The sequence below is a fragment of the Pristiophorus japonicus genome, chromosome 5, assembly GCF_044704955.1.
Source record: "Pristiophorus japonicus isolate sPriJap1 chromosome 5, sPriJap1.hap1, whole genome shotgun sequence".
Taxonomy (NCBI): Eukaryota; Metazoa; Chordata; class Chondrichthyes; family Pristiophoridae; genus Pristiophorus; species Pristiophorus japonicus.
Window position 1 is genome coordinate 77,047,938 of NC_091981.1, and position 143,244 is coordinate 77,191,181.

Below are 143,244 nucleotides of genomic sequence, written 5' to 3' on the forward strand. Positions count from 1 at the left end.
CCACTCATCCCCGGGATCAACGTAGTGAACGTTCTCTGAACTGCCTCCAAAGCATGTATATCCTTTCGTAAATATGGAAACCAAAACTGCATGCAGTATTCCAGGTGTGGCCTCACCAATACCCTGTACAACTGGAGCAAGACTTCCCTGCTTTTATACTCTATCCCCTTTGCATTAAAAGCCAAGATTCCATTTGCCTTCCTGATCACTTGCTATACCTGCATACTATTCTTTTGTGTTTCATGCACAAGTATCCCCAGGTCCCGCTGTACTGCAGCACTTTGCAATCTTTCTCCATTTCAATAATAACTTACTCTTTGATTTTTTTTCTGCCAAAGTGCATCATCTCACATTTCCAATATTATACTCCATCTGCCAAATTCTTGCCCATTCACTTAGCCTGTCTATGTCCTTTTGCAGATTTTTTGTGTCCTCCTCACACATTGCCCTTCCTCCCATCTTTGTATCATCAGCAAACTTGGCTACGTTACACTCAGTCCCCTCTTCCAAGTCAGTAATATAGATTGTAAATAGTTGGGGTCCCAGCACTGATCCCTGCGGCAACCCACTCGTTACTGATTGTCAACCAGAGAATGACCATTTATCCCGACTCTCTGTTTTCTGTTTGTCAGCCAATCTTCTATCCATGCTAATATATTATCCCCAACCCCGTGAACTTTTATCTTGTGCAGCATCATCCTTTGATACAAATCTCGTTTCAACATGAAAAATCTCATTCCAATCCAGCTTCAATGATCCCAACCTATTTCTTCCTAGTAAGGCAGGCTTGTCTCCTCCACTACTAAGAGAGGTAAGGTCTGAAATTGATCCTTGTATTTCACCAGTACGGTGATACGACCTACCACAGGAATGTTCTCTCCCGAGTAGCCTCGCAGCTCTATCTTGGATTTCTCCAATGGGAAATCATACAATTTGTTGAGGTATAGCGACTCTGGTACTACATTCGCGGATGCACCAGTGTCGATTTCCATGAGTATCTTGGTTCCTGCAACATCTATGTGGATGATACTTTTCGTTAGTTACCCTCCTGCTCCTGATGATGTATAGCTCTAAAACCTCCTTGTCCTGTTGTTTTTCTTCCATGCTATGTGGTCTCTGGGGATTTCTACTTATAGCTTTGAAAGTTGGTTTACTCTTCAGTCGGCATGCCTTCGCAGGATGCCCAGTTTTCCTGCAGAAGAAACACTCTGCTCAAAGGTGTCCATATGTGAAGACAATGTGTTGTCCCAGGCACCGATAGCATGACTTCAATGCTCTGTTACCATTGGCAGTTGTTGAGACCTTTGGGCCCAACTGACTTTTAGTTTTAACCTGCAGGCAATCCACCTCGGTTGTCTGACGACTGGAAATGGTACGAAATTCTCAGGAATATTGGTCGGCCATGTCCATTGACATAGCTGTCTGACAAGCTAAATCAAAAGTCAAGTTAGCCGTTGTCAATAACTTTCTTCTGATCACATCATTTTTCATCCCACAAACAAAGCTCGGTCACACAATGCTCGGCCCTGAAAGTTTCCGAAATTACAGTGAATAGATAGCTACAATGTACTCACTGATACTTTCATCGGTTAACTGATCTCGTATTCTGAAACAATACTGTAAGGGATATAAATTGTAGCAGGCAAAGAGCAGACGGATAGGTGGTCAGAACACAATGCTGAAGGTAATGAAATAATCAGTATTAGGAGGGTCTGAGGAATTGCCTATGTATGTAACACTTGCTTATGTAGGTATAGCCCATTTATAGTGCTTTAAAACTGTATGGTTAACCTTAGTAACAGTTAACAAAACAGCCGAAGTCAGCAGTTGCAAATTTTGATTAGAAGTCTCTGAGGAAGAGATAAGAAAGCCAGTATTTTGGGAACAGTTACTTCAGGTGACATATAGACTATGGTAAAGTGCAAATCATGGAACAACACAATTAACATATGATGGGAGATGGACAATTGCATGTACCACTCAGAGCCAGTCTGATAAGAGTCGACAAATCAATGCAACTCCGCTGATAGCAATAGACCTATCGATGATTTTGTAGCAGGGTAGCTCCTCTCCAAAACCTGTATAAATTATACTCGAACCCTCTTGTATTTTGAAGGTTCCACGATTAAACCCTCCCTTGCATTTGCTCGAAATAAAGCCGGTTGAACCTAAGATTTTGTTTGTTTAATTCCGTGGTCGTTATATGGAGGGTGAAGGGCGAGGTGTCGATTATCTATATCAGGTAGTCCGCCCCGAGGAAGAGAAGCCTTCCTTTTACCCCAACAATAACTTTCAGCAATTTCCAGGGACTCAGGACTGTAGTGCTGAGAATCTGCTTAAGTGATGTGTCCTTTGGCTTGACAGGCACAAGCAAATTTTTCAGGGTTTCATACAGTTCTAGCACTGCTTCCGTTAAGGAAATAGCCCGTTTTCTTTCCAACACCACCCGGTTATGATTTTCATCATCGGGGACTTCGATGATACAATTTGCGGTGAAAAACATTTCTAGCCTTTCCACATGTGCTCCGAAACTGTTTGCCAACCGGAAAATGATCCATTTATCCTGACTCCCTGTTTTCTGCTAGTTAGCCAATCCTCTATCTATGCTAATATATTACCTCCAACCCTTTTTAGCTTGTGCAGTAACCTCTTATGCGGCACCTTATCGAATGCCTTCTGGAAATTCAAATACACCACATCCACTGGTTCCCTCTTATCCATCCTCAAAGAACTTCAACAAATTTGTCAAACATGATTTCCCTTTCATAAAATCATGCTGACGCTGCTTGGTTGAATCATGCTTTTCCAAATGTCCTGCTACTGCTTCCTTAATAATGGACTCCAGTATTTTCTCAATGACAGATGTTAGGCTAACTGTTCTATGTTATATATGGAATAAAGATTCTGACCAGATACTGTGAGTTCAAAGTACAGTGTGACCTTGGTCTTTTATTTCAGGTCTCCAGAGTGCCTCTCCAGTCTGTGAGGCCTCCTTAAGTACAGGTGCTCCCAAGGGATTGTGGTTAAACAGGTGGTTAAACAAGGTATTTACAGGTTTACATATATAACATTCCCCCCAAAGTCAATAGTGTAACTATTTACAAGGTGGGTCGATCTGGGGCTTTTCTTTCCCTGGTTGAACGTCTCGGTGCAAATGCTGGTTTTGGTGAGTCGTTTGGGCCCTCACTGGGCTGCTGCGCAGCTGGCCTTGCTGGACTGCTGGGGGTGGTGAGTCCTGCTGGGCTGCTGCGGGTGATGGGTTCTGCTTCGTGGTCAACCACTGGGTTGGTTGCTTCTGGTGTGTGTTGGGTGGTCAAAAAAGGTAGGGTCAAATGTGGGTTGCTCTGGATAGTCTGTGAATCTGAGTTTGGTTTGGTCCAAGTGTTTCCTGTAGATGAGTCCATTTGAATGTTTGACCTGAAACACCCTACTCCCCTCTGGCCACGTTGGTGCCGGGAAGCCACTTGGGACCTTGTCCATAGTTCAACACAAATCTGCTCTCTCTGCCTGACCATTAGATGCTGGTTTGAACGGTGCAGATGTGACATGTTTAATCTCATTGCGGGTCATGAACTCTTTGAACTCGGCACTGGTGAAGCACGGCCCGTTGTCACTCACAAGGACATCAGGCGGGCCGTGCATAGCAAACATGGCCCGCGGGCTTTCCGTGGTGGTAGCGGACTTGCTTGCCGACATTATCTCACATTCAATCCATTTGGAGTATGCATCTATATCCACTAAGAGCATTTTTCCCAGAACCAGCCTGCATAGTTGACATGGACCCTAGACCACGGTTTGGAGGGCCAAGACCATAAACTTAGTGGCGCCTCCCTGGGTGCATTGCTTAACTGTGAACATGTGTTACATTTGTGCACGCAGGACTCTTAAGTCTGCATCGATATCGGGCCACCACACGTGGGATCTGGCTATCGCTTTCATCATTACAATGCTACAATGCCTGGGTGGGTACTGTGGAGATCACTCATGAATGTGTCCCTGCCCTTTTTTGGTACCACTACCTGATTACCCCACAGAAGGCAGTCTGCCTGTATAGACATTTCATCTTTGCGCCACTGGTACGGCTTTATTTCTTCCTGCATTTCTAGCGGGACACTGGACCAGCTCCCGTGAAGCACACAGTTTTTTACTAAGGACAGTAAGGGGTCCTGGCTCGTCCAGGTTCTAATCTGTCGGGTGGTAACAGGTGATTGCTCACTCTCGAATGCTTCCATTACCATGACTCAATCTACAGGCTGTGCCATCTCCACCCCCGTGGTGGGCAATGGTAGCCTACTGAGAGCATCAGCACAGTTTTCTGTGCCTGGTCTGTGGCGGATGCGTAGTTGTATGCGGACAATGTGAGCACCCATCTCTGGATGCGGACCGATGCATTTGTATTTATCCCCTTACTTTCAGAAAAGAGGGATATGATTGGCTTATGGTCGGTTTCCAATTCAAATTTGAGCCCAAACAGATATTGATGCATTTTCTTTATCCCTTAAACACATGCTAACACTTCTTTTTCAATCATGCTGTAGGCCCTCTCAGCCTTGGATAGACTTATGGATGTGTAAGCAACTGGTTGCAATTTCCCAGATTCATTAGCTTGTCGCAATACACTTACCCGACACCATATGACGACATCACATGCTAGTACCAAATGCGTACATGGATCATACAACACAAGCAATTTGTTTGAGCATAACAGTTTTCTAGCTTTTACAAAGGCATTTTCTTGGCTTTTACCCCATACCCATTCATCTCCTTTCCGCAGTAAAGCATGCAATGGTTCTAACAGTGTGCTGAGACCGGGTAAGAAGTTACCAAAGTAGTTTAGGGGTCCTAGAAATTACCGCAGCTCTGTCACGTTCTGTGGCCTCGGTGCATTCTCCATTGCCTCCGTCTTCGAATCGGTGGGCCTGATGCCGTCTGCTGCGATTCTTCTCCCCAGAAACTCCACTTCAGGCACCAGGAAAACGCAGTTCGAGCATTTTAACCTGAGCTCCACGCAATTAAGCCGACTCAGAACCTCCTCCAGGTTCTGCAGATGCTCGACGGTGTCCCGACCTGTAACCAAGATGTCGTCCTGGAAGACCACGGTGCACGGGACCGACTTCAGTAAACTTTCCATGTTTTTCTGGAATATCGCTGCGGCTGATCGAATCCCAAACGAGCATCTGTTGTAAATGAAGAGACCTTTGTGCGTGTTGATGCAGGTGAGGCCCTTCAATGATTCCTCCAGCTCCTGCGTCATGTAGGCCGAGGTCAAGTCCAGCTTCGTGAACGTCTTTCCTCCCGCCAGTGTCGCAAATAGGTTGTCTGCCTTTGGTAGTGGGTATTGATCCTGCAGGGAGAAATGATTGATAGTTACTTTATAATCACCACAGGTTTTGATGGTGCCGTCTCCCTTGAGGACTGGAACAATCGGACTGGCCCACTAGTTGAATTCGATCGGTGAAATGATGCCCTCTCGTTGCAGCCAGTCCAGCTCAATCTCCACCCTCTCTCTCATCGTGTACGGTATTGCTCTCACCTTGTGATGGATGGGTCGGCCCCCGGAATTAGGTGGATCTGCACTTTTGCTCCTTGGAACTTCCTGATACCTGGTTCGAACAGCGAGGGGAACTTGTTTAGGACCTGGGCACACGAAGTATCGTCGATGGACGAAAGCGCTCAGATGTCGTCCCAGTTCCTGCCGAGCTGCATGGGGCCATCGCCCGGTACCACCCAGAGTGGTAATTTGTGCACCGCTTCATTGTAGGAGACCTTTACAGTCGCACTGCCAATTACCGGAATCAGTTCCTTTGTATAACTTCTCAATTTAATGCGAATAGGAGTCAGGACTGGCCTTGAGGCCTTGCTGCACCACAATTTATCGAAAGTCTTTTTGCTCATAATGGACTGGCTCGCACCCGTGTCCAGCTCCATTGACACTGGGAGTCCATTTAATTCAACCTTCAGCATTATCGGGGAACATTTTGTGGTAAATGTGTGCACCCCATATACCTCTGCTTCCTCAGTCTGAGGCTCTGGTTCATCGTGATCCATCGTGGATCTGTCCTCCTCTGCAACATGGTGGTTTGCAGGATTAACAGGGTTTGCAGCTCGCCTGCACATTCATTGGAGATGTCCCAGTGTTCCACAGCCCTTGCAAATGTATCATTTGAAGCGGCATGAATGGAAACGATGATCACCCCCGCAGTGCCAACAAGGTGTTAATGGCCTTGCATTCATCACCCTTGATGGTGGACTCTGAGACATCTGCGGACGTGCAGCTGCAGGCATGTGAGGCCTGCCCTGTACATTACGATTCAAAAACAACATTACTATGTTCACAGTACTTGTAGCAGTACTCGTGTGCTGAGAGATTTGTCTGGTATTGTCACTGGTGGCGATGAACGCCTGGGCTATTGCTATGCTTTTTCTCAATGTTGGTGTCTCTATTGTCAAAAGTTTGCGAAGTATTACTTCATGGCCAATGCCAAGTACAAAGAAGTCCTTGAGAATGTGCTCCAAATGTCCTTCAAATTTGCAATGTCCTGCAAGGCATCTTAGCTCAGTGACATAGCTTGCCACTTCCTGGCCTTCAGACCTCTTGTATGTGTAGAACCGGTACCTCGCCATCAGAACGCTTTCCTTCGGGTTTAGATGCTCCCGGACCAGTGTGCACAAATCATCATATGATTTTTCTGTGGGTTTCGTTGGAGCAAGCAGATTTTTCATGAGGCCGTATGTTGGTGTCCTGTGAACGGTGAGGAGAATCACCCTTTGTTTGGCAGCGTTCGCTTTTCCTTCCAGCTCGTTGGCCACGAAGTCGAGTCACTCCACGAAGGTTTCCCAATCATCTCCCTCTGAAAATTTCTCCAGGATGCCCACTGTTCTCTGAATCGTTGCGGTGGGGTTCGGTCATCTGTATCTCGTCGCCAGTTGTTATGTACGGAATAAAGATTCTGACCAGATACTGTGAGCTCAAAGTAAAGTGTGACCTTAGTCTTTTATTTCAGGTCTCCAGAGTGCCTCTCCAGCTTGTGAGGCCTCCTTAAGTACAGGTACTCCCAAGGGATTGTGGGATCCTTTGGGACTCCAGGGGATATGCCCTCTGGTGGTTAAACAATGTATTTACAGGTTTACATATATAACAGTCTATAGTTTCCTGCTTTTTGTCTGCCTCCTTTTTTTTAAATAGGGATTTACATTTGCGGTTTTCCAATCTGCTGGGACTGCCCCAGAATCCAGGGCCTTTGTTAGATTACAACCAATGCATCCACTATCTCTGCAGCCACTTCTCTTAAGACCCTAGGATGTAAGCCATCAGGTCCAGGAGACTTGTCCGCCTTTAGTCCCATTATTTTACCTAGTACTACTTCATTAGTTATAGTGATTGTATAAAGTTCCTCCCTATCTATAGCCCTTTGATTATCCATTATTGGGATGTTCTTAGTGTCTTCTACCGTGAAGACCGATACAAAATATTTGTTCAACGTCTCTGCCATTTCCCTGTTCTCCATTATTAATTCCCTGGTCTCATCCTCCAGGGGACCAACATTTATTTTGGCCACTCTTTTCCTTTTTATGTATCTGTAAAAACTCTTACTATCTGTTTTTATATTTCATGCTAGTTTACTTTCATAATCTATTTTCCCTCTCAATCAATTTTTTAGTCGTTCTCTGCTCGCTTTTAAAAATGTCCCAATTCTCAGATCTCCCACTAGTCTTAGCCACATTGTATGCCTTTGTTTTCAGTTTGATACCCTCCCTTATTTCCTTGGATGGTTATCCCTTCTCTTACAGTCTTTCCTTCTCATTGGGATATATTTTTGTTGCGAGTTATGAAATAGCCCCTTAAATGACTGCCACTGCTCACCATCTGTCCCCGTCTCACTATAAAAGCAGGGAAGTCTTGTTACAGCTATATAAGGTATCGGTGAGGTCATACCTGGAATACTGCGTGCAATTTTGGTTTCCATATTTACGAAAGGATATACTTGCTTTGGAGGCAGTTCAGAGAAGGTTCACTAAGTTGATTCCGGGGATGAGGGGGTTGACTTATGAGGAAAGGTTGAGTAGGTTGGGCCTCTACTCATTGGAATTCAGAAGAATGAGAGGTGATCTTTGTTATGTCTCAAATAAAGCAATGTGACTGAGTACTGTAGACTTGAGTAAGTGTGACCTTAGTCTCTTTATTCCATCTCCAGAGTGCTTGCACAGCATGGGAGGCCTGCTTATATGCAGTACTCCCAAGGGATGCTGGGATTCCTTGGGACTCCAACAAATGCGCCCTCTGGTGGCGGTAGAATGCTGGTTACAAGGTGTTGCATTCATGACATCACTCCCCCTCCCCCCACCCCCCCAAGTCATTAGTACACTTATTTACAGAGTGAGACGATCTGGGGCTTTCCGCTCCCTAGTCGATCATCTCAGTACAAACACAGGTGCAGGTGAGCTGAGCTGCTGGTGATGATGGGTTCAGCTTCATGGTCAACAGTGATGTCGGTTGCCACTTATGTGTGTATCAGAGGGTCGAAGTTGGTGGTGTCCTCTTCAGGTTGCTCGTGGCTGTCTGTGAATCGCAGCTTGGTTTGGTCCAAATGCTTTCTGCAAGTTACTCCATTTTCAAGTTTGACCTCAACCCTACTCCCTTCTATGGCTACGACAGTGCCGGCAAGCCATTTGGGACCATGTCCATAGTTGAATACAAACACCAGGGTCATTGACTTCAATATCGCGTGACAAATTTGCGTGAGCATGGTACATGCTTTGTTGATGCCGCCTGCCCTCGACATGATCATGGAGATCAGGGTGGACTAGAGAGAGCCTTGTTTTGAGTGTCCTTTTCATGAGCAGTTCGGCAGGGAAACCCCGGTGAGCGAGTGGGGTCTTGTGTGGTAGCTGAGCAGGACTCGGGATAGGTGGGTCTGCAGGGAGCCTTCCGACACACATTTCAAGCTTTGCTTGATGGTTTGGACTGCCCGTTCTGCCTGGCCGTTAGATGCGGGTTTGAATCGGGCAGATGTGACATGCTTGATCCCATTGCGGGTCATGAATTCCTTGAATTCAGCTCTGGTGAAGCACGGCCCATTGTCGCTGACAAAGACATCAGGCAGGCCGTGCGTGGCAAACGTGGCTCGTAGGCTTTCGATGGTGGCAGTGGACGTGCTTACAGACATTATTACACACGCAATCCATTTTGAATAAGCGTCCACAACAACCAAAAACAATTTGCCTAGTAACGGGCCAGCGAAGTCAACGTAGATCCTAGACCACAGTTTGGAGGGCCATGACCACAAACTTAGCAGTGCTTCCCTGGGTGCATTGCTCAGTTGAGAGCAAGTGTTCCATTGGCGCACGCAAGACTCCAAATCTGAGTTGATGCCGGGCCACCATACATGGAATCTGGCTATAGCTTTCATCATTATTATGCCCGGGTGGGTACTGTGTATGTCGCGTATGAATGTTTCCTTGCCTTTCTTAGGCGAAACCACGCGATTACCCCACAAAAGACATTTGTATGGACATTTCGTCTTTGCGCCGCTGGAACGGCTTGATCTCTTCATGCATCTCTGCTGGGACACTGGAGCAGTTCCCATGGAGGACACAGTTTTTTTACAAGGGAGAGTAAAGGATCCTGGCTGGTCCAGTCCTGATCTAGTGGGCCGTAACGGGTGACTTTTCGAATTCAAATGCATCCATCACCAAGAGCAATTCTGCAGGCTGTGCCATTTCCACCCTGGTGGTGGGCAATGGTAGCTGACTGAGAGCATCAGTGCAGTTCTCTGTGCCTGGTCTGTGGTGAATTACATAGTTATATGCAGACAGTGTGAGCGCCCATCTTTGAATGCGAGCAGAGGCATTGGTATTGATACCTATGCTCTCTGAGAATAGCGATATCAGTGGCTTATGGTCAGTTTCTAACTCGAACTTAAGCCCAAACAGATACTGGTGCATTTTTTTCACCCCGTAAACGCATGCCAGAGCTTCTTTTTCAATCATGCTGTAGGCCTTTTCGGCCTTGGACAAACTCCTGGACGCCTAAGTGACCGGTTACAATGTTCCTGATTCGTTTGCTTGTTGTAACACACACCCGACCCCGTACGAAGACACATCGCAAGCTAGCACTAAACGTTTACATGGGTCATACAGAACAAGCAGTTTGTTGGAACATAACAGATTTCTGGCTTTCTCAAAAGCAGTCTCTTGTGATTTCCCCCATACACAGTCATCTCCCTTGCGTAGCAACACATGTAGAGGTTCTAGTAAGGTGCTTAACCCGGGTAGGAAATTACCAAAATAATTGAGGAGTCCCAGGAACGACCGCAGCTCCGTCACGTTCTGTGGTCTCGGCACGTTCTTGATGGCCTCCGTCTTGGCGACGGTGGGTCTGGTGCCGTCTGCCAAGATACTTCTCCCAAAGAACTCGACCTCTGGCACCCGGAAAATACACTTTGAGCATTTCAACTTGAGTCCCACACAATCTAGCCGAATTAGAACCTCTTCCAGGTTCTGCAAGCGTTCAATGGTGTCCCGACCTGTGATCAATATGTCGTCCTGGAAAACCACAGTGCGCGGAACCGACTTTAGCAGACTCTCCATGTTTCTTTGAAAAATAGCCGCGGCCGATCGAATCCCAATCAGGCATCTATTGTAGATGAACAGACCTTTGTGGGTGTTGATGCAGTTAAGGCCTTTCGAAGATTCCGCCAGCTCCTGCGTCATGTAGGCCGAGGTCAGGTCCAATTTGGTGAACGTCTTCCTTCCTGCCAGCGTCGCAAATAGGTCGTCTGCCTTGGGTAGCGGATCCTGGTCCTGCAGTGAAAAATGGTTAATCGTTACTTTATAGTCCCCACAAATTCTGACCGTGCCATCGCCCTTGAGAACCGGAACAATTGGACTGGCCCACTCGTTGAACTCAACCGGCACGATGATGCCCCTTCGTTGCAGCCTGTCCAGCTCGATCTCCACTTTCTCTCGCATCATGTGTCGTGTACCGGGAACCAAGTGGATCTGTACTTTCACTCCAGAGAAATTTCCGATGCCTGGCTCAAACAACAATGGGAACTTGCTCAAAACCTAGGCACATGAGGCATTGTCGACAGACGAAACCACTCGGATGTCGTCCCAGTTCCAGCGGATTTTTCCCAGCCAGCTTCTGCCAAACAGCGTGGGGCCATCTCCTGGTACAATCCATAGTGGTAGTTCGTGCACTGCTCCATCATAGGAGACTTTTACTGCTGCACTGACAGTTACAGGGATCAGCTCGTTAGTGTAAGTTCTCAGCTTGATATGAATAGGGCTCAGCTTGGGCCTTTGTGCCTTGTTGCACCACAGCATCTCAAAGGCCTTTTTGCTCATGATAGACTGACTCACACCCGTGTCCAATTCCATGGATACTGGAATTCCCTTCAGTTCAACTTTTAACATGATCAGTTGGACATTTCGTGGTGAAGGTGTGTACCCTATACACTTCTGCCTCCTCAGTTCGAATCTCTAGTTCAGTTTGATCCACCATGGATCGGTCTTCCTCTGCAACGTGGTGGTTTGCAGGGTTTGCAGCTCGTCTGCCCACAGCCTTTGCACGCATAGTGTTTGAAGCGGCATTGATGGGCTCGAGGATCACCTCCGCAGCTCCAACAAGGTGTCAATTGCCTCGCATTCACACTTGATGGCGGACTCCGAGTCATCTGAGGTCATGCAGCTGCAGGCGTGTATGTTCTGCCATATGCATTCCTGCCTGAAAACGACGTCACTTTGTGTACAGTACTTGTCGATGCATCTTTATGCTGCAAAATTTGTTTGGTGTTATCGCTGGTGGACATAAATGCCTGGGCTATCATTATGGCTTTGCTCAGGATCGGTGTTTCAACAGTCAATAGTTTGCGAAGGATAACCTCATGACCAATGCCAAGCAGAAAAAAGTCTCTTAGCATTTGCTCGAGGAATCCATCGAATTCGCAATGTCCTGCAAGGCGCCTTAGTTCGGCGATGTAGCTCGCCACATCCTGGCCTTCAGACCGTTGACATGTATAAAATCGATACCTTGCCATCAGAACGCTCTCCTTCGGATTTAGGTGCTCCCCGACCAGCGTACACAGTTCTTCATATGATTTGGTTGTTGGTTTCACTGGAGCAAGAAGATTCTTCATGAGGCCATAGGTTGTTGCCCCACAGACGGTGAGGAGGATTGCCCTTCATTTTGCAGCGTTCTTATTCCCTTCCAGCTCATTGGCCACGAAGTATTGTTTGAGTCGCTCCATGAAGGCTTCCCAATTGTCACCTTCTGAAAATTTCTCCAGGATACCAACAGTTCTCTGTATTTTCGCGTGATGGTTCGTTATCTATTACTCATCACCAGTTGTTATGTCTCAAATAAAGCAATGTGACTGAGTACTGTAGACTTGAGTAAGTGTGACCTTAGTCTCTTTATTCTAACTCCAGAGTGCTTGCACAGCATGGGAGGCCTGCTTATATGCAGTACTCCCAAGGGATGCTGGGATCCCTTGGGACTCCAACAGATGCGCCCTCTTGTGGCGGTAGAATGCTGGTTACAAGGTGTTGCATACATAATAATCTTATCAAAACATATGAGAGGGCTTGACAAGGTGGTTGCAGAGAGGATGCTTCCACTGATGGGGGTGATTAGAACTAGAGGGCGATTAGAACTAGAGGGCATGATCTTAGAATAAGGGGCCGCCCATTTTAAACTGAGATGAGGAGAAATATCTTCTCTGAGGGTTGTTAATCTGTGGAATTTGCTGCCTCAGAGAGCTGTGGAAGCTGGGACATTAAATAAATTTAAGACAGAAATAGACAGTTTCTTAAACGATAAGGGGACTAGGGGTTATGGGGAGCAGGCGGGGAAGTGGAGCTGAGTCCATGATCAGATCAGCCATGATCTTATTAAATGACGGAGCATGCTCGAGGGGCCTTATGGCCTACTCCTGTTCGACTAGGCTTATATTCACTGGAATTTAGAAGAATGAGAGGGGATCTCATAGAAACATATAAAATTCTGACGGGACTGGACAGGTTAGATGCAGGAAGAATGTTCCCGATGTTGGGGAAGTCCAGAACCAGGGGTCACAGTCTAAGGATAAGGGGTAAGCCATTTAGGACCGAGATGAGGAAAAACATCTTCACCCAGAGAGTTGTGAACCTGTGGAATTCTCTACCACAGAAAGTTGTGGAGGCCAGTTTGTTAGATATATTCAAAAGGGAGTTAGATGTGGCCCTTACAGTTAAAGGGATGAAGGGGTATGGAGAGAAAGCAGGAATGGGGTACTGAAGTTGCATGATCAGCCATAATTATATTGAATAGTGGTGCAGGCTCGAAGGGCCGTATGGCCTACTCCTGCACCTATTTTCTATGTTTCTATGTTTCCTATTTCTTATGTTCTTATTCTTTAGTCTATTTTCCCAGTCCACTTTAGCCAACTGTCGAGGAAATTTAGCTTAAATTAACTCAGGCGAAGACTTTCAGAATTTGCTTCGAGAGAAGTTTATTACTAAAGCTAACAAGATATTTTGGAGAGCTTGCTTGGACCGTACCAAGGCAAAAACTCTGCCGTACAGGCAAATTGTCCCTATCTTTATACAGAAATTGAATACAGAAATATAAAAGGAATCTTATTCATTAGTCCTGCGAGTACAAAGGTCGTCTCGGGAGGTACACACTCTATCTTTCCTTGCATAGTTTCTCTCTGTTCACAGTCTGATAAGAAAAGGCAAAAGGAGACTCCCTTTTAATACCAGATGGTCACCTAGTTGCATCTCTAAGTTTCAAGGCTAAAAAAGCGTGGCTATTTTTCTAGTCCTATTATTTCTTTAAGCATAGCAAAAACAGAATTTAACCCTTCCCTTTTCCATAAGCCATAGATTCATAGATTCTTTCTTCCACAATTCCCTCCTTGTTGATCTTTTTATTTTTTAGATCAACACAATTTCCTATATTCTCTTCTTGAGCAAAAGGTGGTTTATTACTTGACTAATTACATTTTTTTTAAATTTTATCCACATTCCGCAAAGGATTATTAATAATACAAGCATAACCACACCTACGATTACTATGGGGTGTATAGCAAGCTTCAGTACTGCTGTAGCTTTTGGGGACCATCCGGTAAACACATCCCACCAGTGGTGTACTGTCAAAGAGGTGACTTCGTCTGCGATTCTCACTAGCTGCCCCTTCTTGTAACTCATTTCGACTCTAAATTGGTGGATGTCTCTGCCTTGCTTTGACAGAGCTTCCTCAATTTTCTTGTCATTCCGTATCAAATTGTGCAGTCTGGTCAAATTAATTACAGGGGGTAAGGGTTCAATCTTGTGCATAGACAGATATTTTTCTACATTTTTCCACTGCCCAAAGGTATAAGTTCTTTTTACTTCAGGATCATACAGGGTGTAGACTCTTCTCACGCATTTATTAATGGGGGTTTATACAAAATTCCATCCAGATAGACAGGTTTATTTCCTGTCACACAGATCTCATTCTGTCCTATTTCCGTTATATCAGTGTCATTTGTTAGCTTTAATTCCCATTTACATACTCTAATGGAGTGCTGCAGTGAGCATGGTTTGTGTATGGCGGTCTGATAGGGACATACCATTCCGAATGGCCACCTAGCACATCCCCTCTGGTGATGTGTCATATTCTTCTCATCGACCCAATCTCCTTTAAATTTTGGGCAATATTTTCAAGTCCAAATATTTAATACAAGAGCAGGTACAGTTCTTCAGCTAGAAGATGGCTGTTTTCTTAGTCAGGCGACCGTAGTACGTCCTGGTTCAATGCCTTTTCCTTCGGCTGTAATTCGTCGGGGAAATAATATTTACAGCGGGTTGCATGCACCCAGTTCGGGTGCTTTTCTAACTTCAAAGCGGTTCGTGCTGTGAGAATTATCTGATACGGTCCTTTCCACCTAGGAGAAAAGGATTCTTTATTTAATGTTTTTACTAACACTTGATCTCCAGGTCTGAAAGGTGCATATTTCCTTCCGACGGGGGCACCTGTGTCTGCTTTATTTGTTCATGCAGACTTCTTGCTATTTCACACATGGCCTGAGCATACTTTAGTGATTTTTCATCATTCCAAATTAATGCTATTTTTTCATCTGCCAGTGGTGGTTTTACGCCAGTAGGCATTGGTTTTCCCAATAAGGCTTCATGTGGTGTTAAATCAGTGTTTCGGTTTTTCTGGTTTCTCATTGTATACAATACTAATGGTAAGCCTTCTGGCCACTTCAGTCCAGTCTCCTGACATACCTTGGTGAGGGTAGATTTTATTATCCCATTTACTCTTTCTACCATTCCCGAGGACTGTGGCTGATATGGTATATGTAACTTCCACTGGAACCCTAACGCTTCTGCAAGGTTTTGCACTATTTTTCCGGTGAAGTGGGTTCCCCTGTCACTGTTGATTCCCATAGGTATCCTATATCTTGGTACTATTTCTTTAAATAGAATTTTTACTACTGTTCGGGCATCGTCTCTCCTAGTGGCGTACGCTTCTACCCACCTTGTGAACATATCTACTATGACTAATAGATACTTGAGACCTGATACTGGAGGCATGTGGACAAAGTCAATTTGCAAATTTTCAAAGGGCATACTTGGTTGGGGTAGATGATCATATCCAGCAGGTGTTTTACCTCTGTTATTTTGTTGACAAATTTGGCATGTTCTAGCAACTTTCTCAATTACTACTGTTATTCCTGGTGCATACCACTGTGCATTAATAGCATGTATCATCCCTCCTTTGCCCATGTGAGCCTAACCGTGTGCTAGGCGAGACAGGGGCAAAAATAGAGATCTAGGGCAAACAGTTCGCCCATCAGGGTGATACCAAATGTCGTTTTTTTAAAAAACAACCCTGGTTTTCCCAAGTTCTTCCTTCCTGCATGGTAACTTGTTGTTGGGCTGTTTTAAGTTGTTGGATGTCAAGCATCTGTGGAGGGGAGACTGAGACTGCTTGAAGGCAGTCTGCCTGTGCCGAAGTGGCCTGTTTGGCTGCCTCGTCAGCCCTCCTATTTCCTACTGATACTCCATCCTCACCGGTTGTGTGAGCTGCACATTTGATAACGGCTACCTTACTTGGCAACTGAATGGCGTCTAATAGATTAAGCACCAGTTGAGAGTGCTTAATATGCTTTCCACCAGAGGTGATAAAGCCTCTGTTTTTCCACAGTTGTCCAAAATCATGGGCCACACCGAATGCATATCTAGAATCAGTATAGATATTAGTAGTTTGATCTTTAGCTATTATACAAGCTCTAGTGAGGGCAAACAATTCAGCAGCCTGAGCCGAGGTTCCCGGAGGCAGGGCGAATGCTTCAACAGTTTTGTAGGGATTTACAATAGCATAGCCTGCCAAAAACAAATCATCCGACGGCCTATGTGATGATCCATCCGTATAGAGACTAAGATCAGGATTGTCCATGGGCTCTGTGAGCAAATCTGGTCTTGGTAAAGTGGCTACTTCCACCGTTAACACCGCTGGTCTGGATCCTCTACTTCTTTAGTAGGGAGAAAGGTGGCTGGGTTCACTACCGGTGCACGTCGAAAGGTGTAGTTAGGGTGTGACAGCAGTAATACTTCATAACCTGTTCTTCGAGACGCTGTAAAGTGTTGTGTGGCAGCTAAATTCAAAAGTAATAACACAGCATGGGCTGTAATGACAGTACATGGATGATCCAAAACAATTTCCCCCTCCATGTTCTTGGGTTAGTACTGCTGTTGCAAATCCTTCTTTCTCATTCACATACATCTGAAAAGGTTTACCATAATTCGGAAGTCCCAACGTTGGAGCATTAGTAATGGCTTTCTTTAACTGTTTAAATGCCTCCTCTCTCTCTGGGCACCACTCCACCTTGGGTGGGGCATTATTCAGGGCAGCTGATCTTAGGACCGCATCCCATTCTCGATCGGGGATCCATTGTCTACAGTACCCAACCATCCCTAAAAATGACAAGATATCTTTCTTTGTCATGGTGGCCCTTTGAATTGTCTGAATTCTTTCTGGTCCTAGCTGCCTTTGCCCTTGAGATATGTGAAAACCCAGGTACTGGACTTGAGTCTGACAAAATTGTAACTTTTGTAACGACACTCGGTGCCCTCTTTCACATAGGTGCTGTAACAGTTTTAGGGAATCTTGCATGCACCTGTATCCGTGGCTAGAAGCCACAAGCAAATCGTCCGCATACTGCAGCAGTACAGACTGGTCTGATAATGAACAGTCTTCAAGGTCTCTTTTTACTGCTGTTGCATATACTGCGGGGCTTTCGGTGTATCCTTGGGGCAACCTGGTCCATGTGTACTGCTGCTTCTTGTGGGTGAAAGCAAACAGATACTGACTCTCTTGATTTAACGGGATAGAAAAAAAAGCTGAACACAGGTCTATTACAGTAAAGACAGTTGCTGTTGGTGGTATAGCAGATAGTATAATGTTGGTGTCCGGTACCACAGGGGTGATAGCGACTACTATCTTATTAATAGCTCTCAGATCTTGCACAAATCTCCATTCATTCGGCCTATTAACCTTTGGTATGGGCAGTATCGGAGTGTTACACGGGCTCTGTGTCTTTTCTAAAACTCCTTGTTCCAACAATGCAGAAATGACTGGCTCTATCCCATTTTCTGCCTCTGGAGGCAGTCTGTACTGCCTAATGCTTGGTAACACGGCATTCTTTATCAATTGTACCCGATGGGGTACTGCAGAATGTACTTGCCCAACATGATTCTTATGCTTTGCCCAAAGTTCAGAAGATACTTGATTCAATGCCATTGGCAGCTTAGGGCTTGGTTGTTCCGGGGGTTGCTGTTTTTCAAAAGTGGAGGCATGATTTTTACCTTTCCACTGGAGAATCCCCCTGTTGTGGGTGATAAAGTCTATCTGAACATTTTGCAATTTTATTACTGCCCAAGGTTGATAGCCGTGTTGCTGTTTTTCTCTTTCTATTCCTACAATCATCGGACCCATATCTTTAGGTTTCGCTGCCGGTTTTACAGCCAAGGTCAGATGAGGTGTCGAGTTCGCTTCTCTAAACTGCTGTTGCTGTAAGGGTGTCAAATCGATGGCTACCCCCAATCCTTCTGGTCCAAAATAAATGCGGGGCGTAGCTTCTACTATTTCTTCTCTATCTAAAAAGGATTGTACCAAACACTGGTAAGTTTCAGCTTTTTGATGAGTGTACCAGGCTGTACAGTGAAGCTGAACTGCCTCAAAGCTTGTCAAAATTATATACATCAATTCTTCAGTATTAGAGTCAAATTTAGCTTTTAAGTTTTGTATAACTTCATGTATCAAGGGGGAATAGAAGTTGCCAATCAATTGCCAACAATAGAGGGCAGCCTTTTCTTTGTTATCCTCCCTTTTCTCTTTTTTAATCCCATTAAAGAACTGATGAATATTATTTGGAGGGAGCTCCATGTACATTCCTTCCTTTGTGCAATAAATTGTGGCTCCTAGTTTGCACAAAGTCTGTCTTCCCAATAAAGGGAGCGGTGTTGTTTTAGAGACTATCAAAGTCTCATCATTAACTGATTGTCCTTCAATTATCAATTTGGTAGGTTCAGATAAAATTTCTTTCATGGGGATACCGGCCACACCTATACTTAAGACGGTGGTGTTGCTTATAGATAATCCCACAGAGGATGGTACAGAAGACATAGTAGCACCGGTATCCACCAGGAACTTCACATAAGTGTCTCCTACTTTTACTACTGCCAGAGGGTTTTCTTCTATGTCTGCCGATAAGCGGAGGGCTGGCGCCTGTACCACTAAGCCTCCGGGGTATCCCTATGCTGATTATTCTGTGCCTGTCCTCGTCCCTTTTGCTGATTTACTGACCTGCTGTTTTAGCCTTATTTTCCTTATAGGTAAATAGTCCCCCTCTATCCATGTTAGCCAGTATTGTAACTGTCTCTTTCCAACTTTTTCCTTGCCAGTCCAAAACCCTTATTTTGTATGTTCTTGCTTGTTGTGGCAACATACAATTTAACAAGGTTTGCACTGCCAAAGGTTCATTTTGATCCATTGGTATTCCTGCATGCTCGTCCCAACTATTTTTCCATCTGCCTGCAAAATCTATTCTTCTGCTTTCTGCAAGCAGCGGGTGACTTCCCCTATATCTCCATGCTTTTTAGCTCCCTTTAATAAATGGTACAGGTTTGCTCAAGCCAGTTATGAAAGGCTACTGGCTTCTTAACAGGATTAGGGGCAGCTGATATCATATCCCGAGCTTCCCCCGGTGTCCAGGGTTTTAGGACAGCCGTTGTTCTGATCATTACACGGGGGCTTGTGTCGTGGGGGTAGTGGAGGAATCGGCCTGTCTTATCCAGCTGAGCGGCCACTATTTCTATAATCTCCTGCCAATCATCCGGCTTGGTGGTTGGAAGACGGGGATATAAGCCGACAGGGGAAGCGGTCAAAACCGGGGCACTCGGGGGGCTGTAAGAGGGAGGGGGCTTCTCCTTACCCTCCTCCTCTTTCTTTTTATTTTTAGGGGCTGGTGCCTCTTTGCCACCTCTGTCCATTTTTTAAAACAATTCTCCATATAATCTTTATCCCAACTGGGGTCCCCTGTCCCATTTTTGGTGGTCTGTCTCCATTCCTCAATTAAGGACAATTTAAAACTTCCTCCATATGGCCAATCCCCATCAGACCAACCGTACAAATCGCTACTAAACATTACCGCGTATCTGTCGTGTGCTGTTTCTTTAATTATAGTGTCCGCCGGCGAGCCGGGCGGCACAATGGGATCTCCTACCTTCTCTCGTTGCTTTACTACCTTACGGATTCTTTTCTCAGTCTTAGGATGTACTTTCATTCTTTCAGTTGAGAGGTCGTCCTTCTATCCTTTTCTAGGAACTGGGCGCGAGCGTCCTGCTCGACTAGAGCCGTTTCCCATTCTACCGGGTGCAATGTCTCGCGATCTTTTCTGAAATGAGAGTTAGGACAATCCTACAAAATATACAATAATTTACAAAGCGCTCACCGGTGTTCTCTCTTCCGCTCAGCTCGGGGTCTCCTTTTGCCTTCTTGTTATTTTAGCTTCTTAGCGGTAGCTACCTTATGCCTCACCCTCTCGGGGATCTCGGCGGCCCGTCCCCCTTTCAGCTAGGACGGCCTAGGCACCTTCCTCCTTTCAGCTAGGAAGGTCCTTAAAAATTCCTCTTTTCTTTAGAATCTGTCGAGGAAATATTCCTCTTTTCTCTTTAAAAGTTAAATTTAGTTCTTTTGGATCTCGTTTTTTTTTTAGAGATCCTGCCGGACTACGCCAGAATCTGTCGAGGAAATTTAGCTTAAATTAACTCAGGCGGAGACTTTCAGAATTTGCTTCGAGAGAAGTTTATTACTAAAGCTAACAAGATATCTTGGAGAGCTTGCTTGGACCGTACCAAGGCAAAAACTCTGCCGTACAGGCAAATTGTCCCTATCTTTATACAGAAATTGAATACAGAAATATAAAAGGAATCTTATTCATTAGTCCTGCGAGTACAAAGGTCGTCTCGGGAGGTACACACTCTATCTTTCCTTGCATAGTTTTTCTCTGTTCACAGTCTGATAAGAAAAGGCAAAAGGAGACTCCCTTTTAATACCAGATGGTCACCTAGTTGCATCTCTAAGTTTCAAGGCTAAAAAAGCGTGGCTATTTTTCTAGTCCTATTATTTCTTTAAGCATAGCAAAAACAGAATTTAACCCTTCCCTTTTCCATAAGCCATAGATTCATAGATTCTTTCTTCCACACCAACTCTGCCCTCATATCTTTGTAGTCTCCTTTATTTAAGCTTAGGACCCTGGTTTGAGAACCAACTTTCTCACCCTCTAACTGAATTTGAAATTCAACCATATTATGGTCACTCATTCCTAGAGGATCTTTTACGACAAGATCATTTATTTTGCTTTGCTTTGTCCAATCAATATGAAGGTTAAAATCACCCATGATTATTTCCGTTCCTTAATTACAAGTCTCCATTATTTCTTGATTTATACTCCATCCAACAGTATAGCTACTGTTAGGGGGCCGAGAGACTATGCCCACTAGCGACTTTTTCCCTTTATTCTTCCTTATCTCCAAACTAATTCAACGTCTTGGTTCTCTGAGCCAATATTGTTTCTCACTGATCCCATCCTTCAATGACAGTGGTACCCCACCTCTTTTTCCTTTCTGTCTGTCCTTCCGAATTGTCAAATGCCCCTGAATATTTAATTCCCAGTCCTGGTCACCTTGCAACCACGTCTCTGTAATGGCTATCAGATCACACCCATTTGTATCTATTTGTGCCGTCAACTCATCTATTTTGTTACGAATGCTACGTTCATTTAGACGTGCATTTAAATTTGTTTTTTCCCTTTTTTCCTGCTTGTTTCCTCTGTCCTTCAAACTCGCTTTCTATACTTTTGCTTTCTAATTCCAGCTTTACTCCCCTCCCTACTGAATCTATTCTCAGGTTCCTATCCCCCTGCCAAGCTAGTTTAAACCCTCCCCAAGAGCACTAATAAACATCCCTGTGAGGATATTGGTCCCGGCTCTGTCGAGGTGCAACCCATCCGACCCGTACAGGTTCCACCTCCCCCAGAAGCAGTCCCAATGCCTCAGGAATCTAAAGCCCTCCCTCCTGCACCATCTCTCCAGCCATGCATTCATCTGCTCTATCCTCCTATTTCTGTACCCATTAGCTCGTGGCACCGGGAGTAATTCGGAGATTACTACCTTTGAGGTCCTGCTTTTTAATCTCTCTCCTAGCTCCCTAAACTCTGCCTGCAGGAACTCATCCCTCTTTCTACCTATGTCATTGGTCCCGATATGGACCACGACCTCTGACTGTTCACCCTCTCCCCCCAGAATGCCCTGCAGCCACTCAGTGACATCCTTGACCCTGGCACCAGGGAGGCAACATACCATCCTGGAGTCACGTCTACAGCCACAGAAATGCTTGTCTGCTCCCCTGACTATTGAATCCCCTACCACTATAGCTCTTCCTTTCTTCTTCCTCCCCCCTGTACAGCTGAGCCACCCGTGGTGCCGTGGTCTTGGCTCTGGCTGCATTGCCCAGAGGCACCGTCGCCCCCACCGTACTCAGACTTCATGTCAGTCTTGCAGTATCAGGGTTTTAAACTACAGAAGTAAGCCAAGAAAATGATTTTCTTTACTACTTCTCAGTCTTAATCGCTAACAGCCCCTGGTTATCCTGCATGACCTTATCTAAGGTTCTCATCTGATTAGCATCACATACCTTTCTCGAAATATTTGGTTCTTTAGCCTGTTTAGCGATTACCACACATCATGATACAATGTATTAAGATTTTGTCTGTGTATTGAAAGCTATAGAGTATCATATTATCAAGAAATTATGGACTTAAAAGATCCCCAGCTCTCTTTTTACCCTTAATCATAAGAACATAAGAAATATGAGCCTGCTCCGCCATTCAATAAGATCGTGGCAGATCTGATCATGGACTCAGCTCCACTTCCTCGCCCTTATCCCCTTATCGTTTAAGAAACTGTCGATTTCTGACTTAAATTTATTTAATGACCCAGCTTCCACAGCTCTCTGAAGCAGCGAATTCCGCAGATTTGAGAGAAGAAATTTCTCCGCATCTCAGTTTTAAATGGGTGGCCCCTTATTCTAAGATCATGCCCTCTAGTTCTAGTCTCCCAATCAGTGGAAACATCCTCGCTGCATCCACCTTGTCAAGCCTCCTCATAATCTTATACGTTTCGATAAGATCATCTCTCATTCTGCTGAATTCCAATGAGTAGAGGCCCAACCTACTCAAACTTTCCTCGTCAGTCAACCCCCTCATCTCCAGAATCAACCTAGTGAACCTTCTCTGAACTGCCTACAAAGCAAATATATCTTTTCGTAAATATGGAAACCAAAACTGCATGTAGTATTCCAGGTGTGGCCTCACCAATACCTTATTTAATTGTAGCAAGACGTCCCTGCTTTTATACTCCATCCCCTTTGCAATAAAGGCCGATACCATTAGCCTTCCTGATCACTTGCTGTACCTGCATGCTATCCTTTTGTGTTTCATGCACAAGTACTCCCAGGTCCCGCTGTACTGCGGCACTTAAATCTTTCTCCATTTAAATAATAACTTGCTCTTCGATTTTTTCTGCCAAAGTGCATGACCTCACACTTTCCAACATTATACCAAATTTTTGCCCACTCACTTAGCCTGTCTATGTCCTTTTGCAGATTTTTTGCGTCCTCCTCACACATTGCTTTTCCTCCCATCTTTTTGTATCATCAGTAAACTTGACTACGTTACACTCAGTCCCTTCTTCCAAGTCGGTAATATAGATTGTAAATAGTTAGGGTCCCAGCACTGATCCCTGCGGCACCCCACTAGTTACTGGTTGCCAACCAGAGAATGAACCATTTATCCCTACTCTCTGTTTTCTGTTCGTTAGCCAATCCATTATCCATACTAATATATTACCCCCAACCCCATGAACTTTTATCTTGTGCAATAACCTTTTATGTGGCACCTTGTCAAATGCCTTCTGCAAGTCCAAATACACCACCTCCATTGGTTCCCCTTTGTAAATAACTTGTATCAAAGACCTTAGGGGGGAGTGATGTTATGTATGTAAACATTATAACTGTGTAAGACTTGCTACGAGAGGGCGTGCCAGTTGGAGACCCAAGGGTTACCTGCACACCTCATGCAAGCGAGTATAAAAGGTTGTCTGCCATGCTGCTTTGGCACTCTGGAGTTTTGTTAAAGAGACTAAGATTACATCAGTTTAAGCTCACAGTACTCAGTCTTGTGGAGTTATTCTAAACATAACTAGCTTCATCCTCTTCTTTCGTCAAACCAGATGCAAAGTACTCACCAGTACCTCAGTCATGCACTCTACCGCTATAAGATTTCCTAATTTGTCACTGATTGGCTACACCATTCCTTAAACTATCCTTTTACTTTTCATATAGTTATAAAAGATTTTTGGGTTATCTGCTAGTCTTTTCTCATGCTCTCTTTCTGCCCTTCTGATATGTTTTTTCAATTTGCCCCTACACTTGTCTCTGGTATCCTAGCAACAAAGAGACTGGGAGCACCGCAAGCAGCAGGGGAGGCAATACGAGGAGATGGAGATGCTCCAGCAGGCGGAGGAGAGGCGCCTGGCCGAGTGGGAGCAGGTAAGCACAGTGGGTGAGTGTGTGCTTTTAAATCTTGTGTTCCGAGGTGTGGGGAAAGGGTCAGGGGAATGGGTAGCACCTGTGACACCCTCTTCATCTCTGTGTCGCCTCTCAGCTTCCTTTTGTACTTCGTTCCCATTCTCCCAATGCCACGCATTTTCCAATCCCGCAGTCACCATGGCTACTATTCCGGTCCAATGAGGAAGGAGGAAAATCTGGATCTGGTTCTGGGAAATGAAGTGGGAAAAGTAGAGCAAGTGTCAGTAGGGGAACATTTAGGGAACAGTGATCACAACATCATAATGTTTAGAATAGCTATGGAAAAGTACAGGGAACAATTTAGAGTAAAAATACTTAATTGGAGCAAGGTCATTTTCGAGGGTTGCGTAAATAGGAATTGGTACCCAAGAGGTGGTGCTGGGCTGCCTGCCATTGTTGGGCCGACAATTAAAATAAAATGGCGGTCGCGGCAGTGCGCCCTCCACTTTAAGGACGAACGCACTGCCCAGCCACAAGAAGCTTCCCGCTGGGGAAAGCTGTCAGGGGCACCGAGCGGCAATTTCCTGCAGGGTAGTTCCCCACGCGGAACGGAAAGGGGGTCACCGCCAGTCGGTAAGCGGTCACTGCGTACCCGAAGGGGCGGGAATATGGCCCGGGTGGTCCCATACACCTCTCCAAAAATAGAGGGCAATTTAGAAAATGTCGGCCCCTCCGCACCAACCGAGATTGCCTTCCACCTCTTCGAGGCGGTAACAGCTCTTTTTAAAAAAAGGGGCAATTTCGACCTCAGAGAGTAAGATGAAGCAGAAAATCAGAGCATATAACAGATGTCAGCTTGAGAATACAAGTGAGAACCAGGCTAAATATAGAAAGTTCAGAGGGGAAGTGAAAAGGGAAATATGAGAGGAGTAAAGAGAGAATAGGAGAATAAATTGGCAGCTAACATAAAAAGGAATTAAAAAGTCTTCTATAAGTATATAAATAGTAAACGGGTAATAAGAGGAGGGGTGGGGCCGATTAGGGACCAAAATGGAGACCAACACATGGAGGCAGAGGGCATGGCTGAAGTACTAAATCAGTACAGGTTGGACCTCTCCACCTGACTGGTGCTGGACCAGAGAATTTTCCGTACCACAGGAGGTCATGCCGACCCTAGCGTTGTCAGCGGTACTCTAGACTTACCGGGTACTGCTGACAACGCTGCTGGCAACGACCCGGCCGCACTGCGCAGAAGCCTACTGCGCAGCATTTCTCAGGACCAGCTTCGGCGCCCTAGTCAGCCTCTACACTCCTCGCTCCCTCTCTGCACTGACCCGACCAAGGAAGGAGCACTGGAAGCAGCAGGGAGAAGAGGTGCAGCCAGCCCCAGGACACAGCGTGCCGACCCGACCTCAGAGGGAACATCGAAGGCAGCGGGGAGAAGAGGAGCAGCCAGCCCCGGGACACAGCGCAGGTCGTGACCCCCCACTGGGAATGATGCCAGACCAGGGATGTTGCCGGACCAAAGAGTCCTGGACTAGAGAGGTACAACCTATACTTTGCATCTGTCTTCACCAAGGAAGAAGATGCTACCAAAGTCATAATGAAAGAGGAGGTGGTTGAGATATGGATGGGATAAAAATTAATAAAGACAAGGTATTAGAAAGGCTGTCTGTACTTAAAGTTGATAAGGCACCCGGACAAGATGGCATGCATCCGAGGATACTGAGGGAAGTAAAGGTGGAAATTGCAGAGGTACTGGCCATAATATTCCATACTCCTTGGATACGGGGTGGGTGGTGTCAGAGGACTGGAGAATTGCAAATGTTGTTCAAAAAGGGGTGTAAGGATAAACCCAGCAACTAAAGGCCAGTCAGTTTAACCTCAATAGTGGGGAAGCTTTTAGAAATGATAATCCAGGACAAAATTAACAGTCACTTGGACAAGTGTGGATTACTTAAGGAAAGCCAGCACCGATTTGTTAAAGGCAAATCATGTTTAACTAATGTCATATAATAGAAATGTTACAGCATGGAAGGCGGCCGTTTGGTCCATCGAGCCCATGCTGGCTCTCTGCAAGAGCAGCTCAGCTAGTCCCACTCCCCTGCCCTTTCCCTGTAGCTCTGCAATTTCCCCCCCCATGACCCCTTGACTATGCTGATCCTCCTGACCCTCTCTCCCCTAATGCCCCCTTGACCATGCTGACCCACTCCCCTCTAATGCCCTCTTGACCATGTTGTCCCTCTTTTCCCTAATGTGACCCCTTGACCATGCTGTCCCTCGCTCACTTAATATGACCCATGCTGACCCTCTCTCCCCCTAGATAGAGAAGGTGTAAAATGGGAGGAGGGGTAGCGGTATTGAGAATGGATACAGAAGGATTGTAAATGTGGCAGAGGGATGGAGATAGGGAATCATGGGAAAATAGCTAAAGAAATGTCAAGATGCAGACATTGCAGAATCGACAGAAAAAAAGGGGGTTACTGAGAGTTGAGGTTAAACACGGGTCACGGGAAAGAACAAGCAATCACAGATAGGAGAAGGTAACGTAATGGTTTTCACTAATAAGGAGGGAAGAATAACGTAATGCTTTTTACTGATAAGAGGGAAATAGGTTTTACTGATAAAGAAGAAGAATTTAATGAGGCTATAAACAAGCTGACCTCGGGGCCAGCTCTAATTAGGAGACCTCCTCGCCTGCCATTGAACATACTCGGTGGGGGGGGGGGGGGAGGAAGAAAGGGAGTGGACAGACCAAGTGCTAATCAAATGTGTTATGTTTTGAAAATGTATAACTACTGTGCTTTTCGCGCTGTAAAGGGGCTTGTCCAGAGGAAGGTAAACAGGCTCTGATTGAGAGTGTTCCTTTGTCTTGACAAGTCCCGGCCAGAGAATCTTCAATAAAGGTCTTTTACAGAAAAGGCAAGAAGGTGTTCGCGTCAGTGTATTCGCTGCAACAGATTGAGGGAAAAAGAATCTAAATTAACATTTGGTATCAGAAGTGGGATCTCAACGGACGACTGCCGAAAGCTTGCGAATTAAGAGCCGAACTAGCCTCGGACGAGACGGGAGGAAAATGGCCACAGGAGTGAGTACTTTTTAAATACCACTTCGGTTCCCTCCTGTCCCAAAAGTCTGAAGAAAGTTTTGCCATTCGCTGGTTCTCAGATAGTGTCCGAACGAGATCCAGGTCAATCTGGCGAATACCTTTTAACTTAGGAAATAAGTGTCCAAGTCAGGTACGACGTCGACCTTGTATTTCACTTGGCCTGTCTAGGCGCTGATTGGACTTAAATAGACTATCGCGGGGCGACGCAAATAGGAACACCGCGGGGCGACGCAGAAAAGGGAAATTGCGTAAAACTAAATCGTGGGGTGACGCGAGGAATTGTGTAAAACTAAATCGTGGGGCGACGCGAGGAATTGTGTAAAACTAAATCACGGGGCAACGCGAGGAATTGTGTAAGGATAAAAGGAATTGTGTAAGGATAAAATATTTCTTTACCGTGGGGCGACGCGGGAATGGGCAATCATGGATCCAAAAATAGAGCCGGCCAAAGAAAAAAATTAATTAATCAGATTTGTTGAATGAAGAGACTTTTGTGAATGTCTGTCGTTGAGTGAGAGTCCATGTGTGATTTTTTGACTGCGGAATGAATTTTTATGTTTTCATGGTTTTAAAAGCCTGTTTGAAAGAGTGGAGCAGCTGTTTGTTTATTTTAGCTCCACCCACTTCTCCAAACAGAGTGAAAGTTTTTTCAACCTTTTGTAGTGTTGTTCTGTATGTGGGAAGTTTTAAGACATTTTAAGTTAGAAACACAGGTGTGGATTTATTCGGATGATAAGTTACGGAGCTAGGAAATGCACAAAGGATTGATTACATTGGGTTGAAAGACATAAATTTAGTCTTGGAATGAGATAAAGAATGCCTTTTAAAAAAAGCTTCTAGCTCAAAAAAAAGTTTTAAATAAAGATTGAAATTACAAAATTTGAATTGGGATTTTGAGATATTAAGAGAAGGCACAGCAAAATACTGAGGTGGATTCAAACTAAAAAAAAAATTATTAAATTGAATCTGATCTCTTAAAGAAAAAAGGAGGAAATAAAACTAAAAGGTTTGCAAACAATCTAGAAATACCTTCACAAGAAAAAGATGAAGACGCCACTTTGAAAGTAAACAAATGATTTTAAATTAACAAATTTACAGAGGCACGAGCCCTCCGTGAAAAATACAAAACCTAATTTGAAGAAAGGTGATCTGGAAAAAAGACGTAACTCACTAATTAGGTGCTATAAAAAAGGGGTGTTTGCGATGGAAAAAGACATAACTTACTAAATACTAGTTGATATCGGCTGTGAAAAAGATACTGGTTTAATTGAAAAAAAAAGAATTTGAAGTAGTAAAAGACACTCTCCATTGATAATGATTTTAAATTACGAGAACGTTTCACTGCAGTTTGAAAGATTTCCAAAATGGACATTGTTTATCAAGAAAAGTCCCGAACAGTCTGAACAAGCAGGAGGGTTTTGAAAATAACGAGGAGAAAAGATCTAAGCTATGCGAACTCAGCACAGAAAGAACTGGGAATTAGAGAATCTTACTAAATTTTAAAATTCTTATAGAAAATGGAACTGGTACGGATGTTTAGATTTTGTGCTGAGAGAAATAAAACACAAGATTTGCCCAGTGAACGGGACCGTAAAATAAAACGAAATGTTAGAATGTACACAGCGTGTGTGAAAATTGGATTTCAGTAAACAAAATAGCTATTAAAAATGTGTGGTCTCGTTTTAAATCAATCAAAAAAATCTTTGGCAATTAGAAGTTAAGAAAACATTGGAGTTTACTCTAAAATGCCGTCTTTCCTGATGAGAAGACTTTTATTATGACGGCTTTACTAATGATTTCTGCTGTTTTAACGGATTCCTAATTTCTAAGCAAGTTTTGAAGGCACAAAGACTTAAAATTAATTTTTTTTCGGATGATTACATGAAGTCACGTAATGACATCAGGCTTTCTTACAAACCTGTAAAGGAGTTAACCCTTTCCATTGTCAGCTGTTTTATACTGGACATTATTAATTTGGATTTCTTAATAGAATAAAAAAGACTCACCTAACAGAGGAAATGGTGCGATAGTCAGAATAAAAATAAAAACAGAACTAGCCTATGTAATAATACTTGCCTGATACAAATAAAAGAAAGATACTCAAACAAAACAAATTCAAGAGTTAAAAGCTAAGATAAATAAGCTGGAAGAGATTTTTTTAAAACGGGGCCAGACGGATAGTGCAGTGCACAGCCATAGCACCATCACCTATGGCAATAGAGCCAATGTACCCCACGGTGGGTAAGTTTAGTCTACAAACCCAACCTAACCTTACCTCCGATTTCACAGAGTGACCGCAACATGCATGGATAAAAGATGAGTAGACCAGAACCTAACACCTGGTGACGACCAGGCTATCTGTTTAAAATTTGCAGGTAAAACACTCACCGAGATGGGACCGCAGCGGCTACTTCGACTCTGGAGACTCAGGATACTGGGAACCTTGAGGCCCACGCAGGCACTGGATAATACAGATGGACTACGAGAGATATAGCACACACAGGAAAGACAACTACATGAACTAGCTTTGTTTAATTTGACTGCCGAAATATGCATCCCAGCAGCCAAGGACTGGAGCAAGGACAGAACTTATTTTAATGCATGGCTATGTATAGTGTATTAAGTAAGGTTGTAATGCAGCAGGCTGCCGATGCCATGGGCGCCAGTAGATTCCAAGGACAGGAGCAAGTTCATAGGACCAAAAGGGGAAGGGCGCAGAAATCCAACTGGATGGAATTTCAGTTCTAGAAGCTGCAAACAAGCAGCCAAACCCACCCCGCAAGAAACAGAAGGGTGGGAACAGAACGGAGCAAAAATGGGGTGGGACCCCAGGATGTTTAGGAAAACTGGACAGTGGGATAAAATAAAGACCAAGGGAGTTCTCTGGAATATAAGATGTATGTCCTGAAGCGTGACACGGTTATAACACGGAGAAGCCGGTATTGATCATGCAAAGCGCAAACAAGAAGGAATACAACCTAAAAAGGGGAGCTAGTAATAAAAGAATCTAAAGAAAGGATATAATTTGGGGTGCGTCAGCGACTACTTATCCTAAACCTAATGGATATAATTTTTCCTAGCTTCTGTGGGAATTAAACTATAAGTCTATACCAGAACCTGACAACGGATCCTTGAAGGCCCGGAACCCACTACCCTGAGATTTAGGGCCCAAGTTTCCACATGATTTGCGCCTGATTTTTAGGAGCAACTGGTGGAGAACGGACTATCTTAGAAATCGCAATTCTCCACATTTTTTTTTCTGCAGTTCTAGTCAGGTAGAACAGTTCTACTTTAGAACAGAATTTTTTCTTCAAAAGGGGCGTGTCCGGCCACTGACGCCTGATTTCAAAGTTTCCACAGTGAAAACGTACTCCAAACTAACTTAGAATGGAGCAAGTGAAGATTTTTGTAGAACTGAAAAAACCTGTTCTACACATTAAAAAATCAGGCGCAGGTTACAAATTAGGCGTCCAGAACGAGGTTGCGGGGAGGGGGGGGGGGGGAAGTCATTAAATTCGACAATAAGTCCTTATTTATACTTATACAAATATTATACAAATAAATCCAACCTGAATAAACATTTATAAGCAAAGAAAAGATTAAATAAACCATCTTCCTACTTGTGTGAAAGTGCTTCAGTCAGCTCAGCGATATTCCCGCGAACGGGAGGGAGGGGCAGGCAGGCAGGCAGTAACGAGGCAGCAAGCAGCCTTCCACTTGAGGTGGAAGCCTTAGTCAGCTCAGCGATGTTCCCGCGAACGGGAGGGAGGGAGGGAGGGGAGGGGCAGGCAGTAACGAGGCAGCAAGCAGCCTTCCACTTGAGGTGGAAGCCTTAGTCAGCTCAGCGATGTTCCCGCGAACGGGAGGGAGGGAGGGGAGGGGCAGGCAGTAACGAGGCAGCAAGCAGCCTTCCACTTGAGGTGGAAGCCTTAGTCAGCTCAGCGATGTTCCCGCGAACAGGAGGGAGGGGCTGGCAGGCAGCCAAAGATACAGCAGCAGGCTTCGAGCTGTGAGGGGGACTGAGGCCATTTGGACAGGAAGAGGCAGCCACATCGACAGTTTTATATTTACATTTGCAGAATGGGTGCTGCATTGTCAACACCACATATTATGCAATGGTTCGCCATCAATTCACTGCATAGGAGAGAATTGATTAGAGCGAACCGCAACAGGAACGTCGTAGCCCGTAGGTTGATGGGCAGGAGACCTTACCCACGTCGACAATATCGAACCAGGCGCTCGTACCTGGACATGAGCGAGGCTGATTGTGTGAAAAGGCTGCGTTTTCGCAGAGAAGTTGTCACTGAGTTGTGTTAATGGAACATGAAACAGTTTTAATGAAAAAATATTTTATTGAAAAGTTAACGTCACTCTAATAAAATATTTGTTGTATCAAACTATACTTTTTAATATGACTCTTGAAGATCACTTAAAAACTTTAAGATCACTTATAAACTTGTAAAGTTACAAAACACTTTCTATGTGAAAAATGTTACACTCTAAGATCACTTAAACTTCAAGATCACTTTTTAGATGCAAAATTAAATAATTTACAGAATGTGCGAGCATTTACACTATAAGATCACTTGAAAATCCTGAGATCACTTATAAGTTGTAAAGTTACAAAACTTACAAAACAATTTCAATTTGAAAAATCTTACACTCTGAAGAACACTTTTAAACTTCAGGATCACTTTTTAGGTGCAAAGAAGGAGGCAAAAAAAATACAAAAAATGTGAGAGCATTTACACTATAAGATCACTTAAAAACCATAAGATCCTTATAAGTTGTAACGTAACAAAACTTACAAAACAATTTCAATTTGAAAAACGCTACTACAGCTACATCAAGAACAAGAACAAAAGCAGCAAAGAAAGGCTGCAACCATGTCTCATCCATATCTCAGTGAACATTCACTTCCTCATGGGGGTGTCATTTGATTGGCTGGGCTGTGTGCCCTTATTGCAGCAGCTACCTCAACCAGGCCCTCCCTGACGGCCTGTGCCGACACTTGCATGCCCTCCCTGATGGCCTGTGCCGACACTTGCATGCCCTCCCTGACGGCCTGTGCCGACACTTGCATGCCCTCCCTGACGGCCTGTGCCGTCGATTGCACTCCCTCGGACATTCCCTCCCTAAGTTCCCGTGTCATTACTGCTATTTCTCCCGTCAGGACCGTCAACTCTTCACCTACTGCATTGATGCCACCGATGAGTGATCGGGTAAGCTCATTGGTCTCCATACCCAATGCCACAACCTGAGCCGCATCTGTTGCACGCTGCATCTCAGGAGAGCGTGTCTCCAATCTCCTTCTCTGCCTGCGTCTGCCTCGTGGCACCACTACACTGGGAGGCGCGGGCACGGACGGTGGGATGCTCGGTGTTGCAAGCAGCACCACTGCACAGGGAGGCGCAGGCTGGGACTGTGGGACGCTCTGTGTTCCAGACAGCTGAACTGGAGGGAGAGGCTCGGGCTGGAATGGTGGGATGCTCTGTGTTCCAGACAGCTGAACTGGAGGGAGAGGCTCGGGCTGGAATGGTGGGACGCTCTGTGTTCCAGACAGCTGAACTGGAGGGAGAGGCTCGAGCTGGAATGGTGGGATGCTCTGTGTTGCAGACGGCAGCACTCGAGTGCGAGCCATGGGCTGGGATGTTAGACGAGTGGGTGTAAACTGCTCGATGATATCAGCAGCAACACTGGGACCCGAAGCGTCGGAATCGAAACCATAGTAGGTGGAACCAGAACCTATGCGAGAGGGAGGCGTAGGCTGGGACGGTAGTGCACTGACTGTAGAATGCTGCATTATACCAGCAGCACCAATGGGACCCGCAACATCGGAAGCGAAACCATGGATGGTGGGACCAAGACCTATGCTAGGGGTTGAAACTCTAATGCCCCTTGATGGGGGCTCATAAACATTAAATTGGAAGCTCTCCCCTGCAGACATTTCAGTCATCGCTGCCATCATCCAGTCTGGATCGTCCGCAGCTGGTTGTACTGGTCCTTGTTCTGTACCCTCAGGATCCTCAGGGTTGGTAGCAGCAGCATCGTCATCATCATCATCACCATCATCATCATCATGTTCTGCAAAATACTTCAGAACAGTCAAATGTTTAACAGCAAGGGAGGGGGCCTTGTGGGTGGCATGAGTACTCTCACACATAGCAGGCCAGGTAGCAGGTTGATTTAAAGGGCCACGATGCATTTTCAGGACTTACCCTCTTCCTCGCTTGCGGGCCCAGCTTGTGCTGTACCAATTGCTTTACTCCATGTCCGACTCATCATAGCAGCTACCCTTTGTTCCAAGGGTGTCAGTGGATGCAGATTGGGCACGCCTCCTCCTGTTCGAGTTGCTTCCCTTTTGTTGTGGGCCAATTTCTTCTGCAAAGAGTAAAATATAACTTTTTACAGAGTGTGTCAGTCTGCAAGGTGGGACATACAGATAGCCAGGTTACAATTACGATTAAATTAAAAATGGGAAATACTACTTACACTAACTACTTGACCAAGGTCGTGCCATTTCTTTTTACACTGACTTCCAGATCTCATGGTATGCATCACTGCGCAGTAATCTTCTGCAACTTGGTTCCAGCGTTTCTTCATTTCTTTTGGTGCCACTTTTATGCGACCTCTGTTGCTGGTATCTAGCTCCTGCCTTCTCTGCTCAATTACGTTGACTAATATCTCAACTTCCTCATGTGATAAATTATTTTTTCTTGGTAGACGTTGATCCATTGCAAAGTTGAATTGGTACTTTTTTTTCTCCAAACACAGTCCTTAATTTGCAGGCACAGGTACTGCAAGTTTAGCAGTGAAAAGCTGAACTCACTGATTTCAGCAGGTGATTTCTTCAGCAGTGCTGCTAAAAGCACTCCCTCACACACAGAAATATCAATAAAATTAAAATACAAGCCTTTGCAGGGGTCCAAGAACAAATCTTCGCGTTTTCTGCAGCACTTCTAAAAATTTTCGAGTGCCAATATTTTTTTCACACTGCGCGTGCGCGAACGCTCCAACGCGCACGCGTAGCATTGCCGGCAGGAAAAAAAACTAATTTAAATAGTACCCGCCCCCTCCCACTTACAAAATCGGCGCGAGTGTAGGCTTCGCCCCCCTAGGCGCCGCGCCAGGCAGACAAGGAGCTGCAGAACGCTCCAGAATCGCGATTTTTTTTTTAGCCGCCGTTTTAGGCACGAAAAACGGGCGCCCAGCTCGGAGGGGCGCCCGTTTTTTATCGTGTGGAAACTTGGGCCCTTAATGTCAGAAATGGAACAGGGCAAGGTCGAACAAAAAGGGGAATACTGGAAACACTAGGCGCAGGTTATGCGGCAGGGGTTACGACGATGAATTCCATAGGCCTGTATGCAATATACGACCGGGTTAACAACTTAATGGCGTAGTCTTGAGTGGTTTAGTGGGGAGGGACTTGGATAACCAAGCCCTACACGCGCGGTAGGGAGATGGCGCGGAAAGGGAACTGTTACAGGTGGCCCATACATTACAGAAACATGCCAAGACAATAAAATTGATCTACGCAATGGGGAAAGGTATAAGTAAACAATTACAGGCTGAGATAGTTTGCTCCGGGTATGGGGCCTGGATATTAAGCGAGGTATAACATAACTTGGAGCAACTCCAGAATGGAGACATACCAGATTGGATTCTGAACAGCATACTTAACAATTGGACTCTAGATAAAAAAATGAATAACACATGCGAGGTACGAAGGAATAGTCTCGCATGGGTGCCGAAATTCAGATGTATTACTGGGCGGGTGAATATGATCGGATTTATGTTGTCCATACCACAGTATGATGTAACAAAGGGAGACCCCTTATATCAGATCGATAATATTGGTGAAGTGAGAAACCAAACTCGGTTACGTTACCATCAGCCTGCCAGACGGGTGGTTAAAATTAACAATAGTACCAAAGGCATTGACATAACTGACTGCTATAAAATTAACCAAGTGGTTTTATGTCGAGGTACGCCACGAATGATGAATGATGATTGTAGATTCCACCAAACAAACGGATGCATGCTGAGTATTACTCCTCTCAAACACGATTCCGAAACAATCGCTGCTCCACAAGGGAATGGAGCACAGGAGCAGCCAACCCGACGATTAAGACCAGGGGAGGAGCCACTCCCTGTGTCATCACCAACCCTAACTTCTGTTTCAGGCCCATGGGAAAAATAGATGTAAATGGATACCACATATATCCCGAGACAACAGAAATCATCCACGGAACAATCACGGATACCCTCCGAGAAGGGTACGAAGAGGCGGTATGGGAACCGCAAGGCAAAGAGATACCGGAACTAAATGAGGAACAATTACGTTTGCTGCAAGGAATCCAGAATCAAAGACGACAGTATGTCCAGCTGATGTAAGAAATAAACAACTTACAGAGAGACACTAACGCGATGCTGGCTGATCAGCTCTGTTACTCAAAGCTGTGGGACATTGAACTTAATATTCAAATTCACCCATGGATAAGAATATCACATGTACTTGTAGTAATACAGGGCCTGGTTCTGATGGTCATGATGGGATTAACATGTGCACGAATTAAACAGGCCAAACGATAAGTCAGGGCACGCACTATGATTAAGGCCATAAGGGATGAAAATTTAAGCAGTCCTACAGGAAGGACTTACCTTATATAACTCTGTGGGAAGGTTTCAGGAGGTCTCGAAGCTTGGGAGATGGCCACCCAGGTGAACGTACCTATCTGGAACTTGCCTACAGGGAGATAGTTATTGGGAAATATGGCCAGCTTGGCGTATAGCTAAGGGCCAAAACGGGAGAATTGTAAGAGAAATTTGGCATTGGGGTACCAGCGGGACAAGGGTTAAAGTGCTGGTTCCTGCACTGGCCTATAAGGAGGTAAAAGGCTTCTCTTCGGCCTTGTACCAAGGCTCCAGAAGTTATCAATTCAATAATATTCCGACAGGATCCGATGTGAGAACCTAAACAGACATTGATAAGACCTTGCGAAGAGGCTCGAGGCGGACTCACAGACAACAAGGAGGATCAGGAAAGAGAGTGCGAACGGCTGAATGCGATACTCCTGGAATAGTCACCAGGGTTATCATGAAATGATAAAAGGGGGGAATGAGAATGGATACAGAAGGATTGTAAATGTGGCAGAGGGATGGAGATAGGGAATCATGGGAAAATAGCTAAAGAAATGTCAAGATGCAGACATTGCAGAATCGACAGGAAAAAAGGGGGTTACTGAGAGTTGAGGTTAAACACGGGTCACGGGAAAGAAAAAGCAATCACAGATAGGAGTAGGTAACGTAATGGTTTTCACTAATAAGGAGGGGAGAATAACGTAATGCTTTTTACTGATAAGAGGGATATAGGTTTTACTGATAAAGAAGAATAATTTAATGAGGCTATAAACAAGCTGACCTCGGGGCCAGCTCTAATTAGGAGACCTCCTCGCCTGCCATTGAACATACTCGGGGGGGGGGGGGGGCGGCGGGGAGTGGACAGACCAAGTGCTAATCAAATGTGTTATGTTTTGAAAATGTATAACTACTGTGCTTTTCGCGCTGTAAAGGGGCTTGTCCAGAGGGAGGTAAACAGGCTCTGATTGAGAGTGTTCCTTTGTCTTGACAAGTCCTGGCCGGAGAATCTTCAATAAAGGTCTTTTACAGAAAAGGCAAGAAGGTGTTCGCGTCAGTGTATTCGCTGAAACAGATTGAGGGAAAAAGAATCTAAATAGTATTGATTAAAGAAACTATTACAGCTGTGAGGAGGGATGATATGTAAGAGGGATCATCAAACGAGGCCATATGGGTTGAACTGAAAAACAAAAAAGGGGCGATCATGCTGCTAGGAGTGTACTTCAACCCCCAAACAATGAAAGGGAGATAGAAGAGCAAATATGAAGCTAAATTTCTGAGAAGTGCATAAACTATAGGGCAGTAATTAGGATTTCAACTATCCTAATATTAACCGGGATAAAATTAGTGTGAAGGGTACAGAGGGTGTAGAATTCCTAAAATACATTCAGGAGAACTTTTTTAGCCAGTATGTAGCAAGCCCAACAAGGGAGGGGGCATTTCTGGATTTAGTTTTAGGGAATGAAGATGGGCAGGTGGAAGTGGGAGAGCATGTAGTTGCTAGTGACCATAATTCAGTTAGATTTAAGGTAGCTATGGAAAAGGACAAGGATAGACCAGGAATAAAAGTTCTAAATTGGGGAAAAGCCAACTTTGCTAAGCTGAGAGGTGATTTGGCCATAGTGGATTGGAAACAGCTACTTGAAGGTAAATCTGTGTCAGAGCAGTGGGAGGCATTCAAGGAGGAGATCCAGAGGGTTCAGACCAAATATGTGCTCTTAAAGAAAAAGGGTGGGACTAACAAATCTAGAGCCCCCTGAATGTCTAGGGACATGCAGGGTAGGATAAAGAAAAAAAGGGAAGCTTATGACAGATAACGAAGGCTAAATACTGCAGAATCTCTGGAGGAGTATAGAAAGTGCAGGGGTGAAATTAAAAAGGATATTAGGAAAGCAAAGAGAGAACATGAAAAATTCTTGGCAAGTAAAATCAAGGAAAACCCAAAGATGTTTTATAAATATATTGAGAACAAGAGGATAGCTAAAGGGTAGGGCCTATTAGAGACCATGAGGGTAATCTGTGTGTGGAGGCGGGAGATGTGGATGTGGTTCTTAATGAATACTTTGCATCTATTTTCATAAAGAAGAGGGGCGATGCAGACACTGATATCGGGAGGGAGGGGGGGGGGGGGGGAGGTGAGTGTGAATTATTAGATGAAATAAGCATACTGAGAGAGGAGGTATTAAGGGGTTTAGCAGCTTTGAAAGTGGATAAGTGCCGAGGCCTGGATGAAATGTATCACAGGCTGTTAAGTGAAGCAAAAGAAGAAATAACAGAGGCTTTGACCATCATTTTCCAGTCCTCTCTGGCTTCAGGCATGGTGCCAGAGGGCTGGAAGACTGCTAATGTGGTACCTTTGTTTAAGAAGGGAGCAAGGGATAAACCGAGTAATTAAAGGCCCGTCAGCCTAACCTCAGTGGTGGGAAAATTATTGGAAAAAATTCTGAAGGACAGGATAAATCATCATTTAGAAAGACACGGATTAATCAAGGACAATCAGCACAGATTTGTTAAGGGACGGTCGTGTCTGACTAACTTGATTGAATTTTTTGAGGAGGTAACAAGGAGGGTCGATGAGGGTAGTGCATTTGGTGTAGTGTATATGGATTTCAGCAAGGCTTTTGATAAGGTCCCACATGGAAGACTGGTCACGAAAGTAAAAGCCCATTGGATCCAGAGCAAAGTGGCAAGTTGGATCCAAAATTGGCTCAAAGGCAGGAAACAGAGGGTAGTGGTTGATGGGTGTTTTTGTGACTGGAAGGCTGTTTGCACTGGCGTTCCGCAGGGCTCAGTACTAGGTCACTTGCTTTTTGTGGTATACCTCAATGATCTAAACTTGAATATAGGGGCATGATTAAGAAGTTTGCAGATGATACTAAAATCGGCTGTGTGGCTAATAATGAAGAATAAAGCTATAGACTGCAGGAAGATATCAATCAACTGGTCAGGTGGGCAGAACAGTGGCAAATGGAATTTAATCCGGAGAAGTGTGAAGTAATGCATTTAGGGAGGGCAAACAAGGAAAGGGAATATACATTAAATGGTAGGACACTGAGAAATGTAGAGGAACAAAGGGACTTTGGAGTGCAGGTCCACAGATCCCTAAAGGTAGCAGGCCCAGGTAGATAAGATGGTTAAGAAAGCATAGGGAATGCTTGCCTATATTAGCCGAGACGTAGAATACAAGAGCTGGGGGGTTTATGCTTGAACTGCATAAAACAGAAGTTAGGTCACAGCTGGAGTACTGCGTGCAGTTCTGGTCACCACATTACAGGAAGGATGTGATTGCACTGGAAAGGGTACAGAGGAGATTTACGAAGATATTGCTGGGATTGGAGAATCTTAGCAATGAGGACAGAGATAGGCTTGGTTTGTTTTCCTTGGAACAGAGGAGGCTGAGGGGAGACCTTATTGAGGTATATAAAATTATGTGGGGCCTGGATATGGTGGATAAAAAGGGCGTATTTCCCTTAGCAGAGGGGTCAACAACCAGGGGGGCATAAATTTAAAGTAATTGGCAGAAGGTTTAAGGGAAATTGAGGGGAAATTTCTTTACCCAGAGGGTTGTGGGGGTCTGGAACTCACTGCCTGAAAGAGTGGTAGAGGCAGAAGCACTCACCACATTTAAAAAGTACTTGGATGTGCACTTGAAGTGCTGTAACCTGCAGGGCTATGGACCTAGAGCTGGAAAGTGGAATTAGGCTGGATAGCCTCTTGTTGGCCAGCGCGGACACGATGGGCTGAAATGACCTCCTTCCGTGCTGTAAATTTCTATGATAATGCCCCCCTTGTTTATGCTGACCCTCTCTCCTCGTAATTTTGTTCAGGTCTATTTGGGAGGTTGCTTATCTTCCTGTTCTGATGAAGACATGGGGGGGGGGGGGGGGGGGGGGGGTGAATTGCGGTCAGAGGCTTCCTTCGTACAAACGCATCCGACCCGAATAAAATCTACGATTTTGATCACGAAGAAACGTAGGATTCTGGTCTAAGGCCTTCATTCGCTGCGCAGTGTACGGAAATCTGTCTTCCATGTAAGGACGTCTATGTTGCAATCACGTGGGCCTGGACCACCAATCACTAGGTAGTATTCTCATTGATTAAAAATGGGAACTCCGTTTGTACGAGTTCCTTGAGAATAATCCTTTAAAACACCGAAACACAGCACAATAAATAAAAAAAAACACCTCACATATTTAAGATTAATTGAAATTAAATGTAATTAAGTGTTTTAGAAAAAAAAGTATTTTTTGGAAAAATGTTTTGATGTGTTTTAATAGTTAAAATAAACTTACCTTAATGGACAAGGTTTTTAACATAAAAATGAATAATTAAATTTAATTTTTCTATGTTTTAAAAGTGTTACGCTGGTAAAAGTAAGCTATGCGCCTGCTTTTACCAGGCATAAAAGTTTGAAGGACATTCGCTGGGCATGAGTTGGGCAAATAAGAGGCTTTGCTGGACGACGGGAGGTCAGCATTTTGGGTCCAGCTTTGGTGCCTCGGGTCGGCCCGGAGGCGGCGGGGAGAGGAGGAGCGGCTGGGCTCAGGACGCAGCATGCCGGCCTCAGAGGGAGCCGTGTGCGGAACAGGAGGCCAAGGCTTTAGTGACTGGTACAGGGACAGAGGCCGAGCCTTGCTCGGGGAAGTGCCTTAACCTCCCCCCCGCCCATTTTGATGATCCGCGGCCGATTTACAAGCTTCCTTGGCCAGCCTCAGAGGGAGCACTGGAAACGGCGGGAAGAGGAGGAGCTGCCGGGTACCTTACCGAGTATTGCTGACAGTGCAACTGTCAATGACCCAGCTGCGTTCTGCGCATGCGCCCTCCGGGGCCGGGAATGATGCCAGACGAGGGAGGTTGCTGGATAAAAGAGTACCGGATAAGAGAGGTTCAACCTATAGAGTCTTCCTCTTGCACTGAAGGTTTCACTACATTAAAGGCGCTATATAAATATAAGTTGTTGTTGAACTGCTGCAGTCTGAGTGGTGAAGGCACTCCCTCAATGCTGTTAGGTAGGGAGTTCCAGAATTTTAATCTAGCGACAACGAAGGAACAGCGATATATTTCCAGGTCAGGATGATGTGTGACTTGAAAGTAGTGGTGCTCGCTACCCTTGTCCTTCTCGGCGATGGGGGTGAGTCACGGCTTTGGGGAAGGGACTCGGAGTGGATGTTTTTAAAGCTAGTTGGTTGGTCCTGCCGATTTTACCGATTTCTCACCTTTATCCTTTTGTTATTGTACTTCATATTTTGTGATCATTTGTTTCTTCTGTCACTGACTGTTTTCTTGTTGAGTATTGGCGAGTTCAGTTCTTCATATTTATTTCTCAATTTGCAGTTTAGATTATATCACCTGATTATTTTTGTGCCTCTGTGATTTTCCTGTATATTAGCCGTGTTTCTCTGCACCGACACACTGAAAGCTGTCCGACCTCGGCCTGACTCTGCCGCAGCTGCAGCCTGCCCCAGCCAGCCCCCCCCCAGCCAGCCGCAGCCAGCTCCAGCCAGCCCGCTCCCAGCCCGCGCCAGCCCCCAGCCAGCTCCAGCCCGCCCCAAGCCAGCCGCAGCCAGCTCCAGCCCGCCCCTCAAGCCCGCCGCAGCCCGCTCCAGCCCGCCCCTCAAGCCCGCCGCAGCCCGCCAGCTCCAGCCCGCGCTCGATCTCCGCTGGGGGGGGCAGTGCTGCGCAGGCGCGAGCGGCTCTGCAAAATGGCGGTTGACTGGCTTGGGTTCGGATATGCGACACTGGTGGCGTCAGGAGGAGTGTTGGGTTACATCAAGGCAGGTAAGAGAGTCAGGTGCCAATGGCCGAACATGGATCAGGGGCTTGGCGCGGAACGGATCTCGGGTGCTGCCCCAAAGATTACTCCCGAGTATGGGACCCCCGGGCCGGTGAGGTCTCTCTAGGTCAGGACATGCCTATCTTAATCTGTGTAGCTTGAGTTCTCTGTGTCCAGTCCCATGCATGCTTTGGCTGCCTCTTTATCCTGTCGCCGTGTATCCTTTTGCTTCTCCCCCTCTCGGGTACTCTGCCCTTCCAAATCCCCCCACCCTTCAGCACTCCTCCACCTTCATACTCTGCTGCCACTGTCCCAGGCTTGACCTGCTCTTGGATACATCTGCAGCATTCCTCTCTTGGACTCTTGACAACCTCTGAAGCGCCCAATGAGGCACACGTTGCTGCCTCCTTGCGAGCAGCAAACTCAACTGCCCCATTCTACTCCCTTTCTCGCCGACCTTCCAGCCTGCTAGTTGCTAATCTTGCGAACCCCCTTCCCATCTCGCTGTGATCTCCAGCACTGACCCTGTTGACTCTCAGCAGATCGGCTATCGTCGTCCCTCTCCACATCTCCCTCCAGAATGTCCATTCGCTTGTGAACATGACCTTTTGCCATCCATGTGGTAATTGTGGATGATTGCATTGACATCATGGCCTTGATGAAGGCCTGACTGAAATGTGCTGATATCATAAGAACTTAAGAATTAGGAACAGGAGTAGGCCATCTAGCCCCTCGAGCCTGCTCCGCCATTCAACAAGATCATGGCTGATCTGGCCGTGGACTCAGCTCCACTTACCCACCCGCTCCCCGTAACCCTTAATTCCCTTCTTGGTTAAAAATCTATCTATCTGTGATTTGAATACATTCAATGAGCCAGTCTCAACTGCTTCCCTGGGCAGAGAATTCCACAGATTCACAACCCTCTGGGAGAAGAAATTCCTTCTCAACTCTGTTTTAAATTAGCTCCCCCGTATTTTGAGGCTGTGCCCCTAGTTCTAGTCTCCCTGACCAGTGGAAACAACCTCTCTGTCTCTATCTTGTCTATCCTTTTCATTATTTTAAATGTTTCTATTAGATCACCCCTCATCCTTCTGAACTCCAACGAGTAAAGACACAGTCTACTCAATCTATCATCATAAGGTAACCCCCTCATCTCCAGAATCAGCCTAGTGAATCGTCTCTGTACCCCCTCCAAAGCTAGTACATCCTTCCTTAAGTAAGATGACCAAAACTGCACGCAGTACTCCAGGTGCGGCCTCACCAACACCCTGTTCAGTTGCAGCAGGACCTCCCTGCTTTTGTACTCCATCCCTCTCGCAATGAAGGCCAACATTCCATTCGCCTTCCTGATTACCTGCAGCACCTGCAAACTAACTTTTTGGGTCATGTCTGGAAGAGTCCGTGTTCCATGTTTTTATTGAGTGCACGAGGTTGCAGCCCCTGTTTTGTTATCTAAAGGGGCTGCTCCTGAAATTCTGGCTGCACTTCAGTCCCACACTCCTGATCTTTGGGCACCCTGTGCGGAGGGGAGCGGGTAGGTCCGAGGGCCTCCTCGTAGGACTGCTCCTGGGCACGGCCAAGGGTGCCATCAGCCGGTCCAGGCAGCGGGCGGTCGAGGGGGTCGTTCGGCCAGACTGCCTGCCTCTCTTCCGCGCATACATCCGGTCCAGGGTGTCCCTGGAGATGGAGCACGCGGTGTCCACCGGTACGCTTGCGGCCTTCCGCGAGAGGTGGGCACCGGAGGGACTGGAGTGCATCATCACGCCCGGCAACCAAATTTTAATTTGATTTTATGTTTTTTAAGTTAATTTGTTTTAATTGCCGGTGCTTTTAGTGTCCCCCTCCCCTTTATAGGGGGCACTTGGAGAAAAAATATGTTTTTTGTGCCCAAAAAACCCCCCCAAAAAACCACACAAAAAAAAAAAGGGCCTGTAAATGTTTGGTGTTTGCCCCAGATCGGGGGGGCACGGTTTAATGTTTTTTGTTTACTCCCAAAAAGAGTTTCATGCACAAGGACCCCCGGGTCCCTCTGCACCGCAGCATGTTGTAATTTCTCCCCATTGAAATAATATTCCCTTTTACTGTTTTTTTTCCCAAGGTGGATGACCTCACATTTTCCGACATTGTATTCCATCTGCCAAATTCGCTTAACCTATCCAAATCTCTTTGCAGCCTCTCCGTGTCCTCTACACAACCCGCTTTCCCACTAATCTTTGTATCATCTGCAAATTTTGTTACACTACACTCTGCTCCCTCTTCCAGGTCATCTATGTATATTGTTAACAGTTGTGGTCCCGGCACCGATCCCTGTGGTACACCACTAACCACCGATTTCCAAACAGAAAAGGATCCATTTATCCCGACTCTCTGCTTTCTGTTAGCCAGCCAATTCTCGATCCATGCTAATACATTTCCTCTGACTCCGCGTACCTTTATCTTCTGCAGTAACCTTTTGTGTGGCACCTTATCAAATGCCTTTTGGAAATCTAAATACACCACATCCATCGGTACACCTCTATCTACCATGCTCGTTATATCCTCAAAGAATTCCAGTAATTTAGTTAAACATGATTTCCCCTTCATGAATCCATGTTGCGTCTGCTTGATTGCACTATTCCTATCTAGATGTCCCGCTATTTCTTCCTTAATGATTGCTTCAAGCACTTTCCCCACTACAGATGTTAAACTAACCGGCCTATAGTTACCTGCCTTTTGTCTGCCCCCTTTTTTAAACGGAGGCGTTACATTAGCTGCTTTCCAATCCACTGGTACCTCCCGAGAGTCCAGAGAATTTTGGTAGATTATAACGAATGCATCTGCTATAAATTCCGCCATCTCCTTTAATACCCTGGGATGCATTTCATCAGGACCAGGGGACTTGTCTACCTTGAGTCCCATTAGTCTGTCCAGCACTACCCCGCTAGTGATAGTGATTGTCTCAAGGTCCTCCCTTCCCACATTCCCGTGACCAGCAATTTTTGGCATCGTTTTTGTATCTTCCACTGTGAAGACCGAAGCAAACTAATTGTTTAAGGTCTCAGCCATTTCCACATTTCCCATTATTAAATCCCCCTTCTCATCTTCTAAGGGACCAACATTTACTTTAGTCATTCTTTTCCGTTTTATATATCGGTAAAAGCTTTTACTATCTTTTTATGTTTTGCGCAAGTTTACTTTCGTAATCTATCTTTCCTTTCTTTATTGCTTTCTTAGTCATTCTTTGCTGTCGTTTAAAATGTTCCCAATCTTTTACTTTTCCACTAACCTTGGCCACCTTGTACGCATTGGTTTTTAATTTGATACTCTCCTTTATTTCCTTGGTTATCCACGGCTGGTTAGCCCTTTTTCACTGGAATATATTTTTGTTGAGCACTATGAAAGAGGTCCTTAAAAGTCCTCCACTGTTTCTCAATTGTGCCACCGTTTAGTCTGTGTTCCCAGTCGACTTTAGCCAACTCTGCCCTCATCCCATTGTAGTCCCCTTTGTTTTAGCATAGTACGCTCATTTGAGACACTACTTCCTCACCTTCAATCTGTATTACAAATTTAACCATATTGTGATTACTCATTCCGAGAGGATCTTTTACTAGGAGATCGTTTATTATTCCTGTCTCATTACACAGGACCAGATCTAAGATAGCTTGCTCCCTTGTAGGTTCTGTAACATACTGTTCTAAGAAACAATCCCGTATGCATTCTATGAATTCCTCCTCAAGGCTACCCCGTGTGATTTGATTTGACCAATCGATATGTAGGTTAAAATCCCCCATGATTACTGCCGTTCCATTTTCACATGCCTCCATTATTTCCTTGATTATTGTCCGCCCCCCCGTGAAGTTATTATTTGGGGGGCCTATAAACTACGCCCACCAGTGACTTTTTCCCCTTACTATCTCTAATCTCCACCCACAATGATTCAACATTTTGTTCATTAGAGCCAATATCGTCTCTCACAACTGCCCTGACATCATCCTTTAGTAACAGAGCTACCCCACCTCCTTTCCCTTCTTGTCTATCTTTACGAATTGTCAGATATCCCTGTATGTTTAATTCCCAGTCTTGGCCACCCTGCAACCACGTTTCTGTAATGGCCACCAAATCGTACCCATTTGGAATGATTTGTGCCGTCAACTCATTTACTTTATTTCGAATGCTGCGTGCATTTAGGTAGACTGTTTTAATACTAGTTTTTAAACCATGATTTTTAGTTTTGACCCCCTCCTGCAGCCCCTTTATATTCATACATATTGTCCCTTCCTATCACCTTGTGGTTTACACTTACCCCAGTGCTACTCTGCTCTGTTGCCTCCTGCCTTTTGCATTCTTTCTTGGGGTCCTGTTCATCTGAGTTCTCACCCACTCTAACTAGCTCAGAGCCCTCTCCTCGCGTTGACGCACCGAGCTTTCAGGCTTGCCTTTTTATTCTACTTTGACCCTTTAGAATTTTGCTGTACAGTGGCCCTTTTTGTTTTTTGCCTTGGGTTTCTCTGCCCTCCACCTTTACTCATCTCCTTTCTATCTTTTGCTTCTGTCTCCATTTTGTTTCCCTCTGTCTCCCTGCATTGTCTCCCTCCCATCCCCCTGCCATATTAGTTTAACTCCTCCCCAACAGCACTAGCAAACACTCCCCCTCGGACATTGGTTCCGGTCCTGCCCAGGTGCAGACCGTCCGGTTTGTACTGGTTCCACCTCCCCCAGAACCGGTTCCAATGACCCAGGAATTTGAATCCCTCCCTGCTGCACCACTGCTCAAGCCACGTATTCATCTGAGCTATCCTGCGATTCCTATTCTGACTAGCACGTGGCACTGGTAGCAATCCCGAGATTACTACTTTTGAGGTCCTACTTTTTAATTTAGCTCCTAGCTCCTTAAATTCGTCTCGTAAGACCTCATCCCTTTTTTTACCTATATCGGTGGTATCATTGTGCACCACAACAACTGGCTGTTCACCCTCCCTTTTCAGAATGTCCTGCACCCGCTCCGAGACATCCTTGACCCTTGCACCAGGGAGGCAACATACCATCCTGGAGTCTCGGTTGCGGCCGCAGAAACGCCTATCTATTCCCCTTACAATTGAATCCCTTATCACTATCGCTCTCCACTCTTTTTCCTGCCCTCCTGTGCAGCAGAGCCAGCCATGGTGCCATGAACTTGGCTGCTGCTGCCCTCCCCTGATGAGTCATCCTCTCAACAGTACCCAAAGCGGTGTATCTGTTTTGCAGGGGGATGACCGCAGGGGACCCCTGCACTACCTTCCTTGCACTGCTCTTCCTGCTGGGCTTCCATTCCCTATCTGGCTGTGAACCTTTCACCTGCGGTAAGACCAACTCGCTACACATGCTACTCACGTCATTCTCAGCATCGTGGATGCTCCAGAGTGCGTCCACCCTCAGCTCCAGTTCCGTAACGCGATTAGTCAGGAGCTGGAGGCGGATACACTTACCGCACACGTCGTCGTCAGGGACACCGGAAGTGTCCCTGAGTTCCCACATGGTACAGGAGGAGCATATCACGTGACCGAGCTGTCCTGCCATGACTTAACTCTTAGATACACTTAATTTAGCGACAATACTGTTAACAGGTTACTTACTGATATAAAAAAGAAAAAGAAAAGCTACTCACCAATCACCAGCCAATCACTTACCCCTTTGGCAGTGACGTCACCTTTTGATTTCTTCTACTACTTTTTGCTTTTTCTCCCAGCTGGAGCTGTACAAGCTGGCCTTTTGTAGGCCTCCCGACACCACGCACTCCCGCTTCTCAGACTGCTGCCGCTGGGCCTTTATAGGCCTCCCGACACCACGCACTCCCGCCTCTCGGACTGCTGCCGCTGGGCCTTTATAGGCCTCCCGACACCACGCACTCCCGCCTCTCGGACTGCCGCCGCCTCCCGACATCATGCACTTCTGCCTCTTGGACTGCCCCCTTAATGAAGCTTCCATCACTTGTATCGTCCAAACCACCATGGTGGCAGTATAGCCCTCATCACCAAATCACACCTTGGTTTTGTTATGGATGGAGAAAGAGTCAGACTGAACACTTGTGAGCTCAAAGTAAAGTGTGACCTTAGTCATTTATTGCAGGTCTTCAGAGTCAATATTGTAACTATTTACAATGTGAGTCGATCTGGGGCCCTTCTTGCCCTGGTTGATCGTCTCGGTATGAAAGCTGGTATTGGTGAGTCAATTGTTGGGCCCTTGCTGGGCTGCTGTGCAACTGGCCTTGCTGGGCTGCCTGGTTTGGTGGGTCCTGCTGGGCTGCTGTGAATGATGTGTTCTGTTTCGTGGCCAACCGTGGTGCCAGTTGCTACGGGTGTGTATGTTGGGGGGTCAAAGAACGTAGGGTTCAAAGTGGGTTGCTCAGGATGGTCCGTGAATCTGAGTTTGATTTGGTCCAAGTGTTTCCGGTGAATGAGTCCATTTGAAAGTTTGACCCGAAGCACCCTGCTCCCCTCTTTGGCCACGACAGTGCCGGGAAGCCACTTGGGACCTTGTCCATAATTCAATACAAATACAGGATCATTGATTTCAATCTCGGGTGACACATGTGCGCTATCATGGTATGTACTTTGTTGAAGCCGCCTGCACTCTACCTGTTCTTGTAAATCAGGGTGAACTAACGAGAGCCTTGTCTTAAGTGCTCTTTTGATGAGCAGTTCAGCGGGTGGGGTCCCCGTGAGCGAATGCGGTCTCGTACGGTAGCTAAGCAGGACTTGGGAAAGGCGAGTCTGCAGTGAGTCTTCCATTACCCTCTTCAAGCCCTGCTTGATGGTTTGCACTGCCATCTCTGCCTGACCGTTGGACGCTGGTTTAAACGGGGCAGATGTGACAGGTTTGATCTCGTTGCGGCTCATGAATTCTTTGAACTCAGCACTGGTAAAACATGGCATGTTATCACTCACCAGGACATCGGGTCGGCCATGTGTGGCAAACATGGCCCGCAGGCTGTCAGTAGTGGCAGCGGATGTACCAGCCGACATTATATCACGTTCAAACCATTTGGAGTACGCACCTACAACCACAAGGAACATTTTACCCAAGAATGGGCCTGCATAGTCAACATGGACCCTAGACCACGGTTTGGAGGGCCAAGACCATAAACATAGCGGCGCCTCCCTGGGTGCATTGCTTAATTGCGAGCATGTATTACATTTGTGAACGCAGGACTCGAAGTCCACATCGATACCGGGCCACCACATTTGGGATCTGGCTATCGCTTTCATCATTACAATGCCTGGGTGGGTCCTGTGGAGGTCACTGATGAAGGTGTTTCTGCCCTTCTTGGGAACCACTATCCGATTACCCCACAAAAGGCAGTCTGCCTGTATAGACATTTCATCTTTGCGCCGCTGGCTTTATCTCTTCCTGTATTTCCACTGGGACACTGGACCAGCTCCTGTGAAGCGCACAGTTTTTGACGAGAGTCAATAGGGGGTCCTGGCTCATCCAGGTTTTGATCTGCCAGGCAGTGACTGGTGATTGCTCACTCTCAAATGCTTCCATAACCATGGCCAAATCTGCGGGCTGTGCCATTTTCACCCCCGTGATGGGCAATGGCAGCCTACTGAGAGCATTAGCGCAGTTTTCTGTGCCTGGCCTATGGCAGATGGCATAGTTGTATGCGGACGCCCACTTCTGGATGCATTAGTATTTATCCCCTTACTCTCGGAAAACAGGGATATAAGTGGCTTTTGGTTGGTTTCCAATTCAAATTTTAGCCCAAACAGATATTGATGCATTTTCTTTACCCCATAGACACATGCTAATGCTTCTTTTTCAATCATGCTGTAGGCTCTCTCAGCCTTAGACTCTTGGATGCGTAAGCAACCGGTTGCAATTTCCCCAAATCATTAGCTTGTTGCAATACACACACGTACGACAACGCATCACATGCTAGTACCTAACGCTTACATGATTATACAACACAAGCAATTTGTTTGAGCAAAACAATTTTCTAGCTTTTACAAAGGCAATTTCTTGGCTTTTGCCCCATGCCCATTCGTCCCCTTTTCGCAGTAAGATGTGCAGTGGTTATAACAGTGTGCTGAGACCCGGTAAGAAGTTACCAAAGTAATTCAAGAGTCCTAGAAACGACTGCAGCTCCATCATGTTCTGTGGCCTTGGTGCGTTCTCGATTGCCTCCGTCTTCGAATTGGGGGCCTGATGCTGTCCGCTGCAATCCTGTCCCCAAGAACTCCACTTCACGCGCCAGGAAAACGCACTTTGAGCGTTTTAACCTGAGCCCCATGCAGTTGAGTAGACTAAGGACTTCCTCCAGGTTCTGCAGATGCTCGATTGTGTCCCGACCTGTGACCAAGATGTCGTCCTGGAAGATCACGGTGCGTGGGACTGACTTCAGTAAGCTTTCAATGTTTCTCTGGAATATCTCCGCTGCTGATCGAATTCCAAACTGGCACCTATTATAAATTAAAAGACCTTTATGCGTGTTGATGCAGGTGAGGCCCTTTGATGATTCCTCCAGTTCGTGAGTCATGTCGGCTGAAGTCAAATCCAGCTTCGTGAACGTCTTTCCTCCTGCCAGCGTTACAAAGAGGTTGTCGGCCTTTGGTAGTGGGTATTGGTCCTGCAGGGAGAAACGATTGATAGTTACTTTGTAATCACCACAGATTCTGACGGTGCCGTCTCCATTGAGGACAGGAACGATCGGACTGGCCCACTTGTTGAACTCGATCGGTGAAATGATGCCCTCTCTTTGCAGCTGGTCTAGCTCAATCTCCACCCTTTCTCTGATCGTGTATGGTACTGCTCTCGCCTTGTAATGGATGGGTCGCGCCCCTAGAATTAGGTGGATCTGTACTTTTGCTCCTTGGAATTTCCCAATGCCTGGTTCGAACAATGAAGGGAACTTGTTTAAGACCTGGGCACACAAAGTGTTGTCAGCGGGCGATAGCGCTCGGACGTTGTCCGAGCTCCAGCGTATCTTACCCAGCCAGCTCCTGCCAAGCAGCATGGGACCACCGCCCAGTACCACCCAGAGTGGTAGCTTGTGCACCGCTCCATCGTAGGAGACCTTTACGGTAGCACTGCCAATGACGGGAATCAGTTCCTTTGTGTAGGTTCTTAGTTTCGTGCAAACTGGAGTTAAGACTGGCCTTGAGGCCTTGCTGCACCACAATTTCTCATGATGGACTGGCTCACACCCGTGTCCAGCTTCATTGACAAGGGGAGTCCATTTAGTTCAACATTCAGCATTATCGGGGGACAATTTGTGCTGAATGTGTGCACCCCATGTACCTCTGCCTCCTCTATCTGAGGCTCTGGTTCGTTGTGATCCTCCGTGGATCTGTCCTCTGCAACATGGTGGTTTGCAGGATTTGCAGCTCGCCTGCACATATGTTGGAGGTGTCCTATTGTTCCACAGCCCTTACAAACGTACCCTTTGAAGCGGCATGAATGGAAACGATCATCCCCGCAGCGTCAGCAAGGTGTTAATGGCCATGCATTCATCACCCTTGTTGATGGACTCTGAGACATCTGCAGATGTGCAGCTGCAGGCATGTGTGACCTGCCCCGTACGTTACTTTGTTCACAGTACTGGTAGCAGCACTTGCGTGCTAAGAGATTTGCTTAGTATTGTCACTGGTGGCAATGAACACCTGGGCTTTACTCAAGGTTGAGGTCTCTGCAGTCAAAAGTTTGCAAAGTATGGTTTCGTGGCCAATGCCAAGTACGAAAAAGTCTCTGAACATGTACTCCAAGTGACCTTCAAATTTGCAATAGCTCGGCGACATAACTCGCCATTTCCTGGCCTTCAGACCTCTTGTAGGTGTAGAACCGGTACCTCGCCATCAGAATGCTTTCCTTCGGGTTCAGTTGCTCCCGGACCAGTGTACACAAATCATTGTATGATTTCTCCATGTGTTTCGCTGGAGTAAGCGGATTTTTCGAGGTCATATGTTGGTGCCCCACAGACGGTGAGGAGGATCGCCCTTCGTTTGGCAGCGTTCTCTTCTCCATCCAGCTCGTTGGCTACGAAGTATTGGTCGAGTTGCTCCACAAAGGTTTCCCAATCATCTCCCTCTGAGAATTTCTCTAGGATGCTCACTGTTCTCTGCATCTTTGGGTTCGTTATCTGTATCTCGTCGGCAGTTGTTATGTACGGAGAATGAGTCAAACTGAACACTGAGCTCAAAGTAAAGTGTGACCGTAGTCTTTTGTTGCAGGTCTCCAACTCTGTTAGGGCTCCTTAAATACCTGTGCTCCGAAGGGATTATGGGATCCCTTGGGACTCCAGGGGATGAGCCCTCTGGTGGCTGTACAGAGTATATACAAGTTTACATATATAACAGGTTTGTCCCCTACTCCTCTGGCAACTTCTCCTTTTGAGCATCTCGCTTTGTTTTACCCCCTTGCCTCATTTAAAATCCTCGTTCTCTACTGCCCAATCAAGTATCCGCCAAGTTACTCATCGAGATATCTTCACTGCTTTCCTCCCTCTGCATTGAGTGACTTCTTAACCTCTGATTTCAACCTCCATCTCAAATCATCATACTCTCCCTCCTATGAGTTCTCCTGTAATCTTTTCCTCCATGCAAACTCTCTTACCCCTATTCACGGTCACCATCTCGACCTCGCCATCTCGCATGACCTTGCTACTCCCATTATGCCAATTACAGATAAGGCTATCTCTGATCATTGACTTGTATCCCTCGCCACCCAAATCGACCTACCCCCTCCCAACCCCAGTTCTTCCTGTGTCCGCCTCTGGAAAATAACTCCCCATGTCATACAACTGCACTTGCAAATTCTCAAATTTGGCGCTCCATTCATCATAACATTTCTGCAGCTACCGATCTGCTTAGTCACACCCGCACATCCACATTTGATGCCCTTATCCCCATTAAAACCATTACTCTCTCACTTGAATGTTTCCCCTGGTATGGTCCTCCCCTCTGATCTCAAGTCCAAGGGACACAGACCATGGTGAACAATTGGCGTAACTATTAATTGCCAAATCTGGCTGGATAACATAAAACACTACCGAGTATTGCCCTCCTCTGCCACAACTGTTCACTATTTCAGGATCATCCTGGAATGCAAAGATAACCCCCGGCTTCTAAGAACATAAAAAAATAGCAGCATGTCTACACCACTCGGCCCCTCAAGCCTGTTCTGCCATTCAATAAGACCATGGCTAATTTTCTACCTTCCCGCACTTAAAAAAAAAAATAAAGACTTGCATTTATATTGCGCCTTTCACCGGACGTCTCAAAGTGCTTTACAGCGAATGAAGTACTTTGGAGTGTAGTCACTGTTGCATTGTGGGATATCCCTTGATTCCCTTAATATCCAAAAGTGTATTGATCTCTATCTTGAATATACTCAATGACTGAGCATCCACAGCTCTCTGGGGTAGATAATTCCAAAGATTCACAACCCTTTGAGGGAAGAAATTTCTCTTCATCTCAGTCCTAAGTGGCTGACCCTTTATTCTGAGACTGTGACCCCTAGGTCTAGACTCCTCAGCCAGGGGAAACATCCTCCCAGCATCTACCCTGTCAAGCCCCTTAAAAAAAAATGTATGTTTCAATGAGATTTCTCTTCTAAAATCTAGGGAATATAGACCTAGTTTACTCAATATTTCCTCATAGGACAATCCCCTGATCCCAGGAATCAGTCTAGTGAACCTTTTGTTGCACTCTGTCTTAAGGCAACTATATCCTTCCTTGGGTAAGGAGACCAAAACTGTACACAGTATTGTAGATGTGGTCACACCAAGGTCCTATATAATTGCAGAAAGACTTCTTTACTCTTGCATTAAAATTCCTTTTATAATAAAGGCTAACTTACCATTTGCTTTCCTAATTGCTTGCTGTACTTGCATGTTAACTTTCTCTGATTCGTGTACAAGGGCACCTAGGTCCCCCTGAATACCAACATTTTCGAGTCTCTCGCCATTTAAAAAATATTCTGCTTTTCTATTTTTCCTACCAAAGTGGATAACTTCACATTTCTCCACAATTTATTCCATCTGCAATGTTCTTGCCCACACATTTAACCTGTCTGCATTCCTTTGCAGCCTCTTTGAATCCTCCTCCCAGCAAGTTTTCCGACCTAACTCTGTATCATCAGCAAACTTGCAACAATTATACTCGATCCTGTCATCTAAATCATTGATACAGATTGTAAATGGTCCAAGCACTGATCTTTGCGGTACCCACTAGTTATGGCCTGCCAACCTGGAAATGACTCTTTGATTTCTGTCTGTTAACCGATCCTCAATCCGTGCTATCATATATTACCCCCAATCCCATGAGCCCTAACTTTGTGTCATAACCTCTCGGATGCATTTTGAAAATCCAAATCTTATCTACCCTGCTAGTTACAACCTCAAAAAACTCAAGATTTGTCAAACACGATTTCCTTAACACGCTCTCCCTTTCATAAATCCGTGTTGATGCTGCCCAATTATATTATGATTCCAGTCTTGTGTTTCCAGTCTACTTTAGCAAACTCTGCCCTCATCCCACTGTAGTCCCCTTTGTTTCAGCATCGTACGCTCGTTTCTGACACAACTTCCTCACCCTCAATCTGTATTACAAATTCAACCATACTGTGATCACTCATTCCGAGAGGATCTTTTACGAGAAGATCGTTTATTTTTCTTGTCTCATTACACAGGACCAGATCTAAGTTAGCTTGCTCCCTTGTAGGTTCTGTAACATACTGTTCTAAGAAACAATCCCGTATGCATTCTATGAATTCCTCCTCCAGGCTACCCCGTGCGATTTGAGTTGACCAATCGATATGTAGGTTAAAATCCCCCATGACTACTGCCGTTCCTTTTTCACATGCCTCCATTATTCCCTTGATTATTGCCCGCCCCACTGTGAAGTTATTATTTGGGGGCCTATAAACTACGCCCACCAGTGACTTTTTCCCCTTACTATCTCTAATCTCCACCCACAATGATTCAACATTTTGTTCATTAGAGCCAATATCGTCTCTTACAACTGCCCTGATATCATCCTTTATTAACAGAGCTACCCCAACTCCTTTCTCTTCTTGTCTATCTTTCCGAATTGTCAGATACCCTTGTATGTTTAATTCCCAGTCTTGGCCACCCTGCAACCATGTTTCTGTAATGGCCACCAAATCATACCCATTTGTAATGATTTGTGCCGTCAACTCATTTACTTTATTTCGAATGCTGTGTGCGTTTAGGTAGAGTGTTTTAATCCTAGTTTTTAAACCATGATTTTTAGTTTTGGCCCCTCCTGTAGCCCCTTTATATTCAGTGTCCCTTTTTGTTTTTTGCCTTGGGTTTCTCTGCCCTCCACTTTTACTCATCTCCTTTCTGTCTTTTGCTTTTGTCTCCTTTTTGTTTCCCTCTGTCTCCCTGCATTGGTGCCCATCCCCCTGCCATATTAGTTTAACTCCTCCCCAACAGCACTAGCAAACACTCCTCCTAGGACATTGGTTCTGGTCCTGCCCAAGTGCAGACCGTCCGGAAGTGTCCCTGAGTTCCCACATCGTACAGGAGGAGCATATCACGTGACCGAGCTCTCCTGCCAGGTGAGGCCTCACTAAGGCCCTGTACAGCTGCAGTAAGACCTCCCTTCTCCTGTATTCAAATCCCCTAGCTGTGAAGGCCAACATACCATTTGCCTTCTTCACCGCCTGCTGTACCTGCATGCCCACTTTCAGTGACTGATGAACCATGACCCCCAGATCTCGTTGCACCTCCCCTTTTCCTAATCTGCCGCCATTCAGATAATATTCTGCCTTCGTGTTTTTGCCTCCAAAGTGGATAACCTCATATTTATCCAAATTATACTCATCTGCCATGTATTTGCCCACTCGCCTAACCTGTCCAAGTCACCCTGCAACCTCTTAGCGTCCTCTTCACAGCTCACACCGCCACCCAGTTTAGTGTCATCTGCAAACTTGGAGATATTACACTCAATTCCATCATCTAAATCATTAATGTATGTTGTAAAGAGCTGGGGTTCCAGCACTGAGTCCTGCGGCACTCCACGAGTCACTGCCTGCCATTCTGAAAAGGACCCGTTTATCCCGACTCTCTGCTTCCTGTCTGCCAACCAGTTCTCTATCCACATCAGCACATTACCCTCAATACCATGTGCTTTGATTTTGCACACCAATCGCTTGTGTGGGACCTTGTCAAATGCTTTTTGAAAGTCCAAATACACCACATCCACTGGTTCTCCGTTGTCCACTCTACTAGTTACATCCTCAAAAAATTCCAGAAGATTTGTCAAGCATGATTTCCCTTTCATAAATCCATGTTGACTTGGACCTATCACTGCTTTCCAAATGCGCTGCTATTTTATCCTTAATGATTGATTCCAACATTTTCCCCACTACTGATGTCAGGCTAATCGGTCTATAATTACCAGTTTTCTCTCTTTTTTAAAAAGTGTTGTTACATTAGCAACCCTCCAGTCCATAGGAACTGATCCAGAGTCGGTAGACTGCTGGAAAATTATCACCAATGCATCCACTATTTCTAGGGCTACTTCCTTAAGTACTCTGGGATGTAGACAATCAGGCCCTGGGGATTTATCGGCCTTCAATCCCATCAATTTCCCTAACACAATTTCCCGCCTAATAAGGATATCCTTCAAGTTCCTCCTTCTCACGAGACCCTCGGTCCCCTAGTACATCCAGAAGGTTATTTGTTTCTTCCTTTGTGAAGATAGAACCAAAGTACTTGTTCAATTGGTCTGCCATTTCTTTGTTCCCCATTATAAATTCACCTGAATCCGACTGCAAGGGACTTAAGTTTGACTTCATTAATCTTTTTCTCTTCACATATCTATAGAAGCTTTTGCAGTCAGTTTTTATTTTCCTGGCAAGCTTCCTCTCTTACTCTATTTTCCCCCTCTTAATTAGACCCTTTGTCCTCCTCTGCTGAATTCTAAATTTCTCCCGGTCCTCCGGTTTGCTGCTTTTTCTGGATAATTTGTATGCCTCTTCCTTGGATTTAACACTATCCTTAATTTCCCTTGTTAGCCACGGTTGAGCCGCCTTCCCCGTTTTATTTTTACTCCAGACAGGGATGTATAATTGCTGAAGTTCATCCATGTGATCTTTAAATGTTTGCCATTGCCTATCCACCATCAACCCTTTAAGTATCATTCGCCAGTCTAATCTAGCCAATTCGCGCCTCATACCGTCAAAGTTACCTTTTCTTAAGTTCAGGACCCTAGTCTCTGAATTAACTTTGTCACTGTCCATCATAATAAAGAATTCTACTATATTAAGGTCACTCTTCCCCAAGGGACCTCGCACAACAAGATTGCTAATTAGTCCCTTCTCATTACACATCACCCAGTCTTGGATGGCCAACTCTCTGGTTGGTTCCTCGACACATTGGTCTAGAAAACCATCCCTAATACACTCCTGGAAATCCTCCTCCACCCCATTGCTACCAGTTTGGTTAGCCCAATCAATATGTAGATTAAAGTCGCCCATGATTACTGCTGTACCTTTATTGCACACATCCCTTATTTCTTGTCCCCAACCTCACTACTACTATTTGGTGGCCTGTACACAACTTCCACTAGCGCTTTCTGCCCTTTGGTATTCTTTGGCTCCACCCACACGGATTCCACATCATCTAAGCTAATGTCCTTCCTTACAATTGCATTAATTTCCTCTTTAACCAGCAACGCCACCCCGCCTCCTTTTCCTTTCTGTCTATCCTTCCTAAATGCACAATACCCTTGGAAGTTGAGTTCCCAGCCTTGGTCACCCTGGAGCCATGTTTCCGTGATGCCAATCACATCGTATCCGTTAACTGCTATCCGCCCAGTTAATTCGTCCACTTTATTCCAAATACTCCTCGCATTGAGCCACAGAGCCTTCAGGTTTGTCTTTTTAACACACTTTGACTCTTTCGAATTTTGCTGTAAAGTGGCCCTTTTTGTTTTTTGTCTTGGGTTTCTCTGCCCTCCACTTTTACTATTCTCCTTTCTATCTTTTGCTTTTGTCTCCATTTTATTTCCCTCTCTTTCCCTGCATAGGTTCCCATCCCCCTGCCATATTAGTTTAACTCCTCGCAAACAACACTAGCAAACACTCCCCCCTAGGACATTGGTTCCGGTCCTGCCCAGGTGCAGACCGTCCGGTTTGTACTGATCCCACCGCCCCCAGAACCGGTTCCAATGCCCCAGGAATTTGAACTCCTCCATGTGTGGCCTCCCCAGCGGGGCTGATCAAGTGTGGTCAGTGCTTCAATGCTGGGAATGTTGGCCTGGACGAGGACGCTAATATTTGTACGTCTGTCCTCCCAGAGGATTTGCAGGATCTTGTGGAGACATCGCTGGTGGTATTTCTCCAGCGACTTGAGGTGCCTACTGTACATGGTCCACGTCTCTGAGCCATACAGGAGGGCGGGTATTATTATAGCCCTGTAGACCATGAGCTTGGTGACAATCTTGAGGGCTTGGTCTTCAAACACTCTTTTCCTCAGGCGGCTGAAGGCTACACTAGCGCACTGGAGGCGGTGTTGGATCTTGTCGTCAATGCCTGCTCTTATTGATCGGAGGCTCCCGAGATAGGGAAAGTGGCCCACGTCGTCCAGGGCCACGCCGTGGATCTTGATGTCTGTGGGACAGCGCTATGCAACGAGGACAGGCTGGTGGAGGACCTTTGTCTTACTAATGTTTAGCATAAGGCCCATGCTTTCATACGCCTCGGTAAATACGTCGACTATGTCCTGGAGTTCAGCCTCTGTGTGTGCACAGACGCAGGCATCGTCCGCGTACTGTAGCTCGACGACAAAGGTTGGAGTGGTCTTGGACCTGGCCTGGAGACGGCGAAGGTTGAACAGCTTCCCACTGGTTCTGTAGTTTAGTTCCACTCCAGCGGGGAGCTTATCAATTGTGAGGTGGACTATGACAAATGATCCTTCCCCTCCCATTCCAAGTTCTTCTCCTGCCGTGAGGAGATGCTCTTAATCCTCGCAGGCACACAATCTTCAGATGTCGTGGCTGCAGAGATGTGTCTCTCTCTCCCTGACTATACTGTCTCCTATCACTACCATATTCCTTTTCACTCTCCCCACCCCCCCCATTTTAATGGCCTCTTGTACCAAGGTACCATGGGCAGTTTGCTCATCCACGCTGCAGATTTTGTCCACCTCCACACAGGCAGCAAGAACCTCTGGGTAATGGCAAAGGCTCACGCTCCTCCAGCACTGGGGTTCCCTTACCTGCCTGACTCACCGTCCCATCCACCTGACCACTAACCAAACCTGTACCATGACCTAACTGAAAGAGTGTGACTGCCTCCTGGATCATAGAATCATAGAAATTTACAGCACAGAAGGAGGCCATTTCGGCCCACCGTGTCCACGCTGGCCGACCAAGAGCTATCCAGCCAATCCTACTTTCCAGCTCTTGGTCCATAGCCCTGTAGTTTACGGCACTTTAAGCACATATCCAAGTATTTTTTAAATGTGGTGAGGGTTCCTGCTTCTAACACCCTTTCAGGCAGTGAGTTCCAGATCCCCACAACACTCTAGATGAAGAAACTTTCCCTCGTATCGCTTCTAAAACTCCCCCCAATTACTTTAAATCTATGTCCCCTGGTTGTTGACACCTCTGCCAAGGGAAATGGGTCCTTTCTATCCAGGCCCCTCATAATTTTATACATCTCAATCAGGTCTCCCCTTAGCCTCTTCTGTTCCAAAGAAAACAGACCCAGCATCTCCAATCTTTCCTCATTGCCAACATTCTCCAGTCCAGGCAATATTCTTGTAAATCTCCTCTGCACCTTTTCCACTGCAATCACATCTTTCCTGTAATGTAGTGACCAGAACTGTACACAGTACTCCAGCTGCGGCCTAACCAGTGTTTTATACAGTTCAAGCATAACATCCTTGCTCTTGTATTCCATGCCTTGACTAATAAAGGCAAGTATTCCATATGCTTTCTTAACCGCCTTATCTACCTGGCCTGCTATCTTCAGGGATCTGTGGACCTGTACTCCAGGGTCCCTTTATTCCTCTATACTTTTCAGTGTGTATTTAATGTGTATTCCCTTGCCTTGTTAGACCTCCCCAAATGCATTACCTCACACTTAGCCAGATTGAATTCCATTTGCTACTGTTGCCCACCTGACCAGTACATTGATATCTTCCTGCAGTCCGCAGCTTTCTTCGTCATTATCAATCACACAGCCTATTTTAGTATCATCTGCAAACTTCTTAATCATACCCCCAACATTCAAGTCCAAATCATTGATGTATACCACAAAAAGCAAGATACCCAACACTGAGCCCTGTGGAACCCCACTGGATACAGCTTTCCAGTCACAAAAACACCAATCAATCATTACCCTTTGCTTCCTGCCTCTGAGCCAATTTTGGATCCAACTTGCCACTTTGCCCTAGATCCCATGATCTATTACTTTCGTGACCAGTTTGCCATGGATCAAAGTGTCCAGGTAACTCTTCCCCCTCCCTAATGCCCCGCAATGTGTGCAGTTCGGACTCCAGCTCAACAACTCTGAACTGAAGTTCCTCGAGATGTCAACACTAACGATGTGGTTGTCCGGTATCGCGATGCTCTCCACAAACTCCCACATGCTACAGTTGAGGCACACCACCTGCACTGCCATCCTTATATAACCTTGTTTTATTTATTTAATTACTTAATTAAAATTAGGTAGCGAGCTTTTGTTTTTAAAAAAAAAAATCACATTACTTATTGTTTACTCACCCAGTTGTTTACTCAGCTCCTCCTTCGTGCTCTCCGTGACATTACTTTTTCGGAGCGTACATTTTGTTAGTTTCACTGCCCACTCTTAAGCTAAGTTTTATATTAGTTATTATTCTGAATATTTATTTAACTACGGAAATTTTTTTTAAAAAAAAGAGTGTGTACAGTTTGAACTTCTCCAGTCCAACACCTTCGGGACCTGACCGGTGCCAGACCAGAAAATTTTCCGGACCTCGGAAGGACACTCCGACCCCCAGACATAAAAATCCCATTGTTAGCAAAGCTTCCAGATAGGTTTCTGCTACATTCACTGGAATCCACAGCAGGGTCCAGTTGACACGAGGTGCCATGCAGCTGTTGCACAGAGTTCTCGGTTAAAAAAAGCAAAACCAAACAACACAGAAGCATTACAGTTAAAAAGGAATAAAATGCACCTCCTCCCCTACCGCCTCCGGTGTTCCCACCCCTCTTTCCACCCCCCCCCCCCCCCCCCCAGGTCTGGCTGGCACGCTGTGTCTTGGGCCAGCCGCTGCCCCCAGGCGGCCCCTCCCTGGTCGGAGAGAGAGCTGACCAACTGAGGTGCCGAAGGGGCCCAGCTTCGGCGTCTCAGTCAGCCGGCGCGCTTCCCACTACGTCTCTGCGCCGACCCTGGCGGGGAGAGGAGGAGCGACCAACCCCAGGACACGGGTGGCGAACCCCCACCGGGAATGCTGGACCAGGGATGTTACCAGACCAAAGAGTTTCGGACTGGAGAGATACAAGGTGTACCTCATTGCTCTAGGTTGTATATTCGCTTTTGATAAAATTGTGGAGTTACATAGTTTACATTGGGTTATTAACTTCGTGTAATATAACCTATTGCAATTTTTCGTGTTGCTTATATTACTACTGCAAAATTGGAGTCAAGACCTGTACATGAACATTTTAAAGGTTGAATTTGTTCTTTTACTGGATTATCATTTGAAAGCAGCTTACAAACTTCTAACCAAAGCTTTTACAGAGGGTGTGCCACATTTGCTGCCCCTTTGTTATCTAATGAGTACAGAACTATCATTATTTATCAGAGCACAAAAACTTTCAACATTGCTATTTGTCAATGGCTTTTAAACTGAAGATAACAGAGCTGAGCCAGGTGTACATAAATAGCAAAATAAAGAAATAAACAGAAAATGCTGGAAATATTCAGCAGGTCAGACAGCATCTGTGGAGAAAGTTAATGTTTCAGATCGATGACCTTTTGTCAAAAGTGGAAAAAGTTAGAGATGTAACGGGTTTTAAGCGCAGAGGTAGGGAAAGCAGGGAGGGGAGGAAAGAACAAAAGGATGGAAGGCAGGAGAGATTAAATGACAAAAGGGATGATCATGTAAGGCGAAAGGTAATGGAACAGGTAAAGAAACAAAAGAAGTTCTTTTGTTGCTAAACATTTCCAGTATTTTGTGTATTTATTTCAGATTTCCAGCATCCATAGTATTTTGCTATAGTATTTTGCTATAGTATTAGCAAAATAAAGAGTCTGGGCTCAATTTTCCCCAGAGATTTGCGCCGCTTTTTTGACGCGCTGTTTTTGTGGCCTAAATATTAAAAATCCAAGTTTCCCCAAAGATTGTGTGCCAGCTGTGGGATTGCAAAATTCGTGGGAACCCCCGCCCCCCCGCCCTAGTATTTGGACTCATTGGAATTGGAATTTAATTTGGAACTGTCAACCAGAAAGTTTGGGATTCTAAAGTGCACATGGAAGAAACTACGAGTTTTTATCGAATTTGGGATTTTACAAGACAGATTGGGTCCATGTGGAAAGGGCTGAAAACTAAAGGATAACTATCCTTCAAAAAAAAAACAGTTTTGGGTATTGAAGCTAAACAAATTGTCTGGGGAATTGTGTAAACTCGAAAACCCTTCTCCCCGGGAGACATTAACATAGCAACAATCAACCCAGAGATAACTAGCCATCATTCTGAGCAGGAAACCCATCCAGCGCATACATAATAGCCCGCATGGAAAACCCAGGCCTAGACGGACATTGCAAATACCAAAGGTAATTTTTCCCGATCAAGAAACAAATTCAAAAGATCGACACATCCAAGACAGGTTACCATTAATGGGCCCGCCAAAATAGGACAAAGAGATATCGAGCCTGCCAAAATTAAAACAAAGAATCGGGGCTGATTTGGCGCGCAGATTAGAACAGCTCCCAAAGTATAACTGGGGCCCGGTTTTTAACGAAAAGGAGCAGGCATTCATTTATTCGAAGCGGGGAAGGACGGAGAGAGACCACCGTAACAGTTTTATGCAGCTCTTCTGAGCACCAACATCTCCAACCTCGACAACACTCTTGGGCCACACTGCCCTGCTATCGAAAGAAGAAGGAAGAACATAATTGCGGCAGAGAAAGCAGTTCCCGGTAACTTCGGACATCGCCATCGTGGCAGCAGCTGACCGCAGCCAACGTGGTAACTTCGAAAGCACCGCGATCGACCAATTCCAAAACTAAAACTCCTTGAAGAAACCGATGATTCGAAAGTTTCCACTCTACAATCTAGTCCTATCTACCAACGGGTGAAACATCACCTAAAGAGACTCTAAAACTTGCTGCTGACAGAAGAAAGTGGGTACTCTCCCCATAAGTCCAATATGCACCCTACCGGACACCACCCAACTGAAAACTACATGGTAAGAAATCTTCTATGACGTTCTGGGTACGGCAAGCAGAACCTACAGAGTCCAGCAAACCCCGAAATTGCAAACCACCGCCAACTGATAAAGTATTGGTGAGCATGATCCCTGTTTGCATTGGAGTTTAACTTAGTTAGAGTTAGGCATTGGGAAGTGGGAGGTGTACCATTTTCTGTAACCCCTTTTGAATGTGTGTTGAAGTGTTCTTTATTCTAGTTATTACAAACTTGACATTGTACTTTTCTTGTCCGTAATAAAATCGAAGTTTTTTGCACCAAAACTAGTTGTCTCTTGCACTTTGTCACTTCCCCAAATAAATCCATAAGTGTAGAACCCAGGGAGTGATTTGAACCGCTCAGAAGGTCAGAGGTGAACCTGACCCCACAGACCACCCTATACGTAGCAAAATTCGGTTATGATTTTTTTTTAGGTTCGATTTTTTTTTTGCATCATAGAAACATAGAAACATAGAAACATAGAAAATAGGTGCAGGAGCAGGCCATTCAGCCCTTCTAGCCTGCACCGCCATTCAATGAGTTCATGGCTGAACATGAAACCTCAGTACCCCCTTCCTGCTTTCTCGTCATACCCCTTGATCCCCCGAGTAGTAAGGACTTCATCTAACTCCCTTTTGAATATATTTAGTGAATTGGCCCCAACCACTTTCTGTGGCAGAGAATTCCACAGGTTCACCACTCTCTGGGTGAAGAAGTCTCTCCTCTTCTTGGTCCTAAATGGCTTACCCCTTATCCTTAGACTGTGACCCCTGGTTCTGGACTTCCCCAACATTGGGAACATTTTTCCTGCATCTAACCTGTCTAAACCCGTCAGGATTTTAAACGTTTCTATGAGGTCCCCTCTCATTCTTCTGAACTCCAGTGAATACAAGCCCAGTTGATCCAGTCTTTCTTGATAGGTCAGTTCCACCATCCCGGGAATCAGTCTGGTGAATCTTCGCTGCACTCCCTCAATAGCAAAAATGTCCTTCCTCAAGTTCGGAGACCAAAACTGTACACAATACTCCAGGTGTGGCCTCACCAAGGCCCTGTACAACTGTAGCAACACCTCCCTGCCCCTGTACTCAAATCCCCTCGCTATGAAGGCCAACATGCCATTTGCTTTCTTAACTGCCTGCTGTACCTGCATGCCAACCTTCAATGACTGATGTACCATGACACCCAGGTCTCGTTGCACCTTTCCTTTTCCTAATCTGTCACCATTCAGATAATAGTCTGTCTCTCTGTTTTTACCACCAAAGTGGATAACCTCACATTTATCCACATTATACTTCATCTGCCATGCATTTGCCCACTCACCTAACCTATCCAAGTCACTCTGCAGCCTCATAGCAACCTCCTCGCAGCTCACACTGCCACCCAACTTAGTGTCATCCGCAAATTTGAAGATACTACATTTAATCCTCTCGTCTAAATCATTAATGTACAATGTAAACAGCTGGGGCCCCAGCACAGAACCTTGCGGTACCCCACGAGTCACTGCCTGCCATTCTGAAAAGTACCCATTTACTCCTACTCTTTGCTTCCTGTCTGACAACCAGTTCTCAATCCACGTCAGCACACTACCCCCAATCCCATGTGCTTTAACTTTGCACATTAATCTCTTGTGTGGGACCTTGTCAAAAGTCTTCTGAAAGTCCAAATATACCACATCAACTGGTTCTCCCTTTGTCCACTTTACTGGAAACATCCTCAAAAAATTCCAGAAGATTTGTCAAACATGATTTCCCCTTCACAAATCCATGCTGACTTGGACCTATCATGTCACCATTTTCCAAATGCGCTGCTATGACATCCTTAATAATTGATTCCATCACACTACCCACTACTGAGGTCAGGCTGACCGGTCTATAATTCCCTGTTTTCTCTCTACTTTTTTAAAAAGTGGGGTTACATTGGCTACCCTCCACTCGATAGGAACTGACCCAGAGTCAATGGAATGTTGGAAAATGACTGTCAATGAATCCGCTATTTCCAAGGCCACCTCCTTAAGTACTCTGGGATGCAGTCCATCAGGCTCTGGGGATTTATCGGCCTTCAATCCCATCAATTTCCCCAACACAATTTCCCGACTAATAAAGATTTCCCTCAGTTCCTCCTCCCTACTAGACCCTCTGACCCCTTTTATATCCGGAAGGTTGTTTGTGTCCTCCTTAGTGAATACTGAACCAAAGTACTTGTTCAATTGGTCTGCCATTTCTTTGTTCCCCGTTATGACTTCCCCTGATTCTGACTGCAGGGGACCTACGTTTGTCTTTACTAACCTTTTTCTTTTTACATACCTATAGAAACTTTTGCAATCCGCCTTAATGTTCCCTGCAAGCTTCTTCTCGTACTCCATTTTCCCTGCCCTAATCAAACCCTTTGTCCTCCTCTGCTGAGTTCTAAATTTCTCCCAGTCCCCAGGTTCGCTGTTATTTCTGGCCAATTTGTATGCCACTTCCTTGGCTTTAATACTATCCCTGATTTCCCGAGATAGCCACGGTTGAGCCACCTTCCCTTTTTTATTTTTACGCCAGACAGGAATGTACAATTGTTGTCATTCATCCATGCGGTCTCTAAATGTCTGCCATTGCCCATCCACAGTCAACCCCTTAAGTATCATTCGCCAATCTATCCTAGCCAATTCACGCCTCATACCTTCAAAGTTACCTTTCTTTAAGTTCTGGACCATGGTCTCTGAATTAACTGTATCATTCTCCATCCTAATGCAGAATTCCACCATATTATGGTCACTCTTCCCAAGGGGCCTCGCACAATGAGATTGCTAATTAGTCCTCTCTCATTACACAACACCCAGTCTAAGATGGCCTCCCCCCTAGTTGGTTCCTCGACATATTGGTCTCGAAAACCATCCCTTATGCACTCCAGGAAATCCTCCTCCACCATATTGCTTCCAGTTTGGCTAGCCCAATCTATGTGCATATTAAAGTCACCCATTATAACTGCTGCACCTTTATTGCTTGCACCCCTAATTTCCTGTTTGATGCCCTCCCCAACATCACTACGACTGTTTGGAGGTCTGTACACAATTCCCACTAACGTTTTTTGCCCTTTGGTGTTCTGCAGCTCTACCCATATAGATTCCACATCATCCAAGCTAATGTCTTTCCTAACTATTGCATTAATCTCCTCTTTAACCAGCAATGCTACCCCACCTCCTTTTCCTTTTATTCTATCCTTCCTGAATGTTGAATACCCTTGGATGTTGAGTTCCCAGCCCTGATCATCCTGGAGCCACGTCTCCGTAATCCCAATCACATCATATTTGTTAACATCTATTTGCACAGTTAATTCATCCAGCTTATTGCGGATACTCCTTGCATTAAGACACAAAGCCTTCAGGCTTGTTTTTTTAACACCCTTTGTCCTTTGAGAATTCTGCCGCACAGTGGCCCTTCCTGTTCCCCGCCCCGGGCCTCTCCGCCCCCCACCACCCCCCCCCCCCCATCTCCCCTCCGTCTCCTGCCTCTGCCTCCCTTTTGTCTCCCTGCATTGGTTCCCATCCCCCTGCCATATTAGTTTAACTCCTCCCCAACAGCACTAGCAAACACTCCCCCTAGGACATTGGTTCCGGTCCTGCCCAGGTGCAGACCGTCCGGTTTGTACTGGTTCCACCTCCCCCAGAACAGGTTCCAATGCCCCAGGAATTTGAATCCCTCCCTGCTGTACCACTGTTCAAGCCACGTATTCATCTGCGCTATCCTGCGATTCCTACTCTGACTAGCACGTGGCACTGGTAGCAATCCCGAGATTACTACTTTTGAGGTCCTACTTTTTAATTTAGCTCCTAGCTCCTTAAATTCGTTTCGTAGGACCTCATCCCTTTTTTTTTTTACCTATGTCGTTGGTACCAATGTGCACCACGACAACTGTCTGTTCTCCCTCCCATTTCAGAATGTCCTGCACCCGCTCCGAGACATCCTTGACCCTTGCACCAGGGTGGCAACATACCATCCTGGAGTCTCGGTTGTGGCCGCAGAAACGCCTATCTATTCCCATCACAATTGAATCCCCTATCACTATCGCGCTCCCACTCTTTTTCTTGCCCTCCTGTGCAGCAGCGCCAGCCACGGTGCCATGAACCTGTCTGCTGCTGCCCTCCCCCGATGAGTCATCCCCCCAACAGTACTCAAAGCGGTGTATCTGTTTTGCAGGGGGATGACCACAGGGGACCCCTGCACTACCTTCCTTGCACTGCTCTTCCTGCTGGTCTTCCATTCCCTATCTGGCTGTGGACCCTTCTCCTGCGGTAAGACCAACTCACTACACGTGATACTCACGTCATTCTCAGCATCGTGGATGCTCCAGAGTGAATCCACCCTCGGCTCCAATTCCGTAACGCAGACCGTCAGGAGCTCGAGGCGGACACACTTCTCACACACGTAGTCGTCAGGGACACCGGAAGTGTCCCTGAGTTCCCACATGGCACAGGAGGAGCATATCACGTGACCGATCTCTCCTGCCATGCCTTAACTCTTAGATATCCTTAAATTGGTAATAACAATCTTACAGTTCACTTACTGATATAAAAAAACAAAAAGAAAAGCTACTCACCAATCACCAGCCAATCACTTACCCCATTGACTGTGACGTCACCTTTTGATTCCTTTCTACTTCTATTTTGCTTTCTCTCCCGCTGTAGCTGCACAAGTACGCCTTTATAGGCCGCTCCGACGCTGCTCCCACCTCTCGCCAACTGCCGCTGACCCTCGAGCTCCCGCTGGGCCTTTATAGGCCGCTCCGACGCTGCTCCCACCTCTCGCCAACTGCCGCTGACCCTCGAGCTCCCGCTGGGCCTTTATAGGCCGCTCCGACGCTGCTCCCACCTCTCGCCAACTGCCGCTGACCCTCGAGCTCCCGCTGGGCCTTTATAGGCCGCTCCGACGCTGCTCCCACCTCTCGCCAACTGCCGCTGACCCTCGAGCTCCCGCTGGGCCTTTATAGGCCGCTCCGATGCTGCTCCCATCTCTCGCCAACTGCCGCTGACCCTCGAGCTCCCGCTGGGCCTTTATAGGCCGCTCCGACGCTGCTCCCACCTCTCGCCAACAAATATTTTGAGGATGTAACTGGTAGAGTGGACAAGGGAGAACCAGTGGATGTGGTGTATTTGGACTTTCAAAAGGCTTTTGACAAGGTCCCACACAAGAGATTGGTGTGCAAAATTAAAGCACATGGTATTGGGGGTAATCTACTGACGTGGATAGAGAACTGGTTGGCAGACAGGAAGCAGAGAGTCGAGATAAACGGGTCCTTTTCAGAATGGCAGGCAGTGACTAGTGGGGTGCCGCAGGGTTCAGTGCTGAGACCCCAGCTATTTACAATATACATTAATGACTTGCATGAAGGAATTGAGTGTAATATCTCCAAGTTTGCAGATGACACTAAGCTGGGTGGCAGTGTGAGCTGTGAGGAGGATGCTAAGAAGCTGCATGGTGACTTGGACAGGTTAGGTGAGTGGGCAAACGAGTGGCAGATGCAGTATAATGTGGATAAATGTGAGGTTATCCACTTTGGTGGCAAAAACACGAAGGCAGAATATTTTCTGAATGGCGGCAGATTAGGAAAAGGGGTGGTGCAACAAGAACTGGGTGTCATGGTACATCAGTCATTGAAAGTCGGCATGCAGGTACAGCAGGCGGTGAAGAAGGCAAATGGTATGTTGGTCTTCATAGCTAGGGGATTTGAGTATTGGAGCAGGGAGGTTTTACTGCAGTTGTACAAGGCCTTAGTGAGGCCTCACCTGGAATATTGTGTTCAGTTTTGGTCTCCTAATCTGAGGAAGAACATTCTTGCTATTGAGGGAGTGCAGCGAAGGTTCACCAGACTGATTCCCGGGATGGCAGGACTGACATATGAGGAGAGACTGGATCGACTGGGCCTGTATTCACTGGAGTTTAGAAGGATGAGAGGGGATCTCATAGAAACATATAAAATTCTGACACAACTGGACAGTTAGATGCAGGAAGAATGTTCCCGATGTTGTGGGAAGTCCAGAACCAGGGGACATATTCTAAGGATAAGGGGTAAGCCATTTAGGACCGAGATGAGGAGAAACTTCTTCACTCAGAGTTGTTAACCTGTGTAATTCCCTATCGTAGAGAGTTGCTGATGCCAGTTCATTGGATGTATTCAAGAGGGAGTTAGATATGGTCCTTACGGCTAAAGGGATCAAGGGGTATGGAGAGAAAGCAGGAAAGGGGTACTGAGGTGAATGATCAGCCATTATATTATTGAATGGTGGTGCAGGCTCGAAGGGCTGAATGGCCTACTCCACCTATTTTCTATGTTTCCTCATCATACAGTGATCCTGAGATGTTATGATTATCTTTGATGGGACACTGAGCACATTCTAACATGAGACATGTATAATAGTTTATATAAGAGCTTTGACTTGTTGGATATTAAATGACATTCATAAACTAAAATAAAAGCAACTGATTTCATGATTTTTAAGAATTGGTCTGATTGTCTCATGGTTTGAGATGGTGAGGTGGCAATATGGCATTACATATATATGCTTTTAAGTTTGTTGTTGTAAAATTTGCCCACCAACAAAAAAGGTCACAGGAGTTCATGGCCTGCTCGGTATAAAAAAAAATTGAGGGCACATTGGTACAGAGTGTCATCGACTGCGTGCACATAGCAATCTGAGGATCACCACAGCACCCATAAGCCGCAAGGGCTATTCGTCCATCAGCTGGTATGCAACCATACGAAGAGGTTCATGCAGGTCTTCACCAGATTTCATAGTTGTCATGGTGCCTTCATACTCAGTCCAACATCCCAGCTCTTTTTGTTCCAGGAAGCAGACTTGAGGGTTGGTTCGTAGGAGGCAAGGAATACCCACTTCAAACTTGGCTCATGACACCTGTGAGGAACGCCACCAATGAGGCACAAAAATGCTACAATGAGAGCCACATGACCGCCAGGTGTATGATCGAGTAAGCCATTGTAATGTTGAAGATGCACCTCAGTTGCATTAGATAGGTTCAGTATTTGCCAGCCAGGTTATCCAGAATGATAGTGGTGTGCTGTGTCATGCATAATATAGCGCAGGATTGTAGGTGGAAGACAAAGGAGCACATCACTATCTTTGAGTGTCAGTAGTGGCTCAGTGGTTAGCCTCTGAGCAGAAGGTTGTGGGTTCAAGTCGCAGAGACTTGTGCACAAAAATCTAGGCTGACTCTGAAGTGCAGCACTGATGGAAGTGCCGTATTTCGGATGAGATATTAAACCACTATCATTCTACGCGCTCAGGTGGGCATAAAAGATCCTATGGCACTATTTCGAAGAAGAGCACGGGAGTTATTCCTGGCGTCCTGGCCAATATTTATCCCTCAATCAACATAACAAAAACAGTTCATCTGGTCATTATCATGTTGCAATTTGAGTTTGCTGTGTGCAAATTGACTGCCGCTTTTCCCACATTACAACATTGACTACCTTCCAAAAGTATTTCATTGACTGTATAGTGCTTTGAGACATCCAGTAGTCATGAAAGGCGCTATATAAATGTAAGTTTTTCTTTTGGAGGAGGAGAACATAGAGGAGGAGGAGCGGGTGGAGGAGGATAAAGGTGGGACACACATAACCACACCAGCTGTTTACATCTGTGTCCAGCTGAGCAGAGCTTGGAGAAGATTGGGCTAGACTTTCCACTTCACATGGCCCATCTATCACCCAAAATGGACCTCCATCGCCCATTTTGTGCAAAAAGTGGAAACTAGGCCCAAAGCATCACCGGAAAAACAGGTGCCTAAGTTTCCACTTTGATCGGCGAGATGATCGCCCACACAAGGCCCATCCCAAGTTTCGGCATCTAGCACACACTTCGCTGGGCCGATGCAAGGCCCAAAAGAGTGATGTGAAATAGTTGCTTTTTCTGGGCCTAAGAGAAGGAAATGGGCACTACGGACGCCATTTTGAACTTCGGAGGAAGAGTGGAGGATTAGCTGTGAGTTAATTTAAAGTTAATTGTACTCAGAATATTGGAACAAGGAATATAAAGAGGTAATATCAAGTTATTTTTGGTAAATAGGTTATATATATTGAAATTATTTTGTAAATATCTTTTACATAGTGAAGTTATTTACTGATACTGTTTGTGCCTGTCAAACTGACTGGTATACAGCGTAGAAAGTACAGAGTACAGTGATTAGAGAGTATAGAGTAGAGAGATTATTAAAATTAGTGAAAGTAATTATCGATAGTGATATGGGGCCTATGCTTTCCCTGCCTTTAATTGCAACTGCTCACACACTGGTTACTGAAAGGATCAATCGAAGAGGTGGCAGAGTAATGCATAGACAGAGACGAAGACAGAGAAGGAGACCGTACAGCCAACGAAGGTACTTGGAAAAGCAATCTTACCTGAACTTGTCTGAAAATGCTTGTCTTAGGAGGCTGTGATTCCGGAAGGAGGTCATCGATGAGATATGTCAACTCGTCAAGGGTGATCTGCAGCCTTCCAGCACCATCAGAACCGCACTGTCCGTTGAGGTGAAGGTTACTGCTGCCCTAGCCTTCTACGCATCAGGATCTTTTCAGGCTTCAGCTGGCGACATCTGCCATATCTCAGCACGCTACACACTGCTGCATTGGACAGGGGACTGAAGCCCTTTACGCTCGCAGGATGGACTTCATAAGCTTCCCAATGGCCAGGGAGGCACAGACCGAGAGGGCTTTGGGTTTCTCGAATAGCAGACTTCCCCAAGGTGCAGGGAGCAATAGACTGCATGCACATTGCCCTGAAAGCACCCTTAAAGAACGCGGAGGTGTTTCGTAACAGAAAAGGGTTCCACTCACTAAATGTGTAGCTTGATGTTGACCACAATCAAACAATTTTAACAGTGAATGCTACATTTCCTGGCAGCATCCATGATGCGCACATCTAATGTGAAAGTGCTATCCCTGACCTGTTTGTCAATCAGCCAGAAGGTCACGGTTGGATGCTGGGGGATAAATGGTATGGCCTTGCAAGTTGACTGGTGACTCCTCTGCGAAATCCCATCACTGAAGCACAGAAACAGTCTAATGAAAGTCACATAGCGGCTCGCAACATAGTTGAAAAGACAATTGGAGTCCTAAAGCAGCGCTTCAGATGCCTGGATCATTCTGGAGGCAGCCTGCAGTACCACCCTGACCAGGTAGCAGAGTTTATTGTGGTGTGTTGCATGCTGCATAGCTATAAAGAGAGGACAAATAATGCCAGATCATGCTACAGGTCCACCTCCAGAAGGAGATGAGACAGAAGAGGCAGCCGGCGAGAATGAAGTGGAGGAACAGGCGGGAGAGGACGTGGGCGAGGACATAGGGGAGCTTAACCAGCCTGGCGATCTAGCACCGGTACCACCACCACACCTCCCGAAGACCAGTAGCCAGTGGCAGTTACACGGCCGCTAACCTTTTGCGTCAGCAGCTCATTAATGAACGCTTTGCATGAACTACTAATTGTGGATATTCAAATATTCAAATCCCCAAAATGTTATAACATGAAGAAATTGAACATTTAAGTAATAAGAACATTTATGGAACTTTTGAAAAACACTTCCCCCGCCCCCCCCCCCTCCTTACCTGCGGCCACATTTCCCTCCAGATCCTGTCCCACCCCGTGTTCGCAGCCCACCCGCCCGTTTTGGTCTACGCAGACCGACACGAACGCGTTGTGCAGTTTGTGACAGCAAGACTTCCTGCCAAGGTGGAGGTGACGGAGTGGAAGCAGAAGACTCAGGCTCCACTTCCGAGTCAGGAGGAACTGTGTCCTCCGTACTCGCTTGTATGCTTGGGGTCTCGCTGCGAGTGGACACGACACCTTGGGGTGCAGTGCCGTGTCCAGCCAGCAACGCATGCCGTAGGGCATTTGTTGCGGCTGTTTGCTGCCTAATCGCCTCCAATGTCTCCCGAGCAGTCTGTGACTGCTCAGAAGACCAGCTGGAGAAGCACGTGCAGAACTCACTCCAGGTTGTGGAGAACTGGCTCCAATTTGATGAGAAACCCATGAACCCTTGGATAAGATCGCGACCGTCTCCCTGCAAAGGGATAGTAAGCTCTCCGTCTAGTCCTCCGTGGTAGGCGATTGCATAGCACGCTGACCGGACCTCCATGGGGTCGGCGTGTGCAATGTCACGCACCTTGGCGTCACCACCTGCACACCGCTTGGTCCCGATGCCCCATCCATCTCAAAGGAGATGGCTGCAGGTTGTTTTCCCCCCCCCCCCCACAAAAAAAATCTTCTTCCTCCTGCTCCTCCTCCTGTTCATGCACAGCAGCAGGAGTCTGCAGTGGCTCCTCCTCTGCCTCTTCCTCCTGCGAAGTTCCTGAAGGTTCAGTCTCCACGGACACTTGTTGATCTTTGAAAGACAAATGAAATTTATAAACAACGTTTAACAATTCAAATCAATAGATCTCAATTTTTCAAGAACTCAAAACATTACAATGCTTTCCATTACCCCATATGCACAAGGGATCACCAGGCCTAACATGACCTCATTCAAAGATCAATAGTACATCACAATTATATATCAAATTACATTATAATTGCATAACATTACATGCGTAACTAAGATATATGTAGTATTTACTAATGATTCACACATTGCACAATGCACAATTCTCATTACTCACGTGACTCAAGGTTGGGTTCAGCCACACCACGGGTTGTGACCAAGCGGCTTTCAGGCCCCACCAAGGCCACCGCAAGCTCCTTGTAAGCACTTAAAGACTGGAGCATGGCAGAGCCCCGCCCGTCCTGCGTTGCTCGCAGTGGTTGATAGATATCTTCTGTAAATGATAAAATAACATTGCATGGCATAAGCAAATAGATTTGGCAATAAACATTTAAGACTGACAGATTTAAATGTTCAATTAAAAATTTGCATTACATTGCATAGGAATAAAATACTTCATGCTATAACATTCAACTTTATGCTGGGGTGCATAAATTTATTTATAATTTAGTTATGTTTAAATGTAATGAAATAACATTGTAGATTCTAGTTACAATTTCCATACATCATTAAATAATACATATGGATGATTTCAAATATAAATTTCAACTTACTCTGGCAGCTGCCAGTAGGCTGTTCCATCTTTTGCGGCACTGGTCCGGCGTGTGCGCTTCATTCGATGCCGATGTGACCACGTCGGCAATCTCTGCCCAAATCCTCCGATATGCACGGGGTGGAGGTTTCCCATGCCCACCCTGTGCCAGATCCTCCCACCTCGTGCTGGCTATATTCACGAAGGCCTCATGACTATATTCACGAGGGCCTCATTGTCCTCCTCGCTGAAGGGCTTGGCCCTTCGCCTTTCAATTGATCCCTCCATTTTCAAAGAATAAAATGCTGATAGAATTTAATTAAAACATTTTTAAGTAGTATTATCACTGTGCTTAACACTATTTAAAATTTATTAAAATGCGAAAATAATTCAAAATATGTGTAATATTAGCAGATAAATTCAAACAATCCAGAAAATCCATTCTCCTTTCTCCTCTCTCTCTCCCTCCCCAACCCTCACGGAACTTCTGAGCATGTGTGATGACCCCTGACCTCTCAAAACGCGGCAAAGAAAATCAACCTAAAAAAAACACAAACTACACATGCGCAGTATTGCGTTGCTAGGGAAGCTTTTTTTTCTTCATTGACTTCCGTGTTCTTTGGGCTCGCTGTGAGATCGCCGAAAAATCAAATCGCCCATTTGACATCGCCGGGATAAGGCAGAGTGGAAAATTGCAAAAAGAAAATGGGCCTTGTGCCGGCGATCAGCACGGGCGATACGTCCCACATCGCTGAAACAAGGCCCATTTTTTGGGGCCTTAGCCACCTAGTGGAAAGTCTAGCCTATTGTGCTTCCGATGCGGACTCCACAGCTGTCCCTGCCGAAGTACGAGTATTTGCGCTGGCGCATGTATCCCTCAGAAGGAATGAGGCCCTCTGAGGAATTGTTCTCATGGATGTCCATCGACATTGCTGTACATGTAAAGGCCCTGGAAGACGAATGAAAAAAATATGATTTAGTCATGACAATGTCACAAACTTGACAATTACCATACTCGTTCTTCTTAGTTTAGTCATTCATTAAATGAAGTCCGCTCGCATATGTGTGTCAGATGTTTGTAATTCTGTCACCAGTTAGCTGCGAGCTTGTCTATCCATCTCCGACTGAGAGGGATGCAGATGTGCCACTTAGCTCCAGGGAATACACCTCTGCATTAGTAATCTTGTCTTTTTGTAGTAGTATACCTCCAGTCCTCCCTCTCCATTGCGATTTGTCTTCTATTCACCCGATGGATGCAGTGCATTTGTGGAGGGTAACTATGAGACCGATGCATCACATTGTATTAAGATTGGGGTGGATGGATAAATGGGGAAGTGATGAAGTGCATAGAAACTGAAGGTTTGGTGCTCCTGACAGTTGACTGGGTGTGAGGAATGATGTGATTGGGTACACTTGGCAGGGGAGAGGGAGAAGTGGGGCTTAAACCACAGGATGTAGTTGAATCAGTAATTGTACTCACTTTTTCTGACCTGTTTAGGTCATTATACTGCTTCCTACATTGTATCCATGACCTGGACACAACGCTGCAGTTGCTCACCTCAACTATACATTCTTGTTGGGAGCAGCAGGGTTCTTCCTCCCATTACTTGGGGAAAAATATGTCCCTCCTCCTGACTGCACCTTGCAGTAATTCCAGCGAGGCGTCATTAAATCTGGGTGCTGCCCTTGCTCTATGTCCACCATCCATCCTGAACACCTTTAATTTCCATTTGTGCACTGTGTCCCTTTAAATACAGCTGAGATTATGTCATGCAAGTGCGCATCATGGCCGCTAGGCAGCTTGGAGATGCGAAACCAAGAAGGCAAAATTAGTTGGTACAATTCAGCTGCGATCGCAAATTGCGACTCGCTCATTTCACTGCTGGGTTTCGCCCAAACAATTCCATTTCCCCCCCCACCCCTGCCCTGCCCCTGCTCAGAAGCTCATATTCATATCCAGGGCCATTGTCTCACGCTGTAGAAGCATATATGTAAAATGTGTTTATGGATTTTGGTGATTTTATGTGGCATGGTTCTACGAGGCTGCAGGTTTAAAAATAAACAGCAAAACAATTGATGGGAAGAGAGTTACTGACTGACCCAGCTTCTCTGTGTTCACCTTAACTTGAAGATTAAAGAAAGGACTTGTATTTATATAGTGCATTATCATGTTCTCAGGACAACCCAAACTGCTTCCCAACCAATGGATTATTATTAAAGTGTTATATAGGCTGCACAATGTTTTGCAGAGAATTGCACTGTTATCTTGATAGTTGCTCAATGATTAATATTATTTTTTTGCATTCAGGTAGTATGCCTTCTTTAGCAGCTGGCCTGTTATTTGGGAGTGCAGCAGGGTTTGGTGCCTACCAGATCACTCAAAACCCCAAAAACATATGGTTGTCTCTGAGTGAGTATTCTGACCATATTTCTTGTGAATTTGTTCATTAGTAAGGAATGTGTTTTCTGCTGTTTGTAAGGACTGTTATCTTCAGAGTGAGCACCTGTAATCAACAAGAAGTTTAAAAGGTCCGCTTGCTGCTATGGCTGCCATTCTTTTTGCAGTTGGATATATATCAGTTTGCATTAAATGGTGGTGTAAACCAAGGGTGTCTAACCTGCGGTCCTCGGACCACATGTGGCCTTCAAACCCTCAAAAGCCAGACACCTCAGTATTGTGTTTGTATCTCTTATTCGTTGGTTTGTCGTGGTGCATATAGGTACCAACGATATAGGTAAAAAACGGGATGAGATCCTACAAGACGAATTTAGGGAGCTAGGAGCTAAATTTAAAAAGTAGGACCTCAAAGGTAGTAATCTCAGGATTGCTACCAGTGCCATGTGCTAGTCAGAGTAGGAATTGCAGGATAGCTCAGATGAATACGTGGCTTGAGGAGTGGTGCAGAAGGGAGGGATTCAAATTCCTGGGACATTGGAACCGGTTCTGGGGGAGATGGGACCAGTACAAACCGGACGGTCTGCACCTGGGCAGGTCCGGAACCAATGTCCTCGGGGGGGAGTGTTTGCTAGTGCTGTTGGGTAGCGGTTAAAATAATATGGCAGGGGGATGGGAACCTATGCAGGGAGACACAGGAAAGTAGAATGGGGGCAGAAGGAAAAGATAGAAAGAAGAAAAGTAAAAGTGGAGGGCAGAGAAACCCAAGGCAAAAGGCAAAAAGGGCCACATTACAGAAAAGTTCAAAAGGGGCAAAGTGTTTTAAAAAGACAAGCCTGAAGGCTTTGTGCCTCAATGCGCGAAATAGTCGGGAATAAGGTGGACGAATTAGCTATGCAGATAGCTGTTGACAGTGGATAGGCAATGGCAAACATTTAAAGATCAAATGGATGAACTTCAAGAATTGTACATCCCTGTCTGGAGTAAAAATAAAACGAGGAAAGTGGCTCAACCGTGGCTAACAAGGGAAATTAAGGATATGTTAAATCCAAGGAAGAGGCATATAAATTGGCCAGAAAAAGCAGCAAACCTGAGGACTGGGAGAATTTTATAATACAGCAGATGAGGACAAAGGGTCTAAATTAGGAGAGGGAAAATAGAGTATGAGAGGAAGCTTGCTGGGAACATAAAAATTGACTGCAAAAGCTTATATAGATATGTGAAGAGAAAAAGATTAGTGAAGACAAACGTAGGTCCCTTGCAGTCAGATTCAGGTGAATTTATAATGGAGAACAAAGAAATGGCAGACCAGTTAGAGCAAAAGTATTTTTGTCTTCACGAAGGAAGACACAAATAACCTTCCGGAAATACTAGGGGACAGAGGATCTAGCGAGAAGGAAGAACCAAAGGAAATCCTTATTAGTCAGGAAATTGTGTTCAGGAAATTGCTGGGATTGAAGGCTGATAAATCCCCGGGCCTGATAGTCTGCATCCCAGAGTACTTAAGGAAGTAGCCCTAGAAATAGTGGATGGTTTGGTGATCATTTTCCAACAGTCTATCGACTCTGGATCAGTTCCTATGGACTAGAGGGTAGCTAATGTAACACCACTTTTTAAGAAGGGAGGGAGAGAGAAGGTGGGTAATTATAGACTGGTTAGCCTGACATCAGTAGTGGGGAAAATGTTGGAATCAATTATTAAAGATGAACTAGCAACACATTTGGAAAGCAGTGATGGGATCGGTCCAAGTCAGCATGGATTTATGAAAGAGAAATCCTGCTTGACAAATCTTCTAGAATTTTTTGAGGATGTAACTGGTAGAGTGGACAAGGGCGAACAAGTGGATGTGGTGTATTTGGACTTTCAAAAGGCTTTTGACAAGGTCCCACAAAAGAGATTGGTGTGCAAAATTAAAGCACATGGTATTGGGGGTAATGTACTGACGTGGATAGAGAACTGGTTGGCAGACAGGAAGCAGAGAATCGGGAAAATGGGTCCTTTTCAGAATGGCAGGCAGTGACTAGTGGGGTGCCGCAGGACTCAGTGTTGGGACCCCAGCTATTTACAATATTTATTAATGACTTGCATGAAGGAATTGAGTGCATTATCTCCAAGTTTGCAGATGACACTAAGCTGGGTGGCAGTGTGAGCTGTGAGGAGGACGCTAAGAAGCTGCAGGGTGACTTGGACAGGTTAGGTGAGTGAGCAAACGCATGGCAGATGCAGTATAATGTGGATAAATGTGAGTTTATCCACTTTGGTGGCAAAAACACGAAGGCAGAATATTATCTGAATGGCGGCAGATTAGGAAAAGGGGAGGTGTAACGAGACCTGGGTGTCATGGTACAGCAGTCATTGAAAATTGGCATGCAGGTACAGCAGGCGGTGAAGAAGGCAAATGGTATGTTGGCCTTCATAGCAAGCGGATTTGAGTATAGGAGCAGGGAGGTTTTACTGCAGTTGTGCAGGGCCTTAGTGAGGCCTCACCTGGAATATTGTATTAAGTTTTGGTCTCCTAATCTGAGGAAGAACGTTCTTGCTATTGAGGGATTGCAGCGAAGGTTCACCAGACTGATTCCCGGGATGGCAGGACTGACATATGAGGAGAGACTGCATCGACTGGGCCTGTATTCACTGGAGTTTAGAAGGATGAGAGGGGAGCTCATAGAAACATAAAATTCTTAAGGGACTGGACAGGTTAGATGCAGGAAGAATGTTCCCGATGTTGGGGAAGTCCAGAACCAGGGGACATAGTCTCATCATCATCATAGTCATAGGCAGTCCCTCGGAATCGAGAAAGACTTGCTTCCACTCCCAAAGTGAGTTCTTTGATGGCTGAACAGTCCGATACGAGAGCCACAGACCCTGTTACGGATGGGACAGACATTCGTCGAGGGAAGGGATCGGTGGGGCTGGTTTGCCGCGCGCTCCTTCCGCTGCCTGCGCTTGGCCTCTTCACGCTCTTTGCGTTGAGACTCGAAGAGTTCAACGCACTCCCGATGCACTTTCTCCACCTCGGGCGGTCTTCAGCCAGGGTCTCCAGTGATGTCGCACTTTACCAGGGAGGCTTTGATGGTGCCCTTGTAACGTTTCCGCTGTCTCCTTTGGCTCGTTTACCACGAAGGAGCTCCACATAAAGCATTTGCTTAGGGAGTCTCGTATCTGGCATGCGAACCATGTGGCCTGCCCAGCGAAGCTGATCGAGTGTGGTCAGTGCTTCAATTCTGGGGATGTTAGCCTGGTCGAGGACATTGATGTTGGTCCGCCTGTCCTCCCAGGGGATTTGCAGGATCTTGCGGAGACATCGTTGGTGATATATCTCCAGCGACTTGAGGTGCCTTCTATACATTGTCCATGCCTCAGATCCATACAGGAGGGGGGGGTATTACTACAGCCCTGTAGACCAAGAGTCAATGTATTCACTGAGGCATATGAAAGCATGGGCCTTACGCTTAACATCCGTAAGACAAAGGTCCTCCACCAGCCTGTCACCGCCGCACAGCACTGCCCTCCAATCATCAAGATTCATGGCGCGGCCCTCGACAACGTGGACCATTTCCCATATCGCGGGAGCCTCTTATCAACAAAGGCAGACATTGATGTGAAGATTCAACATCGCCTCCAGTGTGCCAGTGCAGCCTTCGGCCGTCTGAGGAAAAGAGAGTGTTTGAAGACCAGGCCCTCAAATCTACCACCAAGCTCATGGTCTACAGTGCTGTCGTAATGCATAGTCTAAGGATAAGGGGTAGGCCATTTAGGACTGAGATGAGGAGAAACTTCTTCACTCAGAGTTGTTAACCTGTGGAATTCCCTACCGCAGAGAGTTGTTGATGCCAGTTCATTGGATATATTCAAGAGGGAGTTAGATATGGCCCTTACGGTTAAAGGGATCAAGGGGTATGGAGAGAAAGCAGGAAAGGGGTACTGAGGTGAATGATCAGCCATGATATTATTGAATGGTGGTGCAGGCTCGAAGGGCCGAATGGCCTACTCCTGCACCTATTGTCCATGTTTCTATGTTTCAGTTTGGTAGACCTGGTGATTTGGAAAGGGCTGTTTTTAGTTCTGTTTTCTCATTGGTGGATAAATCCTAAATCAGAACTAGACCTGTTGATATTAGCAACGTGAGATATATACAAATGAATGGAAACGTGGACATAAACTTCATATGCAGTCTTCAGTAAGACAGACCAATTGTGATTTCAAATTTGAGAAATTATAATTACGTGGGAAAGCTTTAAATATCCGTGTGTGTTAATGCCCGTATCTCCAGCTACAGTCAATCTTTGACTCGTACAGAACTGAAGAGGCTTTAAGTGAATGATCTCCTACAACTAAATTAATTTCTCGTATATTTGGTCTGATGCCAAAGTGATATTTCATCTGTTTGATACCCAACTATTTTATTGATGTATCTGTTGTCGCTCTCCAGGATTTAAAAACATTTGTCTTCTAATTAATGGATAACGCAACAGAGACTGAGACTTATCTGATCAATTTTACACTTCCCACTGAGTTATTTTGTGTCTTTTTATTTTAAAGTTACTTCAGGAACACTGACCGGAATAATGGGAATGAGATTCTACAATTCAGGAAAGTTCATGCCAGCTGGTTTAGTCGCAGGAGCGAGGTAATAATCTAGATCCCCATGTTCCCAACAGTGAAGTGTTTGTATTACTGAGGAGGTAAAAAATTGATTAAGACTCAGTGTAAGAACTTAACTTAAATATGGGCTGAAAAGTCTTTATTGAAAATATAAATTGTCAAAGACTGCCCCTTTTTGCTAGCTGCCTTCTCACCATATCCCTGAATCGCTTTTATCTCCAGATACACATCCGAGTGTCCCTTTAACCCGTTTACAACGTCTGTTTCAATGTCCTTCCCCAGTAACTTATCCTCTGGGTGAAAATGTTCTCCAGACTTCCCTTATTATACAGTGTCACTTCTGAGTCAGAAGGCCGTGTGTTCCAGGGACTTGAGCACATAATCTAGGCTGACACTCCAGTGCAGTGCTGAGGGAGGCTTGCACTGTTGGAGGTGTTGTCTTTCGGATAAGATTAAACCGAAGCCCTGTCTGCTCTCTCAGGTGGATGTAAAAGATCCCATGGCACTATTTTGAAGAGCAGGGGAGTTCTCCCTGGTGTCCTGGCCAATATTTATCCCTCGAGCAACATTACTAAAAACAGATTTGGTCATTCACGTTGCTGTTTGTAGGAGCTTGTGTGCAAATTGGCTGCCGCACTTCCTATATTACAACAGTGTTTCATTGACTGTGAAGCGCTTTGGGACATCCTGAGGTTGTGAAAGGCATCATACAATGCAAGTCTTTTTCTTTCTTTACTCCTAATTCATTTTTAGATTCTGTCCTCTGAGATATGAACTCTTCACTCTTCATAAAATCATAGAAATTTACAGCACGGAAGGAGGCCCATCATGTCTGTGCCGGCCGACCAAGAGCTATCCAGCCTAATCCCACTTTCCAACTCTTGGTCCGTAGCACTGTAGGTTACGGCACTTCAAGTATCTTTTAAATGTGGTAAGGGTTCCTGCCTCTACCACCCTTTCAGACAGTGCGCCAGACCCCCCCCTCCACCACCACCATCATCATCATCATCCGCTCATATCTCCTCTAAACCTTCCCCCAATTACTTTAAATCTATGTCCTGTGGTTGTTGACCCCTCTGCCAAGGGAAACAAGTCCTTCCTATCCACTCTATCCAGGCCCCTCATAATTTTATACACCACAATCAGGTCTCCCCTCAGCCTCCTCTGTTCCAAAGAAAACAGATCCAGCAGGGGAACCAGTGGATGTGGTGTTTTTGAGGAAGTAATGAGCAGGATGGATAAGGGAGAACCAGTGCTTGTGGTGTATTTGGATTTCCAGAAAGCATTTTACAAGGTGCCACGTAAAAGGTTACTGCACAAGATAAAAGTTCACGGGGTTGGAGGTAATATATTAGCATGGATAGAGGATTGACTAACTAACAGAAAACAGAGAGTCGGGATAAATGGTTCATTCTCGGGTTGGCAATCAGTAACTAGTGGGGTGCCGCAGAGATCAGTGCTGGGATCCCAACAATTTACAATCTATATTAACGACTTGGAAGAAGGGACCGTGTAACGTAGCCAAGTTTGCTGACAATACAAAAATGGGAGGAAAAGCAATGTGTGAGGAGAACACAAAAAATCTACAAAAAGACATAGACAGGCTAAGTGAGTGAGCAAAAATTTGGCAGATGGAATATAATGTTGGAAAGTGTGAGGTCATGCACTTTGGCAGGAAAAAGAAATCAAAGAGCAAGTTATTATTTAAATGGAGAAAGATTGCAAAGTGCTGCAGTACAGTAGGACCTGGGGGTACTTGTGCATGAAACACAAAAGGTTAGTATGCAGGTACAGCAAGTGATCAGGAAGGCCAATGGAATCTTGCAAAGGGGATGGAGTATAAAAGCAGGGAAGTCTTGCTACAGTTATACAGGTATTGGTGAGGCCACACCTGGAGTACTGCGTGCAGTTTTGGTTTCCATATTTACAAAAGGATATACATGCTTTGGAGGCAGTTCAGAGAAGGTTCACTAGGTTGATTCCGCAGATGAGGGGGTTGACTTATGAGGAAAGGTTGAGTAGGTTGGGCCTCTACTCATTGGAATTCAGAAGAATGAGAGGTGATCTTATCGAAACGTATAAGATTATGAGGGGGCTTGACAAGGTGGCTGCAGAGAGAATGTTTCCACTGATAGGGAGACTAGAACTAGAGGCATAATCTTAGAATAAGAGCTACCCAGTTAAAACTGAGATAAGGAGACATTTCTTCTGAGGGTTGTGGATCTGTGGAATTCGCTGCCTCAGAGAGCTGTGGAAGCTGGGACATTGAATAAATTTAAGACAGAAATAGACAGTTTCTTAAATGATAAGGGAATACGGGGTTATGGAGAGCGGGCAGGGAAGTGGACTTGAGTCCATGTTTGGATCAGCCATGATCGTATTAAATGACGGAGCAGGCTCGAGGTGCCGTATAGCCTACTCCTGCTCCTATTTCTTATGTTCTTATCAAATGCCTTCTGGAAATCCAAATACACCACAACCACTGGTTCCCCCTTATCCAACCTGCTCGTTACAACCTCAGGGGAGAGAGAGATAAAGACGGGGGCGGGGGGGAGAGAGAGGAGAGAGACTGGGTGAGAGGGAGAGATGGTGGAGAGTGAGAGAGAACATAAGAAATAGGAGCAGGAGTAGGCCATTTGGCCCTCACGAGCCTGCTCCACCATTTAATGAAATCATGGCTGATCTGATCATGGACTCAGCTCCACTTCCCTGCCTGCTCCCCACAACCCTTTATTCCCTTATCGCTCAAAAATCTGTCTCTCTCCGCCTTAAATATATTCAATGACCCAGTCTCCGCTGCTTTCTGGGGCAGAGCATTCCACAGATTTACAACCCTCGGAGAAGAAATTCCTCCTCATCTCAGTTTTAAATGGGCTCCCCCTTATTCTGAGACTATGCCCCTTAGTTTTAGTTTACTCTGAGTGGCAATATCCTCTGCATCTACCTTGTCGAGTCCCCTCATTATCTTATATGTTTCGATAAGATCACCTCTCGTTCTTCTGAACTCTAATGAGTATATCATCATCATCATCATAGGCAATCCCTCGGAATCGAGGAAGACTTGCTTCCACTCTTAAAATGATTCCTTAGGTGGCTGAACAGTCCAATACGAGAGCCACAGTCCCTGTCACAGGTGAGACAGATAGTCGTTGAGGGTAAGGGAGGGTGGGACAGATTTGTCGCACGCTCTTTTCGCTGTCTGCGCTTGATTTCTGCATGCTCTCGGCAATGAGTATAGGCCCAACCTACTCAAAACTATCTTCATAAGTCAGCCCCCTCATCCCCGGAATCAACCTAGTGAACCTTCTTGTCGTGCGAGACCCCTTGGGGCAGAGTGACCATAATATGGTAGAATTCTTCATTAAGATGGAGAGTGACACAGTTAATTCAGAGACTAGGGTGCTGAACTTAAAGAAAGGTAACTTCGATGGTATGAGACGTGAATTGGCTAGGATTGACTGGTGAATGATACTTAAAGGGTTGACAGTGGATAGGCAATGGCAGACATTTAAAGATCACATGGATGAACTACAACAATTGTACAAATAAAACGGGGAAGGTGGCTCAACCGTGGCTAACAAGGGAAATTAGGGATAGTGTTAAATCCAAGGAAGAGGCATATAAATTGGCCAGAAAAAGCAGCAAATCTGAGGTCTGGGAGAAATTTAGAATTCAGCAGAGGAACACTAAGGATTTAATTAGGAGGGGGAAAATAGAGTCTGAGAGTAAGCTTGCAGGGAACATAAAAACTGGCGGCAAAAGCTTCCATAGATATGTGAAGAGAAAAAGATTAATGAAGACTAATGTAGGTCCTTTGAAGTCAGAATCAGGTGAATTCATAATGGGGAACAAGGAAATGGCAGACCAATTGAACAAATACTTTGGTTCTGACTTCACGAAGGAATACACGAATAACCTCCCAAAAATACTAGGGGACCGAGGGTCTAGCGAGAAGGAGGAACTGAGGGAGATCCTTATTAGTCAGGAAATGGTGTTAGGGAAATTGATGGAATTGAAGGCCGATAAATCCCCAGGGCCTGATAGTCTGCATCCCAGAGTAATTAAGGAAGTGGCTCTAGAAATAGTAGATGCATTGGTGGTCATTTTCCAACATTCCATGCACTCTGGATCAGTTCCTATGGATTGGATGGTAGCTAATGTAATCCTACTTTTTAAAAAAAGAGGGAGAGAGAAAACAGGGAATTACAGACCAGTTAGCCTGACATCGGTAGTGGAGAAAATGTTGGAATCAATTATTAAAGATGAAATAGCAGCGCATTTGGAAAGCAGTGACAGGATCGGTCCAAGTCAGCATGGATTTATGAAGGGGAAATCATGCTTGACAAATCTTCTAAAATTTTTTGAGGATGTAACTAGTACAGTGGATAAGGGAGAACCAGTGGATGTGGTGTATTTGGACTTTCAAAAGGCTTTTGACAAGGTCTCACACAAAATTAGTGTGCAAAATTAAGACACATGGGATTGGGGGTAATGTATTGACAGGGATAGAGGACTGGTTGGCAGACAGGAAGCAAAGAGTGGGAATAAACGGTGCCTTTTGAGAATGGCAGGCAGTGATTAGTGGGGTACCGCAAGGTTCAGTGCTGAGACCCCAGCTATTTACAATATATATTAATCATTTAGACGAAGGAATTGAATGTAATATCTCCAAGTTTGCAGATGACACTAAGCTGGGTGGCAGTGTGAGCTGTGCGGAGGATGCTAAGAGGCTGCAGGGTGACTTGGACAGGTTAGGTGAATGGGCAAATGCATGGCAGATGCAGTATAATGTGGATAAGTGTGAGGTTATCCACTTAGATGGCAAAAACAGATAAGCAGAATATTACCTGAATGGTGACAGATTAGGAAAAGGGGAGGTGCAACGAGACCTGGGTGTCATGGTACATCAGTCATTGAAAGTTGGCATGCAGGTACAGCAGGCGGTGAAGAAGGCAAATGGCATGTTGGCCTTCATAGCGAGAGGATTTGAGTATAGGAGCAGGACGGTCTTACTGCAGTTGTACAGGGCCTTGCTGAGGCCACACCTGGAATATTGTGCAGAGTTTTGGTCTCCTAATCTGAGGAAGGACGTGCTTGCTATAGAGGGAGTGCAGTGAAGGTTCACCAGACTGATTCCCGGAATGGCAGGACTGACATATGAAGCAAGACTGGATCGACTAGGCTTATATTCACTGGAATTTAGAAGAATGAGGGGGGGATCTCATAGAAACATATAAAATTCTGACGGGACTGGACAGGTTAGATGCAGGAAGAATGTTCCTGATGTTGGGGAAGTCCAGAACCAGGGATCACAGTCTAAGGATAAGGGGTAAGCCATTTAGGACCGAGATGAGGAGAAACTTCTTCATCTAGAGAATTGTGAACCTATGGAATTCTCCACCACAGAAAGTTGTTGAGGCCAGTTTGTTAGATATATTCAAAAGGGAGTTAGATGTGGCCCTTAGGCTAAAGGGATCAAGGGGTATGGAGAGAAAGCAGGAATGGGGTACTGAAGTTGCATGATCAGCCATATGATCATATTGAATGGTGGTGCAGGATCGAATGGCCGAATGGCCTGCTCCTGCACCCATTTCTTTTCTATGTTTCTCTGAACAGCCTCCAATTCAAGTATATCCTTGTTTAAATACAGAGACCAAAACTGCACGCAGTACTCTAGGTGTGGTCTCACAAATATCCTGTACAGTTGTAGCAGGACTTCTCTGCCTTTATACTCTCTCCCCCTTGCAATAAAGGCCAATATTCTGTTTTACTTCCTAATTACTTACTGTACCTGCATTCTAACTTGTGTTTCATGCACAAGGATCCCAGGTCCCTCTGTACTGCAGCCCTTCGCAATTTTTCTCCATTTAAATTAATTTGCTTTTATATTTTTACTGCCAAAGTGGATAACCTCACATTTTCCCACATTAGACTCCATCTGCCATATTTTTGCCCACTCCCTTCGCCTGTTTTTCTCCCTTTGCAGATTTTTTGTGTCTTCCTCACAATTTGCTTATCCACCCATCTTTGTATCATCAGCAAACTTGGCTATATTTCACTCGGTTCCTTCATCCAAGTCATTAATACAGTTTGTAAATAGTTGAGGCCTAGCACCGATCCCTGCGGCATCCCACTAGTCACTGTTTGCGAACTGGAAAATTACCCATTTATTCCAAATCTTTGTTTTCTGTTATATTAGCATGGATGGAGGATTGGCTAACTATTACCCCAACCCCGTGAACTTTTATCTTGTGCAGTAATCTTTTATGTGGCACCTTATCGAATGCCTTCTGGAAATCCAAATACACCACAAGCACTGTTCTCCCTTATCCACCATGCTCATTACATCCTCAAAGCACTCCGGCAGGGAGAGGGGGGGAGGCGGAGAGGAGGGGGGGAGGGGGAGGAGGAGGGGAGGGAAGGGAAGGGGGCGGAGAGGAGGGAAGGGGGCGGAGAGGAGGGGGGGTAGAGAGGGAGAGAGATGGGGAGAGGAAGACGGTGGCGGGGGAAGGGGTGGGAAGAGAGAGAGGGAGAGATTGACATGTGGGGGGTTAGGGGGCGGAGAGAGACGGAGGTGAGGAGAGGCAGAAAGACGGTGGGCTGGTGAGGGAGAGAAAGACATGGGAGGAGCGAGAGAGAGAGACGGGTGGGGGTGAGAGAAGAGAGAGACGGGGTGAGAGAGAGACTGGGTGAGAGAGCGAGATGAGGGGGGCGGGTGTGGAGTGAGAGGGAGAGAGAGAGAGACGGGGTTCGGGGGCGGTTGGGGAGGAGGCTGACTGGTGTGGGGGTAGAGATGGGGAGAGAAAGACAGGGTGGCGGGGTAGGGGTGGGAAGAGAGAGATGGAGAGATTGACGTGGGGGTTTAGGGGGGCGGAGAGAGAGACGGAGGTGAGGAGAGGCAGAAAGACGGAGGGCTGGTGAGGGAGAGAGAGACGGGTGGGGGTGAGACAAGGGAGAGAGAGAGAGAGAGAGAGAGAGGCGGTGGTGAGGGGGGAGCAGAATGGCGGCTGTGGCGGGGGAGAGAGATGGGGAGTGGAAGACGGGGTGGCGGGGGAAGAGAGAGACGGAAGGGGTGGGAAGAGAGAGAGGGAGAGATTGACATGGGATGGGGCGGAGAGAGACGGAGGTGAGGAGAGGCAAAAAGACGGAGGGGTGGTGAGGGAGAGAAAGATGTGGGGGGAGCGAGAGAGAGGGACGGGGTGGTGAGAGAGACGGAGGATGAGCGAGAGAGAGAGAGAGAGACGGAGGATGAGAGAGAGAGAAGGAGAGACCGGGGCTGGGAGCGAGACGGGGCTGGCAGCGAGAGACGGGGATAGAGAGAGAGAGAGAGAGAGAGAGACGGGGATGGGGGGAGAGAGAGTGACGGAGGGTGGGAGAGAGAGACGGCGGGTGAGAGAGAGAGAGAGAGAGAGACCACGGAGGGTGAGCGAGAGAGAGAGAGACGGAGGGTGAGCGAGAGAGAGAGACGGAGGGTGAGCGAGAGAGAGAGACGGAGGGTGAGCGAGAGAGAGAGACGGAGGGTGAGCGAGAGAGAGAGACGGAGGGTGAGCGAGAGAGAGAGAGACGGAGGGTGAGCGAGAGAGAGAGACGGAGGGTGAGCGACGGAGGGTGAGCGAGAGACAGGGTGAGCGAGAGAGAGAGAGAGAGAGGGTGAGCGAGAGAGCGAGTGCGAGAGACGGAGGGTGAGCGTGAGCGAGAGAGCGAGAGACGGAGGGTGAGCAAGAGAGACGGAAGGTGAGCGAGCGAGAGACGGAGGGTGAGCGAGCGAGCGAGAGACGGAGGGTGAGAGAGCGAGCGAGAGACGGAGGGTGAGAGAGCGAGCGAGAGACGGAGGGTGAGAGAGCGAGCGAGAGACGGACGGAGGGTGAGAGAGCGAGCGAGAGACGGAGGGTGAGAGAGCGAGCGAGAGACGGAGGGTGAGAGAGCGAGCGAGAGACGGAGGGTGAGAGAGCGAGCGAGAGACGGAGGGGGTGAGAGCGAGCGAGAGACGGAGGGTGAGAGAGCGAGCGAGAGACGGAGGGTGAGAGAGCGAGCGAGAGACGGAGGGTGAGAGAGCGAGCGAGAGACGGAGGGTGAGAGAGCGAGCGAGAGACGGACGGAGGGTGAGAGAGCGAGCGAGAGACGGACGGAGGGTGAGAGAGCGAGAGAGGGACGGAGGGTGAGAGAGCGAGCGAGAGACGGAGGGTGAGAGAGCGAGCGAGAGACGGGGGGTTGTGGGAGGGGTAGAGAGAGAGAGTCGGGGGGGTGGGGGAGGGGTAGAGAGAGAGAGTCGGCGGGGGGGGGGGGAAGAGAGTGACGGGGGTTGGGGGGATGCGGATAGAGAGATGGGGTAGGGGGTAGAGAGACGTGGGTTGGGGGGCGCGGGGGGAGAGAGAAATGCGGATTGGAGGGAGAGGGTGCGGCGGGTGAAAGAGACAGGCGGAGAGAGACATCGGGGGAGAAAGGGAGACGAGAGATGGGGGGTGGGGGGAGAAAGTAAGAGGTGGTGGTGGGGGATGGGGGGACGAGAGAGTGAGAGAGATGGGGGTGGGGGCAAAGAGAAACTGGGTGGGGGAGAAAGGGGAGATGGGGATGGAGGTGGGGAGAGAGGGATAGGGGTGGGGGAGAGGGAGAGAGGGATAGGGGTGGGGGAGAGGGAGAGAGGGACGGGTGGGGGAGAGGGAGAGAGGGACGGGTGGGGGAGAGGGACGGGTGAGGGAGAGCGAGACCCCGGGGGTGGGGGTGGGGGGTGCATGAAGACTGCGAGACGGTGGGGGGGGGGCAGTAAATGTGAGTGTGACTGAAGGTGGGGTAGAGATAGACTGGGAGCTATGGGAAGAGAGGGGATGCAGGAGAGGAGATCGGAGAGAAGCGAGGAAACTCGGGGGGGGAAAACAGATCACGTTCTTCCAATCCCCTTTAAACCAACACCCGATTTCTTGGAAAGCTTGGTGCGTGTGTGACAAGGGATATCATTGGAGTGTTTGAAATCCGGAAGTCACGACACTGTCACTGTTCACTTCATACCCAATAAACCTGTTAACATTCCATGACCCACACACAGTGTCCCATCTATGGCGGGTGGTAAGGTCAGGAACTTAGGCTGGGATGGGGTCAAGAACTTGGGCTGAGGGTGTCAGGAGCTTGGGCTTGGGGAGGCATGAACTTGGGCTGGGTGGGGGCGGGTGGCGTGGGGTGGGTATAAAGTCATAAGTGGGTATATTCGCTGATAATTGCACAGTGTTCAGTTCCATTCGCAACTCCTCGGAAAATGAAGCAGTCCATGCCTGCATGCAGGAATGCCTGGACGACTTTCAGGCTTGGGGGTGATAAGTGGCAAGTAACATTCATGCCACACAAGTGCCATAAAGAAAGAAAAAAAAACGTAGATTTTTATAGCGCCTTTCACGACCACCAGACGTCTCAAAGTGCTTCAGTCAATGAAGTACTTTTTGGAGTGTAGTCACTGTGTAATGTAGGAAATGCGGCAGCCAATTTGTGCACAAGCAAGCTCCCACAAACAACAATGTGATAATGACCAGATAATCTGTATCTTTGTTATGTTGATTGAGGGATAAAAATTAGCCAGGACACTGGGGATAACTCCCCTGCTCTTGTTCAAAATAGTTCCATGTGATCATTTACATCCACTTGTGAGAGCAGACGGGCCCTCGATTAACGTCTCATCTGAAAGACAGCAGCTCTGACAGTGCAGTGCCCGCTCAACACTGCATTGGAGTGTCAGCCTAGATTTTTTTTTGTGCTCAAGTCCCTGGAGTGGGATCTGAACCCATAACCTTCTGACTCAGGCGAGAGTGCTACCCACTAAGCCACAGTTGACACAACAAGCGGAAGTCTAACCACCTCCCCATGATCGTCAACGGCATTACCATTGCCGAATCTCCCACCATCAACATCTTGGGGATCACCATTGACCAGAAACTTAACTGGACCAGCTTCTGACCTGCTACAAGAGCAGGTCAGAGGCTGGGTATTCTGTAGCGAGTGTCTCACCTCCTGACTCCCTAAAGCCTTTCCAGGTACAAGTTAGGAGTGTGATGGAATACTCTTCACTTGCCTGAATGAGTGCAGCTCCAACAACACTCGAGAAACTTGATGCCATCCAGGACACAGCAGCCCACTTGATTGGTACCCAATCCACCACCTTCAACATTCACTTCCTCGACCACCAGTGTACCGTGGCTGCAATGTGTACCATCTATAAGATGCATTGTGGCAACTCGCCACGGCTTCTTCGACAGCACTTCTCAAACCCGTGACCTCTACCACAAGGGCAGCAGGTGCATGGGAGCACCATCACCTGCACATTCCCCTCCAAATTACTCACCATCCTGACATGGAAACATATCGTTGCTGGGTCAAAATTCTGGAACTACCTAACAGCTCTGTGGGATACCTTCACCACAAGAACTGCAGCGGTTCAAGAAGGCGGCTCACCCCACCTTCTCAAGGGCAATTAGGGATGAGCAATATGCGACGCCCACATCCCGGAATGAATAACAACATTGAAAGACATACGAGTAAATTGATGTTTCACTTGGAAGGAGTGTTTGGGGCCCTGGATGGTGAGAAGGGAGGAGGTGAAAGTGCATCTTCTGCGCTTGCTTTGGAAGGTGCCATGGGGAGGGGAGTGGGTGTTGGGGTGATGGAAGTGTGGACCAGGATGTCACCGAGGGTACAGTCCCTTCGGAATGTTGAAAGGGGAGAGATGGGGAAGATGTGCTTGGAGATGGCGGATGATCCGTTGACTGTTTTTGCTCTTGGGGTGGAGGAGCCTATTGTGGTTCTGGGAGGAAAGGAAAGAGTGAGGACCGAAGTGTGGCAAATGTGATGGATACATGTTGAGGGCCCTGTCGAGCACAGTGGAGAGGAATCCTCGGTTGAGGAAAAAGGAAGACTGCTGTGTGGAAGGTAGCATCATCAGAATGGATGCGACAGAGAAACTGGGAGAATGGAATAGAGTATTTATAGGAAGCAGGGTGGGAGGAAGTGTAATCAAGGTAGCTGTGGGAGTCGGTGGGCTTATAGTAGATATTGGTGGATAGTGCATCCCCAGAAATGGAGCTAGAGAAGTTGAGGAAGGGAAGGGAAAAGTCGGAGATGGACCATGTGACAGTGATGGAAAGGCGGAAATTGGAAACAAAGTTGATTACATTTTCCAGTTCTGAGAGAACAAAAAGTGCTACTGATACAATTATCAATGTACCAGAAAAAGAGGTGAGGGAGCAGACCCGAGCAGGACTGGAACAATGTTTCACATATCCCATGAAAAGGCAGGCATGGCTAGGACCCATATGGGTTCCCATAGCAACATTTTTTATTTGGTAGAAGCTAGTGGAGTCCAAGGAGAAGCTGTTCTAAGCAATATTTTTAACTTCTAACTTGCATACTGTTTTTTGTGCGAAACAAGATGCAGTGGGACACATTAGATGCCCAGACAAGCCCTTCTGTTTCCATTTGGTTAAAAAGGTCAGATTGTCCAATTCTTGCTTGATGCCATTTTGGAAGCATGCTTCATATAGTAATGGCTGCTGCACACTTGAAGGTGCTTTCTGCGCCTGGCTTGTGAGCTTGGCCCTGCACTGCTATTTTTTTAAACTGCAGGAAACTCCATTCTATTTTCTAACATTTAGTTTGAATCTCAGTAGGGAATGCTGGGTAATTTCCAGCTTCATCACCTGGGCGCTAACCTGGTGGAGTGATTGGACACCTGTTGTAGAGCTTGAAATAAATGGGATAAAAATCATGAGGGCTGTACAATGGGTGAGCGAGCTGCTGCACAAGGTTACCGCCCAAGCAGTTAAACTGAAAATGACCCCTGATGACTTTACATCCCATTACAGCCTGTAATTGGGGAAATAATTAACTGGGTGAACTAATGAGCATACAAATCTCCACAATCTAATCTTTGTTCTGGACCCAATTGCATTACTGTCGATTAATCCGCTACACTGAAATCACATGATATGGGTGTCTAGGACACATATTTTTGCAAAAGTGTAACAGTTGTGGCTGGAATAATTTTAAAGAAGCCATATTTAAAATTTTAAGGAAACCATAACCTTTCAATGACAAACTATTCTGCAATGAAAACAGAAAATGCTTGACATACTCAGCAGGCCGGGCAGCATCTGTGGAGAGAGAAACAGTTAACGTTTCAGGTCGATGACCTTTCAACGGTGTCTTTACGATTTATGTTAAGTTGCATTTTTCAACAAGTTGTGTGCATATTTTCCTATGTTTCATAATAATTCTTGTGTGTTCCTCCCACAGCATTCTAATGCTTGGAAGACTTGGTCTAAAAATGTTTGAAAAACCACATGAATCATGAACCTGTACCTTTTTTTAACAAGGGAGTTTTGCATCACTGATTGACCTCTCATGCCAACCTACAATTTGAAAGTTTATCTGAAATGAATGAGCCTGTAAGAAATGCAGAACTTGATCCAATAAACTGCCTAATTCAAAGATGCTTTTTTTGGTAGTTTACAAGCTTGGTATGTTACGAAATTTTCGACTAAACCTGTATAAATAAAAACTTTCCACAACAATATTAACAATCTAACAGCTGAAAACAGCAACATGGTTTAAGAACATAAGAAATAGGAACAGGAGTAGGCCATACGGCCCCTCGAGCCTCCTCCACCATTCAATACGATCATGGCTGATCTGATCATGCACTCGGGTCCACCTTCCCGCCCGCTCCCCATAACCCCTTCTTCCCTTATCATTTAAGAAACTGTCTATTTCTGTCTTAAATTTATTCAATGTCCCAGCTTCTACAGCTCTCTGAGGCAGTGAGTTTCACAGATCCACAACCCTCAGAGAAGAAATTTCTCCTCATCTCAGTTTTAAATGGATGGCCCCTTATTCTAAGATTATGCCCTCTAGTTCTAGTCTCCCCTATCATTGGAAACATCCTCTCTGCATCCACCTTGTCAAGCCCCTCATAATATATGTTGCGATAAGATTGTTATGTCTGAAGAAAGAGTCAGACTGAATACTGTGAGCTCAAAATAAAGTGTGACCTTCGTCTTCTTTGCAGGTCTCCAGAGTGTCTCTCCAACCTGTGAGGCCTCCTTAAATACCTGTGCTCCCAAGGGATTATGGGATCCCTTGGGACTCCATGGGGTGAGCTCTCTGGTGGCTGTACAGGGTATATACAAGTTTACATATATAATAACACTCTTTTCCCCCACCCCCCAAAGTCAACAGTATAACTATTTACAAAGTGAATCGATCTGGGGCCCATTCTTGCCTTGGTTGATCGTCTCGGTGTGAATGCTGGTACTCGTGAACCATCTGTTGGGCCCTCGCTTTTTTAAAAAGTGGGGTTACATTGGCTACCCTCCACTTCATAGGAACTGATCCAGAGTCTATGGAATGTTGGAAAATGACTGTCAATGCATCCGCTATTTCCAAGGCCACCTCCTTAAGTACTCTGGGATGCAGTCCATCAGGCCCTGGAGATTTATCAGCCTTCAATCCTATCAATGTCCCGACTATTAAGGATTTCCCTCAGTTCCTCCTTCTTACTAGACCCTCTGACCCCTTTTATATCCGGAAGGTTGTTTGTGTCCTCCTTAGTGAATACCGAACCAAAGTACTTGTTCAATTGGTCTGCCATTTCTTCCCTGTTATGACTTCCCTGATTCTGACTGCACAGGACCTACGTTTGTCTTTACTAACCTTTTTCTCTTTACATATCTATAGAAGCTTTGCAGTCCGTCTTAATGTTCCCTGCAAGCTTCCTCTCGTACTCTATTTTCCCTGCCCTAATCAAACCCTTTGTCCTCCTCTGCTGAGTTATAAATTTCTCTCAGTCCCCAGGTTCGCTGCTATTTCTGGCCAATCTATGCCACTTCCTTGGCTTTAATACTATCCCTGATTTCCCTTGATAGCCACGGTTGAGCCATCTTCCCTTTTTTATTTTTACGCCAGACAGGGATGTACAATTGTTGTAGTTCATCCATGCGGTCTCTAAATATCTGCCATTGCCCATCCACTGTCAACCCCTTAAGTATCATTTGCCAATCTATCGTAGCCAATTCACACTTCATACCTTCAAAGTTACCCTTCTTTAAGTTCTGGACCATGGTCTTTGAATTAACTGTTTCATTCTCCATCCTAATGTAGAATTCCACCATATTATGGTCACTCTTCCCCAAGGGGCCTCGCACAACGAGATTGCTCATTAATCCTCTCTCATTACACAACACCCAGTCTAAGATGGCCTCCCTCCCAGTTGGTTCCTCGACATATTGGTCGAGGAAACCATCCCTTATGCACTCCAGGAAATCCTCCTCCACCGTATTGCTTCCAGTTTGGTTAGCCCAATCTATATGCATATTAAAGTCACCCATGATAACTGCTGCACCTTTATTGTATGCACCCCTAATTTCCTGTTTGATGCCCTCCCCAACACTACTGTTTGGAGGTCTATTCACAACTCCCACTAACATTTTTTGCTCTTTGGTGTTCTGCAGCTCTACCCATATAGATTCCACATCATCCAAGCTAATGTCCTTCCTAACTATTGCATTAACCTCCTCTTTAACCAGCAATGCTACCCCACCTCCTTTTCCTTTTATTCTATCCTTCCTGAATGTTGAATACTCTTGGATGTTGAGTTCCCAGCCCTGATCATCCTGGAGCCACGTCTCTGCAATCCCAATCACATCATATCTGTTAACATCTATTTGCACAATTAATTCATCCACCTTATTACGGATACTCCTTGCATTAAGACACAAAGCCTTCAGGCTTGTTTTTTTAACACCCTTTGTCCTTTTAGAATTATGATGTAGTGTGGCCCTTTTTGTTTCTTGCCTTTGTTTACTCGGCCTTCCACTATTGCTTTTTACCTTTCTACCACCTGTTTCTGACTCCATATTACTTCGCCCTCTCTCGCTGCATGGGTTCCCATCCCCCTGCCATATTAGTTTAAACACTCCCGAACTGCATTAGCAAATGTTACCCCTAGGACATCAGTTCCAGTCCTGCCCAAGTGCAGACCGTCCCTTTTGTACAGGTCCCACTTCCCCCAGAACTGGTTCCAATGTCCCAGGAATTTGAAACCCTCCCTTTTGCACCACTGCTCAAGCCACGTATTTATTCTAACTATCCTGCTCCCGCTACTCTGATTAGCACGTGGCACTGGTAGCAATCCAGAGATTACTACCTTTGAGGTCCTACTTTTTAGTTTAACTCCTAGCTCCCTAAATTCAGCTTGTAGGACCTCTTCCCGCTTCTTACCTATATCGTTGGTACCTACATGTACCACGACAACTGGCTGTTCATTCTCCCTCTCCAGAATGCTCTGCAGCCACTCCGAGACATCCTTGACCCTTGCACCAGGGAGGCAACATACCATCCTGGAGTCTCGGTTGCGGCCACAGAAACTCCTATCTATTCCCCTTACAATACCCGCAGCTCCAGTGCCACAATGCGGTATGTCAGGAGCTGCAGCAGGATATACTTCCTGCACATGTATTCATCAGGGACACTGGAAGCGTCCCCGAATTCCCACATAGCACAGGAAAAGCATGACACGTGTCCGAGCTCTCCTGTCATGACTTAACCCTTAGATTAACTTAATTTGGCAACAACGACAAAGGTTACCTTCTGGATGCATAAGCAACCGGTTGCAATTTCCCAGATTCATTAGCTTGTTGCAATACACACCCGACACCGTATGACGATGCATCACATGCTAGTACCAAACGCTTACATGGATCATACAACACAAGCAATTTGTTTGAGCATAACAATTTTCTAGATTTTGGAAAGGCATTTTCTTGGCTTTTACCCCATACCAATTCGTCTCCTTTACGCAGTAAAGCGTGCAGTGGTTCTAACAGTGTGCTGAGACCCGGTAAGAAGTTACCAAAGTAGTTCAGGAGTCCTAAAAACGACCGCAGCTCCATCACGTTCTGTGGCCTCGGTGCGTTCTCATTGCCCTCCGTCTTCGAACCGTGGGCCTGATGCCGTCCCCCGTGATTCTTCTCCTCAGGAACTCCACTTCAGGCACCAGGAAAACGCACTTCGAGCGTTTTAACCTGAGCCCCACACGATTAAGCCGACTAAGAACCTCCTCCAGGTTCTGCAGATGCTCAACTATGTCCCCACCTGTAACCAAGATGTCGTCCTGGAAGACCACGGTGCGCGGGACCGACTTCAGTAAGCTTTCCATGTTTCTCTGGAATATCGCCATGGCTGATTGAATCCCAAACGGGCATCTGTTGTAAATGAAGAGACCTTTGCGTGTGTGTTGATGCAGGTGAAGCCCTTCGATGATTCCTCCAGCTCCTGCGTCATGTAGGCCGAGGTCAAGTTCAGCTTCATGAACGTCTTTCCTCCCGCCAGCGTCGCAAAAAAGTCGTCTGCCTTTGGTAAGTGGGTATTGATCCTGCAGGCAGAAATGATTGATAGTTACTTTGTAATCACCGCAGATTCTGACGGTGCCGTCTTGAGGACTGGAACAATCGGACTGGCCCACTAGTTGAATTCGATTGGTGAAATGATGCCCTCTCGTTGCAGCCAGTCCAGCTCAATTTCTACCCTCTCTCTCATCATGTACGGTATTGCTCTCACCTTGTGATGGATGGGTCGCGCCGACAGAATTAGGTGGATCTGCACTTTAGCTCCTTGGAACTTCCCAATGCCTGGTTTGAATAGCGAGGGGAACTTGTTTAGGACCTGGGCACACGATGTTTCGTCATCAGAGGGAGAGAGAGAGGAGAGGGCGAGAGAGAGAGAAGGCGAGAAGGCGAGTGAGAGAGAGAAGGCGAGTGAGAGAGAGAAGGCGAGAGTGATGGTGAGAGAGGGAGAGAGAAGGCGAGAAAGAGAGAGCGAAAACGAGGGAGAGAGGAAGGAGAGAGAGAGTGAAAACGAGGGAGAGAGGAAGAAGGCGAGAGCGAGAGAGTGAAGGCGAGCGAGAGAGTGAAGGCGAGAGAGAGAGAAGGCGAGAGAGAGAGAGAAGGCGAGAGAGAGAGAGAGGAGGCGAGAGAGAGAGAAGGCAAGAGAGAGAAGGCGAGAGAGAGAGAATGCGAGAGAGAGAGAGCGAGAATGCGAGAGAGAGAGCGCGAGAATGCGAGAGAGAGAGCGCGAGAATGCGAGAGAGAGCGCGAGAAGGCAAGAGAGAGAGAGAGAAGGCAAGAGAGAGAGAGAGAAGGCAAGAGAGAGAGAAGGCAAGAGAGAGTGAGAGAGAGAGAAGGAAAGACAGAGAAGGCGAGAGAGAGAAGGCGAGAGAGAGAGAGAAGGCGAGAGAGAGAGAGAAGGCGAGAGAGAGAGTGAAGGCGAGAAAGAAAAGACGAGAGAGAATGTGAGCATGAGAGAGCGAGAAGGCGAGAGAGAGCGAGAAGGCAAGTGAGAGAGAGTAAAGGCGGGAGAGAGAAGGCGAGAGTGTGAGAAAGCGAGGGAGAGAGGACGAAGGCGAGAGAGAGAGAAAAGGCGAGAGAGAGAGAAGGCGAGGGAGAAAGAGAAGGCAAGCGAGAGGGAGAAGGCGAGAGAGAGAGAAGGCGAGAGAGAGTGAAGGCAAGATAGAGAGAGAAGGGGAGAGAGAGAAGGCGAGAGAGAGAAGGCGCCTTCTCTCTGTCTCGCCTACTCTCGCCTTCTCTCCCTCTCGCTCTCTCGCCTTCTCTCTATCTCTCTCGCCTTCTATCTATCTCTCTCGTCTTCTCCCTCTCTCTCGCCTTTTTCTCTCACCTCTCTCGCCTTCTCTCTCTTTCCCTCGCCTTCTCTCTATCGCCTTCTCTCTCGCTCTCTCTCTCGCATTCTCTCCCTTTCTCGATGTTCTCTCTATCTCGCCTTCTCACTCTCTCGCCTTTTCTCTCTCCCTCGCCTTCTCTCTCTCTCTCGCCTACTCTCTCTCTCTCTCTCTCTCTCTCTCTCACCTTCTCTCTTTAACCTTCTCTCTCTCTCTATCGCCTTCTCTCTTGCCTTCTCTCTCTCTCTCTCTCTCTCTCTCTCTCTCTCTCTCTCGCTTTCCCTCTCCCTCTCTCTCGCCTTTTCTCTGTCTCTCCCTCACCTTCTCTCTCTATCGCCTTCTCTCTTGCATTCTCTCTCTCTCTCGCTCGCTTTCCCTCTCCCTCGCCTTTTCTCTGTCTCTCCCTCGCCTTCTCTCTCTCTATCGCCTTCTCTCTTGCCTTCTCTCTCTCTCCCTCTCTCTCTCTCTCTCTCGCTTTCCCTCTCCCTCTCTCTCTCTTGCCTTTTCTCTGTCTCTCCCTCGCCATCTCTCTCTCTCGCCCCTTCTCTCTCTCACGCCTTCTCTCTCTCTCACCTTCTCTCTCTCTCTCTCGCCCTCTCTCTCTCTCTGTCTCTCTCTCTTGCCTTCTCTCTCTCTCTCGCCTTCTCTCTCTCTCTCTCTCTCTCCTTCTCCCTCTCTCTCGCCTTCCCGCTCTCTGTCGCCTTCTCTCTCGCCTTCTCTCTCTCTCGCCTTCTCTCTCGTGTTCTCTCACTCTTTCTCTCACCTTCTCTCTCTCTCTCGCTCGCCTTCTCTCTCTTGCCTTCTCTCTCGCCTTCTCTCTATCTCGCATTCTCTCTCTCTCGCCTCCTCTTTCATTCTCATCTTCCCTCTCTCTCTCGCCTTCTCTCTCTCGCCTTCTCTCTCTATCCTTCTCTTTCATTCTCATCTTCCCTCTCTCTCTCTCTCGCATTCTCTCTCGCATTTTCTCTCTCGCCTTCTCTCTCTCTCTCGCCTTCTCTCCCTCTATCGCCTTCTCTCTCTCTCGCCTTCTCACTCTCGCTCACCTCTCTCTCTCACCTTCATTCTCTCGCCTTCATTCTCTCACCTTCTCTCTCTCTCACCACTCTCTCACCTTCTCTCTCTGTCTTGCATTCTCTCTCTCTCGTGCCTTCTCTCCCTCTCTCTATCTCGCCTTCTATCTCTCGCCTTTTATCTCTCTCTCGCCTTCTCTCTCTCTCTCTCGCCTTCTCTCTCTCTCGCCTTATGTCCCTCTCTCACCTTCTTTCTCGTTCACCTTCTCACTCTCACTCTCTTGCCTTCTCTCTCGCCTTCTCTTTCTCTATAACCATCTCGCTCTCTCTCTCACCTTGTCTCTCGCTCTCTCTCTCTCGCATTCTCTCCTTCTCTCGCCTGCTCTCTCTCTCTCTCTATCTCTCCCTCTCTCTCTCGTGTTCTCTCTCTCTCTCTTGTGTTCTCTCTCTCTCACCTCTCTCTCTCTCGCCTTCCCTCTCACCATCTCTCTCTCTCGCCTTCTCTCTCGCCTTCTCTCTCTCTCGCCTTCTCCCTCTATCTCGCCTTCGCTCTCTCTTGCCTTCTTGCTCTCCCTCTCGCTCGCCTTCTCTCTCTCTCTCTCTCGTTCTCTCATTCTTTCTCTTACCTCTCCCTCTCTCGCCTTCTCTCTCCCTCTCTCTCGCCTTCTCTCTCCCTCTCTCTCACCTTCTCTCTCCCTCTCTCCCACCTTCTCTCTTTCTCTCGCCTTCTCTCCCTCTCTCGCCTTCTCTCTCTCTCTGTCTCATCTTCTCTCTCGTCTTCTCTCACTCTCTCGTCTTCTCTCTCACTTTCCATCGCCTTCTCTCTCTCGCCTTCTCTCTTGCCCTCTCTCGCATGCTCTCTCTCTATCTCGCCTTCTCTTTCTCTCTCACCTTCTATCTTCTCCCACGCCTTCTCTCTCTCTCTCGCCTTCTCTCTCTCTCTCGCCTTCGCCTTCTCTCTCTCTCGCGCCTTCTCTCTCCATCTCTCTCGTCTTCTCTCTCCATCTCTCTCGTCTTCTCTCTCTCCCTCTCGCCTCTCGCTCTCTCTCACCTCTGTTTCTCGACTGCTCTCTCTCTCTCGCCTTCTCTCTCTCTCGCCTTCTCTCTCACGCCTTCTCTCTCTCTCTCGCCTTCTCTCTCTCTCTCACCTTCTCGCTCTCTCTCTCGCCTTCACTCTTATCGCCTTCTCTCTCTCTCACCTCTCTCTCTCTCACCTCTCTCTCTCGCCTTCTCTCTCTCTCTCGCCTTCTCTCTCTCTCTCGCCTTCTCTCTCTCTCTCTCTCTCGCCTTCTCTCTCTCGCTCATCTCTCTCTCTCTCACCTTCATTCTCTCGCCTTCATTCTCTCACCTTCTCTCTCTCTCTCACCACTCTCTCTCACCTTCTCTCTCTGTCTTGCCTTCTCTCTCTCTCGTGCCTTCTCTCCCTCTCTCTATCTCGCCTTCTATCTCGCCTTTTATCTCTCTCTCGCCTTCTCTCTCTCTCTCTTGCCTTCTCTCTCTCGCCTTATGTCCGTCTCTCACCTTCTTTCTCGTTCACCTTCTCACTCTCACTCTCTTGCCTTCTCTCTCGCCTTCTCTTTCTCTATAACCATCTTGCTCTCTCTCTCACCTTCTCTCTCGCTCTTTCTCACATTCTCTCCTTCTCTCGCCTGCTCTCTCTCTCTATCTCTCCCTCTCTCTCTCGTGTTCTCTCTCTCTCTCTCTTGTGTTCTCTCTCTCTCACCTCTCTCTCTCTCTCGCCTTCCCTCTCACCATCTCTCTCTCTCGCCTTCTCTCTCGCCTTCTCTCTCTCTCGCCTTCTCCCTCTATCTCGCCTTCGCTCTCTCTTGCCTTCTTGCTCTCCCTCTCGCTCGCCTTCTCTCTCTCTCTCTCTCTCTCTCTCATGTTCTCTCATTCTTTCTCTTACCTCTCCCTCTCTCTCGCCTTCTCTCTCCCTCTCTCTCGCCTTCTCTCTCCCTCTCTCTCCTTCTCTCTCCCTCTCTCCCACCTTCTCTCTTTCTCTCGCCTTCTCTCCCTCTCTCGCCTTCTCTCTCTCTCTCTGTCTCATCTTCTCTCTCGTCTTCTCTCACTCTCTCGCCTTCTCTCTCACTTTCCATCGCCTTCTCTCTCTCGCCTTCTCTCTTGCCCTCTCTCGCATGCTCTCTCTCTATCTCGCCTTCTCTTTCTCTCTCACCTTCTATCTTCTCCCACGCCTTCTCTCTCTCTCTCGCCTTCTCTCTCTCTCTCGCCTTCGCCTTCTCTCTCTCTCTCGTCTTCTCTCTCCATCTCTCTCGTCTTCTCTCTCCATCTCTCTCGTCTTCTCTCTCTCCTTCTCGCCTCTCGCTCTCTCTCACCTCTCTTTCTTGACTGCTCTCTCTCTCGCCTTCTCTCTCTCACGCCTTCTCTCTCTCACCTTCTCGCTCTCTCTCTCGCCTTCACTCTTATCGCCTTCTCTCTCTCTCACCTTCTCTCTCTCTCTCGCCTTCTCTCTCTCTCGCCTTCTCTCTCTCGCCTTCTCTCTCTCTCTCTCACCTTCTCACTCTCTCTCGCTCACCTCTCTCTCTCTCTCACTTCATTCTCTCGCCTTCATTCTCTCACCTCTCTCTCTCTCACCACTCTCTCTCACCTTCTCTCTCTGTCTTGCCTTTTCTCTCTCTCGTGCCTTCTCTCCCTCTCTCTATCTCGCCTTCTATCTCTCTCTCGCCTTTTATCTCTCTCTCGCCTTCTCTCTCTCTCTCTCTCTCTTGCCTTCTCTCTCTCTCGCCTTATGTCCCTCTCTCACCTTCTTTCTCGTTCACCTTCTCACTCTCACTCTCTTGCCTTCTCTCTCGCCTTCTCTTTCTCTATAACCATCTCGCTCTCTCTCTCTCACCTTCTCTCTCACTCTCTCTCTCTCGCATTCTCTCCTTCTCTCGCCTGCTCTCTCTCTCTCGTGTTCTCTCTCTCTCTCTCTTGTGTTCTCTCTCTCTCACCCTTGTGTTCTCTCTCTCTCACCTCTCTCTCTCTCGCCTTCCCTCTCACCATCTCTCTCTCTCGCCTTCTCTCTCGCCTTCTCTCTCTCTCGCCTTCTCCCTCTATCTCGCCTTCGCTCTCTCTTGCCTTCTTGCTCTCCCTCTCGCTCGCCTTCTCTCTCTCTCTCATGTTCTCTCATTCTTTCTCTTACCTCTCCCTCTCTCGCCTTCTCTCTCCCTCTCTCTCGCCTTCTCTCTCCCTCTCTCTCACCTTCTCTCTCCCTCTCTCCCACCTTCTCTCTTTCTCTCGCCTTCTCTCTCTCTCTCTCTGTCTCATCTTCTCTCTCGTCTTCTCTCACTCTCTCACCTTCTCTCTCACTTTCCATCGCCTTCTCTCTCTCGCCTTCTCTCTTGCCCTCTCTCGCATGCTCTCTCTCTATCTCGCCTTCTCTTTCTCTCTCACCTATCTTCTCCCACGCCTTCTCTCTCTCTCTCGCCTTCTCTCTCTCTCTTGCCTTCGCCTTCTCTCTCTCTCTCGCCTTCTCTCTCCATCTCTCTCGTCTTCTCTCTCCATCTCTCTCGTCTTCTCTCTCTCCCTCTCGCCTCTCGCTCTCTCTCACCTCTCTGTTTCTCGACTGCTCTCTCTCTCTCGCCTTCTCTCTCTCTCACCTTCTCGCTCTCTCTCTCGCCTTCACTCTTATCGCCTTCTCTCTCTCTCACCTTCTCTCTCTCTCTCACCTTCTCTCTCTCTCTCACCTTCTCTCTCTCTCGCCTTCTCTCTCTCGCCTTCTCTCTCTCTCTCTCTCGCCTTCTCTCTCTCTCTCTCTCTCTCTTGCCTTCTCTCTCTTGCCTTCTCTCTTGCTTTCTCTCTCTCTCTCGCCTTCACTCTTATCGCCTTCTCTCTCTCTCTCTCTCACCTCTCTCTCTCTCTCTCTCTCTTGCCTTCTCTCTTGCTTTCTCTCTCTCTGTCTCGCCTTCTCTCTCTCGCCTTCTCTTTCATTCTCATCTTCCCTCTCTCTCTCTCGCCTTCTCTCCATCGCCTTCTCTCTCTCTCTCGCCTTCTCTCCATCTCTCGCCTTCTCTCTCTCTAGCTCACCTTCTCTTTCTCCCTCTCTCGCCTTCTCTCTCTCTAGCTCACCTTCTCTTTCTCCCTCTCTCGCCTTCTCTCTCTCGCCTTCTCTCTCTGTCTCGCCTTGTCTCTCTCTGTCTCGCCTTGTCTCTCTCTCGCGCCTTCTATCTCACTTTCCATCGCCTTCTCTCTCTCTCTCGCCTTCTCTCTTGCTCTCTCTCCCTCGCATTCTCTCCCTCTCTCGCATGCACTCTCTATCTCGCCTTCTCTTTCTCTCTCGCCTTCTCTCTCTCTTCTCCCGTGCCTTCTCTCCCTCTCACCTTCTCTCTCTCTCTCTCTCTCTCTCTCGCCTTCTCTCTCGTGTTCTCTCACTCTTTCTCTTGCCTTCTCTCTCTCTCTCTCGCCTTCTCTCTCTCTCTCTCTCGCCTTCTCTCTATCTGTTGCCTTCTCTCTCTCGCCTTCTCTTTCATTCTCATCTTCCCTCTCTTTCTCTCGCCTTCTCTCCATCGCCTTCTCTCTATCTCTTTCATTCTAATCTTCCCCCTCTCTCTCTCTCGCCTTCTCTCTCTCTCTTTTTCTCTTGCTTACTCTCTCTCTCGTCTTCCCTCTCTCTGTCGCCTTTTCTCTTTCTCTCGCCTTCTCTCTCTCTCTCTCGCCTTCTCTCTCTCTTGCCTTCTCTCTGTCGCCTTCTCTCTCTCTCGCCTTCTCTTTCATTCTCATCTTCCCTCTCTCTCGCCTTCTCTTTCATTCTCATCTTCCCTCTCTCTCTCGCCTTCTCTCCATCGCCTTCTCTCTATCTCTCTCCTTCTCTTTCATTCTCATCTTCCCTCTCTCTCTCTCTCTCTCTCTCTCTCTCTCTCTCTCTCTCGCCTTCTTTCTCTCTCTTTTTCTCTTGCTTACTCTTTCTCTCGTCTTCCTTCTCTCTGTCGCCTTCTCTCTGTTGCCTTCTCTCTCTCTCTCTCTCTCTCTCTCGCCTTCTCTCTCTCTCTCGCTTCTCTCTCGTGTTCTCTCACTCTTTCTCTTGCCTTCTCTCTCTCTTGCCTTCTCTCGTGTTCTCTCACTCTTTCTCTTGCCTTCTCTCTCTCTCTCTCTCGCCTTCTCTCTCTCTTGATTTCTCTCTCTCGCCTTCTCTCTCTCTTGCCTTCTCTCTGTCGCCTTCTCTCTCTCTCGCCTTCTCTTTCATTCTCATCTTCCCTCTCTCTCGCCTTCTCTCCATTGCCTTCTCTCTATCTCTCTCCTTCTCTTTCATTCTCATCTTCCCTCTCTCTCTCTCTCTCACCTTCTCTCTCTCTCTCTCACCTCTCTCTCGCCTTCTCTCTCTCTCTTTTTCTCTTGCTTTCTCTCATCTTCCCTCTCTCTGTCGCCTTCTCTCTGTCGCCTTTTCTCTCTCGCGCCTTCTCTCTCTCTCGTGTTCTCTCATTCTTTCTCTCACCTCTCTCTCGCCTTCTCTCCCTCTCTCGCCTTCTCTCTCGCTCTCTCTCTCGCCTTCGCTCTCTCTCTCGTCTTCGCTCTCTCTCTCGCCTTCTGTCTCTCTCGCCTTCTGTCTCTCTCGCCTTCTGTCGTCTCTCGCTCCTCTCCTCTCGCTCACCTACTCTCTCTCTCTCTCTCTCTCTCGTGTTCTCTCATTCTTTCTCTCACCTCTCTCTCACCTTCTCTCTCTCGCCTTCTCTCTCTCTCTCTCACCTCTCTCTCTCACCTCTCTCTCTCTCTCTCTCTCTCACCTCTCTCTCTCTCTCTCTCTCTCTCTCCCTCCATCGCCTTCTCTCTCTCTCACCTTCTCTCTCGCTCGCTCTCTCTGGCCTTCTCGCCCTCTCTCGCCTTCTCTCTATCGCGCTTTCTCTCTCTGTCGCCTTCTCTCTCTCTGTCGCTTCTCTCTCTCTCTCTCTCTCTCTCTCTCTCTCTCGCCTTCTTTCTCTCTCTTTTTCTCTTGCTTACTCTCTCTCTCGTCTTCCCTCTCTCTGTCGCCTTCTCTCTGTCGCCTTTTCTCTCTCTCGCCTTCTCTCTCTCTCGCCTTCTCTCTCGTGTTCTCTCACTCTTTCTCTTGCCTTCTCTCTCTCTCGCCTTCTCTCTCTCTCGCCTTCTCTCTCTTGCCTTCTCTCTATCTGTTGCCTTCTCTCTATCTGTTGCCTTCTCTCTCTCGCCTTCTCTTTCATTCTCATCTTTCCTCTCTTTCTCTCGCCTTCTCTCTCTCTCTTTTTCTCTTGCTTACTCTCTCTCTCGTCTTCCCTCTCTCTGTCACCTTCTCTCTGTCGCCTTTTCTCTTTCTCTCGCCTTCTCTCTCTCTCTCTCTACTTCTCTCTCGTGTTCTCTCACTCTTTTTCTTGCCTTCTCTCACTCGCCTTCTCTCTCGCCTTCTCTCTCTTGCCTTCTCTCTCTCTGTTGCCTTCTCTCTCTCTCGCCTTCTCTTTCATTCTCATCTTCCCTCTCCCTCACCTTCTCTCCATCGCCTTCTCTCTATCTCTCTCCTTCTCTTTCATTCTCATCTTCCCTCTCTCTCACCTTCTCTCTCTCTCTTGCCTTCTCTCTCTCTTTTTCTCTTGCTTACTCTCTCTCTCGTCTTCCCTCTCTCTGTCGCCTTCTCTCTGTCGCCTTCTCTCTCTCTCTCTCGCCTTCTCTCTCTCTCGCCTTCTCTCTCTCTCTCTCTCTCTCTCTCTCTCTCTCGTGTTCTCTCATTCTTTCTCTCACCTCTCTGTCGCCTTCTCTCCCTCTCTCGCCTTCTCTCCCTCTCTCGCCTTCTCTCCCTCTCTCGCCTTCTCTCGCCTTCTCTCTCTCGCCTTCTCTCTCTCTCGCCTTCTCTCTCTCTCGCCTTCTCTCTCTCTCGCCTTCTCTCTCTCTCGCCTTCTCTCTCTCTCTCGTGTTCTCTCATTCTTTCTCTCACCTCTCTCTCTCGCCTTCTCTCTCTCTCTCGCGTTCTCTCCCTCTCTCGCCTTCTCTCTCTCTCGCCTTCTCTCTCTCTCTCGCCTTCTCTCTCTCTCTCGCCTTCTCTCTCTCTCTCGCCTTCTCTCTGTTTCTCGCCTTCTCTCTGTTTCTCGCCTTCTCTCTGTTTCTCGCCTTCTCTCTCTCTCTCGCCTTCTCTCTCTCTTGCCTTCTCTCTCTCTCTGTCTCACCTTCTCTCTCTCGCGCCTTCTCTCTCTCTCTCTCTCGCCTTCTCTCTCTCTTGCCTTCTCTTTCATTCTCATCTTCCCTCTCTCTCTCCCTCGCCTTCTATCTCTCTCTTTTTCTCTTGCTTACTCTCTCTCTCGTCTTCCCTCTCTCTGTCGCCTGCTCTCTCTCGCCTTCTCTCTTGTTCTCTCACTCTTTCTCTCGCCTTCTCTCTCTCTCGCCTTCTCTCTCTCTCTCGTGTTCTCTCATTCTTTCTCTCACCTCTCTCTCACCTTCTATCCCTCTCTCGTCTTCTCTCCCTCTCTCGCCTTCTCTCCCTCTCTCGCATTCTCTCCTTCTCTCGCCTTCTCTCTCTCTCTCTCTCTCTCTCTCGCCTTCTCTCTCTCTCTCGCCTTCTCTCTCTCTCTCGCCTTCTCTCTCTCTCTCTCTCTCTCTCTCTCGTGTTCTCTCATTCTTTCTCTCACCTCTCGCCTCTCGCTCTCTCTCGCCTTCTCTCTCTCTCGCCTTCTCTCTCTCTCTCGCCTTCTCGCCTTCTCTCTCTCTCTCTCTCTCTCTCGCCTCTCGCTCTCTCTCGCCTTCTCTCTCTCTCTCTCTCTCGTGTTCTTATTCTTTCTCTCACATCTCTCCCTCTTGCCTCTCTCGCCTTCTCTCTCTCTCGCCTTCTCTCTTTTCTCGCCTTCTCTCTGTTTCTCGCCTTCTCTCTGTTTCTCGCCTTCTCTCTCTCTCTCGCCTTCTCTCTCTCTCTCGCCTTCTCTCTCTTTGTCTCGCCTTCTCTCTCTCTCTCTCTCTCTCTCTCTCTCTCGCACCTTCTCTCTCTGTCTTGCGCCTTCTCTCTCTCTCTCGCGCCTTCTCTCTCTCGCGCCTTCTCTCTCTTTCTCTCGCCTTCTCTCCCTCTCTCTCTCTCTCGCCTTCTCTCTCTCTCTCTCTCGCCTTCTCTCTCTCTTTTGCCTTCTCTGTCTCTCTCGCCTTCTCTCTCTCTCACCTTCTCTCTTTTCTCGCCTTCTCTCTGTTTCTCGCCTTCTCTCTGTTTCTCACCTTCTCTCTTTCTCTCGCCTTCTCTCTCTCTCTCGCCTTCTCTCTCTTTGTCTCGCCTTCTCTCCCTCTCTCTCTCTCTCGCCTTCTCTCTCTCTCGCCTTCTCTCTCTCTCTCGCCTTCTCTGTCTCTCTCGCCTTCTCTGTCTCTCGCGCCTTCTCTGTCTCTCGCGCCTTCTCTCTCTCTCGTCTTCTCTCTCTCTCCCTCTCGCCTCTCGCTCTCTCTCACCTTTCTATTTCTCGCCTGCTCTCTCTCTCTCGCCTTCTCTCTCTCTCGCCTTCTCTCTCGTGTTCTCTCACTCTTTCTCTTGCCTTCTCTCTCTCTCGCCTTCTCTCTCTCTCGCCTTCTCTCTCTTGCCTTCTCTCTATCTGTTGCCTTCTCTCTATCTGTTGCCTTCTCTCTCTCGCCTTCTCTTTCATTCTCATCTTTCCTCTCTTTCTCTCGCCTTCTCTCTCTCTCTTTTTCTCTTGCTTACTCTCTCTCTCGTCTTCCCTCTCTCTGTCACCTTCTCTCTGTCGCCTTTTCTCTTTCTCTCGCCTTCTCTCTCTCTCTCTCTACTTCTCTCTCGTGTTCTCTCACTCTTTTTCTTGCCTTCTCTCACTCGCCTTCTCTCTCGCCTTCTCTCTCTTGCCTTCTCTCTCTCTGTTGCCTTCTCTCTCTCTCGCCTTCTCTTTCATTCTCATCTTCCCTCTCCCTCACCTTCTCTCCATCGCCTTCTCTCTATCTCTCTCCTTCTCTTTCATTCTCATCTTCCCTCTCTCTCACCTTCTCTCTCTCTCTTGCCTTCTCTCTCTCTTTTTCTCTTGCTTACTCTCTCTCTCGTCTTCCCTCTCTCTGTCGCCTTCTCTCTGTCGCCTTTTCTCTCTCTCTCTCGCCTTCTCTCTCTCTCGCCTTCACTCTCTCTCTCTCTCTCTCTCTCTCTCTCTCGTGTTCTCTCATTCTTTCTCTCACCTCTCTGTCGCCTTCTCTCCCTCTCTCGCCTTCTCTCCCTCTCTCGCCTTCTCTCCCTCTCTCGCCTTCTCTCGCCTTCTCTCTCTCGCCTTCTCTCTCTCTCGCCTTCTCTCTCTCTCGCCTTCTCTCTCTCTCGCCTTCTCTCTCTCTCGCCTTCTCTCTCTCTCTCGTGTTCTCTCATTCTTTCTCTCACCTCTCTCTCTCGCCTTCTCTCTCTCTCTCGCGTTCTCTCCCTCTCTCGCCTTCTCTCTCTCTCGCCTTCTCTCTCTCTCTCGCCTTCTCTCTCTCTCTCGCCTTCTCTCTCTCTCTCGCCTTCTCTCTGTTTCTCGCCTTCTCTCTGTTTCTCGCCTTCTCTCTCTCTCTCGCCTTCTCTCTCTCTCTCGCCTTCTCTCTCTCTTGCCTTCTCTCTCTCTCTGTCTCACCTTCTCTCTCTCGCGCCTTCTCTCTCTCTCTCTCTCGCCTTCTCTCTCTCTTGCCTTCTCTTTCATTCTCATCTTCCCTCTCTCTCTCCCTCGCCTTCTATCTCTCTCTTTTTCTCTTGCTTACTCTCTCTCTCGTCTTCCCTCTCTCTGTCGCCTGCTCTCTCTCGCCTTCTCTCTTGTTCTCTCACTCTTTCTCTCGCCTTCTCTCTCTCTCGCCTTCTCTCTCTCTCTCGTGTTCTCTCATTCTTTCTCTCACCTCTCTCTCACCTTCTATCCCTCTCTCGTCTTCTCTCCCTCTCTCGCCTTCTCTCCCTCTCTCGCATTCTCTCCTTCTCTCGCCTTCTCTCTCTCTCTCTCTCTCTCTCTCGCCTTCTCTCTCTCTCTCGCCTTCTCTCTCTCTCTCGCCTTCTCTCTCTCTCTCTCTCTCTCTCTCTCGTGTTCTCTCATTCTTTCTCTCACCTCTCGCCTCTCGCTCTCTCTCGCCTTCTCTCTCTCTCGCCTTCTCTCTCTCTCTCGCCTTCTCGCCTTCTCTCTCTCTCTCTCTCTCTCTCGCCTCTCGCTCTCTCTCGCCTTCTCTCTCTCTCTCTCTCTCGTGTTCTTATTCTTTCTCTCACATCTCTCCCTCTTGCCTCTCTCGCCTTCTCTCTCTCTCGCCTTCTCTCTTTTCTCGCCTTCTCTCTGTTTCTCGCCTTCTCTCTGTTTCTCGCCTTCTCTCTCTCTCTCGCCTTCTCTCTCTCTCTCGCCTTCTCTCTCTTTGTCTCGCCTTCTCTCTCTCTCTCTCTCTCTCTCTCTCTCTCGCACCTTCTCTCTCTGTCTTGCGCCTTCTCTCTCTCTCTCGCGCCTTCTCTCTCTCGCGCCTTCTCTCTCTTTCTCTCGCCTTCTCTCCCTCTCTCTCTCTCTCGCCTTCTCTCTCTCTCTCTCTCGCCTTCTCTCTCTCTTTTGCCTTCTCTGTCTCTCTCGCCTTCTCTCTCTCTCACCTTCTCTCTTTTCTCGCCTTCTCTCTGTTTCTCGCCTTCTCTCTGTTTCTCACCTTCTCTCTTTCTCTCGCCTTCTCTCTCTCTCTCGCCTTCTCTCTCTTTGTCTCGCCTTCTCTCCCTCTCTCTCTCTCTCGCCTTCTCTCTCTCTCGCCTTCTCTCTCTCTCTCGCCTTCTCTGTCTCTCTCGCCTTCTCTGTCTCTCTCGCCTTCTCTGTCTCTCGCGCCTTCTCTCTCTCTCGTCTTCTCTCTCTCTCCCTCTCGCCTCTCGCTCTCTCTCACCTTTCTATTTCTCGCCTGCTCTCTCTCTCTCGCCTTCTCTCTCTCTCGCCTTCTCTCTCTCTCGCCTTCTCTCTCTCTCGCCTTCTCTCTCTCTCGCCTTCTCTCTCACGTCTTCTCTCTCTCTCACTTTCTCGCTCTCTCTCACGCCTTCTCACATGCCTTCTCTCTCTCTCTCTCGCCTTCTCGCTCTCTCTCGCCTTCTCTCTCTGTCTCGCCTTCTCTCTCTCTCGCCTTCTCTTTCATTCTCATCTTCCCTCTCTCTCTCGCCTTCTCACCCTCGCCTTCTCTCTCACTCTCTCATGCCTTCTCTCCATCTCTCTCTCTCTAGCTCACCTTCTCTCTCTATCTCTCTCTCGCCCTCTCAGTCTAGCCTTCTCTCTCTCTCTCACCCTCTCTCTCTCTCTCTCGCCTTTTCTCTCTCTCTCTCGCCTTTTCTCTCTCTCTCTCTCGCCTTTTCTCTCTCTCTCGCCTTCTCGCTCTCTCTCGCCTTCTCGCTCTCTCTCTCTCGCCTTCTTGCTCTCTCTCTCGCCTTCTCGCTCTCTCTCTCGCCTTCTCGCTCTCCCTCTCTCTCTCGTGTTCTCTCATTCTTTCTCTCACCTTCTCTCTCTCTCTCTCTCTCTCTCTCTCGTGTTCTCTCATTCTTTCTCTCACCTCTCTGTCGCCTTCTCTCCCTCTCTCGCCTTCTCTCCCTCTCTCGCCTTCTCTCCCTCTCTCGCCTTCTCTCTCTCGCCTTCTCTCTCTCGCCTTCTCTCTCTCTCGCCTTCTCTCTCTCTCGCCTTCTCTCTCTCTCGCCTTCTCTCTCTCTCGCCTTCTCTCTCTCTCGCCTTCTCTCTCTCTCTCGTGTTCTCTCATTCTTTCTCTCGCCTCTCTCTCTCGCCTTCTCTCTCTCGCGTTCTCTCCCTCTCTCGCCTTCTCTCTCTCTCGCCTCTCTCTCTCTCGCCTTCTCTCTCTCTCTCGCCTTCTCTCTCTCTCTCGCCTTCTCTCTCTCTCTCGCCTTCTCTCTGTTTCTCGCCTTCTCTCTGTTTCTCGCCTTCTCTCTGTTTCTCGCCTTCTCTCTCTCTCTCGCCTTCTCTCTCTCTTGCCTTCTCTCTCTCTCTGTCTCACCTTCTCTCTCTCGCGCCTTCTCTCTCTCTCTCTCTCGCCTTCTCTCTCTCTTGCCTTCTCTTTCATTCTCATCTTCCCTCTCTCTCTCCCTCGCCTTCTATCTCTCTCTTTTTCTCTTGCTTACTCTCTCTCTCGTCTTCCCTCTCTCTGTCGCCTGCTCTCTCTCGCCTTCTCTCTTGTTCTCTCACTCTTTCTCTCGCCTTCTCTCTCTCTCGCCTTCTCTCTCTCTCTCGTGTTCTCTCATTCTTTCTCTCACCTCTCTCTCACCTTCTATCCCTCTCTCGTCTTCTCTCCCTCTCTCGCCTTCTCTCCCTCTCTCGCATTCTCTCCTTCTCTCGCCTTCTCTCTCTCTCTCTCTCTCTCTCTCGCCTTCTCTCTCTCTCTCGCCTTCTCTCTCTCTCTCGCCTTCTCTCTCTCTCTCTCTCTCTCTCTCTCGTGTTCTCTCATTCTTTCTCTCACCTCTCTCTCTCTCGCCTTCTCTCTCTCTCTCGCCTTCTCTCCCTCTCTCCCTCTCTCCCTCTCTCCCTCTCTCCCTTCTCTCTCTCTCTCCCTCTCGCCTCTCGCTCTCTCTCGCCTTCTCTCTCTCTCGCCTTCTCTCTCTCTCTCGCCTTCTCGCCTTCTCTCTCTCTCTCTCTCTCGCCTCTCGCTCTCTCTCGCCTTCTCTCTCTCTCTCTCTCTCGTGTTCTTATTCTTTCTCTCACATCTCTCCCTCTTGCCTCTCTCTCTCGCCTTCTCTCTCTCTCGCCTTCTCTCTTTTCTCGCCTTCTCTCTGTTTCTCGCCTTCTCTCTGTTTCTCGCCTTCTCTCTCTCTCTCGCCTTCTCTCTCTCTCTCGCCTTCTCTCTCTTTGTCTCGCCTTCTCTCTCTCTCTCTCTCTCTCGCACCTTCTCTCTCTGTCTTGCGCCTTCTCTCTCTCTCTCGCGCCTTCTCTCTCTCGCGCCTTCTCTCTCTTTCTCTCGCCTTCTCTCCCTCTCTCTCTCTCTCGCCTTCTCTCTCTCTCTCTCTCGCCTTCTCTCTCTCTTTTGCCTTCTCTGTCTCTCTCGCCTTCTCTCTCTCTCACCTTCTCTCTTTTCTCGCCTTCTCTCTGTTTCTCGCCTTCTCTCTGTTTCTCACCTTCTCTCTTTCTCTCGCCTTCTCTCTCTCTCTCGCCTTCTCTCTCTTTGTCTCGCCTTCTCTCCCTCTCTCTCTCTCTCGCCTTCTCTCTCTCTCGCCTTCTCTCTCTCTCTCGCCTTCTCTGTCTCTCTCGCCTTCTCTGTCTCTCTCGCCTTCTCTGTCTCTCGCGCCTTCTCTCTCTCTCGTCTTCTCTCTCTCTCTCCCTCTCGCCTCTCGCTCTCTCTCACCTTTCTATTTCTCGCCTGCTCTCTCTCTCTCGCCTTCTCTCTCTCTCGCCTTCTCTCTCTCTCGCCTTCTCTCTCTCTCGCCTTCTCTCTCACGTCTTCTCTCTCTCTCACTTTCTCGCTCTCTCTCACGCCTTCTCACATGCCTTCTCTCTCTCTCTCTCGCCTTCTCGCTCTCTCTCGCCTTCTCTCTCTGTCTCGCCTTCTCTCTCTCTCGCCTTCTCTTTCATTCTCATCTTCCCTCTCTCTCTCTCGCCTTCTCACCCTCGCCTTCTCTCTCACTCTCTCATGCCTTCTCTCCATCTCTCTCTCTCTAGCTCACCTTCTCTCTCTATCTCTCTCTCGCCCTCTCAGTCTAGCCTTCTCTCTCTCTCTCACCCTCTCTCTCTCTCTCTCGCCTTTTCTCTCTCTCTCTCGCCTTTTCTCTCTCTCTCTCTCGCCTTTTCTCTCTCTCTCGCCTTCTCGCTCTCTCTCGCCTTCTCGCTCTCTCTCTCTCGCCTTCTTGCTCTCTCTCTCGCCTTCTCGCTCTCTCTCTCGCCTTCTCGCTCTCCCTCTCTCTCTCGTGTTCTCTCATTCTTTCTCTCACCTTCTCTCTCTCTCTCTCTCTCTCCATCGCCTTCTCTCTCTCTCTCTCACCTCTCTCGCTCGCTCTCTCTGGCCTTCTCGCCCTCTCACGCCTTCTCTCTCTCTCTCGCGTCTTCTCTCTCTCTCTCTCGTCTTCTCTCTCTTTCTCACCTTCTCTCTCTCTCTCGCCTTCTTTCTCTCTCTTTTTCTCTTGCTTACTCTCTCTCTCGTCTTTCCTCTCTCTGTCACCTTCTCTCTGTTGCCTTCTCTCTCTCTCGCCTTCTCTCGTGTTCTCCCACGCTTTCTCTTGCCTTCTCTCTCTCTCTCGCCTTCTCTCTCTCTCGCCTTCTCTCTCTCTCTCTCTCTCGCCTTCTCTCTCTCTTGCCTTCTCTCTGTCGCCTTCTCTCTCTCTCGCCTTCTCTTTCATTCTCATCTTCCCTCTCTCGCTCGCCTTCTCTCCATCGCCTTCTCTCTATCTCTCTCCTTCTCTTTCATTCTCATCTTCCCTCTCTCTCTCTCTCTCTCTCTCTCTCTCTCTCTCTCTCTCTCTCTCTCTCTCTCTCGCCTTCTCTCTCTCTCTCTCTCTCTCTCTCTCGCCTTCTTTCTCTCTCTTTTTCTCTTGCTTACTCTTTCTCTCGTCTTCCTTCTCTCTGTCGCCTTCTCTCTGTTGCCTTCTCTCTCTCTCTCTCTCTCTCTCGCCTTCTCTCTCTCTCTCTCGCTTCTCTCTCGTGTTCTCTCACTCTTTCTCTTGCCTTCTCTCTCTCTTGCCTTCTCTCTTGTGTTCTCTCACTCTTTCTCTTGCCTTCTCTCTCTCTCTCTCGCCTTCTCTCTCTCTTGATTTCTCTCTCTCGCCTTCTCTCTCTCTTGCCTTCTCTCTGTCGCCTTCTCTCTCTCTCGCCTTCTCTTTCATTCTCATCTTCCCTCTCTCTCGCCTTCTCTCCATTGCCTTCTCTCTATCTCTCTCCTTCTCTTTCATTCTCATCTTCCCTCTCTCTCTCTCTCTCACCTTCTCTCTCTCTCTCGCCTTCTCTCTCTCTCTTTTTCTCTTGCTTTCTCTCATCTTCCCTCTCTCTGTCGCCTTTTCTCTCTCGCGCCTTCTCTCTCTCTCGTGTTCTCTCATTCTTTCTCTCACCTCTCTCTCGCCTTCTCTCCCTCTCTCGCCTTCTCTCTCTCTCTCTCGCCTTCGCTCTCTCTCTCTCTCTCGCCTTCGCTCTCTCTCTCGCCTTCTGTCTCTCTCGCCTTCTGTCTCTCTCGCCTTCTGTCTCTCTCGCCTTCTGTCTCTCTCGCCTTCTCGCTCTCCCTCTCGCTCACCTACACTCTCTCTCTCTCTCTCTCTCTCTCGTGTTCTCTCATTCTTTCTCTCACCTCTCTCTCACCTTCTCTCTCTCGCCTTCTCTCTCGCTCGCTCTCTCTGGCCGCCTCGCCCTCTCTCGCCTTCTCTCTATCGCGCTTTCTCTCTCTGTCGCCTTCTCTCTCTCTGTCGCTTCTCTCTCTCTCTCTCTCTCTCTCTCTCTCTCTCTCTCTCGCCTTCTTTCTCTCTCTTTTTCTCTTGCTTACTCTCTCTCTCGTCTTCCCTCTCTCTGTCGCCTTCTCTCTGTCGCCTTTTCTCTCTCTCGCCTTCTCTCTCTCTCGCCTTCTCTCTCGTGTTCTCTCACTCTTTCTCTTGCCTTCTCTCTCTCTCTCTCGCCTTCTCTCTCTCTCTCTCTCTCTCGCCTTCTCTCTCTTGCCTTCTCTCTATCTGTTGCCTTCTCTCTCTCGCCTTCTCTTTCATTCTCATCTTCCCTCTCTTTCTCTCGCCTTCTCTCCATCGCCTTCTCTCTATCTCTTTCATTCTAATCTTCCCCCTCTCTCTCTCTCGCCTTCTCTCTCTCTCTTTTTCTCTTGCTTACTCTCTCTCTCGTCTTCCCTCTCTCTGTCGCCTTTTCTCTTTCTCTCGCCTTCTCTCTCTCTCTCTCTCTCGCCTTCTCTCTCTCTTGCCTTCTCTCTGTCGCCTTCTCTCTCTCTCGCCTTCTCTTTCATTCTCATCTTCCCTCTCTCTCGCCTTCTCTTTCATTCTCATCTTCCCTCTCTCTCTCGCCTTCTCTCCATCGCCTTCTCTCTATCTCTCTCCTTCTCTTTCATTCTCATCTTCCCTCTCTCTCTCTCTCTCTCTCGCCTTCTTTCTCTCTCTTTTTCTCTTGCTTACTTTCTCTCGTCTTCCTTCTCTCTGTCGCCTTCTCTCTGTTGCCTTCTCTCTCTCTCTCTCTCTCTCGCCTTCTCTCTCTCGCTTCTCTCTCGTGTTCTCTCACTCTTTCTCTTGCCTTCTCTCTCTCTTGCCTTCTCTCTCGTGTTCTCTCACTCTTTCTCTTGCCTTCTCGCTCTCTCTCTCTCGCCTTCTCTCTCTCTTGATTTCTCTCTCTCGCCTTCTCTCTCTCTTGCCTTCTCTCTGTCGCCTTCTCTCTCTCTCGCCTTCTCTTTCATTCTCATCTTCCCTCTCTCTCGCCTTCTCTCCATTGCCTTCTCTCTATCTCTCTCCTTCTCTTTCATTCTCATCTTCCCTCTCTCTCTCTCTCTCACCTTCTCTCTCTCTCTCTCACCTTCTCTCTCTCTCGTCTTCTCTCTCTCTCTTTTTCTCTTGCTTTCTCTCATCTTCCCTCTCTCTGTCGCCTTCTCTCTGTCGCCTTTTCTCTCTCGCGCCTTCTCTCTCTCTCGTGTTCTCTCATTCTTTCTCTCACCTCTCTCTCGCCTTCTCTCCCTCTCTCGCCTTCTCTCTCGCTCTCTCTCTCGCCTTCGCTCTCTCTCTCGTCTTCGCTCTCTCTCTCGCCTTCTGTCTCTCTCGCCTTCTGTCTCTCTCGCCTTCTCGCTCTCCCTCTCGCTCACCTACTCTCTCTCTCTCTCTCTCTCTCTCTCGTGTTCTCTCATTCTTTCTCTCACCTCTCTCTCGCCTTCTCTCTCTCTCTCTCACCTCTCTCTCTCACCTCTCTCTCTCACTCACCTCTCTCTCTCACCTCTCTGTCTCTCTCTCTCTCTCTCTCCCTCCATCGCCTTCTCTCTCTCTCACCTTCTCTCTCGCTCGCTCTCTCTGGCCTTCTCGCCCTCTCTCGCCTTCTCTCTATCGCGCTTTCTCTCTCTGTCGCCTTCTCTCTCTCTGTCGCTTCTCTCTCTCTCTCTCTCTCTCTCTCTCTCGCCTTCTTTCTCTCTCTTTTTCTCTTGCTTACTCTCTCTCTCGTCTTCCCTCTCTCTGTCGCCTTCTCTCTGTCGCCTTTTCTCTCTCTCGCCTTCTCTCTCTCTCGCCTTCTCTCTCGTGTTCTCTCACTCTTTCTCTTGCCTTCTCTCTCTCTCGCCTTCTCTCTCTCTCGCCTTCTCTCTCTTGCCTTCTCTCTATCTGTTGCCTTCTCTCTCTCGCCTTCTCTTTCATTCTCATCTTTCCTCTCTTTCTCTCGCCTTCTCTCTCTCTCTTTTTCTCTTGCTTACTCTCTCTCTCGTCTTCCCTCTCTCTGTCACCTTCTCTCTGTCGCCTTTTCTCTTTCTCTCGCCTTCTCTCTCTCTCTCTCGCCTTCTCTCTCGTGTTCTCTCACTCTTTCTCTTGCCTTCTCTCTCTCTCGCCTTCTCTCTCTTGCCTTCTCTCTATCTGTTGCCTTCTCTCTCTCGCCTTCTCTTTCATTCTCATCTTTCCTCTCTTTCTCTCGCCTTCTCTCTCTCTCTTTTTCTCTTGCTTACTCTCTCTCTCGTCTTCCCTCTCTCTGTCACCTTCTCTCTGTCGCCTTTTCTCTATCTCTCTCCTTCTCTTTCATTCTCATCTTCCCTCTCTCTCTCACCTTCTCTCTCTCTCTTTCCTTCTCTCTCTCTTTTTCTCTTGCTTACTCTCTCTCTCGTCTTCCCTCTCTCTGTCGCCTTCTCTCTGTCGCCTTCTCTCTCTCTCTCTCGCCTTCTCTCTCTCTCGCCTTCTCTCTCTCTCTCTCTCTCTCTCTCTCTCTCTCTCGTGTTCTCTCATTCTTTCTCTCACCTCTCTGTCGCCTTCTCTCCCTCTCTCGCCTTCTCTCCCTCTCTCGCCTTCTCTCGCCTTCTCGCTCTAGCCTTCTCTCTCTCTCGCCTTCTCGCTCTAGCCTTCTCTCTCTCTCGCCTTCTCTCTCTCTCGCCTTCTCTCTCTCTCGCCTTCTCTCTCTCTCGCCTTCTCTCTCTCTCTCTCGTGTTCTCTCATTCTTTCTCTCACCTCTCTCTCTCGCCTTCTCTCTCTCTCTCGCGTTCTCTCCCTCTCTCGCCTTCTCTCTCTCTCTCTCTCTCTCGCCTTCTCTCTCTCTCTCGCCTTCTCTCTCTCTCTCGCCTTCTCTCTGTTTCTCGCCTTCTCTCTGTTTCTCGCCTTCTCTCTCTCTCTCGCCTTCTCTCTCTCTCTCGCCTTCTCTCTCTCTCTCGCCTTCTCTCTCTCTCGCCTTCTCTCTCTCTCTGTCTCACCTTCTCTCTCTCGCGCCTTCTCTCTCTCTCTCTCTCGCCTTCTCTCTCTCTTGCCTTCTCTTTCATTCTCATCTTCCCTCTCTCTCTCCCCTCGCCTTCTATCTCTCTCTTTTTCTCTTGCTTACTCTCTCTCTCGTCTTCCCTCTCTCTGTCGCCTTCTCTCTCTCGCCTTCTCTCTTGTTCTCTCACTCTTTCTCTCGCCTTCTCTCTCTCTCGCCTTCTCTCTCTCTCTCGTGTTCTCTCATTCTTTCTCTCACCTCTCTCTCGCCTTCTCTCCCTCTCTCGTCTTCTCTCCCTCTCTCGCCTTCTCTCCCTCTCTCGCATTCTCTCCTTCTCTCGCCTTCTCTCTCTCTCTCTCTCTCTCTCTCGCCTTCTCTCTCTCTCTCGCCTTCTCTCTCTCTCTCGCCTTCTCTCTCTCTCTCTCTCTCTCTCTCGTGTTCTCTCATTCTTTCTCTCACCTCTCTCTCTCTCGCCTTCTCTCTCTCTCTCGCCTTCTCTCCCTCTCTCCCTCTCTCCCTTCTCTCTCTCTCTCCCTCTCGCCTCTCGCTCTCTCTCGCCTTCTCTCTCTCTCGCCTTCTCTCTCTCTCTCGCCTTCTCGCCTTCTCTCTCTCTCTCTCTCTCTCACCTCTCGCTCTCTCTCGCCTTCTCTCTCTCTCTCTCTCTCTCTCTCTCTCGTGTTCTTATTCTTTCTCTCACATCTCTCCCTCTTGCCTCTCTCTCTCGCCTTCTCTCTCTCTCTCGCCTTCTCTCTGTTTCTCGCCTTCTCTCTGTTTCTCACCTTCTCTCTCTCTCTCGCCTTCTCTCTCTCTCTCGCCTTCTCTCTCTTTGTCTCGCCTTCTCTCTCTCTCTCTCTCTCTCTCTCTCACACCTTCTCTCTCTGTCTTGCGCCTTCTCTCTCTCTCTCGCGCCTTCTCTCTCTCGCGCCTTCTCTCTCTTTCTCTCGCCTTCTCTCCCTCTCTCTCTCTCTCGCCTTCTCTCTCTCTCTCTCTCGCCTTCTCTCTCTCTCGCCTTCTCTCTCTCTCTCTCTCTCTCTCGCCTTCTCTCTCTCTCTCTCTCTCTCTCGCGCCTTCTCTCTCTTGCGCCTTCTCTCTCTCGCCTTCTATCTCTCTCTCTCTCGCCCTCTTGCCTTCTCTGTCTCTCGCCGTCTTTCTCTCTCTTGCCTTCTCTCTCTCTCTGTCTCGCCTTCTCTCTCTCCTGCCTTCTCTCTCATAGAATTCAGTCTTAAGGCTCTTTCTCCTTGTCAAGCTTCTGGTACTGCTTATGCGTCTGCTTTTGCTTGCTGAGGCAGCTGCACAGCCGGCAATGCTGAGAATGAGGTTCTGCAGCATTAATGAACCTCCCCTTTAAGTACTGAAAAATGCCTGTGACAACCATGACTTGTGATTAGACTGCATCTGATATGGGTCCACCAATGTAACACCAATGCACTTGGGCTTTAAGACTAGAATTAGGAATCTAAAATTAGCGCCTGGTGCTAATTCTCCAACTTTTCTACTGACATCGCCCATTCCTTGGCTATAATGAATTTCGAGACAAATCCAGATATCATCAATCAATGTCAGCTTGTGTCACACAACTTCTCACAGCTTTTAAAATCTTTACCAAAAGAAAAGAAACCTGTTACATTTGCAACGTTTTTGTGCCTTTAAAACTACAAGGATTCTAATCAATTCAACTTAACAGGTAAAACATCAGAAATCATTATCACAGACATGGCAGTAGCATGCCCCCTTTTTATCCCTCTTCTGGTCTCACGTTCCAATATCACTAAAATGAATAAAAATCACCTCAAAGCTTTGAATACTGAAATTGGTCATGAGATTAAAAAACAATTATTGATGTGAATGACTCATGTGTGGAACTGGAGGCCATGATTTCACCTACCAAGGCGGGAGAGAGATGGGTGACATCCGGGGTGGACTGTGACCCCCTTCCTGGTGTGATGCCGGCTCCCCCACAACTTTCCCCTAATGGGGCTTGTTAAGCCCAGCCTGCGAGGTTCCCGGCCAATTAAAAGAAAGCGGGTCACATGACATCATTTGATGATGCGTCAGCAGCTGGTTTCCTTAAAGGGACCATGTCCACATTAAGTTTGACAGTTGTGCTGTCGATGTTCTACAGCATTGAGGTGCTGCAAACACTGATAATCACTGTACAAAGGTGCACGGTTGCACCCAGACTCTCCCATGACACCCTCCATCTGCTTATGGAGGGAGTCATAGCATGCAGGGAGGTTATCTTCCCTTCCAATGGGCGGAAGAGACCTCCCCAAGACACCAATGTAGCCTAGTTGCACATTGCACAGAGGGCACAGCAGGGATGTCACCAGGAGGAGCTGGCTGCAGTACGCAACCTTTCAATGATCTCAGTAGCTCACAAAACATTACTACAAAGCCACATTCAACCTCATCCTGTTGTGCCACTCATCACATCCCCATCACTCTGTCTTCCCTACTCTACACCTGCAGATCTTTCCTCACACAAACTTACCGTGCACCTCTATCCATCCTCTCTACCTATATTATCACTTCCCCATCTCACTAGCCATCCTCACACTCACCCTCATCCTTGTTCAATCATACCAACTACCAACACACAAGGATAGGCACTTGGATATTTTAGCCAATGTTCATGTAAAGCTTCTGTTAATGTGTTGTCAAACACTGAAATCTTTATCTTCAACACTTTGCCTTCTTGGACAGATTTGTGTGCTCCTTTGGAAATGGCTTAATGAGTTGTAGTGAATGGTGAGACATAACGGTATCCCCACAATGGTGATGAGTGTGAAATGAATGGCCTGAGCATTGTAGGGATGCTTTATGGTGTTGGTGTGGGGTGGTGCCAACCTGGCATATCATGTGGCAGCCACGGTGTACAACATCGAGTGATGTAAATCTGGCCATGGTGAGGCCATCCCTGGCCTCTCAGGCAGCATTGTGGTCATGTGCTGATGCCCTGTGTCCTGTGCAGCATCAGGTGATTGCGGAGAAGGTTGGTGGTGTTGTTACTGATGCTGGTGTGCCTGGTGATGTTGGTGTTGGGGCTGATCATGGTGGGATTCTGAGGATCAGGGTGAGATTTTTTCAAGTGTACCAATGCTGCTGGAATAGATGGCAGCTGAAGTTAAGATGAGAGAGGTTGCTCCAAGGAGGTGACACTGGGTAGAGAGTTTACTCCAAACACTTCCAACCTTCCTAAAGCTGAAAAGTGTATTACAAATCCTGAAGGTTCCAGCTTCTAACATTGGAAAGTGAACTGCTGTGAAATGGTAGCTTTTATACCACTTTTGCATCCATCACCTATTCAGAGAAATGGAAAGTCTAAGAAAATCCGACCTATTTACCTGACATGATCCCGAAGCGCCGTGAAAGTCATCAAAAAGCTGGAAAAATAATAAGTAGATGGTAAAATGCTGTTTAAGTACCTTTAACACTCTTAAATATTTCAATTGGCTCACCCGTCGCTTATTATCAGGTCTGCAAGGTGCAAGCAAACCCGGGACTTGGGAACCTTACATGGAGGCGGTTTCAAAGCAGAATCCCGCTCTGCTGTCAATTTTTTACATTTTGACAGTGGACCCACCTCCATACCCGCCCTTTGAGCGCTGGCAAAATCCAGGCCAGAGGCTTTCACACAATTCATACCAACCAAGGTAATTGAATGGAAGCTGAAGATGGTTGGGCCTAGGACATTGCCCTGAGGAACTCCTGCAGCGAACTCCTGGGACTGGGATGATTGACCTCCAACAATCCCTAACATCTTCTTTTGTGCTAGGTATGACTCTAGCCGGTAGAGAATTTTCCCCCTGATTCCCATTGACTTCAGTTTTACTAGGGTTCCTTGATGCCACCACACGCGGTCAAATGCTGCCTTGATGTCAAGGGCAGTCATTCTCACCTCACCTCTGGAATTCAGCTCTTTTATCCATGTTTGGACCAAGGCTGTAATGAGGTTTGGAGCCTAGTGGTCCGAGTGGAATCCAAACTGAGCATTGATGAGCAGGTTGTTAGTGAATAGGTGCCGCTTGATAGCACTGTCGAAGACACTGCTTTTTGTGAAAAGGACATACCTGGGCAATTTTTCACATTGTCGAGTTGATGCCAGTGTTGTAGTTGTACTGGCACAGCTTGGCTAGAGGCGCTGCTAGTTCTGGAGCACAATTGTTCAGCATGCCAGCTGGGATGTTGTTGGGTCCATGGTCTTTGCTGAATTCAGTGTGCTCAGCCACTACTTGATACCACGTGGTGTAAATCGAATTTGGTGAAGACTGGCTTCTGTGATGGCAAGGACCTCAGGAGGAGGCCGATATGGATCATCCACATGACGGAGCTGCAGTCGTTTCTAGGACTCTTGAACTACTTTGGTAACTTCTTACCGGGTCTCAGCACACTGTTAGAACCACTGCACATCTTACTGCGAAAAGGGGACGAATGGGCATGGGGCAAAAGCCAAGAAATTGCCTTTGTATAAGCTAGAAAATTGTTTTGCTCAAACAAATTGCTTGTGTTGTATAATCATGTAAGCGTTAGGTACTAGCATGTGATGCGTTGTCGTACGTGTGTGTATTGCAACAAGCTAATGATTTGGGGAAATTGCAACCGGTTGCTTATGCATCCAAGAGTCTAAGGCTGAGAGAGTCTACAGCATGATTGAAAAAGAAGCATTAGCATGTGTCCATGGGGTAAAGAAAATGCATCAATATCTGTTTGGGCTAAAATTCGAATTGGAAACCAACTAAAAGTCACTTATATCCCTGTTTTCCGAGAGTAAGGGGATGCATCCAGAAGTGGGCGTCCGCATACAACTATGCCATCTGCCATAGGCCAGGCACAGAAAACTGCGCTAATGCTCTCAGTAGGCTGCCATTGCCCATCACGGGGGTGGAAATGGCACAGCCCGCAGATTTGGCCATGGTTATGGAAGCATTTGAGAGTGAGCAATCACCAGTCACTGCCTGGAAGATCAAAACCTGGATGAGCCAGGACCCCCTATTGACTCTCGTCAAAAACTGTGCGCTTCACAGGAGCTGGTCCAGTGTCCCAGTGGAAATACAGGAAGAGATAAAGTCAGCGGCGCAAAGATGAAATGTCTATACAGGCAGACTGCCTTTTGTGGGGTAATCGGATAGTGGTTCCCAAGAAGGGCAGAAACACCTTCATCAGTGACCTCCACAGGACCCACCCAGGCATCGTAATGATGAAAGCGATAGCCAGATCCCAAATGTGGTGGCCCGGTATCGATGTGGACTTCGAGTCCTGCGTTCACAAATGTAATACATGCTCGCAGTTAAGCAATGCACCCAGGGAGGCGCCGCTATGTTTATGGTCTTGGCCCTCCAAACCGTGGTCTAGGGTCCATGTTGACTATGCAGGCCCGTTCTTGGGTAAAATGTTCCTTGTGGTTGTAGATGCGTACTCCAAATGGTTTGAACGTGATATAATGTCGGCTAGTACATCCGCTGCCACCACTGAAAGCCTGCGGGCCATGTTTGCCACACATGGCCGACCCGATGTCCTGGTGAGTGATAACGTGCCATGTTTTACCAGTGCTGAGTTCAAAGAATTCATGAGCCGCAACGAGATCAAACCTGTCACATCTGCCCCGTTTAAACCAGCGTCCAACGGTCAGGCAGAGATGGCAGTGCAAACCATCAAGCAGGGCTTGAAGAGGGTAATGGAAGACTCACTGCAGACTCGCCTTTCCCAAGTCCTGCTTAGCTACTGCACGATACCCCATTCGCTCACGGGGACCCCACCCGCTGAACTGCTCATGAAAAGAGCACTTAAGACAAGGCTCTCGTTAGTTCACCCTGATTTACAAGAACAGGTAGAGTGCAGGCGGCTTCAACAAAGTACATACCATGATAGCGCACATGTGTCACCCGAGATTGAAATCAATGATCCTGTATTTGTATTGAATTATGGACAAGGTCCCAAGTGGCTTCCCGGCACTGTCGTGGCCAAAGAGGGGAGCAGGGTGCTTCGGGTCAAACTTTCAAATGGACTCATTCACCGGAAACACTTGGACCAAATCAAACTCAGATTCACGGACCATCCTGAGCAACCCACTTTGAACCCTACGTTCTTTGACCCCCCAACATACACACCCGTAGCAACTGGCACCACGGTTGGCCACGAAACAGAACACATCATTCACAGCAGCCCAGCAGGACCCACCAAACCAGGCAGCCCAGCAAGGCCAGTTGCACAGCAGCCCAGCAAGGGCCCAACAATTGACTCACCAATACCAGCTTTCATACCGAGACGATCAAGAAGGGCCCCAGATCGACTCACATTGTAAATAGTTACAATATTGACTCTGGAGACCGGCAATAAATGACTAAGGTCACACTTTACTTTGAGCTCACAGTGTTCAGTCTAACTCTTTCTCCATACATAACAAAACCAAGGTGTGATTTGGTGATGAGGGCTATACTGCCACCATGGTGGTTTGGACGACACAAGTGATGGAAGCTTCATTAAGGGGGCAGTCCGAGAGGTGGGAGTGCATGATGTCGGGAGGCCCAGTGGCAGCGAAAGGCGGCGGCAGTCCGAGAGGCGGGAGTGCGTGGTGTCGGGAGGCCTATAAAGGCCCAGCGGCAGCGAGAGGCGGCGGCAGTCCGAGAGGCGGGAGTGCGTGGTGTCGGGAGGCCTACAAAAGGCCAGCTTGTACAGCTCCAGCCGGGAGAAAAAGCAAAAAGTAGTAGAAAGCAACCAAAAGGTGACGTCACATCCAAAGGGGTAAGTGATTGGTGAGAAGCTTTTCTTTTTCTTTTTTATACCAGTAAGTAACCTGTTAACAGTATTGTCACCAAATTAAGTGTATCTAAGGGTTAAGTCATGGCAGGAGAGCTCGGTCACGTGATATGCTCCTCCTGTACCATGTGGGAACTCAGGGACACTTCCTGTGTCCCTGACGACTACGTGTGTGGGAAGTGTATCCGCCTCCAGCTTCTGACGGATCGCGTTACGGAACTGGAGCTGAGGGTGGACGCACTCTGAAGCATCCACGATGCTGAGAATGACGTGAGTAGCATGTGTAACGAGTTGGTCTTACCGCAGGTGAAGGGTCCACAGCCAGATAGTAAATGGATGACCAGCAGGAAGAGTAGTGCAAGGAAGGTAGTGCAGGGGTCCCCTGCGGTCATCCCCCTGCAAAACAGATACACCGCTTTGGGTACTGTTGGGGGGGATGACTCATCAGGGGAGGGCAGCAGCAGCCAAGTTCATGACACCATGGCTGGCTCTGCTGCACAGGAGGGCAGGGAAAAGAGTGGAGAGCAATAGTGATAAGGGATTCAATTGTAAGGGGAATAGATAGGCATTTCTGCGGCCGCAACCGAGACTCCAGGATGGTATGTTGCCTCCCTGGTGCAAGGGTCAAGGATGTCTCGGAGCGGGTGCAGGACATTCTGAAAAGGGAGGGTGAACAGCCAGTTGTTGTGGTGCACAATGATACCACCGATATAGGTAAAAAAAGGGATGAGGTCTTACGAGACGAATTTAAGGAGCTAGGAGCTAAATTAAAAAGTAGGACCTCAAAAGTAGTAATCTCGGGATTGCTACCAGTGCCACGTGCTAGTCAGAGTAGGAATCGCAGGATAGCTCAGATGAATACGTGGCTTGAGCAGTGGTGCAGCAGGGAGGGATTCAAATTCCTGGGTCATTGGAACCGGTTCTGGGGGAGGTGGATCAGTACAAACCGGACGGTCTGCACCTGGGCAGGACCGGAACCAATGTCCGAGGGGGAGTGTTTGCTAGTGCTGTTGGGGAGGAGTTAAACTAATATGGCAGGGGGATGGGATCCAATGCAGGGAGACAGAGGGAAACAGAATTGAATCAGAAGCAAAAGACAGAAAGGAGATGAGTAAAAGTGGAGGGCAGAGAAACCCAAGGCAAAAAACAAAAAGGGCCACTGTACAGCAAAATTATAAAGGGTCAAAGTAGAATAAAAAGGCAAGCCTGAAAGCTCGGTGCCTCAATGCGAGGAGTATTTGGAACCCAGGAGAGGGCTCTGAGCAAGTTCGAGTGGGTGAGAGCTCAGATGAACAGGACCCCAAGAAAGAATGCAAAAGTCAGGAGGCAACAGAGCAGAGTAGCACTGGGGTAAGTGTAAACCACAAGGTGATAGGAAGGGACAATATGTATTTATATAAAGGGGCTGCAGGAGGGGTCAAAACTAAAAATCATGGTTTAAAAACTAGTATTAAAACACTCTACCTAAATGCAGTAAATGAGTTGACGGCACAAATCATTACAAATGGGTATGATTTGGTGGCCATTACAGAAACGTGATTGCAGGGTGGCCAAGACTGGGAATTAAACATACAGGGGTATCTGACAATTTGGAAAGATAGACAAGAAGAGAAAGGAGGTGGGGTAGCTCTGTTAATAAAGGATGATATCAGGGCAGTTGTGAGAGATGATATTAGCTCCAATGAACAAAATGTTGAATCATTGTGGGTGGAGATTAGAGATAGTAAGGGGAAAAAGTCACTGGTGGGCGTAGTTTATAGGCCCCCAAATAATAACTTCATGGTGGGGCGGACAATAATCAAGGGAATAATGGAGGCATGTGAAAATGGAACGGCAGTAATCATGGGGGATTTTAACCTACATATCGATTGGCCAAATAAAATAGCCTTGAGGAGGAATTCATAGAATGCATACGGGATTGTTTCTTAGAACAGTATGTTACAGAACCTACAAGGGAGCAAGCTATCTTAAATCTGGTCCTGTGTAATGAGACAGGAATAATAAACGATCTCCTAGTAAAAGATCCTCTCGGAATGAGTGATCGTAGTATGGTTAAATTTGTAATACAGATTGAGGGTGAGGAAGTAGTGTCTCAAACGAGCGTACTATGCTTAAACAAAGGGGACTACAGTGGGATGAGGGCAGAGTTGGCTAAAGTAAACTGGGAACACAGACTAAACGGTGGCACAATTGAGGAACAGTGGAGGACTTTTAAGGAGCTCTTTCATAGTGCTCAACAAAAATATATTCCAGTGAAAAAGAAGGGCAGTAAGAGAAGGGATCACCAACCGTGGATAACCAAGGAAATAGAGGAGAGTATCAAATTAAAAACCAATGTATATAAGGTGGCCAAGGTTAGTAGGAAACTAGAAGATTGCAAAAATTTTAAAAGACAGCAAAGAATGTCTAAGAAAGCAATAAAGAAAGGAAAGATAGATTATGAAAGTAAACTTGCGCAAAACATAAAAACAGATAGTAAAAGCTTTTAACGATATATAAAACGGAAGAGAGTGACTAAAGTTGGTCCCTTAGAAGATGAGAAGGGGGATTTAATAATGGGAAATGTGGAAATGGCTGAGACCTTAAACAATTATTTTGCTTCGGTCTTCACAGTGGAAGACACAAAAACCATGCCAAAAATTGCTGGTCACGGGAATGTGGGAAGGGAGGACCTTGAGATAATCACCATCACTAGGGAGATAGTGCTGGACAGGCTAATGGGACTCAAGGTAGACAAGTCCCCTGGTCCTGATGAAATGCATCCCAGGGTATGAAAAGCGATGGCAGAAGTTATAGCAGATGCATTCGTTATAATCTACCAAAATTCTCTGGACTCTGGGGAGGTACCAGCGGATTGGAAAGCAGCTAATGTAATGCCTCTGTTTAAAAAAGGGGGCAGACAAAAGGCAGGTAACTATAGGCCGGTTAGTTTAACATCTGTAGTGGGGAAAATGCTTGAAGCTATCATCAAGGAAGGAATAGCAGGACATCTGCATAGGAATAGTGCAATCAAGCAGATGCAACATGGATTCATGAAGGGGAAATCATGTTTAACTAATTTACTGGAATTCTTTGAGGATATAACGAGCATGGTGGATAGAGGTGTACCGATGGATGTGGTGTATTTAGATTTCCAAAAGGCATTCGATAAGGTGCCACACAAAAGGTTACTGCAGAAGATAAAGGTACGTGGAGTCAGAGGAAATGTATCAACATGGATCGAGAATTGGCTGACTAACAGAAAGCAGAGAGTTGGGATAAATGGGTCCTTTTCGGATTGGAAATCGGTGGTTAGTGGTGTGCCACAGGGATCAGTGCTGGGACCACAACTGTTTGCAATATACATAGATGACCTGGAAGAGGGGACGGAGTTTGGTGTAACAAAATTTGCAGACGACACAAAGATTCGTGGGAAAGCGGGTTGTGTAGAGGACAGAGAGGCTGCAAAGAGATTTAGATAGGTTAAGCGAATGGGCTAAGGTTTGACAGATGGAATACAATGTTGGAAAATGTGAGGTCATCCACCTTGGGAAAAAAACAGTAAAAGGGAATATTATTTGAATGGGGAGAAATTACAACATACTGTGGTGCAGAGGGACCTGGGGTCCTTGTGCATGAATTCCAAAAAGTTAGTTTGCAGGTGCAGCAGGTAATCAGGAAGGCGAATGGAATGTTGGCCTTCATTGCGAGAGGGATGGAGTACAAAAGCAGTGAGGTCTTGCTGCAACTGTATAGGGTATTGGTGAGGCCGCATCTGGAGTACTGCGTGTAGTTTTGGTCACCTTACTTAAGGAAGGATGTACTAGCTTTGGAGGGGGTACAGAGACGATTCACTAGGCTGATTCCGGAGATGAGGGGGTTACCTTATGATGATAGATTGAGTAGACTGGATCTTTACTAGTTGGAGTTCAGAAGGATGAGGGGTGATCTTGTAGAAACATTCAAAATAATGAAAGGGATAGACAAGATAGAGGCAGAGAGGTTGTTTCCACTGGTCGGGGAGACTAGAACTAAGGGGCACAGCCTCAAAATATGGGGGGAGCCAATTTAAAACCAAGTTGAGGAGGAATTTCTTCTCCCAGAGGGTTGTGAATCTGTGGAATTCTCTGCCCAAGGAAGCAGTTTGAGGCTAGCTCATTGAATGTATTCAAATCACAGATAGATAGATTTTTAACCAATAAGGGAATTACGGGTTATGGGGAGCGGGCGGGTAAGTGGAGCTGAGTCCACGGCCAGATCAGCTATGATCTTGGTGGAGCAGGCTCGAGGGGCTAGATGGCGTACTCCTGTTCCTAATTCTTATGTTCTTATATTCTCATGTTCTTATGTTGGCACCTGTGGCTAAAATTGGTTGCAAATGCTTCAGCCTTGTCTTTTGCACTCACGTGCTGGGCTCCGCCATCATTTAGGATATGGATATTTATGGAGCCTCCTCCTCCTGTTAGTTGTTTAATTGTCCACCACCATTCACGACTCGATGTGGCAGACAGAACCCATGCAGTATGTTCTCTCCCTCCTTTCATTTTGTTTCTGCTGAAACAAGGAACATTTTCTGTTTACAATCTATATCTTTCTGTGAAATTGCGTAGCGCCCGTTTGGGAGCGGTAACAGCCGCAAGGCAGGAATTCCTGCCCCATGACCTATATTCGGGTTACGGCCCCGAGAGCAAGTGGAGTGCAAAATACCACGCTGCCGCGTAGACAGAGCCCTCCGCTTCATTAAAGGGGAGGGTCAAGCTGCTGAATCTACGGGTGAGAAATCGATCCCTACCTGGGAGTGCCGGGCTGCAACATTGCGGCATGGACCCTGTGATCCAACATGAAGAAGGCCGCAACCGCTAAGTCAGTCATTTTAAAATTTTGAAATTGAAACATAGAAACATAAAAAATAGGTGCAGGAGTAGGCCATTCGGCCCTTCTTGCCTGCACCGCCATTCAATGAGTTCATGGCTGAACATGCAACATCAGTACCCCATTCCTGCTTTCTCACCATACCCCTTGATTCCCCTAGTAGTAAGGACTACATCTAACTCCCTTTTGAATATATTTAGTGAATTGGCCTCAACAACTTTCTGTGGTAGAGAATTCCACAGGTTCACCACTCTCTGGGTGAAGAAGTTTCTCCTCATCTCGGTCCGAAATGGCTTACCCCTTATCCTTAGACTGTGATCCCTGGTTCTGGACTTCCCCAACATTGGGAACATTCTCCCTGCATCTAACCTGTCTAAACCCATCAGAATTTTAAATGTTTCTATGAGGTCCCCTCTCATTCTTCTGAACTCCAGTGAATACAAGCCCAGTTGATCCAGTCTTTCTTGATAGGTCAGTCCCACCATCCCGGGAATCAGTCTGGTGAACCTTCGCTACACTCCCTCAATAGCAAGAATGTCCTTCCTCAAGTTAGGAGACCAAAACTGTACACAATACTCCAGGTGTGGCCTCACCAAGGCCCTGTACAACTGTAGCAACACCTCCCTGCCCCTGTACTCAAATCCCCTTGCTATGAAGGCCAACATGCCATTTGCTTTCTTAACCGCCTGCTGTACCTGCATGCCAACCTTCAATGACTGATGTACCATGACACCCAGGTCTCTTTGCACCTCCCCTTTTCCTAATCTGTCACCATTCAGATAATAGTCTGTCTCTCTGTTTTTACCACCAAAGTGGATAACCTCACATTTATCCACATTATACTTTATCTGCCATGCATTTGCCCACTCACCTAACCTATCCAAGTCGCTCTGCAGCCTCATAGCATCCTCCTCGCAGCTCACACTGCCACCCAACTTAGTGTCATCCGCAAATTTGGAGATACTACATTTAATCCCCTCGTCTAAATCATTAATGTACAGTGTAAACAGCTGGGGCCCCAGCACAGAACCTTGCGGTACCCCACTAGTCACTGCCTGCCATTCTGAAAAGTACCCATTTACTCCTCCTCTTTGCTTTCTGTCTGACAACCAGTTCTCAATCCACGTCAGCACACTACCCCCAATCCCATGTGCTTTAACTTTGCACATTAATCTCTTGTGTGGGACCTTGTCGAAAGCCTTCTGAAAGTCCAAATATACCACATCAACTGGTTCTCCCTTGTCCACTCTACTGGAAACATCCTCAAAAGGTTCTAGAAGATTTGTCAAGCATGATTTCCCTTTCACAAATCCAAGCTGACTTGGACCTATCATGTCACCTCTTTCCAAATGCGCTGCTATGACATCCTTAATAATTGATTCCATCATTTTACCCACTACTGAGGTCAGGCTGACCGGTCTATAATTCCCTGTTTTCTCTCTCCCTCCTTTTTTAAAAAGTGGGGTTACATTGGCTACCCTCCACTCGATAGGAACTGACCCAGAGTCAATGGAATGTTGGAAAATGACTGTCAATGCATCCGCTATTTCCAAGGCCACCTCCTTAAGTACTCTGGGATGCAGTCCATCAGGCCCTGGGGATTTATCGGCCTTCAATCCCATTAATTTCCCCAACACAATTTCCCGTCTAATAAGGATTTCCCTCAGTTCCTCCTCCTTACTAGACCCTCTGACCCCTTTTATATCCGGAAGGTTGTTTGTGTCCTCCTTAGTGAATACCGAACCAAAGTACTTGTTCAATTGATCTGCCATTTCTTTGTTCCCCGTTATGACTTCCCCTGATTCTGACTGCAGGGGACCTACATTTGTCTTTACTAACCTTTTTCTCTTTACATATCTATAGAAACTTTTGCAATCCGTCTTACTGTTCCCTGCAAGCTTCTTCTCGTACTCCATTTTCCCTGCCCTAATCAAACCCTTTGTCCTCCTCTGCTGAGTTCTAAATTTCTTCCAGTCCCCGGCTGCTATTTCTGGTCAATTTGTATGCCATTTCCTTGGCTTTAATACTATCCCTGATTTCCCTTGATAGCCACCGTTGAGCCACCTTCCCTTTTTTATTTTTACGCCAGACAGGGATGTACAATTGTTGTAGTTCATCCATGCGGTCTCTAAATGTCTGCCATTGCCCATCCATAGTCAACCCCTTAAGTATCATTCGCCAATCTATCCTAGCCAATTCACGCCTCATACCATCAAAGTTACCTTTCTTTAAGTTCTGGACCATGGTCTCTGTTGTAGAGAGTAGAAATATATATATAGACTTAGGCATTAGGCACCTGCTGGATATTTAAAACTCACATAAGCTTAAATGGACACACACATAAAATGGCTGCCCAGGCATGATGGGAAATCAGGTAGTCAAGCTGTGAACTGTTGAACGTCCACTGACCGAGCAATAACCCTGTGAGGCCCACTGTAGGAATGCCTGGGAAGACAGAGATAAGAAGGAAACCATCTCCTGTGAACAAGGCCATAAACCAATTAATTCCCCAGGAAGAAAGATAAGAGGGAAACCATTTGCTGTAAACAAGGCTATATACCAATTATTTCTCCCAAATGAAAGAACTAGGGAGAGAACCTATAAAGCCATCGATCAGCCCAAGCTGACAATAACCGAACATATGGTTCCCTGGATACTAGGAGAATTCTATTGGGTTAAAAGAACCTATATGTAATCTATAATCGTTGTGATTGGCTTGTGTCCAGCCGTGATGGGCTGTGTAACTGTAGTAAACTGTTTTGTAACTGTTGTGAAACATATAAAGGTACATGTAACTCTTTGTTCTGTGGAGAGAAACCTGGATACGGTCCTGAGTTTTTCCTCCCCGCTGAGCGTTATAAAAGCTGTATCAGCATTGGAACCGACTCTGAGTGTTGAGTGATTCTTCTAAGAAAACACTAACGCTAACAGTCTCTGAATTAACTGTTTCATTCTCCATCCTAATGCAGAATTCCACCATATTATGGTCACTCTTCCCCAAGCGGCCTCGCACAATGAGATTGCTAATTAATCCTCTCTCATTACACAACACCCAGTCTAAGATGGCCTCCCCCCTAGTTGGTTCCTCGACATATTGGTCGAGAAAACCATCCCTTATGCACTCCAGGAAATCCTCCTCCACCGTATTGCTTCCAGTTTGGCTAGCCCAATCTATGTGCATATTAAAGTCACCCATTATAACTGCTGCACCTTTATTGCTTGCACCCCTAATTTCCTGTTTGATGCCCTCCCCAACATCACTACTACTGTTTGGAGGTCTGTACACAACTCCCATTAAAGTTTTTTGCCCTTTGGTGTTCTGCAGCTCTACCCATATAGATTCCACATCATCCAAGCTAATGTCCTTCCTAACTATTGAATTAACCTCCTCTTTAACCAGCAATGCTACCCCACCTCCTTTTCCTTTTATTTTATCCTTCCTGAATGTTGGATACCCGTGGATGTTGAGTTTCCAGCCCTGATCATCCTGGAGCCACGTCTCCGTAATCCCAATCACATCATATTTGTTGACATCTATTTGCACAATTAATTCATCTACCTTATTACGGTTACTCCTTGCATTAAGACACAAATCACCAAGTCCCCTTTATATTTTTATATGCAAGCAGCTTACATTGCCCAGCGGCGCTACAGAGAGCGCTACCAAATTTTCGCTCCGGAGCGAAAATGTGTTACCGGTTTCCATGGGGCGCTACCGGTTACCACTGCCGCTAAACTCCCAAGGATTTTCACAGGAGTTGTTAGTGGCATTGCACCCAGATGAAAAGTTGTTTGCGCTGCAACGGAAAAGACATGTGCCCCGAATTTCTCATTCACATTCTCCAGTGCCTGCTCAATCTCCTCCCAGCTCTTGTTTAAAATTTAATTTGACAAAATGTAAGGACCTCTTTTAGTTTTAATCCAGTCAGAAATTTTCAAAGAGACCAACTTGGTCGCGAGACCGTCTATTTTGTCTGATTCCATTCTATTCCCTAGATTGCAATTCCCAGGAGTTAGTTATTCCCACTATTGATATTAAATCATATTCACCGGCCGCATATTTGTTGGACGAGTTCACAGCACTAAATTTGAGTCATGGCACCAAATGTTACACAACTTCTTCTGTCCTCTGGTTCACAACAACATGTTTCCGGTAAACATGAGTGCAGTATATAGAACAGACTTTATCACTGCTCAGTTTGGGTTCCACTAGGACCACTAGGCTCCAAACTTTATTGGTAAAGGCGGTCAGTGTTAACCGCATACAAAGAATGACTTTACTGGTTTCTATATCTTTCGAGTATGCTCTGGCAAACTGTTGAAAACCATGCTTTTTATACACCATATTTTGACTACAACAAAGGAAAATGTTAAAATCTATTTCTAAATCCTCTGGAAACAGACTTTCTAGTTAAACAGTTTTCAATTGTTTACCTCAGAACCATTTCCCTTATACGAGACTTCCTGATGCAACATTTTCTAACACCTTGACCAATTGTTATCTGTAACTAATGGATACCTGCTTCCCATGTTTATTACCCTACAACTAAATATTAACTATTCCTGGATGATATCATGAACAAATTGCGTAACGCCCCGTTTGGGGTCTGCAACATCCGCGAGGAGAGAGTAGCTGCACCAGGCGCAGAACTCCCGCGCTCCACTTACTCTCCGAGGCGCTAAGGGGGTGAAATCAGAGGGAATGGGGCACAGCGCTGCTGGGTAGAAGGGGAGGGACAATCTGCAGACTCTGCGGGGTCTTACCTGGACCACCGGGGAGTGGGGTGCCTTGCCGTCAGCCCGGCATTCAAGCGAAGTGCCGAGTTTCCACATCACGGCATGGACCCCGCATTCAAGGAGGCAACAGGTAAGTCGGCTGATTTTTTATTTACGTGCATGTCGCCTCTGGCAAAATTCTAAAGGGGCAAAGTGTGTTAAAAAGACAAGCCTGAAGGCTCTGTGCCTCAATGCAAGGAGTATTCGTAATAAGAATTCGAATTAACTGCACAGGCAGCAATTAATGAATATGATATAATTGGCATCACGGAGACATGGCTCCAGACCAAGGCTGGGAACTTAACATCCAGGGTAGTCAACATTCAGGAAGGATACACAGAAAGGAAAAGGAGGTGGTGTTGCGTTGCTGGTTAAAGAGGAAATTAATGCAATAGTAAGGAAGGACATTAGATTGAATGATGTGGAATCTGTATCGGTGGAGCTGTGGAATACCAAAGGGCAGAAAATGCTGGTGGGAGTTGTGTACAGACCAGCAAACAGTAGTAGTGAGGTTGGGGACAGCATCAAACAAGAAATTAGGGACGCGTACAATAAAGGTACAGCAGTTATCATGGGCGACTAATCTACATATAGATTGGGCTAACCAAACCTGTAGCAATATGGTGGAGGAGGATTTCCTGGAGTGTATTAGGGATGGTTTTCTAGACCAATATGTCGAGGAACCAACTAGAGGGCTGGCCATCCGAGACTGGGTGATGTGTAATGAGAAAGGACTAATTAGCAATCATATTGTGCGAGGCCCCTTGGGGAAGAGTGACCATAATGTGGTAGAATTCTTTATTAAGCTGGAGAGTGGCACAGTTAATTCAAAGACTAGGGTCCTGAACTTAAGAAAAGGTAACTTCGATGGTTTGAGACGTGAATTGGCTAGAATAGACTGGCAAATGATACTTAAAGGATTGACGGTGGATAGGCAATGGCAAACATTTAAAGATGACATGGATGAACTTCAACAATTGTACATCCCTGTCTGGAGTAAAAATAAAATGGGGAAGGTGGCTCAACCATGGCTAACAAGGGAAATTAAGGATAGTGTTAAATTGAATGAAGAGGCATATAAATTGGCTCGAAAAAGTAGCAAACCTGAGGACTGGGAGAAATTTAGAATTCAGCAGAGGAGGACTAAGGGTTTAATTAGGAAGGGAAAAATAGATTATGAGAGGAAGCTTGCCAGGAACATAAAAACTGACTGCAAAACCTTCTATAGAGATGTGAAGAGAAAAAGATTAGTGAAGACAAACGTAGGTCCCTTGCAGTCAGATTCAGGTGAATTTATAATGGAGAACAAAGAAATGGCAGACCAGTTGAACAAATACTTTGGTTCTGTCTTCACGAAGAAAGACACAAATAACCTTCCGGAAATACTGGGGGACTGAGGGTCTAGTGAGAAGGAGGAACTGAAGGAAATCCTTATTAGGCAGGAACTTGTGTTAGGAAAATTGATGAGATTAAAGGCCAATAAATCCCTGGGGCCTGATAGTCTGCATCCCAGAGTACTTAAGGAAATGGCCCTAGAAATAGTGGATGCATTGGTGATCATTTTCCAACAGGCTATCGACTCTGGATCAGTTCCTATGGACTGGAGGGTAGCTAATGTAACACCACTTTTTAAAAAAGAAGGGAGAGAGAAAACGTATAATTATAGACTGGTTAGCCTGACATCAGTAGTGGGGAAATTGTTGGAATCAATTATTAAAGATGAAATAGCAGCGCATTTGGAAAGCAGTGACAGGATCGGTCCAAGTCAGCATGGATTTATGAAAGGGAAATCATGCTTGACAAAACTTCTGGAATTTTTTGAGGATGTAACCAGTAGAGTGGACAAGGGAGAACCAATGGATGTGGTGTATTTGGACTTTCAAAAGACTTTTGACAAGGTCCCACACAAGAGATTGGTGTGCAAAATTAAAGCACATGGGGGTAATGTACTGACGTGGATAGAGAACTGGTTGGCAGACAGGAAGCAGAGAGTCAGGATAAACCGGTCCTTTTCAGAATGGCAGGCAGTGACTAGTGGGGTGCCGCAGGGCTCAGTGCTGGGACCCCAGCTATTTACAATATACATTAATGATTTAGATGCAGGAATTGAATGTAATATCTCCAAGTTTGCAGATGACACTAAGCTGGGTGGCGGTGTGAGCTGTAAGGAAGATGCTAAGAGGCTGCAGGGTGACTTGGACAGGTTAGGTGAGTGGGCAAATGCGTGGCAGATGCAGTATAATGTGATAAATGTGAGATTATCCACTTTGGTGGCAAAAACACAAAGGCAGAATATTATCTGAATGGCGGCAGATTAGGAAAGGGGAAGGTGCAATGAGACCTGGGTGTCATGTTTCACCAGTCATTGAAAGTTGGCATGCAGGTACAGTAGGCGGTGAAGAAGGCAAATGGTATGTTGGCCTTCATAGCTAGGGTATTTGAGTATATGAACAGGGTGGTCTTACTGCAGTTGTACAGGGCCTTGGTGAGGCCTCACCTGGAATATTGTGTTCAGTTTTGGTCTCCTAATCTGAGGAAGGACGTTCTTGCTATTGAGGGAGTGCAGCGAAGGTTCACCAGACTGATTCCTGGGATGGCAGGACTGACATATGAGGAGAGACTGGATCGACTGGGCCTGTATTCACTGGAGTTTAGAAGAATGAGAGGGGATCTCATAGAAACATATAAAATTCTGACAGGACTGCACAGGTTAGATGCAGGAAGAATGTTCCTGATGTTGGGGAAGTCCAGAACCAGGGGACACAGGCTAAGGATAAGGGGTAAGCCATTTAGGACTGAGGTGAGGAGAAACATCTTCACTCAGAGAGTTGTTAACCTGTGGAATTCCCTACCGCAGAGGGAGTTAGATATGGCCCTTATGGCTAAAAGGATCAAGGGATATGGAGAGAAAGCACGAAAGGGGTACTGAGGTGAATGATCAGCCATGATCTTATTGAATGGTGGTGCAGGCTCGAAGGGCCGAATGGCCTACTCCTGCACCTATTTTCTATGTTTCTATATTTCTCTCCTTTAACTAGCGCCCCATGAATAGTCGGTCGCCATGTATGCGCCCAGCTTCAAGTGACGATATCATATTTTTGCTCCTGGACGAAAATGGGTTGCTGCGCACGGTAATGACATCATCATCGCCAGCGCAGCGGAGCGTGGCAATACTGGGTAATGATGCATCTAAACTCCCGTGGAATTTTGCGGCCGTACCAGGGCGAGAAGTCGTTTGAGCCCCATTATCGCCCTCGAAGGGAGGCACAAATGACCCCAATCTCTTCCCCTTATTCCCTTACTTAAGCACTTTACTTTTCAGAAAACAAGCAATGTATTCTTCTGAGACACTTCAATGTCATCCTGTTTAGATCTTGGATAGCCTGACAATGCATTCCTTTTACAACACTTCCAGGAAAACCTGTAATTCGACTGTTAAACTTTTAATTTCCCAATGTCCAAAATTATCAAACGGCAATTAGTCACCAATGACCTGCTCACCAATGCTCAGCTTGGGTTCCACTAGGACTACTCCCCTCCAGAGCTCTTTACAGCCTTGGTCCAAACATGGGCAAAAGAGCTAAATTCCAGAGGTGAGGTGAGAAAGAATGCCCTTGACATTAAGGTAGCATTTGACCAAGGGCTAGATTTTCCACCTTTTTTGCATGCGTAACACCCACTTAACATCCATTTTACCGCTGAAGTGACGTATAACATCCATATATCGACCATTTAGCCACAAAATGGAAACTGACTTATTGGCGAGCATTACTTTCCCCATGTGCATAACGCCGGCAAAAATAAGACCACCAGCGAACTTTCTTGGGGTGGAATCATCAGAATGGGTGAAATCAACGCCCATAATATCGCCCAGCGTTACTTTCCACACGGAATTAACGCCGAGATTCAATAATACTGCCTGGCCGCGTTTTTTTGTCGTAAAGATCATATTTGCCGAAACAAGCGGCCATGAGATCGCCCAGCATCACTTTCACCACCTTGCATACATATCACCCACAATATCGCTCGCCCAAAAAACCACCCAGAAAAAGTGGAACTAACCGGAACTACTCACAGCGTTATGGACGCCATGTTCTACATCACATGTCACATCCTTTAAAAGGCTGCTCTGCTTCAACCTCGGGGGAGTTCGGATGTACTCTGGAGGTCGTTGGAATTGCTGTAAACATCTGTACAAACATCTTGACCGATTGGAATTTAATAGATGTCTTCGTTGGGACATTCATTGTTTGTGACCAATCGGTGGAAAACAGAGAGCTATTGCAATGGGGCCTGTCCTTTCTCACCCTCTCTTGATGACCAGTTACATGCTGCAGACTCGAGATGGGCGAAGGTACGCTCCACAGCATTATGTGCCCAATGTAAGACGTGCCAGACTGATGAGGAAGACCAGACTTTACACCCCCAGCAAGTACAGGGAGAAGCAGTCTTACTTCGACTTGTCCGACACCATCACCACTGCGCTTCCACAAAGAGGTTATCACTGAGGTATGCAAGCTCATAAGGGGAGATCTGCAGTCTGCCAGCACCATCAGTACTGCACTGTCCGTCAAGGTCAAAGTCACTGTCGTTCTACCCGTCGGGATCTTTTCAGGCCTCAGCTGGTGACATTTGCGGACTGTCTCAGCATGCCACACATTGCTGCATCAGACAGGTCACTGAAGCCCTGAACACATGCAGGAGGGACTTGATCAGCTTCCCTATGACCAGGGAGGCACAGAGTGAGAGGATTCTCCAGAATTGCAAACTTCACCAAGATGCAGGGAGCAATAGACTGTATGCACATCGCGAAGCGGGCCCCTTTTCAGGATGCAGAGGTTTTCAGGAACCGCAAGGGATTTCATTCCCTGAACGTCCAACTAGTTGTCGACCACCAGCAAATTATTATGGCAGTGAATGCTCAATTTCCAGGCAGCATCCATGATGCTCAGATCCTGCGTAAGAGCACTATATCTGACTTGGTTTAACAATCGGCCACAAGGTCAATGCTGGATGCTTGGTGACAAAGGATATGGCTTCACCACCTGGCTGATGATCCCCTGCATGACACCCACACCGAAGCCGAGAGGTGATACACCAAGAGCCACAGAGCCACTCGCAATATCGTGGAGAAAATCATTGGAGATCTGAAACAGCGCTTTAGATGCCTGGACCACTCAGTAGGCAAGCTCGAATACCACCCCGAGCACGTAGCTCAATTTGTGGTGGTGTGCTCCATGCTGCACAACTTGGCTATCAGGAGGGGACAAGAATTGCCTGATGAGTCTGACAGTCCATCTCACCAGAGAGAGGAAGAGGAGGATGACGAGGAAGACGCTGACATCAGCCCAGACAATCAGGCTGATGCTGAAGCCATGCCCCCGCCCACCTGTAGACCGCATGAAAGGACCCATGGTGAAATGATAGCTACAAAAGCCTTATGTCAGGAGCTCATCAATGAGCGCTTTGCCTGAAAGAAGATTGGTGTTATTTACAAGGCTGACACACTGTTGGGTGTGCAGGTCATACATCAATGGTGGGCATCACCTTGGTGACAATTAAAGTTTAAGTTGATTGAAGTTAAGTGTAATTATACCCTTTGATGTTAAGGAATCACCAGTGTGGAACAGTGCAGCTATCTGAGCCAATGCACATCAAGGTTTTGTTAAATAAAAAAACATTTAAACCGAACAGTTGCCTGAAATCATCAGTGTTTCTGTAAAAACCAACCCTTCACCCACCCCCCCCCCCCCCACCACTGCTTCTCCTCCACACCTCTACCCCTTCCCTTTCCCCTCTTGACTCCAAGCCGCCTGGACGAGGAGCCCCTCAGGTGATGCTTCATTAGGGGGGGGGGCATGACGGCTGAACCATTGCTTGGATGGATATGGGAGAGGAAGGTCCTGAGGTGGGACCAAGATGTTGCTCCTGGTTCTCATGTGTGGTTGGCAATGGGGGTGCGGCACCTTGGGGTGCAGTGCCGCACTCCGGGACCACTGGGAGCCCTCTGCCACCAGTGTTCCTGGCTACCAGCTCCAGGGCCTCCACCATCCTTTCCATGTTATATCTTATTTGTTGGACAAAAACTCGGTGCCAACTATGTTCTTGGTGCTTAGTAGGCTTTTTGCTGCTGGTGAATCTCTCTCGTGCCTCCCACAACAGCCAAAGAAGCACACACCACAGCCACACATGCCTTCAATCCCTCTCAGTTCCCTCTCTTTCTGTCTCCTCTTCTGCACATGTCATTATGACCCTTGACCTCCTGAATCGTGGGAATCGAGTGTTGCCATGCCGTTGTAAGGATGGCGACAGTTTACGGCAGAAGGTCAGCGAGATTTAGCGCTACCGCGCATTTCATATCGCGCACGATAACGCCCATTTTCAAAAATGGAGACTAGGGGCTTTGAGAATGGGCAAGAAGCCAGCGATCTGAAAACCCATTTTTACAGCCCACACCGGAAATAACACCCATTTTTGGGCGATATGCACAAAAGTGTAAAACCTAGCCCCAAGTGTGGTACCAAAGAGCCCTAGTTAAATTGAACTCAATGGAAATCAGGGGAAAACTCTCCACTGGCTGGAATAATATCTAGCACAAAGGAAAATGGTTGTGGTTGTTGAAGGTCAGTTATCTCAGCACCAGGACATTGCTGCAAGAGTTCCTCAGGGCAGTGAAATGTTGATGTTCAAAAGGATTTGGATGTCCTTGTATACAAACATATAAAGTTAACATGCAGATACAACAAGCAAAGATGAAGGCAAATGGTATGTTGCCGTTTATTGCAAGGGGATTGGAGTGCAAATGTATGGGGCCTAGAAATTGAGTAGCCCCCGAAAACGGGCACGAGGATTGCGATGCGATAGCAACCAGCGTCCATTCGGCAGACTGCAGACAGCACCTAAAATTCGTGCTGCCTGCTACTTTGCATGATTATAGCATTGAGTGCTGAACTCATTGTTGAGTGGTTGAATGCTCAGCAGGGGGCTCAAGTTTGTGCAATGCTAGCTCTAATTAAAGTTAGCCTGCACAACTTAAAGGCAGTCTGCACCTCTTAGAAGGGAGGTGCTTTCTGCCTGCAGCAGGTGATAGAATTGCTTGTGGAGGCTAATGTCAGAAAAAACAAAACTGAGTAATGGCTCCACAGGCCAGAGAAAGGGCTCCAAGATTCTCCGATGCAGCACTGGAGGTGTTAGTCTAGGAGGTCAACTCCACGAGAGAGGTCCTCTTCCCACAGTGGGGCCTGGCACCAAACAAGATTGCAGTGGGAGTAGATAGCCAATGTGGTCAATGCCAGAAGTTTAGCTAAGAGGACCTGTCTCTGTGCAGGAAAAAGTTTAATTACCTCACATGTGTGGTCAAGGTCAGTGACTTCATCTTCAAATGCCATATCCCAGCATCTGCACCACTAGCCTCACACACTGCTCAATGCACCACACCCCCATCACTCATCTAGCTCACATTCATAGCTTCACATTACCTGCACACACTTACCACTGCTGCAAGCATCACACCACAACTCACACCCTGCACACACTGTCAGCTATTCAACCATGACAGGCTCATCACCCAAACACATTACACCACACTCAATGACACACATCCCTTCCTCTTGCAGGAAAAGGTGGCGCGTAACAGATGCTAGCAGAACTTAACTGGAGGGGACAGGCTCATCTGCGTCACCTCACCCCATGGAGGAGATGGTGCTGATCAGTCTTGGCAGGGGCATGGCTGAACCCTTGGCCAGTGGCGGGGCTGAAGGAATACAAGATACCGGTACCTCATACGTTATCCTCCTTCTCACATCCCACTTGCTCTTCATGTCACATCTCTTCTGATCTACAAGCTTCCCATGGAGTAAGCTTGTACTTATTGCTTTGCCCCCCTACCTCCCCTCACCACAGCCCTACCCTTGTGCCTTTCTCATTTCAGACATCCAAAAAATCCAGCCTGCCCAGCCAGTGGCTGAACAACACAAGGGAGAGGAAAATGAAGAAGAAGAAACACTTTCCCAGCCCCCAGCTCAGATACTGACTCTGTGTACTTTAGAGGATAGGTTAAATGTGGATTTGCACGTGGTGAGACACTTGGCATGAGTGGCCTGAAGCCAGGGCAGGAGGAAAGAGTAGCTCATGTGCCAACTCCCTGGAGGACGAGGTCACACACGAGTTGTGTCTCACAGTTCTCAGATGAAGACCTCGAGTGGGCGGCCTCAGAAGAACACTGATGGGTATGCACAGAGCGGTCTTAAAGTGAGTGGACTTAAACAGAGTGGTTTATTCAGAAGTTGGAAAGAGTGGGAATTCGGACAAGAGGGTAAGATGAATTAAAAAATTAAAAATAGGTAAGTGATATTTCACAGAGGCAGCGGACCTGCATGGGAGCAGCAACGGGAGCTCAGGCGGAGGTGGAGGCTTAAAAGGCAAGGCTCAACAGGCAACATTCAAAAGGGACGTCGTCAGAGTTTAAAAGTGACGCCGGCACAAGGGAAGTAGCTAATTGGTGAGTGTTTTTTTTCTCTGTTAAGTTAAGGTAGCTTAAAGGCAGCGGCGGCAGCGAGATACTCCAGGGAGCAGCGCGAGCAGGTTGGTGACTGCGACGAAGTGGAACTGGGCGACTACATTAGATGTCACAGGAAAGCAGGGACGTGATTGGTTGGTGACTTCTCTCTCCTTTCTTGCTTTTCCTGCTTAATTATTTAATCAACTGTTTTGTAATGTGTGTTTTACTAAGGTTTGGTGGGACTAAAAATATAACATAATGAATGAATTAAATACATTAAGATGGCAGGACGGGTGATGTGTCAGTGCTGCAACATGTGGGAGCTGGTTGACCCCATTGAGGTCCATGGTGGCCATGTCTGCGCTAAGTG

General features: G+C 47.1%; 2 protein-coding genes across 6 annotated transcripts; one reads left to right on the forward strand and one right to left on the reverse strand.

Moving 5' to 3' along the window:
• Positions 1 to 21,601: 21,601 nt before the first annotated feature.
• On the reverse strand, positions 21,602 to 41,334 carry LOC139264380 (TSC22 domain family protein 1-like). 4 transcript variants are annotated; one of them, XR_011593335.1, is made up of 2 exons: positions 41,084 to 41,334; positions 21,602 to 24,369 (listed from the first exon to the last, which is right to left on the reverse strand). XR_011593335.1 is itself a non-coding variant. In XM_070880737.1 (2 exons), the coding sequence occupies exon 2, from the start codon at positions 33,433 to 33,435 to the stop codon at positions 32,152 to 32,154; it is 1,284 nt and encodes a 427-aa protein (XP_070736838.1). In that variant the 5' UTR covers positions 33,436 to 33,611; positions 41,084 to 41,334; the 3' UTR covers positions 31,735 to 32,151. The 4 variants fall into 4 exon arrangements, 2 of the variants coding, with proteins under 2 accessions (XP_070736838.1, XP_070736839.1); XM_070880737.1 differs by lacking the exon at positions 21,602 to 24,369 and adding an exon at positions 31,735 to 33,611; XM_070880738.1 differs by lacking the exons at positions 21,602 to 24,369; positions 41,084 to 41,334 and adding exons at positions 31,735 to 33,611; positions 33,723 to 34,103.
• A 202-nt stretch (positions 41,335 to 41,536) lies between these two features.
• On the forward strand, positions 41,537 to 93,552 carry tmem14ca (transmembrane protein 14Ca). 2 transcript variants are annotated; one of them, XM_070879895.1, is made up of 4 exons: positions 41,537 to 41,645; positions 76,389 to 76,490; positions 81,018 to 81,105; positions 93,354 to 93,552. In XM_070879895.1, exons 1-4 carry the CDS (start codon positions 41,570 to 41,572, stop codon positions 93,409 to 93,411), a joined length of 324 nt encoding a protein of 107 aa, XP_070735996.1. In that variant the 5' UTR covers positions 41,537 to 41,569; the 3' UTR covers positions 93,412 to 93,552. The 2 variants fall into 2 exon arrangements, with proteins under 2 accessions (XP_070735996.1, XP_070735995.1); XM_070879894.1 differs by lacking the exon at positions 41,537 to 41,645 and adding an exon at positions 41,652 to 41,767.
• Positions 93,553 to 143,244: the final 49,692 nt, after the last annotated feature.

Coding starts and splice junctions, on each gene's coding strand:
- tmem14ca (XM_070879894.1), top strand. CDS start 41,665: ATGGCCGAACATGGATCAGGGGCTTGGCGCGGAACGGATCTCGGGTGC. Junction 76,491..81,017: donor AAACATATGGTTGTCTCTGA/GTGAGTATTCTG, acceptor TTTATTTTAAAG/TTACTTCAGGAACACTGACC. Junction 81,106..93,353: donor GGTTTAGTCGCAGGAGCGAG/GTAATAATCTAG, acceptor TTCCTCCCACAG/CATTCTAATGCTTGGAAGAC.
- LOC139264380 (XM_070880737.1), bottom strand. CDS start 33,435: ATGCATCGTGGCCCTTTAAATCAACCTGCTACCTGGCCTGCTATGTGT.